The 144,179-nt window shown below is 36.7% G+C and overlaps 1 protein-coding gene across 1 annotated transcript; it reads left to right on the top strand.

Moving 5' to 3' along the window:
- Positions 1-45,859: 45,859 nt before the first annotated feature.
- On the top strand, positions 45,860-138,032 carry ANO5 (anoctamin 5). The gene is made up of 22 exons (XM_057695891.1): positions 45,860-46,631; positions 58,196-58,239; positions 68,427-68,477; positions 76,149-76,190; positions 79,193-79,306; positions 84,143-84,211; positions 86,275-86,559; positions 92,996-93,109; positions 95,733-95,848; positions 103,642-103,776; positions 104,626-104,731; positions 104,833-104,893; positions 114,458-114,609; positions 116,744-116,818; positions 118,428-118,650; positions 120,370-120,539; positions 121,193-121,290; positions 126,835-126,965; positions 130,569-130,774; positions 132,441-132,619; positions 133,913-134,018; positions 136,663-138,032. The coding sequence occupies exons 1-22, from the start codon at positions 45,860-45,862 to the stop codon at positions 136,891-136,893; spliced, it is 3,480 nt and encodes a 1,159-aa protein (XP_057551874.1). The 3' UTR covers positions 136,894-138,032.
- The last annotated feature ends 6,147 nt before the right edge of the window (positions 138,033-144,179 follow it).

Below are 144,179 nucleotides of genomic sequence, written 5' to 3'. Positions count from 1 at the left end.
CCAAAGGACAGAGGTGGCTCAGGCAAAACTGAAAATAATTGTCTTCTAAATACAAAACAATAGGCTAGATTCTTAACATACATATTCCCATTCAATCTTGTAATCTCTCATTTTGCATTCCTTTGTCTCATCTTTCCCACACCATCATCATTGTGTTGTTTTCATTCTTGAGTAGTCTCGGATTTATACAGCACAATAATAACAAATAGTTGTTGAGTTCTTACTATGTACCAGAAAACATTCTAAATATTTTATAAGCATTAGCACAGTGCTTGGCACCTTTTAAATGATCAGTAAATGTGTGTCAAGTAAATAAATTCAACGTAAGTGAAATTAAAATAATTTATCAATAATCATTACATCCTATGACAAGTCTATGACCTGTTGTTTTTGTGATCTGCTAATATTTTGCCTTGAACAAGTCTACTTTTTACTCTCATTTCTTTATCTAGAAAAGGGGGAAATAGTTCATGAAGTGCTTGTTATGATCAAGTGAGATTAAAACAATGTTCTGATAAATACATATAAAATTAGTATGGGTTTAAATAGCTATTGCCTATTCCCATACTTGAGACTTCTGAAAAAGTAGATCAACATTATAAATCCCAAACACGGCAGCAGGAGAGAAAGCAGAATCTAAAGATGGACGTTGAGAAAGGTGAGTTCTGCTTACAAACCATTAATATCTTATCATCATCACCATCATCACCATCATTATTCCAGCCATTAAGGCCAAAGGTCCTAAAGCAGGGGTCACAAAATCAAATGCTCACATGATCTAAACAAGTTTGAGAATTGTGGCAGATGGAGGATATGATAAAGTTCAGAGCACATAACTCATTTTAATTGGGCCGCCATTACTCTGCTCTAATGCTGACCCTGTAGGAATTCAGGACCAGCTTTACCAGACCTTCCAAATCTTGCAAAGTTGCTGGAAATTCATTGTTTATTATTCAAAATTACCCATTCTCTAAGTTCCATGCAAACTAAACATAACAGATTTGCAAATCACATCTGTCCTGATATTCATTTTCTGACATCAGGCATCAAGTCATGTTGGCTCTTTTGTTTAATCCCCTCTTCTCAATAGGTAATCATGTCCTATAATTTTAAGTTTATCCTTTTCTCTCCATATCCCCACCTTCACTGAAGTCTAAGCCCTTGTCATCTCATGCCTACATTATTGCAGCGATCTTCTAAATGGTTTCATTACTTCTTTGCCAGATTAATCTTTCTGAAACACTATTTTAATCCCATATTGGATCACCCATAATGACTCTCTAGTATCTACCATATTAATTCCACATTCTTCTGCCTGATGTTGAAGATTCCCTCTAGTTGGAGGGAATCTTCTATTTAATCTTTATTCTGCTTTACTATAAAGACAAGAATGGCTTTTCAGGAGGCTAGTCTCCTTCTGTCCTTCTAACTGCCAACTTTGTTTTCCCTATGCCTTTGCTCTGCTAGTCCCCTAAACTGGAGTAAGTTCTGCCTATCAGACATCTAGTTTTTTCTTAAAGGCTTCCTTGATAGCCTTACCCATACTAAATATACTAAACAGACACTAGTTTCTCTGAATTTCTATCTCACCTACATCAGTAACAAATAGCTTAACAATATCCAATTATTCTCTAATTATATTATATGTTAGAACATAGAAGCCTGAATAGGAAAATTTGAGTTTAAATAGGAGCTTTATTGTTACATAGACCAGGACTGAAGTATGGGATCTGTCATTATAAGAGTTGTGGATCATAGAACTACCATATGATCCAGTAATCCCACTCCTGGGCATATACCCAAAGAAAACCATAATCCCAAAAGAAACTTGTACCATAATGTTTATTGCAGCACTATTTACAATAGCCAGGACATGGAAGCAACCTAAATGCCCATCCACAGATGAATGGATAAAGAAGATGTGGCATATATATACAATGGAATATTACTCAGCTATAAAAAGGGATGAGATGGAGCTATATGTAATGAGGTGGATAGAACTACAGTCTGTCATACAGAGTGAAGTAAGTCAGAAAGAGAAAGACAAATATTGTATGCTAACTCACATATACGGAATCTAAAAATGGTACTGATGAACTCAGTGACAAGAACAAGGAAGCAGATACAGAGAATGGACTGGAGAACTTGAGGTTTGGAAGGGGGCGGGGGGTGAAGGGGAAGCTGAGACGCAGCGAGAGAGTAGCACAGACATATAAATACTACCAACTGTAAAATAGTGGGAAGTTGTTGTATAACAAAGGGAGTTCAACTCGAGGATGGAAGATGCCTTAGAGAACTGGGGCGGGGAGGGTGGGGGGGACTCGAGTGGGGGGGAATCAAGGAAGGGAGGGAATACGGGGATATGTGTATAAAAACAGTTGATTGAACTTGGTATACCCCCCAAAATAATAATAAATAAATAAATAAAATTAAAAAAAAAAAGAGTTGTGGATCTTGGACACTGAAAATCAATCTTTTTTTCTGAAATAGTAATAATAGCGAACATTTATTGAATACTTAACTATTCCAGGCCCTCTTCTAACTGCTTTTATCTATTAACTCAATAATCATCACAACAACCCACAAGCTAAATAATTTTCTTACTCCCATGTAATCTGACAGAAAATAAAATAAAATTTTTAAAAAGCTGAGAAAACTGAGGTGTAGAGAATACGATTAAGTAACTTTCACACCTAATACAGGTTACAGTCAGACCTAGAAACCTGGCAATTTTTGTTCAAAGTCTACACTTATAACCACGTTGCTATGAGAATAATATAGTGCCTTCCAGAGAGGGTTGGTAATGAGTTGTGGTGATAGTGGTCGGAGAAACAGTATCTGTTTCACCTCTGGAAAATGATTTCAATTCTCTGGTGTTTAGTATTCATTCTACTGTACCTACTTAAATGGAGCTGTTGGAATATATAAATGAGATAATATAAATTCTTATTTTATTAATACTATTATACTGTGAAGGGCATCTCAGACTTTCTATCACTAATAAATTCTTAAATTTTTAAATTTCTTCATGAGCCATTGTAATCAATTGGCCAAAAATAGCTAGTCGGGGCTTTTAACCTGCGCAGATAACAGATATCCTAAATAACTCAGTAGGTAGACTCTCTAGTCAAAACTTAAGTTTTTTGTTTTTAACCTATGGGGTATCATTATAAAAAAACAGGTGCAATTTTTACTAGGTTTTAAGAAATATTTGGAGGAAAGCAGACAACACCACATTATTGCCTTGTGGATCTCAGGTTGGGAATTATTACATGGGTTGGTAGAGGGGCTAAACTGTGATTCATCTACCTCTCACCCTTCATCCCCACAGACCCAAATATCTCAAATGGCCTTCAACTCACCCAGGAAAGGTTTTATTTCCTGCTTTCTGGTTTATCTACAAATGTTACTTATGCTTGTTTTTTCAATCAGTCCTATGATGACTACTTTCTCCTTTGATTCAGGAGTTATAAAATCTTGCTGTGAATCTGTTCTGACTGATGACCCAAGAGAAATGAGCAATAATTCTTCACAGAGGGAGTTTGAGGACAGCTAGCATAAATAGTCCAAGGGAAAGTAAATGAGGTAGAGCTCTCTTCTGCAATGCAAATATCCTGACCTCATAGGGAGAATGGTTCAGGGGCCTTTGGGAAAGATTTTGCTCAAATAAAGTTTGAAACAGAGTGCAGAAAACTGCTCAGGAGTCTTTGTCACAACAATGAGGACCTCTTAGCTCTAGATTCCTGGGACCCATGAGCTCTAAATTCCTGGAGGTATTCTACATACTGGCAGCAACCATTTGCTTGGGAGAATATTGAAAATTTATATTGGTTTTATAGCATACCCCACACTTAGGAATTAAGCAGTATCTTCTTGGGTCCAGGCTAACTCAGACTGAAAATGTTTTTAAAGATGTTATTATTTTTTAAAATTAAAACAATTTTTAATTTTCTTCTAGCTAATATAATCCCCTTCTCAATACCATAGCATATTCCCAGACGTAGTTGGGGAGAGAAGTGAAAGAGCTAGGGAATGATGAAGAAAAACTAGTTATGGTAATGTTGCCCTTGTCCTAAGAGGCTTTATCTCACCATTTTAAATTTAAACTAACACATAACCAGAATATTTGGTAGCTGTGGTAAAGTTTGAAAATCCAAAATTATACATTTTTGTTTCCCAAATTGAGGGAAAGAGAGGTTCTTCATCTTTCTACCTCTAATTTTGTTTGCAGAAGGTTGTGCCTAGGACCAAAGTGTGAAAGCATATTTGTTTAATAGGTATAATCTAATTTGATTAGCTACGAAGGAGAGGAACAAAGGACAGCCTCTGCACAACAATGTGATCATTTAATCCTGTTCTGCATAAAGATGAAAATTTTCTTTCCCCTCTCAGCTTACTAATAACTCTATTATTAGACTTCAATATGCTTGATTATAACTCCACATTATTCTATTCCAAAAGAGTAGCAGCCATTAAAAAAAAAAAAACTGAATATGGAGGTAGATGGCACAGGGGGGTATTCATTAGTCTTTCATTTAGAAGTAATAATAATGTCAACAATGGCCTTACTCTTTTTTTCCCTGTTTGCTGGTTTCTCTCTTCCTCCACAACAACAGTACAACCAAAAGTGAGTGAGCCAAACAAGGCAAAACCAGCTTTGCTATAGGATGAACACATACATGGGAAAGGAGTTCATCTTTTCTAAATATAAAAGACATCGTTCTGGGGCTTCCTAGGTGGCGCAGTGGTTGAGAATCCGCCTGCCAATGCAGGGGACACGGGTTCGATCCCTGCTCCAGGAAGATCCCACATGCCACGGAGCAACTAAGCCCATGTGCCACAACTATTGAGCCTGCGCTCTAGAGCCCGTGAGCCACAACTATTGAGCCCATGTGCTGCAACTACTGAAGCCCACATGCCTAGAGCCCGAGCTCTGCAACAAGAGAAGCTACGGCAATGAGAAGCCCATGCACCACAATGAAGAGTAGCTAGCCCCCACTCACCGCAACTAAAAAGAAAGCCCGCGCACAGCAAAAAAGACCCAACACAGCCAATAAAATAAATAAATAAATTTTAAAAAAAAGTGAATGAGTATATATGTGGTAATTTAAAAAAAAAAGAGAGAGACATCATTCTTAGAACTTGGAAAAGAGGAGAACATTTCTGGAAAACCAAATCTTTTACTGTATCCTATATTTTCTAAGTGAAGAAAAAAATGACCAAACATTTAATTATGTTTTGACACATGCTCATGGGAAATAACTAAATCAACAATAGGAAAAAGTAAAAAGAAAAAGCAAAGCCATCCCCACAGATGGCTCTATTTTTATCATCTTTCTGTCCACTAACCTGTAGCAGAGATTCCAAACCAGTGTTTCATAGCACTTTGCCATTCCACCAGTGGACTGAAGGTCTCCCCAGATACTCATCCCCTCAGACGTCTTCATGGCCAGATGTGACCTGGGGAAGCCTGAGCTGTTCATCTTTTATATAACCAGACCCGTTAAGTCTCCCAAATGTGCCTACAAGTATTATCATTTTTTAACTTATGCCATTACAAGATAAAAGTTAAAAAGTATTTGCTTACAACAATCCTAGCCTTTTCCACAGGATAGACCATACTAATCTAGCCATTTCTCTCTCTTTCTGTGTATGTGTGCATGCGCTTTCAGAAATAGCCTGAACATCCCCAACATTCTTTGAAGGCAGAGAATCAATAGTATAAAATTTTGCAACACCGTGGTACATAATGCAATGCTCCACTCATAGCGAGATCTTGATAATAAAACACCAGTTAATATCAGTCCATTTTGTGTCAAAATGACTATGACGGGACACATCACCCACTGGCTCAGCTGAGGCAGCACTCAGAGAAATCCAAATGAAAGAATGGTTCTTACTTTCAGCATTTAAGCCTCATTTCGTGTGCTGACCAAAATTCCAAAAAAAACTTTGCATTCGATGCTTCCAATTACAACTGATAACTGACATAACATTTAAACAAGGGTTGGTATGTAAGATACAACTAAACTGGTGGCCAGAAAGCTGCAAGCTGGTTGTTGGTCCTGAAAATTGCTTTAAAAGTTGTTCTATGTATAAATTAAAAAAAAAAAAAATTATCTTTAGTTTTAAGTCACACAGTCTGTGGGTTCCCCCTGCTGGTTCTTTTAACTGTTAGAATCAGAAGCTAAAAATACGTATGATATCTGTACACTGAAAATCAGCTCCAGAGAGAGGAAAGGCATCTGAATGGTGCCTCCTACTGGAAGATTCTAGTTCAAAAGAGCAGAGAGATGTGAAGATAGGACTAAGTCTATTAAAACCAAGAATCAGGGAGACTCGGTCCATTCTCTTTGATATGTTCATCCACTTAATGTTTTCATGAAATGGTTGCCAATATTTAGAATCTAGATTTCGTTTCCCTTGAAAGTCTGCTAACCGTGAGCCAATATTCCCCCAGATGAAGCATACCCACTGTCATTCGCCAGTTACCAGGATTCGCTGTGACCTAATCCACGTTGACCTAATGTCAGCTGCTTACTATCACCAGGCATGAGCAGTTAGCTTTTGGATGTTTGGCCAGTTTCTCGCATTATTGTTTTGTGCTTCAGTTCTACCAGGTATTTGAGTCTTGGAATTCTGCTTTGACACATAATTCAAAAATTACTTTCTCTAAAAACTACCACTGATTGTTCCACATCCTCACACCTCAAACCCTTTCAAACTATTTTTGTTATTTTGACATAAAAAGAGCTAACATGCCTGGGGAAATATGCTAAGCAAACTGTAATTCAGGACTTAACTGCTCATATAATGAGACAGCTCCTATCATTTGGAGCTTTAAACATGAGAATACTGCATATAGTTTTCTTAATGAAGAAAAACAATCAAAAGAATACAGCTTAGAGTCACTGTCTCATTTCTGAATCCATTTCTACAACTACAGCAAGAGACAGAGCAGTATCCAGAAAACTTTATCAGTCAAATAGAAGAAAAAATGTACTGTGTGTGACTGAGAAAGGGATGAAAGGAATATTTGAGGTCTTTCAAGAAAAGACCATATAATCTTATCAAGACCTGCCCAACACAGGCTGGAATTTAGGAAACGTAAACCTCCTTTTAAACTGCATTTGGATTTAAAAAAAAAAAAAAGAAAGAAAGAAAGCTTTATTTGTCATTATGTGCCCCCAAGAAACTTGAACCTGCTTATCTGGGCTCACAGCTCTTTGATAACAGAGACTTCAGGCGTTGACGGTTCACCAAAGCAGTTGTTAAGTTTTCTCTGCTTATATATTTGGCATAAAATGAGTTTGGGGTTTGTTTGATTTGATTTTTTACCTTTTTTATTTTTATTTTTTTAACATTGGAACAGTTAAATAATGGTTTTCTGAGAACTTTGTTATAAGACCCTCCAATTCAAACTCAATTTCTTTCCTTCATCCACCTCTCATTGCACATTGCAATTACTTCTTTTCCCACATCTCAGTAGTTCTTTTATTAAGAGATAACAAAATGGAGCAACATAAAGATTATGGCCTGGGAGTGAGGATTTCTGAGTCCAAATCACATCCTTGCCACTGACCACTTTCTGGGCTAGTTTCTTCCATTGGCAAAATACAGAGTTTGAAATACAGGAAAATACATTTTTCTCCCTTGACTACTACATGATTAGACATCTATGCACACATCCTTACCTAGTTTAATATTTTAAATTAAAAACAGAGGTGAGTTAAAGGGTCCACAGCTGGTATATGAGAATTATCCATAACCCAAACACAAGTAAAGTACATATAGAGGCCGTATCACATCTATTTCCCTTTTGGTCGGAAGTTTTTCACAAGGATCCCTCTTTTGTGATAAAATGTTAGTGAAATGAAACCTGAACAGCTCAAACTGCGTAATGAATTACTGTCAGCATCAAATAAAATGAATCACTGATCTAAGCCAGTTAGCCTGATACCTAGGGAGTACCCACAGAGAAACAGATGGTTAGATCCCAATGGCTCAAAAGATCATGACTGATAATCACATTTAAAACAAAAATTTTAGGGAGTTCCCTGGTGGTCCAGTAATTAGGACTCGGCGCTTTCATTGTGGTGGCCCAGGGTTCAATCCCTGGTGAGGGAACTAAGATCTCACGGGCCCTGTGGTGTGGTAGATAGATAGGTAGATTGACTGATTGATTGATTTTAAAAGTCTCCAGGGCCAAATTGGCCATATCTAGCTCATGGGGTGAATAGTGGGTGCCAGGTATTAGATGATCAATAGTATCTTTCACATTCTAATATTCCTGATTCTTCTTGCCTAAAGCAGTATTTTTCAAAAGGCATTTCATGCAATTTCACTTGGTGTTCTAAAAAATAAATAAATAAATAAATAAATAAATAAATAAACCACAAAGGGTGGGGATGGGAAGGTTGGAAGTGAAGGGGTTAAAGATGGGAAGATCTACATTTATTTAAGATATGCTAAATTGAATAAAAAATGTTTTTTAAAGAAATTCTTCTCAGAGTCTTTAATATACCAAAAAAAAAAAAAATGCTCTGTGAATTTGCATAAAGTGATAGCTACATTTGTTCTCCATGAGATTTGGTAACCTCCATCAAGGCTTATTTAGAAATGTTTAAGGGCAAATTTTGATTATCAGGATGGCTGAGGACCTCCTTGCACTGAAAGGCCCAGTAGCATGGATGCTGAATGCCCTGCAGTACTTGGGACAATACCACACAGCAAAGAATTGTTTGGCCCTAAATGCTAGTAGCCTCTCATTGACATTGGCAGAGAATGCAAAATTCCCCAACAGAATTTGACCACAGAGCCTTTAATTTAGAGAACAACGTGTGAGACTAGTGTTCCCTGGGATCATTTTGGGAAAGTTAGTCTAAGGTTTATACTTCAAGGCTTATTTTTTTTTTTTCATGGAAAGGCTTTTTATTTTAAATATAGCAGCATGTACATGTCAATCCCAAACTCCCAGTATATCAAGGCTTAGACTGTAGCACTAACCTGCACTCCCATCTGCACCTACTCCCCACACCTATGAATTTCTCTTTTCTAAAACTGAGTTATTATTAACATATAACATTATATTATTTTCTAGTGTACAACATTATGATTTGATGTTTGTATATACTGCGAGACACTCACCAAAACTGGTCTGGTTAACATCTATCACCACATGTAAGTTAACAATTTTTTTTCTTGCAGTGAGAACTTTTAAGATTTACCCTCCTAGTAACTTTCAGATATGCACTACTGAATTTCTCTAACTAGGACTAAGTGAAGACTATAATTATTTCAATCTCTTTAACCAAGGTGAAGTGAAGGCAGTGGAAGGGAGATGGGTTCTTGTGAGTAGAAATTCTGCTTTGAATCCATGGAGTCAGTAAACTAACTTTGTCTCTAGAATATTTATAGCTCATTCCTCTTTCCTCAAGTGTTAGGATGACTTTATAATCAAAGTCTTTCCACACTGTAGGACAACTTGCTGAAGTGGAAGAGAATCTTCGTCTGCCTACTGGGACTGGTGTCAGGACTTCAACAAATGATGAGAAGATACAGAATTAGAAACACACTGAAATAAAAAAAAAATCTGAGTCTTACATGTGCCTACACAATCAGCTGTGGCATTTCCCCCCATCTCTACATCAAGAAGTCTGTTCCTTTACACTTCCACAGAATCCTTCTCAAATTGTTACCCTTTTAGGACTTTTTCCCCCACCTTAAGTGTTGCTTGCATATAGTTCATCACGTGATTTCATTTCCAAATGAAATGAAAAATGAGGAGCAGAAGGGAGGATAAACTCTGGATGTGTGGGCCATTTTCTTTACACTTCCTCCCCAAATGATGGGCCTTAACTTCTTTATCCATTACAAAAAACACCTGGGTATCTTGGGCAAATCATTAATATTTTTGGAATCTCAGTTTCCCTGTCTCTAAAATAGAGTGACTAAAAATACCTGCTTTACAGGGGTGCTGTACAAATGAAATGAGTGTACAAATGAAGTGAGATAAGGTAGCAAAAGTCCTTGGTCCTGGCATGCAGTTAAGTGCTGAATACACAACAAAACTGTTACTTTTATTATTAATAATAAAGAAGCAGATCTTCTGACTCTCAGTCCACAGGTATTTGGCTACCTACCATGCTCAAAAGGAGCCCTTCTCCTTCCAGATGTAACTGAGAAGATGTCTTTTTTGTGCAGCGCAGACCATCCTTGTGGGAGGAGACAGCAGCTGCAGTCCACCAACTCGGCTTCTTCCCCACCTCCCCAGAGTTGCTTTGCTCATTCCCTTTTCCATCACTTAAAACTTCAGTCAAGAAGACACAGCAGCAGAGGCCACCGAGTTAACAACTCCAATATTCAGTCCTGTTAGATTTACTACTCCCTTTCCAATCTGAATTGATCCCCAGGGTAGTTGCTAAATACCGTTATATTTTTAGTCTTTATTAGTCGGCCCATTTGGCAGCTTGTGTGTAATATTTGTGTAACTGACTCTGTACAGGAGAATAAAGGATCCACAATCATCAGAATTGACTGCAGCTGTTTCCAGCCACCAGCCCACCCTCCACAGGTTCACAGAGGGAAAATCAGAGGCCTAGAGGAGGCAGTCAGTTGTTCAGGCCTCACAGTGGGTAAACTACAGAACTGGAACTGGAATCAGATTCTCTAGGTTCCTTCAGAACACAGAGAATACTATCTTAGCTCAGTGCTTCTTGCAATCATAAGCCGAAAAAAGGAAAATTCAGTTGTAAGAATGTTAATAAACTAGCAATGTATTTAGCTTGAATTCAGAATGTAGCTATGCTACATCAGGAAGCCTTAAGAGTACTGGACTAAATGATACCACCCCAACAAAACACAGGCCCACCAATACAGGTCATGAGAAAAAAAAAAAAAACATCTAGAAGGGGAACTTGCCCAAGAGGTCCTGAGGCTGACCTTCCACCTGGGATGGGATGGGATGGGATGGACAGATTCTCTTAATCCAATTCTCACAGGAACCCTGCCATTAAGCTCTGCCTCTTACATCACCTCCTTGAGCACAGTGGCTTAAAAAGGCAAAAGCTATCCCATGCTAGACTTAACACAATGAAGAAAAAGGGAAGAATCTTTACCATCTTTACCTACTTAGCTAAAGGAGGCAAAAGGGCAGTGAATCTCCCCTTTCTAGACTCCTCACACAGCCTTCTCCTAAGAGCAGGGGTCCCTAACCCTGGGCCATGGACTGGTACCGGTCCATGGTCTGTTAGGAACCGGGCCGCACAGCAGGAAGTGAGCAGTGGGCAAGTGAGTGAAGGTTCATCTGTATTTACAGCCGTTCCCCATCGCTTGCTAATATTTCCACCTGAGCTCCGCCTTCCATCAGATCAGCGGCAGCATTAGAGTTTCAGATGAATGTGAACCCTACTGCGAACTGCGCTTGTGAGGGTCTAGGTTGCGTGCTCCTTATGAGAATCTAAGGCCTGGTGATCTGAGGTGGAGCTGAGGCAGTGATGCTAATGCTGGGGAGTGGCTGCAAATACAGATTATCATTAGCAGAGAGGTCTGACTGTACAGAGACCATAAAAAGTCAGTTGCAGACACATATCAAAACCCTATCAGTTAGTGGCAAGTGACAATTAAGCTGCATCTGGTGGCAGGCTTCAAGTCAGAATCTGACATTTATTTTAGTCTGCTCGTGGCCCGCCCAATATTTTATTTACCACTTCCGTCCGCGCCTCTTCCCCTCACGGCACATTCGTTTCAGTCACAGCCCACAAGCTAACCCTAGCCAAAATGAGTAAAAACCAAACGTTGCTGGAGAGCCTCTTTCAAAAGGGGAAAAGACCCAATGAGGAGACAGCAGAAGACTAAGGCTGCCAACAGAAAGAAAATACCAAGGGTCCTACTTAAATTACGGGTTCTTTGCAACAGAAGATTCACATTCTCCAAGCCCACTTTGTATATGTGGTGACTGGCTATTCAACGGAAGCCGTGAAACCTTTCAAAACTGCTTCACCACATGAGGACCAAGTACCCTGCATTAAAAGACAAGCCTTTGGAGATTTGTTTTTTTAAATATGAACACAAAGAACAGAAGCAATTATTGAAGGCCACGACTTCAGCAAATGTGTCTGCACTGAGAGCACCATTCTTAGCAGCTAACCTCATTGCTAAAGCTAAGAAACCCTTGACTATTGGTGAGGAGTCAATCCAACCTGCTGCTAAGGACAGTTGTTGTGAACTTTTAGGAGAGCCTGCAGTACAAAAGGTGACACATGTTTCTCTTTCGGCTAGCACCATAACCACATGAATTGATGAAATAGCAGAGGATATCGAGGCAAAATTGTTGGAGAGGATTAATGAGTCACTGTGGTATGCTATCTAGTTTGACTAGTCTATCCATGTTTACAAGGCAACAATGCTCGTTTTGTGCAATATATTTTTCAGGAGGATGTGCATGAAGATATGTGCACTTTTGTTGCCAACTAACACCACAGCTGCAGAACTATTCGAGTCTTTCAATGATTACATATCAGGAAAACTGAATTGGTCATTTTGTGTCAGTACATGCAGGGACGGAGCACCTGCCATGACTAGACGGTTTTCTGGTTTCACTGCTCTACTCAGGTCAAAGAGGTCGCTTTCGAATGTGAGTCTACGCACTGTGTCATCCATAGAGAAATGCTGGCTAGCCGAAAAGTGTCATCATTTTGCAGGATGTGATTAAAATTATCAACCACATTAAAGTACATTCCCTTAACTCATGTCTGCTTGCACAGCTCTGTGAGGAGATGGACGCAGAGCACACACGTCTTCTCTTATACACAGAAGTGAGATGGCTTTCTAAAGGTAGATCACTGGCCAGAGTTTTTGAGTTATGAGAGCTGCTTCAGAAATTTCTTTTGTAAAACAGTCACCACTGGCAGCACTTCTCAGTGACACAAAATGGGTCACAAAACTTGTGTGACATATTCAACCTGTTCAATAAACTCAACCTGTCAGTTCACGGGAGAACGACAACTATATTCAAGTCGGCAGATGAAGTGGTGCATTCAAAGCCAAACTGGAATTATGGGGGCGACAAGTGAACATTGGGATTTTTGAGATGTTTCAAACGTTAGCAGCGATTCTGAGAGAGACTGAGCCAGAGCTTTCTTTCTCCCAGCTGGTTCATGATCACCTATCTCAGCTTTCAAAAGAGTTTGAGCATTACTTCTCAACCACAATAGACCCCCGAACTGGGGAGGAACGGATCTGTGACCCATTTGTGAATAAGCCAGGTGAATCGACTTTGTCCATGCTAGAAGAGGATCAAGTGCTTGAGATCGCAAATGATGGTGGCCTTAAAAATATGTTTGAGACAATTTCAAATCTCCATACATTCTGGATTAAAGTCAAGGAGGAATATCCTGAGATTGCCACAAAAGCACTGAAAAATCTGCTTCCATTTCTAACATCCTATCTTTGTGAAGCAGGGTTTTCTGCAGCGACAGCAACCAAAATATGATTACAGAGTAGACTGGACATAAGCAACACACTTCGGGTGTCACTGTCTCCTATCACCCCCAGATGGGACCATCTGGTTGCAGGAAAATAAGCTCAGGGCTCCCACTGATTCTGCATTATGGTGAGTTGTATAATCATTTCATTATATATTACAATGTAATAATAATAGAAATAAAGTGCACAATAAATGTAATGTTCTTGAATCATCCCGAAACCACCCCCCACCCCACCCCCATTCCCCACCCCGTCCAGGTCCATGGAAAAATTGTCTTCCACAAAACCAGTCCCTGGTGCCAAAAAGGTTGCGGACTGCTGTCTCAGAGCTTTTGTAGCCTCTCCAGGACAGTGCTGGGAGTCAGAAATTGGATCTCCACAGCCCCAGACTCCACACAGCTCCCTCCCTTTTCCTTAGCCCTGAATTGAGGGAAGTCTTTCTCTGCTGTCCATCTCTCCCATCCTCTCAGCCTCTTTCATCAAACCTCAGGCTTCCTTTTCACTTTTCTCAACTGACTTTAGTGGCTCATTAAACTCAGACTCTAAATCATTCTCCTTTCTTGGAGGACTTAATCTCCAAGCCATCCAGGGGGGTGAGGAGAAATACTTATATTCAATTCTTGCAGGTTAGCAAAGAAAGGCAGAAAAGGCCAACCATTTGTTTCCATCTTAACACCAGCTGAATATCCTCTATCCTAATCGTAAATGTGAGGAAGGTGGAGGGAGGCACAAAATTCTAATTTAAATTCCTCACTCTCCCTCAGCTAATTAGCTCTCTGCTCTCCGTTTCTGATCTCTTCAACGGGGCTTCTGCCTGGTAAAACCTCTCACCTCATTTAACCTTTAACCTCTTCCTTTTTACGTTTCTTCCTAGACTTACCAATTCCAACTCTTGAGAGCTGACAGTAGGGGAGAAAGGGTAAGTGGGGATGGTTCATAGAGCATAAGACAATAACCAGAGCATCTGTCACCAGCAAAACCCGTTAATGATTCCTGGGAAATATATAAATATAGAATCTGGGTAAGAAAATAAAGTCTAACCTTTTTTTTTTTTTTTCCTTTGTGCTTTCTCCAGTTTCACTTGCTCGTGGGGGGCCACGTGCAGAGGCCTTGCACCAGGACTTCAGACCAGCGTTCCCAGTGCGAAATGGCTGCGCCCGACACAAACGCCTCAGTTCAAGATGGTGGTGAGACGCTGCCTGGGCTCCGTGAGCTGCGCGATCTGAGCAGCACGCATGCGCGGATCCCGAGAGAACACCTCGCCTCCCCACAGGCAGGAACCCTATAAAGCAGCCCTGCCCACGGCCTTTCAGAGAGAACATGCGCTCTAGAGCGGGAGCCTCTACCTCTGCATTCTCTGATCAGAGCATAAAGCCTTCCTGTGCTTCTGAACCAAAATCGGTCTCCTGTTGGCTCAAACTACACCAGGGAGGAGGACCCTTGTTGGGGCCCTGCCTAGAAAGGGTCAGTAACACATGCTCTTCTGTAAAATGGGGACAATCATAGGATCTAATGTATATTGTCATTATGAAGCTTAAAGGCGATACTTCATGTGAAGTATTTAGCCTGACTTTGGCACATAAAATTGTCCAAAACACATTTGCTAGTATTATATTTTTATAACAAAATTTTCCTCAGAGAGTAGCCTCCTCCCTTCTAGTGAAGAATGTAACCTCCATAGTATACTCCCCTCCTGGTGACATTATGCACTTGGCATTGTTAGCAGAAAATGTATCCGTTAATTCTTTTGCTTTGGTTCTACCAGCTATGAATTTAAAATGAGATTAAAACAGAGAATCTCTGCCATCCACTTAATAAGGGCCTGTTGTTAACCAAGCATTTTCAAGGCCCATGGGGGAAAAAAGAGGAAGAGGTAAGCAAAATTCTTGAGACCAAAAATGCACAGCATCTAGTAAAAAAATTTACTAGAAAATGAATAATGCTTATGCTTTTTTGGGGGGTGAACTGAAGTTTACTTTTCCCTTCTCTTACATGTCATATTTGTATTCAGCCAAACTCTAGGAAAAGTATTACGTATAAGCCTAGATTCCTAGTGTCTCTTGCCAAGTGTGTGGCTTACTGGCCTTTGAATGATTCACTAAGTAATCACCAAATATCAATTTATATGGCTCCTGTTTCTCAAGTGATCTAATCTGGATGGAATTACCCTGAACTATAAAATTCCTGATCCATTAGACATTTCCAAAAATGTTTTTACTAAAAGCTGAAATCAGACAACTGCCCCCAAAATATATTAATATACTAAGAAAGGCACTCAAGCAAAAACGCTTGAATTTCATAAAGGACATGCATATCTTTCAGGAGATTTATACATATAAGTAACATATAAAGTACTGTGTAAAAGCACTATGTGAAATTTAACTATGTGTAAAGCACTGTGTGAAATTTAAGAGACCATTTTATTAAATGGTCATTGCCAATATAAATAAGAATAATAATGATGAACCATATCTCCAAACAGCTATAGTCATGAAGCTCCAAAAGAAAAAATAATGTATTCAAGAAAAAAATAAGTTCAAGAAATAAACATTTTACCATACAGTTAAATATTTTGAGGAAGAAGTATTACCAGTTATTCAGAGAACCCAACTGGGTTCTACACAGAGCGTTCAAACGAGTTCTGATTTTGAAAACAAGTATAGAAAAGAGGGATATTAAAGAAAAATCACACTGGACAAGATAAGCAGAGAGAAGTTCATCTTATTCCAATACCATTACCATAGGGGAGAGACCAGAGACCAAATCTGGATGCCCAGCTTCTTTAAGAAAAAGAGCTGGAGAGTTTTCAAGAGCTGTGGTGGGAAGAGTAGGCCACCTGTATTTGCTAACCGGCCAAACCCAAAGAAAAAGTAAAATTTCTTGTACCTTAATGACAGGAGGTAGTTTTACAATTTGGAGAAAGGGGCCAAATTGTTGAAGTTGATCTCCTACTAGCCTCGCACAGAGACTGGGATATAGGCGCCCAGTCTTCCTTGATAATTACATTTCAAAGAAATGATTCTCAAGTCCTTGAAAAGACAGCATCCTTGGGCTGTAAAATTAGCAATTAGCTTTTTAAAAGATATACATCTCAAAGGAGCAGGGAAAGGATCTGGGATTACAGATTTTCTAAAGTAAATACTCCAAGAAAGGGGAGGTGTGGGGGCCTGGGCTCTGGAAGAAGCCAAAGTTTAGTCCAGCTGAGGGAAACATTAAGGCTCTCTTGGTCAGGAGCTCCTCTTTTGCACCTTTGCAACCCTGTGTCAGGAAACTGTGAGAACAGTGTCAAAAAGGCTAAATCCTGGACAGAAACAACATACATCCATTACAGAAAGACACCTAATATACTGGAAAAACTTTGACAAGTTGCAACAGAAACAGGGGCAAGTTTTGCACTTAGCATCACTTCAGGTAAATAAAACTTAGAGTTTCAATCAATTCAAACTCACCATAAGCCAAGCATTTTATTTGGCTTTCTAAAATAACTAAGTCCTCACTAAGTAAATGGAGGTATAAAGTGAAATCTACTGGACTGCAATTGAATGATGTGGGGACACCTGAAGAGGCACCAGACCTGAGGACTGGTAAAGTTCCTTCAAATGGAATTGAAACAGGAGGCAGGGGGGCAGTGCCCCCTTTAAAAGAATGACACAGCCGTTGAGGATACAATATAATTGGTTAGAACCTATTAGGCAGAAGATGGAAGGTGTGACTTCCAGGAGACCTTGAGCTTCACTATATGCTCATTGTAATGTATTAGCATGCTGAATGACACGTCCACAGGCACCATGACGGTTCTGAGGTCAACCATAAAAGGCCAAGAAAGTGTGCAGTGGCCCAATTCCTGGAGATCTCCACCCCTTCCCCTTGAAATAGTTGGAATAACCCTCCCACTCATTAACCTATGAAATTACCCAGCCCATAAAAACTAACCACCCCACACTTCAGGGCCTCTCGCCTCCTGAGATGGCCCACACTCTGTGTGTGGAGTGTGTTTCTCCCAGGGCCACTCTTGCCTTTTGAAACTGACTGCCTTCTGTCTATGGAATGTGTATCTCTCTAAAGAAATCCACTTCTTACCTATCACTTTGCCTCTTGCTGAATTCCTTCTGTGCAGAGACATAAATAACCTGAGCATCATTAAGTCCTGAGACCAGATGTGAGATCTCAATTAAAAAACAGTGGGTTTGAGTCCCAGCCCATGGGTTCAAGTCCCAATCTGGGTTTTGGCTGGTTTCGAGTCCCATCTGAGTTGTGTGGTTTCAGAATGAGCAAAAACACAGAAAGTAAAGACTGTGTTTGAGATCTTAGAAGAAAAAAAAAAAAGTAAATAATTGGTGCTTAGGTGCTTACATCTAATGACTCAATATCTTCCATTTTCTGGCTTTTAACATTCATTCAATAAATGATTACCAAGTGGCTAGTATATCCACACACTCTTCTTGGGTATCTTACTTTTATTTCCTCATGGTGCATACATTTACTGGGGGACAAAGACAATAAAACAAGTATATAAATATATATCAGATGATTATAAGCACCGAAAAAGAACAGAATATAGTTTAAGGGAGAAGAGAAGGACAGAGATAGAAGTGATAGGGAGGGGGCAGAACCCCATGAGGACCCTTCTCCACAGAAGCTCTCCCAGGTTGGACTTTCCATATGGGCTTCATCACAATGAATTTGTCCCATATTCCATGTGGTCTCTGGCAGATTTTTGCCATGATAGTAAAATGTGCACTAAGCATAACAGATCATTGATAACAATTTAAAAGTGATGTACAGTCTGCCATTTAGCAATAAAATAGATGAAGGTTTAGTGCATTTCAAAACAAGAACAGAGACTTTTCACTCCCGCAATGCTGAGTCCTGCCAATTTATAATATATACTTTTGAATTTGCCTTAAATGCTGCCCGTTTCCTTTGAAGTCGGCTCTTCTAAAAACTGAATTTCCTTACATGAAAGTAAAAGCTCTACTTAGTGTTTAAATTTATCTGGGTTTTTTTCTTTGGATAACAAAAAACAATAATACTTACAATTGCTTTTGTATATTAGTATATTTTACTTATATGTAAAGATAGTATTTCACATTTTAAAACTACTTTTCTAACTATTCATTTATTTAATCCTCACAAAATGCCTATCAAGAATTATTATCCCAATTTTACAAAGAAGATTAGTAAAAGTCACTGATGGTAATGTCTGAAGTCCTACACTGGCAAATGTTAGCACTACTAACAGAAAAACAAATAATCATTTATGGCTTTGGAAGGCCTCAATCTCAACAGTGCTCTCTTTCCCAATTTAGAAATGAGGAGTTTAGACAAGGCGTGGTTTAGGTCCCTTTTAGGTCTAAGTTTGTGGTTTTATTTTGGTGGTTTTTGTAATTACAACTTCAACTCTGAGTCTATATGGTACCTCATGTATATTTTCATTATTAAAAGGCCTTCTGAAGGCACAGTTGTCTATCAAAGGAAAAACTCAACTCTTGTGTTCCCCTAGTGTGAAATTAAGAGGCTGGATGAGAATATATCTAAAATATTTCCCAGTTCTATTATTCTACAAAGTGTTTTGCAGTACTGTAGTTTTGTAGAATTTTATATTTTTTAAATTGAATAAAGTGGTTTTTGTTTTTCTCCTCTCTGTCTACTGTAAATATGCTTACCAATACTTGTACTTTTTTTTTCTGTAAATTCACAAGAAAATCTCTTTGCATTCCCTGTGTGAACATGCACAAATAACTTCAGGGGCTCAGAAGCGGCCACTCTGAGCCCACCAACCAGCAGTGAACTGGAGATCTGCCTTTACTGGACTGAATGATTTAAATATACCTGATTCGAGAATATTAAAATGTTCCTTTCCCAACCTCAAGTGACATTTCATTCATCTCACTGAAAATTTATTTTCTAACTGAGGACTCAAATGAAACCACATTTAAGCAATTACAATCTACAAAAAAGGTTATACCTATACCGCATGTATTCCGAACAACTTGGCAAAATCTCCAGGCCCTTCTGCACTGAAAATGCAATTGGTGGTGGCATTGTGAAACCACAGTGATTGCTCAAGATCCATAAGCTTCCCTTATTTAAATGATGTGGCTACTCACTTTTAAATATAAAAATATAATTTATAGTATACAGCTAAAGGAGCAAGCCTAAAAAGGAGAGAAAAAGAATTCTGCAACTCAGCTGAATTTACATCCTCTTGATTAGCATGAGTGTGTGAGGCCTGAAACAGAGGATGAGGGTGCCAAGTTTCACACACTTCCTCCACTGCATGGGGTAAATCATATCTGCTCTCTGGGGCCTCAGTTTCTCATCTGTAAAATGAGAGGATGGGCTAGCTTAGTGGTTCCTAAACCCAGCAGGACGGCGGAATGCGGAGGAGGGAGATTGACACCCACACGCATGCATACACATACACACACACACGCATGCACACATTCCCACACCTTACCGCAGATCACTGGACCAGCAGCAGGTGAAGGGGGTAAGCAGAGAGCTGTATTTTGAACCAGCTGTGAAAGAAGCATTGATGTCTGTAAAGTCTTCTTGCCTCCTGCGGTCCTAGCCCAATCCCAGTTGCCCGTTGCCTTCTAGTGTTTGGCAGCGTTTCGTCAACTTACACCTGTCTACAACGCCTCCACCTCTGACTCCCACTCCTACATATAGGAGAAAGCAGCCTACGCATGATGGTTTACCTTTCACTTTGTAGACGTCTCTTCCTTTAATAATTGCTCCATAATTATCTCCTTTCCCCAACCCTAGGAATACTCCCCTTCTACTTAGATAAAAACGTCTTGGCTGTAATGAATAATAATGGTTAAAAGCCAGGTTTTGGAACCAAACTACTCTGCCACTTACTGCCTGACATTAAGTAAATCACTTGATCTCCCTAAGCCTACTTTTTTTCATCTGTAAAATAAGGATAGTATTACCTTTTCACCAGGTTTTTGTGAGTACATAGTTTCTGCCCAATGCATATAGCCATCATTTTTGTTGCTATCACTTTAAAGAGAGAAAGTCCTTTTAGAAGAATATAATTTGGAGGGGGAAAACAATTTTAAATTGGATGAATTCGTGGTGTAATATATATATTTTACTCTGGGTTGGGCACTGGAAGATCTGGGATCTGGTCCCATATCCTCATTGTGTAACCTTAGGTAAGCCCCTTAGCCTCCCAGATAGTAAAATAAGCTTATCAATTTCCAGTTATCAATTCATTTCTTTTCAGGGCCAAATTTATAATTCATTTCCCTATGTGAAAATGCACCTGGGCCCTTTAAACATTTTTTTCTTTGCCAGCTGGCACAGTGTTAAGCTTTGTCAGTAGAGGGCGCTAGAGAGACATTGTAGAAGGGAAGGGTTTTCCCTCCTGGTTATGCTGTGCTTTCTCAGCAGACTTCTGCTGCACCCAGCTCCTGTATTGAGTGCGGCTTCCCCAGAGCTTGCCTCCTGCAGTGAACGGTGGACAGAAGCTTTCCTCAGAATCCCCACACCCAGACAGTTCTGTATTTAGATAACTTTTTGTCAATAACTTTCCCTAACCCCTAGAAGGTGGATTTCTTGCAAGTTCAGAGAACCCATCCCAGCAAGTTCCACTAGTGAGACACCACAGCAACTCTCTACCACCCAGTGAGCCACAGAAGAGCCTCCTCTAACAGGGTCTGGATCTCAGCCCTGGGATGGAGGGGAGGATCTCCCATTGGGTGCTCTATTTCAGCCCCAGAGGTGCTAGCTTCTCATCATATCTGCTACTCCTGTATTCTTGAGAACTCTCTTTACTTCTTCCTCACCGAAACCTCATTACTCCAATCCTTTTACAGTTGATAATTCTTTAAATTAAACTTTCCCTATTTAATACTGTGTAGTTTTTGTCTTCTGATCAGGCATTGACTGATATACAACTCTAAGATTTTGAGACCCAGAAATACTGATTTCAGAGGCGATGTTTTCAAGAAGAGTTGTCTTCTGATTTCACTGCTAAGCCTCCCAGTGGGGCATTGTTTCTGAAGTAAGAGGTTAGTAGAAGGAAACAAGTTTTTTGGAAAAGGAGGACTATATTTGAAGGACAGGTAAACCTTAATTTAGGATGCAAAAAAGATATGATTTATTATCCATCATGTAAATAATCAAGAGGGAGTATTCAAAAGCTTTGATGTGGTTCTCTATAGCCAGAAGTTACCAAATTGTGAGGTTAAGGGCACAATTCTTCAGACTGCCAAGGCTGCCCAAGATTCCTGACGCCAACTACAAGTTTGGAGTCTCCATCATTGGTTTTGATAACTCACTAGAAAGACTCACAGAACTCACGATTATACTTAAGGTCACATTTATTACAGAGAAAAGAGGCAAATTAGAACAAGCCAGAGGAAAGAATGCATAAGGCAAGGTCTAGGAGGAGTCCAAACACAGAGTTTCCAGTCATCCTCTTCCTGTGGAGTCATGGACAGATAGTGTTACCTCCTCCGGATCATGCGGTATGACAACATGCACAAGTATTTCCAACCAGGGCAGCTTACCTGAGTGTAGAGGTCCAGAGTCTTTATTGGGATTTATTATGGGGACATGATTGGTTGAATCATTGCACATGTGGTTGAACTCAATCTCCAGTATCCACTCCTTCCCTGGAGATTGGCCACAGGCACCCACTATAAGCCACCTTTGTAGCAGGTAGCAGAAATTATCAGGTGAGGTCCGAGGGGCCCACCGTAAATAACGATGGTATCCCTATAACTCAGGAAAATCCAAGAGCTTGTAGGTTACATCCCAAGAATCTGGAACAAAGGCAAACCTCTCTTCGGGAAGGTCAAATTTCTTACCACACATGCACCAAATATATTGGAGAGCTGAAGTAAAACGAGCTGTGGTAGTTATTACACTAAAATCAGGTTTTATTGGAAACAAAAGTAGTTGCTTACATAAGGTCAGTCTCATTGAAAGGACAAAAGATAGCATACAAAAGAGAAGAGGCAGCAACAACATATTACAGGATTTGCTATCTCACCATTTTTTACCTGTTCTTTCAGGTTTGGAACCCAAGGTTTTATACAATGGCACGAAATGTTGATTTAGAAGTGAAATTAGTCACATTAAATCCCCGTTTCCTTCCTTTAATATAAAAACATTTTCATCTATATACACGAGTGTGCTTCATCTCACTGTAGGTTTGCCACCATAAGCATTCTGAAAGCACAAAGAAATCATTCTGTGCCTCCTTCATCTCTCCTCAACCTCAGGAAGGGTTAGTATCTCAAAACATCACTGCCCCATTAGATTCTGTGGTCAATGTGGTCTCTTCTGCCCTCTTTCCTCCTGTTTTGAGTAGTTTTATATGCTAAATCACCGTTTTGCATTTGTACATATTCAATTACATCAGGAGTGGCTCCAGGGAATTTCAAAATGTTACTACCTACAGTGAATGGGCAGAACACCATGCAGACTGAAATAGACATAAAATTTTATTTCCATCCTCGCCTTCTTACTACATTTGTTCCAGCTAAACTGTATGTGGTAAAAGGCAAAACAAAATAAAGCTGAGTCAGTCAAGGAAAGCAGATTAGATACCCATAAATTCATGGTAACCAACCCTGATACATGCTCAGCAATACCAGAACATACTTCTGCATTTGTCTGGTCAATTCATTCTTCTTCCTTTACTTTGACCTGCTGCTCTGACCGCAACTCTTAACTCACCCTTCTTAAAATTAAGCACGTGATGTCACCATTTAAGAGAAAGTGCAAGAATTATGTATGTATACACACATACACACACAAATGTTCCCTTCACTTGCCACCAAATATTCAAACTTGCCGTATATACCGATCTAAGCTAACAGTGTTTCTCCTTGGTTGAAGCAGAAGTGCAGTCCCTTCGCCTATCTGAGGTCAGTACCTCTGTCCATGCTTTCAATCTCGTCATCTTCACTCTTCTCTGGAAAATGGCCTTATTGATTATCCCCCTGGTTCCTTTTCTTTCTTATATATTGCAACATCTCTCTGGATTCTTCTATTAGTATTTACACATCCTCAATTCTCTCCAATTTAAAAATAGAAATCCTGAGAATTCCCCGGTGTTCCAGAGCTTAGGACTCTGTCTTTCACTGCTGAGGGTGCAGGTTTGATGCCTGGCCAGGGAACTAAGATTCCCGCAAGCCATGTGGTGTGGCCAAAAAGTAAAAATAAAAATAGAAATCCTTCCCTCCGTGCTACATCCTGTACCAGTTAGCAGCCTCTCTCTCTTCTCATCTTTAAGCCCAAACTTCTATAAAGAAATGTTTCAACTCACCTCCAGCTCACTCACTTCTCTAACTACAGCAGTCTGGAGTTTTGCCTCTATTATTCTGCTAAAACAGGTCTCATGAAGTGCACTCAAGACCTCCTGTTGCTAAATCCAATGGGCATTTATAGGCCTTATCTTACTTAACTTCTCAGCATTGTTTGATTCTTCTGTGCACTCCTGGAAATACTTTCTTCCCCAGGATCCCAGGACACAATATTCTCTTGATTTGGTCATAGCTGCCGCTGTTTTGCCTTCTTTACTTAGCTATATAATGCTGAAGCTCCCAAAAGTTCTGTCAGAGACCTTATTATATTGTCATTTTGCATGTTCTCTCTTGGAACTCTCATCTATGCTCATGTCACCATTCCTCCCTAAACATAGATGACTCCCAAATCTTATCTCCAGCTCAGATTGGTTCTTTGTATTTCAAGTATGAATTTCCAAGAGTCAACTTGGCAAATTGTCTCAAAAGCTCTTCAAACACAATACATCAAAACCACAATCATGACTCCCCTTCCTTCTCCAAGAGTCTTATGCTTCTTGTGATGGTACATGTCTCATCCATTCCATTGAATAAGACAGAAATTTGGGGTTATCCTTGATACTTTCCTCTCCCTTCCATCACCAACTTAAGTCAATTTTTTTGCCTTAAGAATTTCTTAAATATATCTACTTTTTCTAACTCCATGGACACATTCCAGTCCAAGGCACCATAAAAATACATTTATCATGCTATAGCTAGAGTGATCTAATGATGTCACCTCTGCTTAAAACACTTTAATAGCTTTCTATTTCTCTTGAGGCAGATCAAAATCTCTGAGCAGTTTACAAGGCTCTGTTAGTCCTGGCCCCTGTATTCAACCCATTCCTCCCCTGCCCCTTATTTTCTGTGTTTTAGCCACACTGGCCATCTTCAATTAATTGAAGTGCCACACTCCTTCTTGCCCTGTGTTCTGCATGAAATGCTCCTACTTCTTTTCTTTACCCAGGTAACTCCTAACATGTCTTTAGCGCCCACTTTACCCATCTCCCCTAAATAGCCTTCCTGATAGTCCCGTCTAAATAGAATCTCCCGATCATATGCTCTCATGATAACACTGACCTCTCCTTCATTAAATGTGTCACCATCATAATGTTATTTATATCATCATTTCTTTCATCTTTATCTCCCATATAGGTCTATACACTTACAAGGACAGGGAACATATCAGTTTATTCTACCCCCAGAAATAATGTCTGGTTATTCTTTAGTATTCGTTAAGCACATAAATAAATGAAAGAAATATTACTGAAATACAAAAGAAATATTGTTTCTGAAATACAAAATCAGTTACAGAGAGCAGACTTACTGCATTTTAGGGCAACATTTAACCACGGATGGAGAGGACACATTTTGCAAATTTCCATTCTGCTGCCCTTATTGGCCAGCATGTGTCCCTTAAGGACTTAGGAAGCCTCAGAAGTGATCCGGAGATCAACTGGGAGGTAAACTAGAGGGAAGGTTAAATAGGGGAGAACAAAACACCTTCCAAGCTCTCTGTTCCCCTTGAACTGGGTTAACTTTGATTTTCCCTGTGTTTTACATTAGACTATCACGGAATATTTTGTTTTATAAGTACCTACTCTTCCTCTTCCCCCTCAAAAATGTTGAAAAGTACTGAACTAGGTAAATTTCAGTGTACAGAGAAGAAAACTGAAGCCCATGTTAAATAAATGAAATAATCCAAAGCTGCAGAGGTGGTGAGCATAGAATCTCTATGTTAGATGGAAAAATGAAAAATCATCAAGAAGTGAATCCCCTGCAAAGAATATGGTAATCCTCTGACAACAAAGAGAAATCTCTCTTTTCCCTCTCCTCCTTTCTTCCCCCGGTAGTTCCTTTTCCCTCCTGCTGCTTTTATTCTCACAATATTTACTATATTACCAAGCCAGTGGACTTCACAAACTGAATGTAAATATTTCATTTTCTGACTTTTTAAAGGAGAGTCATTCTGGTAACTAAGTTTCCCAGGCAATTTTCATTCTGTCATTTACCAGATGGAAATCCCAGATACTTTTTAATGCCAGAACTCTCCCCAAATAACTGTCTGTCGCTCATTTTTATTTCTGACGTAAATGTGAACATTTTAAAGCGTTAGCTCAATCTGTATTGATATAATTCATCCACACCAAGGAATGCTAGTAAGCAGGAAACAAATTGGAGGTAAAATATATTGCTATCCCTTCTTTGCAAACACCAGAGGGCACTAAATACTGAAAAAGAAGCCAGAAATTTTACAAAGGGTGCATAAATATATTTTCTCACTAGAGGGAGCAAGAAAAAGTTCCATTAAAATGATATACTAAATGTACTCTTAAAAAAGTGTCTCTATAAAACACATATGCTACTTTAAGCTAAGGGAACAGGTATGTATGTTAATCTAGAGAAACATATTACTATCAGAAGAATTATAATAAAAATCAACAGAAAAGATGATCTATTCCTCGAGAATCTTAAAATAATGAAAAATCTGTATCTATAGCATATATTTCATTGCTATCCTCTCTCCCTATGTCTCTCTCCTTTCCTTCCTTCTTCCCTCTCTCTATGCTTATGCCTCTATTTCTATTTTTATCTCCAGCTATAGGTCCAGCTTTACACCTTTAGCTATAGTATATTGGTATATATGTCTCTCTGTCTTTCTAACTCTCTCTCTCTCTCTATATATATATATATATCTCACATAAAACAAATAATGAAAAACCCTAATATCTCAACAAAAAAAGTGAGCAAAACATGAAAAAAGAATTCACAGGAGTAGCATGGCAAAAAAATTATAAGGAAAAAGTTTATCTATAGTACTAAAAAAGCAATATGATATAAAACAAAAACAAAATTAAAGTGCTAAATGCTAGTACATATAGAGCAAAACAGACACTCTCATACATCATTGGCAGGGGTATTAAATTGGTCAAACAAATAAAAACCAGAAACAAATTCCAGAAAACAATTGTGAAGATGCATGGGTTCAGATGGATAGATTTTTTTAACATGAAAATTCACTTCTTTAAATCTACCTTAAGAAAATCAGAGATATGTAAAATGTGAATGTACAAACATTTGCCAGAGCAATATAATAGTAACAGTGTGGAAATAAACTTAATACCTTACAGTAAAGAAAATGCTATAATAAATTTCTGTTATAGCCATAGACAGGATATTGTTGTCATTAAAATTTAGATATTCAAAAATTGTTAAATGATATGTGATAATATTGTGGTATAATGTTAATTTTTTTAAATGGGAAATACAATTATAGACACAGTATGTTCCCAATATATTTTTTAAATGTTTTTTTATTAAAGGTGGTTAGATTTATGCAGTAGGGTTACACACATTTTATTTTCTTTTAAAAATTTTCATACTTTCTGAATTGTCTAGAATGGGCACATACCAATCTTATAATTAGAGAAAAGAAATATTTGTAATTTGTATTTTGAAAAAAAAAATTAAAGTTTCCCAAAAGATGCAAGAATAGTGAAAATAGCTGTTATTAGGATACATTTAAAGAACTGAAAATGTTCAGGTTAAAAGATATATCGCTATCTATCTATTTACCTATCTGTCTGTCCCTTCATCCATCCATCCAATTGTCCACGAAGACACACACTTATGAGTAGTTTATCAGAGTACTTATTTTCTTATGTACTTTGCAGCATTGAATAATATAATCTGTTTTTGTTTTATATAGCATTGCTTAATTACTATTGAAGCTGAATATATGTTGTCATGATTTTTTGGCCACTAGAAATTCTACTACTATATTAAATTTTCTGCTATTATATAATGTACATTGTGTATTCAAATTTCACCTATATATCAGAAATTTCCATTTTAGACTTTTTTTCTTCAATTGAAAAACTATTTCAGGGTTATACAATACATTCACTTTCAATATTTGCTTCGTGTCTGGAACAGTTCTTTAGGCTTTCTTTGTCTCTGGTAACATTGATTTTTTGAAGACTACAAGCCAGTTATTAAGTATAACGTCTCACAAGAATTGGTGGGGTTTTTTTTTTTTTTCTTATAATTCAATTCAGAGTATACTTTTTTTGTCTGGGATACTAATGAGGTAATGTATTCTCTCTAGTGAATCAGATGTCCCATTCTTGGTGACTAGTCATTTCTGGGAAGATATTTTGAGACAATGTACATATCCTATTTCTCATCAAAATGTACATTATAGCTTTATCATCCTTTGATGATTCGTGCCTGAATCAATTATTGCTATGATAATCACAAGATGCTGACTTTCCAATACCATCATTCCTTCTACTTTTAGTAGTTGGCATTCTTCTACCGTAAAATGTTTCCTTTCTCCCCCATTTACTTATCAGCAGTATAGACACATGGGTTCTTCTCTTAATCAATGGGTTATAATCCATTAGCAGAACTTTTTATTTTGATATTCCAATTGTGCCAGATTTGGCCACTGGAAGCCCCTTCAGGTTAGCCCTTCATCCCTCTGACATGCCCTCATCTTTTTTTTTTTTTTCAGCACTTCCTTACTTTGTGGCACCACAAAATGTTCTACGGTCATCTTGTACTTTTCCTGTTTCAACCATGGAAAGTTCTAATCTAACACTATGGGGTACCTTCTAGCTTTTCACTATTTAATGTTTGTATCTCCCTTCTCTAAGAGTGACAACCCTGGCTCCAAACATCATCAATGTCTTGACTCATTACTGCAATACACCAAAAGTAGTTTCTGAATTGCTATACTCCTACAACTGTGAAATACAAACCTACCAAGTAGAGTTCAAAATTAGTTTATAGTTCTTTTTGTCTTTAGAATAGGGTGTGGTTCAAAAATTATTTGGTTTTAACATATTTTAAAAAGTTATTTGGTTAGTTATGTTACTTGAAAAAATTATTTTTTACAAAGCTAATTATATTTGGTTAAATTTAGCTTATGTGAAAAAGTTAATATGAAGGTTCTTCTGAACGTATTAATGCATTTCAATTTGATGCCAAATATTTACTTTGTTTTTTACAATATTACTCAAAGTATAAAATAATTATCAATGAGTCCATACTGATACAAGTAAATGACTGAGTAAATAAATGGGGGACCAGAGACAAATCTCCTACACAGAAGAATTCCAAATAATTTATGCAGTTATTTTGTCCCCAGAGAGACTGAGCATAACGCCCTTACTCCTTAAGTGTGGGCTGTGCATTGTGACATCCTGTCAAAGAGGACATTATGAAAAAGAGGTAAAAAGAGTAACAGTAAAGAAATCTACTGAACACTATCTCATCCAGGTAATCAAGGTTAACATCGGTAAGTCATTTTGATAGTACTTACCCTTGATATAATGAGATGAAAATGGCACTTTACTTCTGTGGTCTTCCTCCCCAAAATACTTTACCTCTATCTAGCCATGAGAAAATCATCAGACAAATCCCAGCTGACTGATATTCTAGAAAATACCTGACCAATACTCCTCAAAACTGTTCAGGTCATCAAGAACAAGGAAAGAATGGAAAATATCATCACCAAAAGGATTTTATGGAGACATGACCTACTTACGTCATCGTAAGTGGGATGTTAGATCAGAAATACGACATTAGGTAAAAAAGTGGGGAAATTTGAACAGATATGAACTTTACTTAACGATAATATATGAATTTTGGTTAATTAATGAAGTACTATATTAATGTTAAGATACTAATAATAAGTGAATCTGGTTGAGGGGTATATGGGAACTCTCCCTACTATTTTTGCAATTTTTCTGAAAATCTAAAGCTATTCTAAAATTGTTTACTTTAAAAATCAGTGTAAAATATTTGGAAAATATGTATGAAGAGGAATACCTAAATCATCTTTTCCACCATTCCTACATAAATACCTTTAATATTTTTAGCATATTTCTCTCATTCTCTGTCTCTCTCTTCCCTTTCCCCTACCTCCTTGTTTATCCTTGTCCCTCTAATTCTATCTCCATATCTTTTAATATTTTTCAAACCTCCCTTTCTTTCTCACACATTCACTGACTCTCTTTGGGTAAGCAGGTATATGAGTGTTTTGACCAGATCCCAAAATAAAATGGATGAGAAATTTTAACTGATTCTTGAAAGTAGTAACCAAATTAAGAATATCAAAGGATTGGAGACTAGGCAGAGGAATTGGTGAAGAGATTTCCTTGGAGAAAGCTGTTACTACACTGTGAGTCCTTACTCCACCACACCCCAGACCTTGGATACACCTTAATTGAAGCCTATCAGACAGCGCAGTATTCACAGGACCACTCATGAGACTTAAAGTTTGTTACTGTCATTAAGAAAACCTGATGACCAGTAAATGATTTGTGCCAATATAGTCTATGGCAGCAAGGCAGAGAAAGTTACAGTGGGATAGGCCTGAACTCTCAGACTTTGTTGAAGCAAGAGGAATGAGAGAATTTTCCCACTAACCAGTTGTAAACTATGCAGGAGCAAGAGACAGTATTGGGTTACCCTAGGTCTTGACCAATGAAGCTGTCTAGAAGTGCAGAGGAGCCCTAACTGCAAGAAGCTAGATATGGCCAATAGAATCTGGGAGCCTAAGGAAAAGTGCAATAAGCAGCCACTTGGAATAAGGAAGCAGCCACCCAGGTCAGGGGAATTGCTGGAGAGAGGTGCTCACCAATGGTAATCACTAAGGATCCAATAATATTTTTCAGCAACTGAGATCATAAAGTCATCCAGCCCAGTCAGGATGCCTCTGTGCCTATTATGGGATGAATATTTGTGCCCCCCCCCTCCAAATTCATATGTTGAAGTGCTAACCTCCAGTGTGACTGTATTTTGAGGCAAGGCCTTTAGGAGATAATTAGATTTAGATTAGGTCATGATGGGATTAGTGCCCTTATAAGAAGAGGAGAGACCTCTCTCTCTCCACCCACATACATTGAAGAAAGACCATACAAGGACCTAGTGAGAAGGTCGCTGTCTACAAGCAAGGAAGAAAGCCCTCATCAAGAACTGAATTAGCCAGCACCTTGATCTTGGACTTGTCTCCAAAACTGTGAGAAATAGATATCTGCTGTTTAAGACACCCAGTCTATGGTATTTGTTATAGCAGCACAAGCTAAGACAGTGCCTTTCCTCACTTCGACTTCCTTTCTTCTCAGCTTTGCCTCGAGAAACCAGAAACATCAACTAGCAAGTGATTTAGGAGGAGGGCAGAGAGATGAAGGGGCCAACTACACAACCTCTTTCCTGAAGGTGGGCAGCTGCCATCTACAGATCTTAGCATGGAGGTAGGTAAGAAGTCTTATCTTTCAGTAATAATTGAATCACTTGATTGATATCTGGAAATGGGCACATTCTAATTACTGCATTGAGATAATATTTTGTAATATAAGTCATATTTTAACTCTTTAAAATCAGAAAAGTATTGGACTCTTTCTAAATACCATCCAGGTTTAGGAAATGTCCACCTCTACCAAACATGTATTTAAGGAACAGTGGAAGACTAACATGAATTAGTGTTTCAGTTGTGCAAAAACTCATGTTTGTTCATTATCCTAAATACATATCTGTTATAGGTTAAATTGTGTTTGCCCCAAATTTCATATGTTGGAGCCCTGAGCCCCAGTTCTTCAGGATGTGATTGTATTTGGAGAGAAGGCCTTTAAAGAATTAAAAAGTTAAAATGAGGCTGGTAAGGTGGATGCTAACCCAATATAACTGGTATCCTTATAAGAAGAGGAAATCTAGCTACACAAAGAGATGCCAGGGGCACATGTGCACAGAGGGACAACTATGTGAGGACACAGAGACACAATGTCCATCAGCAAACCAAAGAGAATGGCCTCAAGAGAAACGGAACCAAACTGAACCTGCTAACACCTTATCTTAGACTTCTAGCCTCCAGAACTATAAGAAAATAAATTTCTGTTAAGCCACCCAGTCAGTGGCATCCCTAGCAAACTAAGACAACATCACCTGTATATATTTCACATATCGCATTTATTTCCCCAACACCTTCCAGTTCTCTGTTTCTAACCCTGAAAGCATTCCTCAAACTAGTTCACTTTCCTTTTTCTTTGTTATTGTCCTTGGCTTCCTTCCTAAGCTGCAACTGGAATCCATTCTCTTGCATTAGGCCTTCTTTTAGCCTCTATAGGTACAAAATGAGCAGATCTAAATGGATGCTGGCACTTTTCCTCAGGCCTCTTTTACAGGGCTAATGCAACCACCAGATGCTATTCTTTCCATTCCCAACCCAAATCATGTGGTTGAACTGAGCCAAAGTCTGCCAGCTATATCTTATAAATATCTCATCAGCTAAAGTCCCACTAAGACCTGGAGAAGTGAAATTCCCCTAGGCATTGGAAATATGTAACAAGTCATACAAAAGCAGAACTACAAGTTCAAAATCCTTGATGGCTCCTTCAGCACAAGAGCATCCATCTCAGGAGAGGAGGTATAATCTCTGACTGCTGAAGATTTGCTCTATACCAATAATCCTCTCCTTTCCTTCTACTTTTTCCTCATGCAATGTGCATGTTACCTGGAGTGGAGGTGTGTGTGTAGTTAGGTGACAGTCCTCTCTTTTGCCAAAAGCTCTCTTTGGCTGGAAGAACAAAGAGTTTTTGTTTGTTTGTTTTTTGGGTTTTTTTTCTTTTTTTCAAGAAGGAGGTACCAAGGCAATGGAAGAGATGGAAAGAGTAGAGGCAATGGGACCGTATTTGCTGCCCATCACATATCTTGGGTCATATGAGAGCTCCTGGGCAAGAGAGGAGTTAGGACCAGAGTACAATGGAGCCCCTGTCATGAGGAACTTAGTGAGAGCTGAGGAAGGACCCTGCCCCTATGGAAATCAGTTGCTAGAAAATTGAGCAGAGGATTATTCCCCTCCCTTCCTTAAAATACCCTGCTTTGACCTTCAGGGACCCCAGCACCTTTAGCTTAACTACATGCATGTATTATCACAGGTGTACTGAAGTTCCCTCAAGCAGCTGTGAAATGTTGGATTTTGATAAGGGAGAGCTGAGTGAGATGTAGCAGGTACTATATCCTGCTTGTGGCTGAGAGGAGAGACCGAGTTTTGAGAATGTTTGACAGGTGCTCTTTGAGGATCCCTGGAAATGGTAAGGGAAGATACTTTGCTGGGAGAGGGTGTATGGGGGTGCATTGGAAGTACTAACTGGGGATAGAATTAAGGTGGAAATCTACTTATTTTCTGCTTCATATTTCCATGTAGAGTGACCTCTAAATCCACAATGGTCTCATCCCAAGATACTCAATGCAGTTACATCTACAAAGATTCTATTTCCAAATAAGGTCACATTCGCAAGTACCAAGGGTTAGGACTTAAACATATCTTTTGGTGGGGACACTTTTCAACCCACTACACTGCCCTACGGAAGTGTTCCTTCAGTTGAGAATCACTATATTTTCTGTTCATCTCAACTAGGCAAGACAATTTCTGTAGCTTGTAGTATCAAAATTTTAGTGTTTTTCATTTTCTAGGAAAAAATTGTATTTACTTGAATTTTATTTTTCAAAATACATTCTGTCTTTACCCGCCTCCCATGGGTAGGAAGCCTCACAATGCCTGCTAGTTACCCTGTGCTCCACTGATACCTACCAAGAAAGGCAGCCTCGGGCAGTTTACTTTCCAGGCCATGGCTGATTGAACTACTTCCCTTTATTCCTGGGCACCGTGCAGATTGCATTTCCCACTCTCCTTTGCAGTTTGATGTGGTCATATAGCTGAATTCTGCCCAACGGGATGTGAGCAGAAATGCTGCGCGTCACTTCCAGCTGGCCCATAAAACCCTATCATGAGGTCACCCGTTCACTTCTCTCCCCAAGCTCGCTAACCCCTAGTCTGGATATCTACACTCAGGGCAAACTTGAAAGCCATGGACTGATGATGGTGAATCTTCTAGCAGTCTGAGACCCTGAACGATTAAGTAAAATAGAGCTCCCCAACACCGATCAGGAACACCATTTTGGAATTTCATGGAGTAACAAATATACTTCTACTTCACTAAGTATTAAGTCACTGAGATTTTGAGGGTTATCTGTCAAGAGGAATAAAAATTCTCTTAATTAACACAAGCAACGAAGGTGATGAGTAACCTATTCAATTAGATTCTTCCTAATTAGGAAGGTTGAAATCCAAAGACACAGAATGGAGAGGATAACCCATGAAAAATGAAAGTAAAATTCATAAATTTCAAAGTGACCCCTGAGAGCCTGATGAAAGAGCCCCTACTTGGCCCTCCTACCTCCTCTCCTATCATTCACACTGGTCTCCTTCCTGGACTTGAACATACCACATGACCTTTGGATGTGGTACTTTCTCTACCTGGATTACTCTTCCTTCTATTTTATGCAATTAGTTTCTTCTCATCATTTAAGCTTCAGCTTAAACAACATCTCCCCAAAGAAGCCTTCCTAGCTGTCCCTACATAAGCTATATGCCTCCAACCCAATAATTCTCTATCACATTGCTCTGTTGTTGTTCCTATAACCCTTTGAAGATAATCATTTTAATTTTTTAAAATTTATTTTTTTGGCCGTGTCCAGTCTTAGTTGCAGCATGCAGGATCTTTGTTGAGGCAAGTGGGATCTTTGCATTTTGTTGCAGTTTCTTCCTTAGGGCGCGTTGGCTTCTCTCTAGTTGTGGCATGTGGGTTTTCTCTCTCTAGTTGTGGCACTTGGGCTCCAGGGCACGTTGGCTCTGTAGTTTGTGTCACGTGGCCTCTGTAGTTTGTGGCACGTGTGCTCTTTCATTGAGGCATGTGAGCTCAATAGCTGTGGCACTGGGGCTTACTTGCCCCACAGCATGTGGGATCTCTGTTCTTTGAGCAGGGATTGAATCCACATCCCTGCATTGGGAGGCAGATTCTTTGCTACTGGACCAGCAGGGAAGTCCCCATGAAAACGCCATCATTTTAATTTTTTTCCTGTTTATTTCTCTCTCCTCAGATACCAGAAGTTTCACTAGAATAGGGACCTCATTTGTCTTGGCCACTGTTGTGTCCCCAGAGCCTTGAACAATGCTAATCAATACCAAAGATGCTTGGTGATATTTGTTGAATGAATGAATGAGAGAAAAGGGGAAGAGAAATGAGACAGAGAGAAATGGTAGAACACCCAAGAAGATCACTTGTAATATACTTATAATAAACTTTCATTAGTGAAGTCCTGAGTATATCTCTTCCTTGTTCTATGCTACACTATACTGAACTATGCTATACTATACTATGCTATATATACTCTTAGAGAATAATATTCTTTCAAATTACTTACCTATATTTTTCAATGTACATATCTCATACAGTAAAGGGCACATTTCAAAAAGAAAAGAATATTTAATTCACATCATAGAAACCAGAAAATGCTTGAGAGAAGATTTCATAGTCTGAGGATAGAGAATGGACAATTAACTGTTGTTGGTTACAGCAATAGAAGGGGCCTTAATGAAAGACTGTTAGGGCTCAGAGATTCAACATTTCACAGGAGGGCCAGACTTAGGAAACAGACAGGAATCAAAGCAATTTTAAAGGGCCCAGGAACAAGAGGGACAATAACCATCTTATGGCAGGAATGGTGTAGCCAAGATACCTGCCATCCAAGACACTGCTGCCGCCGTCATGATATATCCGAGCATGTCTCCTCTCTCAGATTCCGTTTACCACCATGATAAATGAATTCAGATCTGTGTGTATGTATGTGTGTACCATTTGCTCAGGTTACAAAGAACTAAATGGGAGCATCTAATTGACATAGTCTATATCATGAAACTGGTTTTTAGCTGCTGCTCCATCAGCTTTTATGCTAGGAGTTAGAAGGGACAGGATGCCCTTAAATAAGAAACACATTCCAGAAAACTGTACTTACCACACACAGGCCTGCAAGGTGAGTAGCTGGATGTCCTCAAATGAGGTCAAAGTGAGGAGAAGGCAAGAGCTTTGAATACAGTGAGGAAGGCTGGGGTCCACTTGGGAAGAGCCTTGGTGCCAGGTTCAGAAATTTGGGCTTTATCCAGGAAAACATGTGCATATTATTTCTCTAACCAGACCATAAATTCCTTGGTTTAGAGAAAAAAAAATCTCTCTCCACCCAACCCCCACCCCATACTGCCAAATGCAGACATACATAGCAATAAGCACAGTACTTTGCACAACACAGTCAGTCAACAAAGTCCTTTTAAGTAAGGCAGAATATAGGGGATAACAAGTTGACATGAATTCATAACAAAAGAATAGAAACAAAAAGTTGAAGAACAGGCCAAACTTAGGAACCTAGAAAGAGGTTTATTTTTCTCCAAACTCTTGTTTCTCTTTTCAAGTCTCCAGATACACCTCTTCCCCTTTTTCTCCTCTTCCCTAGAAGTTACCCAGGGTAATGGAGGAAATAGCACTTGAACGTGGGGTTAGTTAGACACAATTTCCAATCCATGCTGTGCTCCTTACCAGCTTTGTGACCACAGGCAAGTCCTTAACTTCTCTGATGTTCAGTTTCCTTGTTCACAAATAGGGCCTCATGGTGATGAACTTGCAGTTGTGACAATTTAACCTGATAGGGGAATTCCTTTACTGTCCCCTCTGCCTTTCTCTTACTGAGGCACCAAATCCAGTCATGACCTCCCAGCAGTTCTCCAAGGCCCCAGTATTCATTTCTCTCCTTCCTTGCCCCTGACTGGCCTTTATACATCTGAAAGGAGGTAACTTGCGATGCAAAAAATAAAACTTTAATGGTGAAATTATAGGCAGTTAGAGAGTTATCTTTGTCAGGGCATCCCCCACAGTCGTTTACATAATATTAATTGGTAATCACTTTTGCTGTAACACATCTGCTAGGCAGTAAGAGTTTTCAACTGTAAAGTATAAAGTTAATATACCACTAGGGGGCAGAATCGTGCGAAGAGGAAGAGCATGATCTCTTGAGCTTATCTACCTCCAGGGAAATCCTGGCTTCACCACTTACCTATTGTGTGATCGTGGGGAAGTTACTGAAATCCTTTGTACCTCAGTTTCCTCGTGAGAAGAAGAGGGAGAATAGTATATATTGTATGAGGTTGTTAGAAAGATTAAATGAGATCATATATATAAAGTCCTCAGAACAGTGCCAAAGTTAGAATTAAAATCAGTTGAATAAAATGATTCAGAGAAGGATTGCCAAATATAAAGAAAATGATACATGTTCTTGTACTACTAACCTTCTTTTATTCAAAACAGCTAACCCCATAGTGTGAGCGGACATATAAGCTGACTCAGAGATAAACACCTCATGCTCCTAATAAATGAAGGCTGGGCATGCAAAGATTTATGAAGTGTGATATATTCATGAGTTGAGAAGAAAAAATAGGTGAACCAAGCACAGACACAGAAAACTTTAACCACCACCCCCCCGCCCAGAGATTCATACACACATCCTTTTTTCTGTCTATGTCCCTCACAAGCACCATATCTTATTGTATGAAGGACTGTTCATTTTTAAACAAGTTGAATTTAAAGCCATTATGAAAACTAATTAGGAACTAATTTAAAATTATAGTATAGTATTTATGAGCATGAACTCTGATTCATATTTAATTTCTTTAAATATGAAGAGATTTGCCTATTTTATCAATAAGCAGATTGAGATGAGGCGATGTTATAATACTTGAACAAGATGAATGGGAGTGGAGCAACTTTTATTGGTCTGTAATGGGTCAGAGTCTTAAATTCTCCACTCACCTAATCTCCACAACAACCCTTCAAAACAAGACATACGCCCATTTCACAACTGAGGAAACTGAGATCTAACAAGAGTTGGAAGCTTGTATAAGATTGTAGAACTATTAAGTAGCAGAGCTATAATTTAGACTTCAGTTGGCCCACCCAAATCCCATGGGTTTTTTCTTGGTTTCTCAACCTTTATCACTTTCCAGTAGCTAGGTGAAGCTGTATGAAACTAATACAGAATTTAAAGATCAAAAATGATCAAATTTGGGACTTTTATATAATTCCATGTATAATTAGAGATGTGCTATGCATAAATCATCACAACTGGTTACTACCATTCTTGCTTCCTTACCTTTTCCTTTACTTTCTCAAATTCACAGCTTAACATCCCATAGGTACTGACACTTACTTGAATGGAACATCATTGGAAAGGATTTTGAAGGAATAAAAGATACGGTCTTTGCTCTCAGATGACTACAATCTAGTTGGAAAGAAAAAGACACTCACAAAAGAAACTATCAGAGAGCAAAACAATGAAGGACAGATTCATTTGGATATCAATTCATCTGAATATTCGTATGTCAAGCCCTGTGCTTGTGTCTGGTGGATGCAGTGATGAGGAAGAGACATGGTTCGTGTCCTCATGCAGCAACGGAGGAGAGATTAGTGAACAAATAGTCACAGGTGTAAAATATGCTGAGTGCTTATCTGTTCTTTTTCCTTCTGGCTGAACACCATACCTGGACAAGTCCTGGTCCTTCAGACCTTGCTGTGGGGTCCATCTGCAGGGCTTCTCTGACCTCAGTAGAATGGATGGTGATGAGTGAACTTTTGAAGCAGCCTGTTTTTCTTCTACAGACTCCCATTTCTTTGTCTTTGAGGATGACTTTCCTGGCAGTTCTGGGATAGACCCATCCCCTTAATGTAAAGCAAGTCTGTAATCAAGCAGGGTGGGCTCATTTTCTCTGTGAGTGACTGCTTGCAACTACAAATAAGTTCTAGCCTGGGGGAACTAAATAAAGAATGTGATTAAGAACTTTCTTCTTAAAACATGAAATTACAAACCACAGCGGGCTCAGTTACAAGTATGCTCATGATCTGGGGAGAGTCAAATATATTCTTGACGCTTCTTATGCTACTGGTTAAAACCATGTAGCCTTTGGGTGGAGTACTCGAAAGAGGATTTAATTAGGTAGGTAAAATGCCAGATGTAACCATTGAGGCAGTGAGATTCTTTAATTGCATTTTCTTTGTACTTATCGTTGAAATTGTAACCAAATTAGGTACTTTGAAAATAGACTGTTTGCATAAACATATTTTATATAAAGCCTGACAAATTTTAGTACACAAAATTGTACGCCTTCACCAACTTGAAGCTCCTGTATTTCAGTCAAGTTTGGTTTTCTATTTAACTCAAGTTTTAAGGACTCCTTTAAAATTTCAATAGTGGCTATAATATATTTTAGGGAACATGAATTGGATGACAGCATATTTAAATCCAAGCGTTAAATCATCTCTTAATGGGAAATGACTATTTCTCGGAAGCTTTTATTTCACTGCCACAGCACTAAAGATCATCTGAATGGTACATAATGGAGCACTTTAATCAATAGGTGAGTCTGATGGGTCTTAAGAGTTCCTTCCATTACTTCAGGCAATACTTGTATTGACATTCTTATGCATGATGCACTTGATTTCAAAATCCAGAAATCTTTTGTTTGCTTCATAGATTACAAAAAGTATTAGACTAATAAATAATTTCTTCATAGAAATTAAAGGCATGAATATATATTTAACAATAAAAGGCTCTATCTTCTCAAAACCTTTACCACTTAAAATCAACTCAACAACAACAACAAAGGCAATAAAATGAAAATGGCATCCCGTGGTTTAATAGTTGAACAAGTGAAAACGTACGAGTTACTGTATTCAGTGCACCAAACAACCCTGTAAGTTAGGAATTATTTTCTCCCTCTTATAAATAAAGAAACTGAAGCTCAGAGAGGTTAAGAGTCTTACAAAATGTCACATGGTTAAGGACGGAGAGAGCCAAGATCTGAGATCAGTTTCATCAAACCCCAAAGCCAACACACTTATCCTTGAACAATATTGCCTGATGAGAAGCAAGAAAATCAACTATCAGGCTGCCATAGTAATCAAAGAGGGAGGCTATACAGTGAAAGCAGTACGAAATTACCCAGTGTGACTTCCAGCTGGATGAAATCCTTTTCAGTAACTGAAGAGTGAGACACCTCAAAAGAAGAAATAAGAGAAAATTGGTAATTTAGATATACATTATAAAAATATTGCACAAAATCAAAGCTGGGTTTAGTTTCCACCTTGAAAAGCTATGTGGTGATTAAGAACACATATTGTGGAACCAGGCTATGCAGGGTACAAACTCTTGCCCTTTTGATAGCTATGCAATTGTGGACAGTTGACCTTTTTAAGCCTTAGGTTACTAAACCATTTTTTTAAATAGGGATAAAAATAATAATTCTGTCTTAGCCTGGATTTCCTCTAACAGCAGAGCCCAAGGTAAGCCTTATTTTGGGAAGTGATCTTAAGGAATGTTGGGGGGTAGGGTGCCGGGAAGAGTCAAAGATGAACAAACATGAAAGGAAGACAAGCCAATCCAAGGGCAAATGGGGTCGATCCCTCTGAGGAACCCTTGAAGAGCTGTGTTAAAAGCACCTTATTCACAATTGGCCAGAGTTCCCTTAGCTGTGTTAACATTCTCCTACTTAAAGGTTTGCATGTGTGTCAGAATAATGTGGAGTGGACAAGCATAGGAAACCCACTTCATGCTCGTGAAAAAATCCTGGGGCAGAAAGTACGAGATACTCAGTAGAGGCAAAGCAAGATTCTTTCAAATTGCACATGTGCATAACTAACTGCTACAGTAAAAACTGGAATATAAAGGTGAGCCAAAAAATTAGTGATAGAAAGAATCTCAGTAATTGCCAGAGGCTAGTGGATTGACTACAAATGCGTGGAATAGTTTTGGGAAATGTTCAACATTGTAAATATGGTGACTGTTAACATAACTATATACATGTCACAAATGTATCTAATTGCACACTTAAAATTTTAATTATTAATATAATTATAATTACTAATAAACATTATACCTCAGCAAAGTTAATTTTAAAAGAAAGGGTGAGCCAAGATGTGCAGTACACACAGAGTTGTCTGATAATAAGTACCTACCTCACATCATCATGAGGAATTAATGTAGTAATATATGCAAAACACATTAATTAATACATATTTGAATGATAGCAGCTATTATAATTACTAATCACCAACTTGAGGTAATCCCGGTGACTTTGAAATAAGTGGGAGAGTTGGGAAGTTGAACTACTTTGGAAGAAGACTGATTTAGCCTTGAATTGGTTCAAATTAGAGTAATATTAAAACATGTGACTCAAAACTTTAGAAATTTTCATTGAGTATTTAGTATGGAATTGGATATTCGAGTGGGAACCTCCAAGAAGAGATAGTTAATGAAGAAAAGAGTAAATGAGAATAACGAGAGAGATTTTCTGAAAGAAGATGAAAGAGGCAAGGAAATCACTTAATGTATAAAAGAAAGACGAAAACTAATGTTCTTTCAGTATATACTATGTGCCAAGGACCTCGCATTATTATTTAATTTTCATAACGACACTGTTTGGTGGATATGATTGTTTCCATTATATAGATTAGGAAATTAAGGTTTAGAGAGGTTAGCCCCCTAGCTAAAGGTTATGCAGCCACTTCAAGCTTGGACAGGTCTGCCTGATCCAGAAAGTCTGACTTTAACATGCAAGCTCTTTCTTCTATATCATGCTTCCTGAAGAGTGGGAGAGTCAGAAAGGCACAGATCCATTGCGAAGATCTGGAAAGAGGCACTGGATATAATGGCTGACACAAGGCAATAAAGGATAATCTTTAAGGGAAGAGTTTCTTTCAGTGGCATGACAAGGTTCAAAAAAGATTTGATGGTAAAGAAAATGTAGAGTCAGTCGGTTAGGTTCCCCGATGGAAAATTTTATCTGTGAAAGATGAAAGTGAAATATAGTATTATAGGTATCTTTACCCAAGGCCCAAGATCCAGATTCTTATTTGACGCAGCCAGTGTAGACCATATGGGATCATTTGTTATCTTCTCTCCTGTTTATGTGTATGCCACAGAAAATAAGTCCTAAGCATTTGGCATTTAAACAAGTGGATGTGATTGCCTTATACCAAAGGACAGTTGATATTACAGGAATATAGTAGCACTAAAGCACACATGGGTCTTTGCGTGCCTCTTCTTGTCATTTGCTGTGGCTGGTTGCCAAAGGTCTAGAATATGGCTTCAAAAAGAAGCCAAGAGATTGGTGCTCAGATGGAGAGGCAAAGTTCTCATTTATTGTCTCTATCTCTGCTGATTCTAGTTGTTTCTTTAGGTAAATTTTATAGCTTTTTTTTCAGAATTAGAAAATAATTTCTCAGAACGGCATTGAGCCACAAGCCACTGCAAGTGTGTAATCCAACTATTCTCCCAGATGCAGGAAAGCGAGGGGCAAAGAAGGAGTCAGCTGCTGACTCAGTAAGTAGGAAATGTGATGACAGACCTTTGACATACCATTCATTCAACAAATATTTATGAGAACCTTTCTATGTCAGGCACCATTCTAAGTGCCACAGATACAACAGGGAAGCAAACTAAGAAAACCTCAGCCTCCATGGAGATTACACAAAAATAAATACTCACGAGCAGCTAAATATACAAAGTCAGAAAGAGATGGCAGCTATGAAGAAACAATGCCAGCTAAGAGGATAGTGACATGAGGTTACTGTCTTAGGGTGGTCAGCAAAGTTCTTCCCAAGGAAGTGACATTTGCATAGAAAACTAAATGATGGAAGAGAGTGAACCATCAAGCACCCATGTGACGCTCTTCATGGGGAGAACAGTGAGTGCAAAGTGCTTGGGAAATGATGGGAAAGTGCTTATTCGGTTTGAGGGACAGCAACAAGACAGCGTGGTTAGAACGTGATAGGAGAGGTGGGAAATAGGACCAGCTCATGTAAATACAGTGTTGCAATCCTACAGACAAGAAAGGTGTCTAGATTTTCCCCTATATGTGACAGAAAGTCATTGGCAGACTGTAAGAAGAAGGGTGTCATTTGTAATCTCAGTGGCTGTTGCAAGCAGGCACAGGAGAGATGAAAACATTTTTGTTCCTTATCTTTTGCTGAGACAGCGCCCCATCTCTTTAGTCTGGGATCAACTGCATTTTTCTAGTTACAAAGCATAGTAGACATGCCACCCTAGGCTTTTATATTGGCAAAAACCAAGCACACACGTGAGTGCTCAAAATTGTACTGGCTTTTTTGATGACCACTATAGTTCCAGAGGCCAGCCTGTAAAATGAGCTTTTTCCAGGAAAGGGAAGAATGGCAGATGGCAGGCAGCGATGAAGGTCCTAATAAACAGGACTAGGGCTTATTGTAAAAGTCCAGGACCTAAATAAGTCAGGATTCAAAGAAATAAATATTGCAAATAAGGAGACTTGGCCCCCTCCTTTGAAACCAGTAGGTAGTGAGTGAGGAATCTGTGTGGAGCCAGAAAATACCTTCAAGTCCCAGAGAAACCGTTGAAGTAGCATTTTGTTGGGGGTTGCGGCGGGGCGGAAACAGAACCCCACAGCTAGTATCCCCACCTACTGGTAAATCTATAACTACCTCTGCCAGTCAACAAAACTTTCTCATGTTTGTTACATTTTTATTGTTTCCAAAGCTCTTCCATGCATATGATTTGTTTGACTTTTACAACTTTGGGAGATGGGTGGAACAGGTTAAGAGCCTTAATAGTCACAGATGAAGGAGGGATGCAAAATCATCTGTTCAAGGTTATTGTGCCCTTCAGCTCATTAAGGGACAGAGACCAAGATAGAATACAGGTCTTTTGACTCATGATTCAAAGATCCATATCCTAGAGCATGCTATTTTATGTGGATTGTAATGATGTTAAAAATACATGGAATAAATGAAATTTTCAGAAGTTAAAAAAAAAATGAATGCCAAGTAGCCCAAAAGGAGGTCACTTACGATAGAAGTTAAAATCTTGGCATGTAGAGAAGTTGAGAAAGCAGACTGATCCAAACCACAGACTAGAAGTGCCATACCTTTGCTTTAAATACCAGCAGGGAGAAGGCTTCATTAGATGACTTTCCAAGGTCTTTTCTGGCTTGCAGAGTGTAGTTCATGAACTTGACCTCTTCAGAGTTAAATCCATCTATTTAATCGGGCTGCTAGAATAAAAAATATTCACATGTAGATGTTGCTCAATTTTATACATTTAACTTTCATACAGCTCAGGCTTTCATGCATAATATACTGACATCCCTAAAGTGCTTTCATAATTTTACTTATCAGTTGGCAAACAAGTATTTTAAGCAATCATTTGACAGTTTAGTTTCCAAAGCATCACCATTTTTATTTTATAGCTGTGTTTCTGTTGTCATTTAAACACTTTTGCACACCACCCTTCATATAGGACAAAAAAGGCAAATTAAAAAAAAAAGGCACTACCAGGTGATGCAATAACACTGAAACAAAGGTTGAATAATCTGGAAACAAAGGCTGAAATTATTTGGAGGGCTAAAAAATAACTTTTGGTCTCAATACAATACTTAACTGTGTGTTCAATTACATTAAAACAACATGTATTCATTATTCATAACAATTCTGGAAATGTATGGTTAAAGATTGCGTCTAAAGAGGCAGGGTGTAGCAATGGAGGAAAATGACAGATCACAAAATTTTGAATGGATAAGCAAAATAAAGTATTTCAGTAATAAGAATACAGAGAAAATTTCTCAAGGTCTCAAGAGTTATGGATAAGATACATACCTTTATCAAAAGAACATAAGGAGAAGCCAACTTTTTGTTAACAAAGTTTAGAGAAGTTGATGAAATACTAGCAAATTCAGCATCAAAATGTTCCATTTAATTTTGCACAAAATCACCATTAAATGTTTTTTCATATATGTCACTTCAATTATGGTACAGAATCAAGAAATAGAAAACAGGTGATTATATAAAATTATAGAAAAATTATTTTATAGTCTTTATTTTTATTTAATCTACATAAAGCAAAGATTGTGCCATCTGTTAAATCACAATATCTACAGTACCTAGCAGAGTACCTGGTATATGGGAAGAACATGAAAAAAATCACATCGTAAACATTTTATTAGACTCAAACAATGACTAATCAAGAAGTAAAAACCAGACACTTGTAACCTAACTAGCAATTTATTATAATTACATGTACGTCTATTGCTTGACTTATGTATATTCACATTTCAAACACAGTTCCAGAATGCATCAAGTAAGGAATTACCTACAGTCTTAAACCCCTTGACCAGAACTGGTATATTCCTAGAGGTTTAAATAGAGAACAGATAGCAATGTATAGGAAAAAAAAAAAAAGGTGATTTCCAGTTCCACAGTTAACCATGACCTTCACCAAAACACTTCTCTCAAGGCCTATTTTCTCATCTGTAGAAGTTAATTCTTGATTCTAAAATGTCAATGGGGGGGAGGGGAATAGAGTAACATGAAAATTCAGAAAGGTCAAGTCTTCCTAGGTTATGTCCTCCTTATTCTTAAATCGTCCCATGCCCGCCCCAAACTCAAAGTCACTCCCTCCTTAGCACTCTCAAAGCCCTCAGCTCAGACCTCTTCTTCAGCCTTAGTTCATCACCACTTATCTATTTTTTCCCCTCTTAGACAGTAATTCTTCTTATCTCCCAATTATTGGGCAGCTGGCAGTTGATAAGATCTCAAAAGCATAGCAGCAATTCAGAGGAGCCTGTGAAGCGTGTGATCATTCACTCTGCTTGAGCTTCTGTGCTCAAGGCACTAAGAAACACTTTGAGATGGAGCAGGTCTCAATGGAAAATGGGTTAGTCTCGACAGCAGCTACATTTTTAACACATTGTGCTCGCACTGTACCATGTGCCCCAAACAAACCCCTAGGTGAGTACTGTTAATGGTCTCCTGAGGAGACGAGCTGATACGAACTTAACCAGCGCCCTCCAACTTTTGAGGGGCAGAGGCTGAATTCGAACTCACGACACACGTTTGCCTTTCCACCAACTCTGTTAGAAACCGCGTTTGCGTCCCGGAAGCTGACCTTGCCAGCTGCAAAGTTAATACCCACGCGCAGGGCTCAGGAGGACGGAGGCTGATAGAACCTTGGAGACCAGGCCACGCGCGGGCCTTAAGGGGTGGGGTCCCCTTAAGGAAGGAGGGCTTTTTCTCACCCGACAAAAAAATAACCCCTCAACTGGGAAGAGGTTCTCTCCGAGTGCCGCCCATTCTAGGCGGAGGGCTGGGCAGATGGAAGAGGACCAGGCCAACTGGCCGAGGGCGCAGCTGGCCCGTGGGCTGGCATCGGAGGATGGTACAGAGGGAGGGGAGGCGGCGTCCAGGGAGAACCAGGAGCCCGGGACGAGGGCCAACCCGGTGGGATGGGACCAGCCAGGCCTGTTGAGAAGGGAGCTGCCGGGCCAGGAGGGCCGGGAGGCAGCGGGCCCTGTGGGGGGACCGGAGGCGGCGGAGCCGGGGCCGAGCGAGTCAGAGGGCGGGAGCGAAGAGGAGCAGGGTGACCTGGAGCCCGGCGGGCCGGGGGGCGGGGAAACAGCGGCCTTCGAGGAGGACCTGGGGGGGAGGAGAGAGAGGCGGGGAGACAGCTACGAGACGGACGCGAGAGAGGAGCTGCCTGAGAGCCTGAGCGGACAGGGCTCCTGGAAGCCGGGAGAGCAGCCGGCCGACGCGTTCGGGGAGGCGTCCTCGGAGAGGTCCCAGGAGCGCCGCCGCCAGAGAGCTGGGAAGCCGAGGGCCAAGAGCGAGGTCGAGTGGAAGTACCGGCTGGAGAGGAAGCCCAGCTGGCTGAACTCGCCGCCGTTTGTGGAACCCGAGGAGCATGAGGTTTATAAAGACAAGCTCTTGATCCCCGCGCAAGTGCGGCGGCCCACGATCAGGTTCAAGCTCCAGCCCAAACCTCTCGTCCAGACGCAGCGGCCGGCCGTCTGCTGCCCCTCGGGCAGTGTCATCAACGAGCTGGCGAAGATGGGCGACCCGGATGTCCTGGAGATGGTGCAGGAGGAAGGTAGGAGCCGGCGGGGTGGGGCGGGGGGTGGTCAGGCTCGGCGCGGGGACCCCGGGGGACGTTGGCCGCCCGGCGGCCCGCATCCCGGGGACGTTCGCGGAGCGGCGTGCCCTGCGCGAGGCAGGGACTGCCGGGCGAACAGCCCCTGCCGGGGTGGGTGGGTGGGTGTGTGTCGGCTCCCGAGGATTTTTTGCGCTGCTGCCGCGAGGCCAGCACCTGTGCTTGTGCGACCCACGCGGTTCCGAGACCGCCCTCCGTGCTCGCCTGGAAGCCGCGGAACGGTCGCGCCGCGCAGGGAGGCGAGGCGAGCGCGCTGGGCGAGGGAGCTGAGATGCCTGGGCCTCTGAACTCAGGCAGAGAAAAGAAAGAGCCTCCCCGCGAGCAAGCCTAAGCTCAGGGCGTATGACAGCGGTCCCTCGTGTGCGAAGCTGGCCCTGGAATCCTGTTGCCTCTTTCTATTCGCCGATTACTGCTCAAGCTTTGAGATCCTCGTTAAGTATGGGAGAGCAGACCGAACCCTAAGGTCCATGAGTTTGAGATTCTTATGCCCTTGGGGAGGATGCTATTTTACAAGCTTTCATTGAATCCGTAGTTCTGTTGAAAAATGTTTGCCCGTTGTTTGCTTCGGGGTTTCCGGTCTCCCCTTACCCGTGATACTTGGGCTTTTCTCCTGATCCATGCCGGAGGCCCCAGGAACCGGCCGGAAGCTAAACAGGTGTGGGTCCAGGGAGGTACCAAGCCCTCTTGGACAGGACAGGACAGAGAGAAGGCCAACCCCTGGAAACTCCGTTGTGGCCACCCTAGACCTATAGTCTGTGGGTCTGTTTTAGTACACGCATTTTCCTGAAAATGTATATGTATATATTTTTTTGAGTCTATCTCCAGGGCTCTCGATGATACTCAGTTCTCTCAATGACACTCTGCTTTCATGTTTGCTTAGTGTTAGATCTAAACATGGAAACAGTTCTTTGAAGTGATAAATGATCTAAGAAGTCATACTATTTAGTCTTCAAAGACACCAAGAAATAAAATGCATTCTTGCATCCTCCTCCTCCCCTTTCTTAACAGATTAATTGAAATATAATTTATTTACATACAATAAGTCACCCATTTAAAACGTAAAATTCAAATTTTGGTATATTTATAATTTTGCAATCATCACCATAATCTAATTTTAGAACATTTTCATCGCCCCAAATAGAAACCACTTAGCACTCACTCCCCCTCCCCCCTTCCCCCTTACCTACCCTCAGCTCTAGGCAGTCTCTGATCTATTTACTATCTCTCTAGATTTACCTATTCCAGACATTTCAGGTAAACAGACTCATATGAGGTGGTCTTTTGTAACTGGCTTCTTTTTCTTAGCATAGTGTTTTTGAAGTTAATCCATGTTGTACCTTGTATCCGTGCATTATTACTTTTTATTGCCAAATAATATTCCATTGTATAGACATATCCACACTTTATCCATTCATCAGTTGGTGGACATTTGGACTTTTTCTACTTTCTTGGCTACTATGAACGATGGTGCTATGATCATTTATTGCAAGATTTTGTATGAAAATATGTTTCTATTTTTCTTGGGTGTACACCTAGGAGTGGAATTGCTGAATCATATGGTAGCTCTACATTGAACATTTTGAGAAACTGCCAAGTGATTTTCCAAGCACCTGCATCATTTTTCATATTTTCACCCGTAATATATAATGGTTCCAGTTTCTCCACAACTTCACTAACGTTTGTTATTTTTTGCCTTTTTTTAAAATTTATAGCAACCCTGGTGGTTATAAAATGCTATCTGTGTGGTTTTGATTTACATTTTCTCAGTAACTCAATGTGTTAACTGCCTTTTTCTATGCTTTTTGACCATTCATATATCTTCATTGGAGAAATGTCTTTTCAGATCCTTTTCCCATTTAAAAAATTGAGTTTTTTGCCTTTTAATTATTGAGTTGTAAGTGTTCTTTATATATTCAGTATATATGATTTTTCCATGTTCTTGATGCTGTTACTTGGAGCAACTCCCCTTTTTTTAAATAAAAAAAATAATTTAAAGATAGAGGGAAATACAACTACTGAAAATTTTAAACTTTGACTAATGGCTCTGCTAAATAATGCAATAAACTCGTTAGGGAAAATGATTGAGGTTCACTGGTGCAAAAGAAGTTGTGTCTTTTAGACATATAAAATTCGAAGTCCCTTTCGGTACTTATTCGATGGTTTCCTCCTTTGCTGAGAATTATTTCCCATTGTAATTTCAGTAATCTGGAGCTCTTAAAAGTTTTTTTTTCATTTGAAGCATTCGCATTTACTTATTATAAGTCCTTCTGAAGTAAAGCTATGAGAAATATATCCTTCATTGAAGGAAAAGTGGAGGGAAAAAATGTGGAGTATGTAACTTTATATATATAATGAAGAAAAAATATATCAATACGGCATTACAGAGATTGACTAATATTCTCTCAGATGTTAGAAGTAGGATCTAATTTAGCCTCAGGATAATTTTGCTTACTAGAATATATACTTAAATTAGTGTTACTTCAGCTTGAGGTCATACTACAGCTTCAGTCCATCCCAGAAGGGTTTCAGAACTTTTTCTGAGATAATTTGTCTCCCCTTTTCTTGGCAGAGACCTTTGTAATTGATTTATATTTCCTCTTGCTGTGATAAAAGCTTTGCCTCTGATTTGGTTGGAGGTAGGAGAAAAGAATATTAATGTGGAATACATTTATTTGATGGTTGGGTCTCATGAATGCATCCTGCCCAAATTCCTGTAATCTGTTTTGTTGATAGATCCAGAATCCAAATAGCAGAATAGAGTGGCATTGGTAAGAGCAGAGCCTAAGGAGCAGGGTGGTCCAGACCACTGATGACTCTTATTTTTCTAAATATCTTTCACTAATATGTATAAAATAGATGGCTAATAAGAAAAAAATTCAAATTGTACACTTCAAATATATGCAGCTTGTATGTCAGTTATATCTCAATAAAACTTTAAAAAATAAATGTCTTTCAATGTGTTGATTAATTTGCTGAGTTGGTTTTATTGCCCATTATTAAGACTTCTGTTATTTCTAGGTTTGTATGAAAAGTGTATTGCAAGGAGGATGTATTTTTTTTTAAAGCTCTTTATTGGAATATAATTGCTTTATACTGTTGTGCCAGTTTTTGCTGTACACCGAAGTGAATCATCTGTATTTATACATATATCTGCATATCCCCTCCCTCCCTCAATTCCTTGCCACACTCCCTATCCTAGCCCGCTAAATCATCATCCATCATTGAGTTGATCTCCCTGTTTTATGCAGCAGCTTCCTACTAGCTATCTATTTTAAATTTGGTACTGTATATATGTCAATGCTACTCTCTCACTTCGTCCCAGCTTCCCCTTCACCCCCCACCCTGTGTCCTCAAGTCCGTTCTCTACACCTGCATCTTTATTCTTTCCCTGTCACTGGGTTCATCAGTACCATATTTTTAGATTCCATATATATGAGTTAGCACACGGTATTTGTTTTTCTCTTTCTGGCTTACTTTGCTCTGTATGACAGACTCTAGGTCCATCCAACACACTACAAATAACTCAATTTCATTCCTTTTCATGGCTGAGTAATATTCCATTGTATACATGTGCCACATCTTCTTTATCCATTCATCTGTTGATGGACATTTAGGTTGCTTCCATGTCCTGGCTATTGTAAATAGTGCTGCAGTAAACATTGTAGTACATGTTTCTTTTTGGATTATGGTTTTCTCAGGGTGTATGCCCAGTAGTGGGATTGCTGGGTCATATAGTAATTCTATTTTTAGTTTTTTAAGGAACCACCATACTGTTTTCCATAGTGGCTGTACCAATTTACATTCCCACCAACAGTGCAGGAGGGTTCCTTTTTCTCCACACCCTCTCCAGCATTTATTGTTATTAGATTTTTTGATGATGGCCGTTCTGACCAGTGTGAGGTGATACCTCATTGTGGCTTTGACTTGCATTTCTCTAAGGATTAGTGATGTTGAGCATCTTTTCATGTGTTTGTTAGCCATCTGCATGTCTTCTTTGGAGAAATGTCTATTTAGGTCTTGGAGGATGTATTTTTTAACATTGACAGTCCTGTGGAGTTTTTGGAGACCCAGTTCTAAATATATGTTTCTTCCTGGAGTTTAATAACACAATTATGAAAACAAAAGTGTTGATTGAAGAAGGCTGAAAAATACTGGATTCCACAGCATGAATTTTTAAGAGCTACTTTTATTCCTCTGTTTTAAAATATAAATGGATTTCTTAGAGTAAATTCCCCAATATAAGTAAGCCTGGATCTGTGTATTACATATTCCTTAAATTACATTTGAAGAGTAAATATAAGAAAGGTAAACAATTGATTTACATGTGATAAAATTTCTTCCTGGAGAGAGAATGTTAACATTGTGCCTTTCAGACATAGTAGATGTTTCCAAGATTTGTTATATTTTCTCAGTTTATTTTCTTCACAGTTGAACACGTAAGCAATCAGTGATCTCCAATAAGCTATTTTCCCGCAATCTAATAATTTTTAAAATGAAATTGTAAGGGCAACATGTAATAGACCACAGTAACGTAAAGAAACACCGCTAGTAAAATGTCAGTGTTGCTGAAATTGAACTATTATTGACTGTTGACACGGTAAGGAAGTTCTGATTTGAAATATTTGTTCTTTGGGACTTATGACCCATTCAGCATTGGAAAAGAAAGTTTAAGGGTTTAATATTGGAAAAGGCAGTTTTAAAGTTGAATGTAAAGTTGCTTGCATCTTTACAACTACATCAAGTATCCTATTTAACCAAACAGGCTATTCTTTGGTAATATGAACATTTGATTGCATATTGTTATTTTATGCTTCTGGAAGAAGTGTAAACTGAGAAGAACATTTGGTAAATGCAAGGGCTATTTTTGGGTTCTGAGTTTGCTAGAGTGTGTATTCTTAGCAATGTGCTTTCAGTGAAAACTCTCAGTTGTCTTTGGGCTGGCTTGAATTTTAGCTTATATTTTATGATTCTCCATAGTGATTGATATTAAACCCTTTGTAGTTCTGGTTTCTAGCCCCACGGGAAAAGTATCGTCAATTCTATTGACTTAGAGGAAGTTGCAGGAATAACAAAAAGCTGATCTAGAGTTGTTGGCCTCAAATCTTGCCTCTTCAGATCAGCCTCTGTTTTGACAGGTTTGGAGATTATGCATAGTTTCTTCAACTTTATACTCTCTGAGTGAGTGTGAAAGTGTATCTGGGTCTATGGCATGTGTGAACATCTGGTAGTGTGTGTGTGTGTGAGAGGGAGAGAGAGAGTTAGCACTGTGTGTGAGAGGGAGCATAGTGTGTGAGGAAATACATCTGTCTTCTTTACCCTTTCTGCTTTTCAGAAAAGGATATGATTTACAAAGTGCTCTCCATCTGGCTCTCAGGGAGCTTGCAGTCTTACGGAGGGAGGTATAATTGGGCTAGGTGCCCACAAATGGCTAAGTACAGGGTGGTATGGGAGCAGGGAAGAGGCTAACCGGGGGCAGATGAGGAGGTTTCAAACAAGGCTTGAAAGGAGGACGTCAAAACTGATATACAGTGAAAAATAAGCAAGAATTAGCCAAAAAAGATACAGTTGTTAGATCCAGGGCAAGGAAGCAGCTAGTTGAAAGGCGAAAGCATAAGAGAGAACTAGCACTGATCGGAGGTAATCTGGAGGAACTGTATTGGCCCCTTTCCACATTCTCAAATAAACACATTACATCAAGTTCTGATAGCAGTTTGAAAATATTTTTTAACTAGTTGTTTTATGCTAAATGCAGCAAAAATAATTAGAGGAAGGAGGGGTTAGTGCTTCCAGTTTTTCTACTTTCTTTTCTAAAATACAGAATTATAAAATACTCTGTAACTCTAGCTTAAAGTGTACATTTGTTTGCTCTGTGCTTGGAACTATATTTAGTTCTATGCACAATAGTGATTGTTTTTGTCCTCAAGAAAATAAAAGCCTCCCTGCATCAGTGTGCAAGTACAGTACATTGAGAGACAAAGCTTATGTTTCTTAGAATCCTAATCTTTATCTACTCATTATAGGAGTTTGCTTGATCGGTTTCCTTTTCATTGGAATGTCCAATGAGAGGTGGTCAAGACATTGTGGAAGTTTGAGCTGTACATCTAGACAGTATTCATGGGTAAAATCCTTTGATGATCGTACTGTATAATATTTTATATTTTTCAAATAATTTTTACTTATATTTTTAATCTTTTAGTTGAGAAAGCCTGTACTCAGAAAAGTTAAGTGATCTGGCTATAGCTATAGTTTGTTAGTTTTTATGCTTTGCTCACACTAGCTATTAACTTTTTAATAGCTCCTGCAACAAAAAGACCTGAATATAAAAGATACCTTTCATCTTTATTCTGACACTCTAAAACTTATCCCAAAGAATTTAAAACAGTTCTGAAAATTAATAAAAAATAGAATATATCCTAATAATAATCATATCAACAAGAATAACTAACATTCATTGATGGCTTCTCTGCATGAAGCAATTTACATGCATTTTTTTCGTGTGATGCTTGCACATATCTTAGGAGATAAACATTAATGCCATTTATATGATATTTGATAGCTTTGAATTTATTGCCATATTCTTAAGGTGCAAGGAAGGCAGGGAAATGTGTTCTTTGTTTTTTGTTCTTTTTTTTGCTAGAGCTCTTTGCTGTACCATGTAATTAGTATTTTGTTAGTAAAGAACAAGGAAGAGAAAAGATGTTTGTGGGGAGCCAGCAGTATCTGCTGTATTAATTGTCCACCATTAATAATCTTACCCATTTCATTAAATGAAATCTCAAATTTCTCAAGCCTAGGAGTCTTTAATCTTCTCTGTCCCTCTACTTGTACATCTGAAATTTGGTAGCAGTTTGGTTCCAGTTTTTACTCAAATATCTGTAATCCATTTATGTGCCTTCACTCACGCTGTTCCAACGCCAGGCCAGACCACCATCATCTCTTGTGGTTCGTTGCAGCAACCTCATGATGTGTTTTCTTTCTCCATTCTTACTTTCTTTTAATCCATTCTCCAGTCAGCAACTAGTGCCCTTCATAAAATTTAAATGTAAATTCCATTTAAAAGCTTTTTTGTGGCTTCCTGTTTCACTTAGGAAAAAATCCAGGCATACACGGTCCTCCACAAACTGTCCCCCACTCCATGCCTGTCCAGCATCTTCCCATGCCTCTCTGCCATTTACCTACTCATTTCTAGCTTGACCTTCTTTTCTTTCAACACCGAAAACTCTTTCTGTCTCACAGCCTTCATGTGTTCTTATGTGACTTGTATCCTCTTAACTTTCCCCTCTCAGTATAAGTATTACTCCCTTAGAGAGATTTTCTGAGTTTTCTCATGTCTAACCTGCACCCCTCCCTGTTTCTCTCTCTCCCTCCCTCTTTGCTCTTTTTGTCTCTTTTATAGCATTTCTCACAATTTTTGGTCTGTCTCCTCTACCATACTGTAAATTTCTTAACAATAGAGAATCAAGACATGTTAGCCATTATCACCACCATCATTATCATTATTATACTGATGATCAATGTCAAGAACTGTGAAAAGTCTAAGATTTTACTGCACTTGGAAGTTAACAAAGTAGCCTCTTACAATTTCGTGGTTACTGGTGGAAGATATGAGAAACCTGGATCAGAGACAAAGGACAGTTTACTCTTCACAGCATTAACAGTAGCCAGAGCAGCAGCATGCGCTAGTTTCCTGAGCCCAAATTACCAAGGATCAGTGCACATTCAGTGGGTGGTTTGCAATACAGCAGAGCATCTGAGTTTAGGGAACCTGAGTCTTTTTTCTTGGTCAGTAATTTGCCTTCCCTTTGCTCTGGAGGGAGACACTAATCCAATCTTCCAAGACTGTAAGCATACCTGCCCTTTGCTCCAGAAGGAGACTATCTCAACAAAGATCCTTGAAAAGATAATCCAGAACAAAGGGCAGTCAGTGTCTCATTTGCAGATGTGCAGAAACTTGAGAGGCCCAAGGAGAATTGTATCCCAACAATATCTACCCTTAAGTAACATACTTTTGGTTTTGCGTAGTTAACTTCATATAACTGAAATATTACTAAATAGTTCTGCCTTTTTTGCTGAACTATTTTTGGGAGGTTTATTTATGTTTTTGCATGTAATTAAAATTAATTCACTTTTTTTGCTAACTATAATAGGTGGTATGATTATACCACATTGTACTGTTTCTGGATATTTGAGGTGATGTTGGTTTTCTAGTTATTCCCAATAATACAGTTATGAACATTCTTGTACATTCCCATAGCGCATGTATTTCTACTGAGTTTATACCTAAGACAGAATTTTTAAACTTTTTGATCTCAGAACCCCTTTATACTCTTAACAATCATTAGGAACTTCAAAGAGCTTTTTTTTTAATGTGAATTGAGTTTATTGGTATTTACCAAGAATATCCACTTTGCCACTTCTATTCAACATAGTACTGGAAGTTCTAGCCGGAACAGTTGGGCAAGAAAAAGTAATAAAAGACATATAAATTGGAAAGGAAGAATTAAAATTGTCTCTGTTCACAGAAGATATGATCTTTTTATGTAGAAAACTGTAAAAATTCCATAAAAAACCTGTTAGAACTATAAAGGCAGTCAATATTTATAAAGCATCATAATATGAACTCACCACATAAAAATCAGTTGCATTTTTGTATATTAACAATGAATAATCTGAAAAGAAAATTAAGAAAACAATTTTTTTACATTAGTATCAAAAAGAATTAGATACTTAAGAATAAATTAACCAAGAATGTGATGACTTGTATAAATAAGACTACAGAATGTTGCTGAGAGAAATTTTAAAAGCTGTAAATAAATGCAAACACATCTCATGTTCATGGATTAGAAGACAATATTGTTAAGATGTCAAGACCATCAAAGTGATTTTATAGGTTCAATGCTATCCCTATCAAAATTTTAATGATGTTTTTTTGTAGAAATAGGAGAATCCATCCAAAAATTCACATGGACTCTCAAGGGACCACAAATAGCCAATCAATCCTGAAAAAGAAGAACAAAGCTGGATGACTCACACTTCCCGATTTCAAAATTTACAGTTTTCAAAATAGTATGGTGCTGGCATAAAGACAGATATATAGAACAATGGACTAGAATAGAGAGCCCAGAAATAAACTCTTGCATATGTATAGTCAAATTATTTTTTACAAGGATGCCAAGGCCATTCAGTGGGGAAAGGACAGTCTTTTAAACCAATGGTGCTGGGAAAATTGGATATCCATTTGCAAAAAAATGAAGTTAGGTCCTTACCTAACACCATATACAAAAATTAACTCAAAATGGATCAAAGATCTAAATGTAAGACCTAAAACTATAAACCTCTTAGAAGAAAACATAGGACAAAAGTTTCTTGACATTGGATTCGGCAGTATTTTCTTGGATATGACACCAAAGGCACAGACAAGAAAAGAAAAATAGACAAGTTGATCTCATGAATATTTAAAAAAGTTGTGCCTCAAAAGACAATGTAAGTAAAGTAAAAAGGCAAACCACAGAATGGGAGAACATATGAGCAAATCTTATCTATCTGATCCAGATAAACAGAGAACTCTTAAAACTCAACAATAACAAACCAAAGAAGAACATGAAAAGACACTCAACATCATAATCATTAGGGGAATGCAAATCAAAACTACACAGAGGTACCACCTCAAATCCATTGAGATAGCTACTCTCAAAAAAAAAAAAAATACAAGAGTTGGAGAGGATGTGGAGTAATTGGAACCCTGGAACACTCTTGGTGGAAATGTAAAATGGTACAGTATGGTGGTTCTTCAAAAAATTAAAAAAAGAATTACCATATGATCTAGCATTCCACTTTGGGTATATACCCAAAAGAACTGAAAGCAGGATCTTAGAGATATTTGTACACCCATGTTAATAGCATTATTCACAGCAGCTAAAATGAGGAAGCCACAGAAGTGTCCATCAATGGATGAATGGATAAGCAAAATGTGGCATATACATACAATGGAATATTATTCATAACATTATGCTATGTGAAATAAATCATTCACACAATGACAAATACTACATGATTCCACTTACGTGCGGTGCTTAGAGTAGTCAGAATCATAGAGACAGAAAGTAGAATGGTGGTTGCCTGGGGCTGGGAAAGGGGAGAATGAGGAGTTGTTCATGGGTATAGTGTTTCAGTTTTACAAGATAAAGAGTTCTGAGATGGATGTTGGTGTTGGCTACTCAACATTATGAATGAATTTAATACTGTTGAACTGTATGCATGTTAATGGTTAATATGGTAAATTTTATGTTATGTGTATTTTACTATAATAAACAAAATTGGGGTAAAAAACTATACAAATGGTAGGTTTATATTTTCTGTATTTTCAGAATATATACTAACATTTCCTGAAATTATAGTTGCTGTGGATGGCTCTTAAATGGTTGCAGTATTTTATTCCATTCCCATTCTGATTTTCTCCCCCAATTTTTTTTTTTTATTTGGGAAGTTTTTGACTTGTGAAATATTTCTCAGTGTTTTTGCAAATTGGAGTCCCTAGAGAATAAGAATCAGAATTCTATATTTAACATTTTTTAGTGTTAGCAACTTATTCAAATATGTATTTCAGTCCAAATGACTCAGCACATAACTATCATGAAGGTATCTCTGTCAAGAAAGTAATTTGGCCTATTTAAAACTGGTAGTGCTCTGTTTGCTAGTACTTGTAACCAGTGTGGTTCAATTCTAGGAAAACACACTGACAGAATAATAAATTGCACATGGTGAGAACTAAGAAACAGCAATGGACATCCCTATCCCTATTATATGTTTTCCTCTTAGCAGTTTTGTGTCTATAGATTAATAACTGCATTCTTGGGGCTTCCTAGGTGGTGCAGTGGTTGAGAATCCACCTGCCGATGCAGGGGACACGGGTTCGATCCCTGCTCCAGGAAGATCCCACATACCGCGGAGCAACTAAGCCCGTGTGCCACAGCTATTGAGCCTGCGCTTTAGAGCCCGTGAGCCACAACTGTTGAACCCATGTGCTGCAACTACTGAAGCCCATGTGCCTAGAGCCTGTGCTCTGCAATAAGAGAAGCCATGGCAATGAGGAGCCTGCGCACCACAACAAAGAGTAGCCCCCACTCACTGCAACTGAAAAGAAAGCCCGCGCACAGCAAAAAAGACCCAACACAGCCAATAAAATAATTAATTAATTAATTAAATTTATAAAAAAAAACTGTATTCTTCAGAGTTAAGTTTATATCTTAGTGGGTGAGATTATATCCTACACACCAGTATTTGATGATTTTCCTCTATATTATAGACAGTTTTTGGTGCTGAATTCTTTTGAGTTGGTTTTGAACAACTTAGCTCCAGGAAGATCTTGGATGTTTTCTTCAAATATTATTTTCTTTGGACTTTTTTTGTTTAAATTTTGAATTCCTGTTTTCTCCTTATGAAGACTTTTAGCATATTGTGATCGGTTGGCCATTTTAATGTGATTTTTTTGTTTGTTTAATTAGAGAGAAAAGCCAGCAGAGAAGAACATTTTTCTGAAGTAAATGAGGTAAGTTAAATATATGTGTTAGCTTCCCATAAGTCAGAACAAAAAATTGAGACAAGGTTAGAAATGTACTTCATATGAATACTTAGGTTTTTGTACTTCAGTTATTTACTCATACTACATTCTTCATGTTTTGTCCTCTAATCTATTCATTTTTAAGTAAGTAAAGCAAATTGCATGTTTCATGCAGGTTTAATATTGAATCTTTCTGGATGTTATAAGCGAGCAAACATAAGTTTGGATTTGTTTTTAGGCTTTCTATGATATAAACTCAGATATGCTGAGACTTGATATGCAAGATAATAGTATTTGGCTTAACACTTTGCTTGACTATAATGCAGGTATAATATTTGATAGTTTTTTTTTGTTAAAGTTGTTAGTAGTATGTAATTAGTGCATTTTTACTGAAGTGTAATTGACGTATAATTATATTAACTTCAAGTTTACACATAATGATTCATATTTGTATACACTGTGAAATGTCACTACAATAAGTCTAATTACCATCCATCATCGTACATAGTCACAGATTGTTTTTCTTGTGATAATAGCTTTTTTTTTAACAGCTTCAGTGAAGCCTCCTTTTTTTTTAAAAAAAAAAATAGTCTTTATTGAATTTGTTACAATATTGCTTCTGCTTTATGTTTTGGTTTTTTGGCCCAGAGGCATGTGGGATCTTAGCTTCCCGACTAGGGATGGAACCCGCACCTCCTGCATTGGAATGCCAAGTCTTAACCACTGGAACGCCAGGGAAATCCCTTGTGATGATAGCTTTTAAGCTATTTATTCTCTTAACAACTTTCAAATATGCAATATAATACTATTGACTATAGTCACTATACTGTGTATTATATCCCCATGACTTACTTATAACTGAAAGTTTGTACCTCTTGACACCTTTCACCCATTTTGCCTACCTCCAACCACCTCTCCCCTGGCAACCACCAATCTGTTCTCTGTATCTATAGGTTTTATTTTGTTTGTTTGTTTGTTTTGTTTTTTAGACTCCACACATATAAGTGAAATCACAGAGTCTATGTCTTTGTCTGACTTACACTTAGCACAATACCCTCAAAGTCCATTGATGTAGCAATTGGCAAGAGTTTATTCTTTTTGTATGGCTAAGAAGTATTCCATTGCGCGCGCGCGCGCACACACACACACACACACACGCACACACATCTTATTTTTAATTCATCCATTCATAGATACTTAAGGTTGTTTCCATATTTTGGCTACTGTAAATAATGCTGCAGTGAACATATGGGTGCATGTGTCTTTTCAAATTAGTGTTTCCATATTCCTTGGATAAATAATGAGAAGTGGAATTGCCAAATCCTGTGGTAATTCTGTTTTTAATTTTTTGAAGTGTCTCCATACTCTTTCCCGTAGTATCTGTACCAATTTGTATTCCCATCAGCAGTGCACAGGGCTTCCCTTTTCTCCACATCCTTGCCAACACTTGTTATTTCTTGTCTTTTTGTTGGTAGCCATTCTGACAAGTGTGAGGTCATACCTCACTGTGGTTTTGGTTTGCATTTCTCTAATGATTAGTGGTGTTGAACATCTTTTCATGTGCCTGTTGGCCATCTGTATTTCTTTGGAAAAATGTTTATTCAGATACTTTGCCCATTTTTTAAATTGGATTTTTTATTTTTTATTTTTTTGCTGTTGAGTTGTATGAGTTCTTTATATATTTTGGATGTTAACCCCTTATCAGTTATATGATTTGCAAATATTTTCTCCCATTCAGTAGGTTGCCTTTTCACTTTGTTAATGATTTCCTTTGCTAAGCAGAAACTTTTTAGTTTGATATAATCCTATTTGTTTCTTTTTGCTTTTATTGCATTTGCTTTTGGAGTCAGATCAAAAAAATTATCTCTAAGACTGATGAGCTTACCACCTATATTTTTCTCTAAGGTTTTATGGTTTTAAGGTCTTACATTCAATTCTTTAATCCATTTTGAATGAATTTTTGTGTATGGTGCAAGATAGTGGTCTAGTTACATTATTTTGCATGTGACTGTGCAGTGTCCCCAACACCCCCTATTGAAGAAGACACTATCCTTTCCTCATTGTATTTTCTTGGCTTCTTTGTCATAGATTAATTGATCATATATACGTGGGTTTGTTTTTGGGCTCTCTATTCTGTTCTATTCATCTATGTTTCTGTGTTTATACAAATGCAATTATGTTTTGATTACTATATCTTTATAATCTATTTTGAAATTAGGAAGCATGATGCCTCCTTCTCAAGATTGCTTTGGTTATTCAGGATCTTTTGTGGTTCCAGACAAATTTTAGGATTGTTTGTTCAATTCTGTGGAAAATGCCATTGGAATTATGATGGATTGAATTAATCTGTGGATTGCTTTGGGTAATATGGACATTTTAACAATATTAAACTTCCAATCCATGAACATGGATATCTTTCTATTTATTTGTATCTTCTTCAGTTTCTTTCATCAGTGTGTTACAGGTATTTCACCTTCTTGGATAAATTTATTCCCAAGTGTTCTTTTTGATGCAATTATAAATGGGATTGTTTTCTTAACTTCTCTTTGTGATAACTCATTGTTAGTGTATAGAAATGCAACTGATTTGTGTGTATTGATTTTATACCCTGCAACTTTACTAAATTTGATTATTAGTTCTAACAGTTTTTTGGTGGAGTTTTTGGGGTTTTGGTTAAACTCATGTCATCTGCGAATAGTGACAGTTTTACTTTTCCTTTCCAATTTGTAGGCCTTTTATTTTTCTTGCCTAATTGGTCTGGCTAGGACTTCCAATACTATATTTACTAAAAGAGTCAAGAGTGGGGATCCTTTTATTGTTCCTGATCTTACAGGAAAAGCTGAAAGCTTTTTAGTATGATGTTAGCTGGAGGCTTGTCATATATATTATAGTGATGTGTTCCCTCTATATCCAATTTGTTGAGAGTCTTTTATCATAAAAGGATGTTGAATTTTTTCAAATGGTTTTTCTGTATCTTGTCATTTTTATCTTTGATATGATCCTATGATTTTTATCTTTTGTTTTGTCAGTGTGGTGTATTATGTTGATTGATTTGCAAATGTTGAACCATCTTTGCATCCCTGGAATAAATTTCCAGTTGTTCATGGTATATGATCCTTTTAATGTATTTTTGAATTTTGCTTGCTGATATTTTGTTGAGGATATTTGCATCTGTGTTCAATAAGTGTATTAGCCTGTAATTTTCTTTTTTGTGGTGTCCTTGTTTGGTTTTGGTATCAGGATAATGCTGGCCTCATACAATAAGTGTGTCTCCTCTTCTTCAATTTTTTGGAAGCGTTTGAGAATGATAGATATTAAATTGTCTTTGAATGTTTGGTAGAATTCTCTGGTGAAGTCATCTAGTCCTGGAATTTTGTTTTTTGAGAAGTTTTTTATTACTTATTCAATTTCCTTATTACTAATCAGTCTGCTCAGACTTTCTATTTCTTTCTGATTCAGTTTTGAAAGATTGTATGTTTCTAGGAATTTGTCCATCTCTTCTATGTTGTCCAATTTGTTGACATATAATTGTTCATTGTAGTCACGCAGTCTATTTACATTTACATTAATTGTACTTATTGCCATTTTGTTCATTGTTTTCTGGTTGTTTTGCTCTCGTTCCTTTCTTCATCTCTTGCTCTCTCCCCTTCTGGTTTGATGACTTTCTGCAGTGGTATGGTTAGATTCCTTTCTCATTATCTTTTTTGTGTGTCTACTATAGATTTTTGCTTTGTGGTTACCATGAAACTCACATATATTAGCCTCTGTGTGTGTGTGTGTGTGTGTGCGTGAGTGTGTACACATACGGTCCATTTTAAATTGATAGCAAGTTGTTTGAATGCATTTTGAAATTCCAGATTTTTACTCCCATCCACGTTTTATGTTTTTGATGTCACATTTTACATCTTTCTATTTTGCATATCCTTTAACTAAATATTATATAGTTTTTTTAATTACTTTTGTCTTTTTACCTTCATACTAGCTTTATAAGTGATTAATCTACTACTTTTACTATATATTTATCTTCACCAGTGAGATTTTTACTTTCATATGTTTTCTTGTTATTAATTAGTGCTCATATTTTTTTAGCTTAAAGAAGTTCCTTTAACATTTTATGGAAGTCTGGTTTAGTGGTAAGGCTTTAGAGGCAGCAGGAGAGCACAAGGCTGGGCACACCCACTGCTTTTGGTGATGGATCAGGAGAGTGCAGGGATGCGGCACTCCCACTGGCTTTAGCTGGGTAGTGGGAGAGTGCTATCACTGTGCGCACCCACTGGTGCTACCAAGGAAGAGGAAGAGTGCAAAAATGGCCCCCACCAGCACATCTGTCCCTGGAGAGAGTCCTAACAGGCCCTGCGCCTCTGTGAGATGCTTTAAGATTGGTGAGTGAATCTTTCTCACATATAGTTTAGGTGCTTTTCAAACTGCTTCTTTTGTGCTGGGTCCCAGGGTGAGTGAGTCTGCAGGTGAACCCTTTAAGAGTAGAATCTTAGTTGCCTATAGCCCTTTGCGTTTCCTGGACAGAAGTCCTGTTGGTTTTCAAACTGTTCATTTTGGGGGCTTGTTTCTCCAGTGCAGGTCCCAAGGGTTGGGGTACCTGATGTGAGGCACAAACCCCTCACTTCTCAGGGTGAAGCTCCGTATTTGTGAGATCCTTCCTGCCTGTGGATCAGCTGCAAACAAGAGTGGGATTTTTGGTGAGATTGCATCACTGTTTCTCCCACTCTCATCATTGTGGCCCTTTTATCCTTTGTTTTGGAGGTGCTAGTCGAAAAGTTTTCATTTTTTACAACAGTTTGCAAATAGTTCCATTTGTAGCTGCAGATTTGGTGTGTCCGAGGGAGGAGGTGAGTTCAGGCTCTCTCTGTATTGCCATTTTGAACCTGATGAGAGCTTATTGATGACTATACCAGGGCTTAAGTTACTCAACCTGAATTAAGTAAACATATGAAATGAAATAATAAAAAATAAAATTAAATACAATTTGTAAAATACAGGATTCTCTTAAGCAAAGGCCTTATTTATATAAACTTGCAAATAGATACTAACAACTTAATTTTTTTTATGTACAATGGGTAAGCATTCTAAAAGTATTTCAGATAAAATAATCTTTCTGGTAGACTCTAGTTGACCCAGAAAAATACTCATAGAGTTGGATGTCCTTGAATTGGGTTAGGGATGAACAGCCAAATAGAAAAAGTCTCTTTAAAAGTAGCTTTTTAGGAGTGACTGAAATCCACACCCTGAGAAACACAACTTACCAGAATAGGTTGGCTGTGTGCTAGTTAGCTGAATAAACTGGCTCAATTAGCTGGTTGACTTAAGATTTCTAGAAGTTCTGGGATCATTTAGAAGCTCAATGAGCAAAATACTGAGAGAAATAGAATATGAGAATCAAATAAACTATGAAAGTCATTTGGTCCAGTTATTTTTACAATGTAATTTGTGGACCACCTGAATAAGGATTATATAAAGAATTTCTTAAAAATGCAGACTCCTGGGAGCAACCTCAGACTACTAATCAACGTTGTTGGGGATAAGGTTAAGGAGTCATGATTTAAAAAGAGCACCCGAGGTTATTCATATTGCCATTAAAGTTTGAAAACCACTGTTGTAAAGCAGAGGCTCCACAGCTAAAGTGATGTAATGTGGCACAGAGAACATATTTATTGAGTTAGTGAATCAAGACCATTACCTAGAAAATAACATCAAAAATTAAAGTTTACAGGGGCTTCCCTGGTGGCACGGTGGTTAAGAATCTGCCTGCCAATGCAGGGGACATGGGTTCGATCCCTGGTCTGGTAAGATCCCACATGCCTCGGAGCAACTAAGCCCGTGCGCCACAACTACTTGAGCCTGTGCTTTAGAGCCCACAAGCCACAATTATTGGGCCCATGTGCCACAACTACTGAAGCCCGCATGCCTAGAGCCCGTGCTCCACAACAAGAGGAGCCACCGCAATGAAAAGCCTGCACACCACAAAGAAGAGTAGCCCCCGCTCACTGCAACTAGAGAAAGCCTGCATGCAGGAACGAAGACCCAACACAGCCAATAAATAAATAAATGAATAAATAAATAAATACATTTATTTAAAAAATTAAAGTTTATATGTCTTTGGAGTGGACTAAGGAAAGATTTACCTTCTGAGATTGACTGATGCAATTTAAATGATAATAAAAGTATTGTCATTTTCATTTTGTTCATATTGCCATAACAATAGTATACTTCTTACAGATCTTTATATGTATTTCTCAAGTTAACTTCAATTAAAGTTCATAATCTTTGCTTCTTTGTATACCTTTCATATTTATATTCTATTCCAGGCAAACTTCTGTAACAAAAAACAATTTCCTCATGTCATATTTATGCTCTTCCCTACCTCTGCACATTTCAAGAGCAATGGATATTGCTTCTTTTACTTCAACTTCAGATAGGTTCTCATTTGGAACAATTTTACTCAGATTTTTAAAGCTTTATGTTTGCCTTGCAAACCGAGACATGTATTTAATTAAATTTACACCATAGTATTTTAGAAGTAGCATATATCATAATTTTTAGTATTTTTTTTTAAGTTTAACTTTGATAGGAAAGCAGTAAGTGACAGGAATGTTAAAACCTACGAGAATAGCAATGTCATACCAAACTCCCTTTTAGACAGCACCTCTCTGAAACAAAGATGAAGAATGGCTATAAAGTTTAGAGTTATTAAATGGGTATATTACTGAATTAGCTCCAAAGTGACTGTAGCTCTTGCTTCCAGGAAGATGGAGTAGATGAAATTTTCTCTATTTCTTCTGCTGAGTACAGCTGAAAACCCTGGACATTATATTTGAAACAAACATAATCAAACTGTGAATGTTAGAGAAGACAAACTGGCTCGGGACTTTGGGACCCAAGGAACAGCAGAGAAGTTAGTTCCCTGGGTTTTCTCTTTGCTTCCTGTGTTGCAGACTGGGTGCTTGCGAAGCCAGTAATACAGAAATGCTAACTGGCACAGACGAATAAAGCATCAAGGAAAACCTGTACCCCCTAGCCAATGGACTAGGAACATGGTGACATAGGAGAACAGACAACTTTTGGTCAATGACTGCTTGTTGTAGCCAAACACCACAGGAAAATACTGTAGTCCTGCCACCATCCCCTCCAAAAGAGCTCACGTGGGGAGAGTAGACTTTCACCTCTGCCTGGGGTAACAAGGTGTCCCAACTTCCCATAACCATGGTGTCAGAGAAGGCTGAATGGGGAGCTAAGACTTTCATCCCCCACTGGGTGATAATGGGTCCCTCCCACACACTCCTCTGCATGGTGTCAGTGGAGACCATGTGGGTGGACTGGACTTCCACTCTTGTCTGGTAAGAATGTACTCAAGCATTTTTTTGCTGCGTTGGTGTCAGCAGTGGCCTGGTGGAGAGCCAGGATTTTTACCACTGTCTAGAAGTAGAGGTTCCTGTACCGCTCCCTGCCATGGTGACAATGAGGCCATGTGGGGAGGAGCAGGAGACACCCTTGCCCTTTTCAGTCAGGTTGGGTTCAGGGAAGACCTAATGATAAACTTGAAATCCCACCCCACACAGCAGTCATGAGAAACCATCCCACCACCCCACCACCCCCTCAAGCCCACAGAGGCTGAGTAAGGGCTTCTATCCCTACCAGGTAGTGAGGCATCATCCCACTGACCTGGCCAGAGTGGTGTCAGAGAGGACTTGGTAAAACAGAAGATTTAAATAGGATCTAGAGTCTTATAACATAACAGCCCCAAAGCCCAGATTTCTGTAGAAAATCACATATGATACCAAGAACCAGAAGGATATCAACTTGAATGAGAAAAGACAATCTCCAGATACCAATGTTGAGGTGACACAGATGTTAGAATGATCTGATTAGGATTTTAAAGCAATGATCATAAAAATGCTAGTGACCAATTATGAACACTCTTAAAACAAATAAAAAATAGAAATTCTCAGCAAAAAAAAAAAAAAGATGTTTTAAAGAAGAACATAGTGGAAATTTTAGCACTGAAGAATAGAATAACTGAAAAAAAGTTCAACAGCAGAGTGGAAAGGATAGAGGAATGAATCGCTGAATTTGAGGATAGAATAGAAATCACCCAGCCTAAACAGCAGAGAGAGAGAAACTGAAGGAAAAAAATGAACAGAGCCTCAGGGACCTGTGGAACTATACCAAAGATCAAACATTTGTGTTATTGGTAGTCCTAGCAGAGGAGGGAGTGGGCTGAAAAAATATTCGAAGACATAATAGCTGGAAATATCTCAGTTTGTTAAAAGACATAAACCTTACAGATTCAAGAAGCTGAGGGAACCACAAATAGGATAAACCCAGAGAAATTCATACCAATCAAACTGAATTTTGTTCAGAAAACTAAATACAAAAAAGAAAGAAGAGAAAAGAAAAAAGTCTTGAAAGCAGTGAGAGAGAAACAACACCTTAACTCTAGGGGGAAAGTCATTAAAATGACAGTAGATTTCATATTAGAAACCATGGAGGCTAAAGGAAGTGATACAGATTTTTTTTCAAGTGCTCAATGCCAAATCAGAATTCTATATAGCCAATGAAAATATCCTTCAGGGATGAACAGAGAAATCAAGACATTCACAAATGAAGGAAGGCTAAAGAAATTTTTCACCAGCACATCTATTCTAAAGGATTGGCCAAAGGGATTTCTGTAACAGAAAGAAAATGATAAAATAAGTTTTGTAGCATGGAGAAGGAGGGAAAAATCAACAGGAAGAGTAAAAAGACTTTCTGTCTCAAGTTTTCAAAATTATGTTTGACAGTTGAAATAAAAGCTTTACAATGTCTGATGTGGTTCTCAGTATATGCAGAGAAACAGTTAAGATACAACAGCAAGATGCACATCTTTTTAAAGTGCTGATGGAACACATGCCAAGATAGACTATGTTCTGGGCAATAAAACAAACCTTAACAAATTTAAAATAATTGAAATAATGGAAAGTGCTCTCCGACTACAGTGTAATCAAACTAGAAATCAATGACCATTGTTAACAGGAACATCTCCAACAATTGGAAATTAAACAACATTTCTAAACAATCCGAGGGTCAAAGAAAGTCTAAAGGAAAAAACAAAACCAAAACAGACCAAAAGAAAAAACAAACAAAAAACAGTGACCTGAATAAAAGTGAAAATGCAACATATTAACATTTGAGGGATATAGCTAGAGTAATGCTGAAAGGGAAATTTGTAGCATGAAATGTTTATGTTAGTAGAGAGGAAAAGTCTCAAATTGATAATAATCTTCCATTTCAAGAAATAAGAGCAAAATAAACCCAGAGAAAAACAGGAGGAAGGCAATAATAAAGATAAGAGCAGTAATCAGTAAGTTAAAAAGAGTATTAAAACAAAAAGTTAGCTCTTTGAAAGGTAATAAAATTGGCAAACCTCCAGCTACACTGACAAAAACAGAATTGAAAGAGAGGAGAGCAAGAGAGAAGTGGGGGAGGGAGGGAGCGAGAGAGGGAGGGAGAGAGGGAAATATTTGAGTGATCTCAGGAGTGTATGCTGTGGTGTGTGGTCTATCTTGGAATGTGAAGGTTTAGATCCACCCTACACCAAAGGAGGCATCACTATTGCTTTAACTACAAGTGGTTTGCATGTATTTATATCTATGTATGGCTTTTCTCTTGGGTTATAAGTCCTTAAGAATTCTGGTGGTGCATTTTCCAAGGTATTCACTTTAATAATTCAAACAAATGCTGAAAGGCCTAAAATAGCCAATTAATTCTGCCCTTCCTTTTGGTCCTGTTCAGATACAGCATCATTGAAAGATTGGAGCTCTCATTATTTCTCTGCAGTGTAGTCCTTTTTAACTATTTCTTGTGTCTCAGATTTTTTTTTTTATGATTTGTTAAAGCTACCTCCAAAATTCTCCTTCTTTCTCAAGCTCCCTGTCTCTCTCTCTCTCTGTTTCCCCACACCCCCCCAGATAAATATACACACACATTATACACCCACACATGCACATGTATATGCATATATACACACAGTTTTGCATCGAATTTCAGGTGTTTCATAGTTCCCCTGAGTCGTAGGTTTAGTGTTTCTACATAGAGAACCTAGAGTATTTGTTGTTGAAAGTTCTGTGCTCCCCACTTACACTGTTATTAACAGCGTTATATCTTCTCCATGGTGCTATTAGCAGGACCTGAGCAGCAGAGAGTCCTCGTTTCTCATCAGTGAAGGACCAAGGGTAAGCAGCCATCTGTACTATACTTTCTTGCATGGACATGATGGGGTATTTTTTTGTAGTCAGTGATGGTGACTCTTTCTCAGTTCACAGTTATTTTTCAGGTTCTTATACCTGATATTCGAGAATTTATTACTTTGGAAAATGTCAGTTTCTTATGGGAAAAAATGTGTCATCAGACACATGAATGAGAATGACACATAAAGCGTAGCACTTTGCTTGCATCTTACTGTCTCAGTTTTACAGATGAGAAAATGAAGGGTCTGAGAAGTTTAATGACTTGACTAAAATTACCCATATGTTTAAGGGGCAGATCCTGACCTAGATTAGAACTCAAGTTTCCGAGACCTAATTTAGTATTCTTTCTCCATACATCTTTCTTCTTATGTGTAGGTACATACCTAAGGATAATCTTGAAGTACAATTTATTTAAAAATCAAATTAGAATATCAATTAAGAGGTTAATAAAGGGATTAAAAATTTTTCATTAGTTGCTTAGTAAATAAAAGATGCTGTTTGGGAAGATGGGGAAATAGATTTATATCCTTTTTTTAAGAACTTTTACTGAGATATAATTGACATACAGTAAACTGCATATATTTAAAGTGTACAATTTGATTTTTTTTTCTTATTAGTAATGTATATATGGCAATTCCAATCTCCCAATTCATCCCACCCCAACCCCCCCACTCCCCTCTGCTTTCCCTGCCTTTATGTCCATATGTTTGTTCTCTACATCTGTTTTAAAGTTATATTCTTATACTGACAATTTTGATACAGATGTTTCCCTTTTCACTAGAGTACTGATGTTTATGTTCCAGAATGAATGTTGTGGGATTGATCAAATTATATATAATACTTGAAATTTTATTTTTTTTCTTTTTAATTGATGTTTATTTTTTGACCATGTAAAACATTTACATGATTCCAAAGTTGAAAACCATAGATCAAGTAAGTTTTAGTGGAGCCTAAAGCTTATGCTATTTTGGTATCACTTTTTAAGAAGAATTTTGGAACAATAACTTACTTTAAAATTTTTACAAAAATGTTTGACCATGAGAACACATTGCTAGAATCCTTCCTAAATCCTTGAAGGGGCTGGTGCAAGTAAGAGGTATTGAAGCTTAGATGTTATTAGCTTGAAGGTAAATCTATCTCAGTTTGAAACTATGAAACAAAGCATTTCAGAGAAAAATTTCTTCCTTTTTCCTCTTAAACCTTCTGTAGTAACCGTTTTTATTTAGTTTATCCTTCCAATGTTTCCTTTACTTTTCTGTGTGTGTGTGTGTGTCTACATACATATATATATTTTATATTCCTCCTGTTTCTTACACTAAAGGCAGCATACTGTATATACTGATCTGTTCCTTGTTTCTCACTTAAAAACATATCCTGGGGTTCACTCTATATTGTGTATGGATTTCACTCTCATTTGTTAGTATGCAGCATTGTATTCTATTGTGCAGGTTTAGAATAGTGTATTCACCCAGTCCCTTTACTGATGGATGTTTGGGTTGTTTTTAATCTTGGAAATCTTTTCTCTTTTCAGTCTTTAACCTTGGGAATCACTCTTATAATATTTTGGCCCAGTTTATCTTTGTAAATAGCATTTAAGTATCAAAAAATAAAGGCATATGTAATTTTACCATATATTGCCAAATTCCCCTTCATTTTGCATATTTCTAAGAAATATATGAGATTCTATTTCTCCATAGCCTCATTAACAGTATTTTAATGAGTTTAGATGTTTGCCTATCTGTTTGAGAGATAGATAGTGGACCTTTTCCAGCTGAGAGCTTTTTCAGTTAGCTCTGTACCCTAGCTAGGATAGTTTAAACTTTCATTTCTCTCAATATGAGTGAGACATTTATCTTTTTTCTGCATTGATGGTTATTTTGATTTATTTTGCAGGATCATTCTGTTTATATTTCTTGTCTATTTTCCTGTCAAGCTCTTAGGTTTTCTTTCTTTTTTTCCTGATTTTTTTGAGCTATTTAAATATTTATTATTATCTCCTTGCCCATGATATAAATTACAAATAGTTTCCCCAATTATATCATATACTATAATTGAACAGAAAAAGAACACTAGGGAAAAACTGCCCCACCTCCTTAAGGGTAAATGAATTGTTTGGAATTCTTCTGTATGAGAAATATGTCTCATTTATTTATTCATTAATTTATTTATACATTGTGTATTTATTCATTTATATCAGTTTGGGCTGTTAGATATTTATTTTATATTTTGTGTTGTAGACTCAATACTACTTCATTTACTTTGTTGTTCAAATTGTCCTTGCTTTGATTATTAAAAGCTTTTTTGATTGATCCCTGCCTCTCTTTGATGTAATCCTATTCACTTTGTTTTGTTTTTAGCTTTTCTTACTTTCTGGCATTACAAGATGCTGTAAGCTCATCTTGTCTTGTACTTTTCCTGTGTCAGTATTAGAATCAACCATTTTTCCAGGGAAATTTTCTTTTAATGTTACAGAAATATCACAAAAGAAAAATCTGCATCAATCAGGGTCCTGTTAGGCATACTCAAAATAGGATAATTTGAGGAGGGCTTAATAAAAAAACTTTTACAAATATGGGGTGCTGGAGAAGCCCAGTGTGTATAGATCTATAGACCACGAATCTATTATCATCTATAGAACTGAAGGGAATTGGGAGGGAACAATTTCTAGAACCCAGAGAGAGTCTTGAGACATTCTTGAGAGGCTCAATAACCTTCAGTGGCGGAATGCAGCCTTCCTGAATCCAGCCTCAGAAAGGAAGACATTTACACTCTCTTCACTCCCTCCAATCGCTTGTGGGAAGCCAGAGGTCAAAGGAGCTCTTTGATGTCCATCAATGTAACCAGTCACCCTCCCAAGAGAAAAAGCAGGGTAGAGATGGAGAGAGAAGGGATCTGCTGAGACAAACCAAAGATATACAGGAGGATATCACTGGATATATTTTCCTTTTGGAAAAAAATGTAATCCTACCATTATTATGATAGAACATCACTACTAATGATTCTATAAATACGGAAGAATTCACATAATTTAATCTTTTATTTTAAAGTAGTCAACAGGGGATTTGACTGAGTACCTAAATGGCTAGCTAAATTGCTAGGGTAGAAGGATGCTAAAACCATTAAATGAAATACAGAGAAATGGAGAAACTTATACCTAAAAGAGCGTCAGAGTGAGTGCCATTTGTGTTTGAGAGGAATAATTCAAAAAGTCCTTGGTGTTTGAAGAAGGAGGAATGGGAATTGGAAAGGCACACTAGAGGCTTGCCTTAATAATAACCAACATGCTGTTAACAGGTTTTCATGGGGTGTGGATCTTGTTCACCTCAGGAATAATATTCCAGATATTTAATGACATGCATGGCATAAGCACAAACCAACCATAATGGACCTTTGAATAGATAAACCAGAAGCAATTAGTAAGAATATAGATTAGTATTTATCATTTATCTACATATATATTTAGATATAATTGCTCTAGGACTCAGACATTTAATTCAATCTCCTAGGGATCTTATTCAGTCTTATGGCTTTAAATACCATTGATATGTTCTAACACTTAAATTTAAGTTTCTGGTATAGACATCTCTCCTGACCTTCAGACTTAAATATCCAGGTGGTTTCCCTATCATATGCATTTGAATATCTAAAGACATCTCAATATTTACATGTCTAAAATGTAATTTTTTCCCAGACAAAAAACTGCTCTATTGAAGTTTTTTATATCTCCAGGAACACACAATTTATTCTTCTAGTTGTTTAAGTTAAAAATTATCACCTTTATTGTTTGTACATTACATGCAATAAAATATACCCATTTTAAGTGTACAGTTTGACAAATTTTAACAAATCACAACAATCAAGATATAAATTTCCATTACCCCCAAAAAGTTTCCTTTTTCTGTTTCACCTCTGTTCTGGGCAGCTGCTGGTTTGTTTTTAATTTTTTTTTCTAAAGTAGTATTTTAATGGAATCATACTGTATATATTATTTTGTGTCTGGCTGCTGGATTTTTTTGTTCAGCACAATGTTGCTGAGACTCATCCAAAACATCAAATGGTACTGATGAATTAGATCTTGTTGACTATATCTGTAGTTTTTTGGTCTCTTTTATTTTGTTTTATTGCTGAGGAGTATTCCATTGTATGGATGTACCAAAATTTGTTTATCCATTCACCTGCTGATGGATATTTGAATTGTTTTCTTTTTGTTAATTTCCTAGAAGTAAAATTTCTGGGTCATATGGAAAATGTATGTGTAACTTTATTTGAAACTGTTAAACTATTTTTAAAAGTGGTTGTATAGTTTTCACTCCTACCAGTGATGCTCTACATTGTGTTGCTCTACATCCTCACCAGCAGTTGATATTGTCAACTGTTTAATTTTAGTAATAGAATGGATGTTATCTCATGGTTTCAGCTCTCATTTCCCTGATGAATGATCATGTTACACATCTTTTTCATGGGCTTATTGGCCATTTATACATATTCTTCTGTTAACTATATGTTCAAATCTTTGCTTTTTTAGAAATTGGGTTGTCTTTTTATTGACTTGTAAGAAGTTTTTATGTATGCTGAATGCAAGCCCTTTGTCAGCTGTAGTTATTGCAAACATTTTCTCCCAATTTGTGGCTTTCCTTTTCTTTTACTTAACTTTACCCACTATTTTTTAAAAATACAAATTTTCAAAGCTTCAAAGTTCAATTTCTCATCCTTTTTCTTTTATGATCCATGCTTTTTGTGCTCTAAGAAATATTTCTCTGCACCAAAGTAGGGGAGATTTTCTCAGATTGTCTTTGGTTGTATAGTTTTAACTTTCACTTTTGGCCTAGGATTCATTTTGAGTTAACTTTTGTAGATGATTTGTGGTGAGAATTAAATTTATTTCTTAATATGCATATTTAACGCCACCTGTTGAAATGACTATCCTTTCTTCATAAATTACTTTAGAACCTTTGTGGAAACTGACCACGCATGTGTGAGTTTATTTCTAAACTCTCTATTCTGTCCCATAATATGCCTATTGTTATGCCAATATTACACTGTCTTGATTACTCTCACTTTATAGTAAGTATTAAAATAAGGTAGAGTAATTATTTTTCATTTGGTCTTCTGTATCAGAATTGTTTGGCTACTCTAGATGCTTTACATTTCCATATAAATTTTAGAATCAGTTTGCCAATTTCTGAAAAAAAAATATCTTATTGGTATTTTGGTTGGTATTGCATATAATCTGTAGATCAATTTGAGGAGACTTTACATCTTAAAAATATTGATCTTTCAATACATGAGCATAAAATATATCACTATTTTCATCTTCTTTAGTATATCTCGGAATATTTTCATTTTCAACATATATGTGAAATCTGTCCGTAAATACTTTATATTTTTGATATTGATATAGGCATTGGTTTTTTTTCAGTTTCCAATTGGACATTGCCATACATATATAATTTTTATCTTGAGTTTAAAAAATATGCAGATTTAAAACACATGGCAGAATAATTCAAAATTTAGGACTTAAGTTGTTCAAATTATGTATAATGAAAGAAAGACACTATTGACAATTTCTATGTAGCAATAGTATAGGTTTTCAATTCTATTCCTAGAGAAGAGACTAAAATATCTTTTTACAAATAAATTAGATTAAATTTAATGAATTGAAAAGATATAGACAAATTATGTTTATGGCAAGTTTATAATGCATGAAAATTTATTTTAATATTATGTTAGTATTATTAAAAAGGCAAGAAAAATGTGTACATTAAGTATAACCACTTATTATATTAAAAAATTCAGTGCTTAGACAAAACCAGAAGTAAATACACCAAATATTTACTGAAGTAACAAGGAAATAGGAGTGATTTTAAAAATACATTTTTATTAGTTTCAGTATTATCCATTTATGATAAAAAGTGAATATATTCAGCACATGATGGAAATATATAATAAAGTTATTAATTCTAAAATGTTAGTCTGTGAAATAATTTTATCATATTGTAATCAAGTCCTTTGATGATCTTCCTTTAATATACTTAAAATCAAGTTTAAAAAATATTAACTATTAAGTCAATACTTTTTCAGGACCAACTGTTGTTATGGAGCCCATTGCTTTTTGTATCATGAGGATATTGTGTATTGGAAAAGCTGCAAAGTAACTTGACATTAGATGTATTTATCACAGAAGGCTTTTCACCAGTCATTTAGGCAACTTTTTATACCCTGCATTCTCAGCACTCTTAATGTAGTGGTACTAGTTAACTCCAAGGCCAACTTATTCCTTAGGCATGGTAAGCACAAGATACTTTTTGGGAGCCCGTGGAAATGCTTTAATTTTAATTTCTCTTAAAATCAGAATTAAGAACCCCCAAAATATAATCATATATATTATTTTTAATTAAAAAAATTTAATAGAGGAAGGGGCCCATAAAGTCATAATGTGATCTTTGTGGTCCCTTGGTGTATGACTGTTTCATTTCCCTTAACAATTATGTGGTGACTTTAGGTAAAATATCTGAGAAAAACAGTAACTTGTGAATCTCATGAAGGATCCCAAGAAAATCAAAGTGCTACAGTGAAATATTTCAGCCCAACAGAAAATAGTTTAAAATATGCTTCATACAATGACCAACATCCATCTTGTACCTGCTGTTTTTAAATAACAGCAATATTAACTCATCTATACACAGTAGGCGCATCAGTTTACAGAGTAGGGACTTTCCCTGCTTAGTCACCAGTTGCTGAAGTCTCTTTAGCCTATTCCAGAAAACAACACTTTAAACAAAACTTTGCATGACAAGAACTGAAACTCTTTATTGATAATTTTATTAGATAATTTATCATTTCATTGTTGTATAAAATACAATACGTGCCTTTTTTATGCCATAGGTTTTTTTCTTTCAAGTATTATTGATTATCGCAGATGTTTTTAATTAATTGCTTTGGTATTTTAAAAATGATGGTCATGGTAACTGAAGATTGAAGACAACTCAGCATTTAAGAATCAAATGACTTTTCCTTTTTTTCCCAGTATTTTGGTAATGAAATATTTTAATGGTAATGAAAGATTCTTACTCTTTCTTGGATCTGATTAAAACTTTGGAACCCCTTCCTAAAAAAAAAAAAGGTAATTACACACATGCACATGGTAATAGTAATTTCAGTAATTTTTTCAGTAATGAAGTATTTTACACTATTGGGTGAGCTTCTTATACCATAGAAGGTCCCAAAATAACTGTAGTAATTTTGCTTTCTTTGTTGTATATAAGCATACTTAACAGAATACCTATTAAACCTATTTTACTTTACATTTCCATTCTCATGTTTTCCTTCATTATTCTTTTTTTCTCTTTCTTTTTTTCTCTTAATCCAGATCTACAAATGTGTCTTATATAAAGTTATTGTAAAAAGGATTTAGGGAAATTTACTTCAAAGTCTCCTTTTTTTCCTTTCATTTATTTTTTATTGTTTTCTTCTTATTTTTGTTCTTTTCTTCCTACTGTCTTCTCCTGCTCTCCAACTTTAAGTATTATACATACACATGCATATTGACATGAGTGATCATACTGAGGGTTTGTTTATTTCCATGTCTGTTTTGGGGGGAAATTTTTTCCTTAATCCTGGGCAGGATTTGCTAACTCTCTGTTGATTGCTTCACAGTCTGCGAAGCGATTCAATTTGTTCCTGAGGCGACGTCTTATGGTAACCAGTGCTGAATGATGCTGCTTACTCTTTGGATGGCTGCATTGCTACCCCAAGTCAATTTTGTTGCAATGAATACTATTGATTTGGGGGACTTTGTCACTGATTCCTAATTCCCCAGGCAACTGAGGTTTTAGAATGGTGATTCTTAATCTTTTTTGGGTCTGATTCAAGCTTTAAAAACTTTTCCTAAAAAAAATGTAATTACATGCACACATAAATACACCCACATGCACATACACATATACACACATGTAATTTACATACTGTTTCAGTTTCTGAATCCTCATCAAGAATCCAGGTTTATAAACCTCAGAATACCTCATTCAATAGCTACCCAGATGTTTGCCTCACTATAAACAGGCATTTCTAAGAGCAAATCAAATATAAATACAGACCAGATTGGATGTGTTCAGGGTGGTATGGCACAGCGGGGGAAGGGGAAGCTGGGACATAGTGAGAGAGTAGCATTGACATATAAACACTACCAAAGGTAAAATAGATAGCTAGTGGGAAGCTGCTGCACACATTGGGAGATATGTGAGGACCTAGAGGGGTGGGAAAGGGAGGGTGGGAGGGAGGCTCAAGAGGGAGGAGATATGGGGATATAAGTATACATATAGCTGAGTCACTTTATTGTACAGCAGAAACTAGCACAACATTGTAAAGCAATTATACTCCAATAAAGATGTGTTAAAAATATAAATACAATCAAATATATACACTGCAAAAAATGATATTAATATCATGTCTTAAGCAAAACAAAAGAAGGATGTAACAAAATATATGTAATAAAATCATCAGGTTTTTCTGCCCCAGTTGGCTTCAATCAGATTTTGTTGACAGTCCTAAGCTATGTACCTCATGGTGATTTACAAAGCTATCAGTGGTTTCTCTGCATTGAAAAAAATTTTTTTGCAGTTTATAGTTAGGGCATGACATAATGATAGAAATTTCGGTTTTTCTAGGGAGCCTTTGGCTTTCAGGAGAAGGGAATTACATACACCCATTTTGGCTGAACATTCAGGAAATAATTGGATTCACTATTCTAGCTACTTTGTTCCCTAATAGACAAAAACTGAGTGTGATTTTTGTTGATTTCTATGTGTACATCTTCTGTCACCAGAACTTCTCTTTGTGGACCTAAATTTAGCTTGTTCAAACAATATGAAGGCTGGGACTTCCTTGGTGGTCCAGTGGTTAAGACTTCGCCTTCTGACGCAGGGGGCACAGGTTCGATCCCTGGTCGGGAAACTAAGATCCCATATGCCTTGTGGCCAAAAAACAAAACAAAACATAAAACAAACAATATGAAGGCTTATAAATATATGTTATCTAAAAAAAAAAAAAAACCCCTACCATACAAAATATGACTGTCCCAGATTTAGAGCAAAGAGATTACTGTTTTTTTTCCCTCTGATATTTTGCTTTGATTATATTTAATCTAATTAGTATTTTTTTTCCTTCCCCAGTTGGCTCCACAAATTTTGGTGAATTTCATAAGATATGCTAATACTGTGATGATTTACAAGAGCTCAAATAATTTTTTCTTTTTGTTCACCTCTTTTTAGTGATTTATAATCAAGATATAACATGGTAACAGTTTGAATTTTTTCAGGTTTTTTAAAAAATTTTCTTTTAGGAAAAGAGAGATGATTATGAATCCTTTGACTGGAGTGCAGAGAACTTAGACATAACATTTGAATTACTGTATTTGGATACATGCAATCTCTATACTCCCTGAATATTTTTTTCTTCGTTCTTTTCTCCATTCATTTCCTCCTGTGCATTGGGAGCTAGTTCTTTCTGAGACACATCAGTTATGCACTCATATAGATAAAATACTGTTACTCTGTTCATAGAACACAGATCAAACATGAGATTTTTGTCTTATTCTTACTTGATTGGTGTACATCCAGTCCTTTTTATGGGTGATCTGCCTGGCCTGACTTGAATGAAAAACAGAGTAGAGTGCCCTGTAAGAAACTCACAAACTGATGTAAATACCAGTTATGAAAATTAAAAACCCAGTTCCCCATTCACAGGTTAGCTGAAGTAGTTGGAACATTGTCTGTGTTATAAATTTGCATCACAGGGTTGGAGAGATCACTGTCATGCACTGCATTACCTGTTTAAATGATTCTAGGTATTATATGTGGGCTATTCCAAATATTACATACTACATATTACATATAAACTGTGAAGACCAAATCAGTCCAACATAAAATCACTTCTTTCTGAAGCTCTCTAGTATTTTCGCGGTTTTGAAAGGGGAGGAATTAGTGAACCATACATGTGAAAGGTGAATTTGTAAGTTTGACCGTTATACTGAGAGAATTGGTAACACAAATTTAAACAACAGATTGATCTTAGGTTGCTTAGGAAATTGATGTTGAAAGGAGATTTGCATGAGAGTTTACTTGTAGTGAGGCTAGATGGCAAGCTAACTTGCTTCCTAATTTTTAACTGCACCTTGATTTTATTTTAACGCTTCAAAAATTGAATTAGAAAGTAGCAATTTTATAAAAACACAGTATAAGCGTTAATCATAAGTTTATGTTCTTGCAGTGAGATTCATTAATTGGTCTATAGTTGATTATACCCTCAAAGTAGTGTGTGACCATGAATTATTTGTTGGACTAATTGGTGCATTATTTAATGAAGATAACAAGTCTTTCTCTGAATATGCATTTTGGGATCAATGTATACATGTATTCATTTTGTGTTTCGGTATAATTGGAGCATTTTTACTGTGTGTGCATGTAGTCAATACGCTTAGCTTCATTGTGAGTCTTTATTGTTTAATATGTAACTTCTGTATGGAATTTCACTTTCTAAAATAAGCACAATCTTCTGTTGATGAAAACTCTGGTTTTCTTCTTCTGTCATTTCAGGACTGAAAAAAATTAGATGTTGACTAAATTTTAGCTAACCCCTTTTGTGTTTTTGCAGTCTGAAAATAAAACGATAATTTAAAGTTGTGTCATTCATGTCTCCTGCAGTTTAAAAAAGATGAACAAAGCAAAGATTCTATCTTCTTCCGAGATGGGATTAGGCAGATTGATTTTGTGCTGTCCTATGTTGAGGACATAAAGAAAGAAGCCGACCTGAAGGCGGTAAGTACTTAAGTGAGAGAGGTGGGAATAATAAAAAGAAGCACATTCTGTACTTTGACAGGGATGTTTCCACTGAATCATGTTGTATAAGTTAGTGGCCCCAGAGTATTACTGAAAGCTGAAACTGAGTGAAAAGACTACACAATATGCAGCCCAAGAGTGGATGTCTAAAGTCAGTTTTATTTTTTTGGATATTTTGGACAGTGACTTCTTTTTCTTCTCCCAAGTGACTGATATATTTTTTATATAGCTTACCTTTGATATTAAATGTGACCTCCAGAATGTGAGGTGTGTGTCTGAATATGATACTTATCTTTTGTGTTTAATTTTTGTTTCAGCTTCCATTAATCCATTCTATCTGAATAGCCTTGACATTATGTTCTTTCTGAACTTACCACTTTCTAAACTTACATTATTTATTCAGTTTTTTACTTGTTTACTGTCTTCAACACCATAAATTAAGTTCACAAAGCCAAGGATTTTGTCTTGTTCCTTACTGTATACTCAAATGCCTAGAACAGCAGTTTTAGCATAGTGGATGCTTAATAAATATTAGATATTTGAAATAATGAATTATATATTAATTCATATGGGTAAGCATATAAACACACATTTACTAACATACTTACATAGGAAATAAATGTCACATAAAGTAAAAAAACTATAAATATTATCCCCATAAGGCTCTGTGCATAGCCATTTCTGCCCATTTCTTCCACCCTTTGCCTGGAAGCTCTTCCACCAGGCCTCTAAAATTCATTCAATATCACCATATTCAGCTCTTCTCTAAATGTCCCCTTCAAGCCTAACCCCTCATGGGGGTTTGGTGCCTTCCGCAGCAGTCCTCTCAAGTGGTGGTGGTTTTTCCCTTACAGACTCTTTCTGGAGATGGATGAATATGGATGAATGCCTGCTATCCTTGAATCTTAGTGTTTATTACAGTGCATTGTCCCTTGCTTAGCCTTAAGACTCCTGAGTTTTAAATCTCATCAGAGTTATCACTGCCTTGCATTGTTGCTGTCATTAACCTGTCCCTGGTCTTCTGTTCTGTTTCTCAACAATTTTAGCTCCTGGTTGACTGTCACTGCCTCCACCACTACTCCTTTTTTAATTATTGATTATCTTAATGCATATATAGATGATTATTTTGGCATCCTAGCTTCTCTGTTCTTTGAATTCCCTTTTCCAACTATCTTGTGTCTCACTCAGCCATGCTTATTCAGTTTAAATCTAATATCAAATTATACTTTATTTCACATGCCATCAAATCCCTTGCCCATCTCTCAGTTGTACTTAACTTTGCAAAACAGTTTTAGTTAAACCCAACTCTCCACCTGCTACATGCTAGAACTGTGCAAAAAGACGGACGTACAATTCACTTACTGGTTTTATCTCATATTTGTGCCAATGGACCTCAACGGGGTCCTTAATGCTCTCTGGCAGTCATATTTTACTTCCTTAATTTATTCAGTTTCCCATGCTCCTGGGTGACTATTTTATAACTTTTTCTCTCTCACACCTTCGATATATCCTCCCCGTTTCAAGCTTAGCTGACCGCTTTTCTAAGTCACTGAGAAAACTGAAGTAAGTAGAAGAGAAATTCTTAATTTTCATTACCACATGTGTCCGTCTACCAACATCTTAACCTGTATCATCTACCTTTCTTCCTATTACCATAGACGAACTGTTTATCCTTCTATCCAAAGCCAGCAGTTCTGCTTGTATTCTGGATCCCTTTTTTCTTACCTACCAGTTAGGAGTCAACAAGACTACCCCCAGGTTTGCTGACTCATTAAAAGGACTCGCAGGACACAGTGTATAGCTATACTCAATGGCTATGTTTTATTGCAATGAAATAACAAAAGCAAAATCATCAAAAGGAAAAGATTCATGGGGCAAAATCCAGAGAAAACCAGGAGCAAGTTTCTAAGAGTTCTCTCCCAGTGGAGTCACACAGGATGCAGTTAATTTCTCCAGTAACAATGTGTGACATCACATTGTTATGAAGTATTGTCTGCTGGGAAAGCTCCTTAAAGACTCAGTGCTGTAGGGTTTTATTGGGGGCTGGTCCTTGTCACCTTCTGCCAGGCTATACCAAGATTTTGTAGTCCCAGAAGGAATCAGATGTTCAGTATAAACTACATAGTTTATACAAACAGTTGAGTGAAGTGAGCCACTCTTAGTAGTTCTGGGAATGGGGGGAACCCTCACAAAAACCAAGTTCCCAGACACCAGAACCAACCTTGCAGGCAGGCCGTTCTAAAGATAGCAGTTTCAAGCCTGTCATATTAACTTTTTTCTGCGTGCCTACTTAGGGATATCGATTTTATGATTCTTTCCTCTCTCTCCTAAATTGCATTTTGCGGTGTTCTTTATTGGATCGTTTCTTTCGACAAATAACTGTGCTGTTAATTCTTCCATATGTAAAAAACAATTAAAAAGCAAGAACAAAAACCTTCTCTTAATCTCAATTTCCCTGCCAGCTGATGTCGATATCTCAATTTCCTTTTTGCCCAATTTTCTCTTAAACGCATTCCTATCAGGCTTTAACCTCACCCACTCCACTTATCTTTATGTGAAAGAATCCAGTGATCTAGTCTCAACCCTCATCTTGCTTGACCTGTTAGCAGCGTTTACTACCGCTTACCATCCCCTTCTGTGTGGTGTATGTTCTTCACTCCAGTTCCAGATCTCCACATTCTCTTAGTTTTCTTCTTATTTCACTAGCTGCTCCTTCTCAATCTTTTCTTCTTCCTGATTTCTTGTTATTTTAGTGCCTTAGGTTCAACCCTTAATCCTCTTCTTTTCTCAGCCTACATTGATTTCTTTGATGATGCATCCTGTCTCACAGTTTTAAAATTTAAAACCATGTTTGTGCCAATTCCACTGTTTACCCTTCCAGTTCATACTTCTTTCCCATATGACCTGCAACTCTACTTGAAAGTCTTACAGAATCTCAGACTCAACAGGTCTAAAGTGAACTCCTGGACTTCCTCCAAAAGTCTAATTCATCTATGTCTTACCCATCCGCAATTATTTATCATACATTTCAATAGTTGCCAAGGATATAATTTATAATGTTTTGTAAATGGCCCAGTTAAATCCCTTTTTAGCAATATCCCTAGAAAGTAAATACAATGGAAATTTGACACCCACCATCATTTATTTTAAAAAATGAATTATATGAAGAAACTTTTTTTAACACTTCAAATTTTACATCATTTATTTTACTCCATCTAAAGTTTTTCTTCCACTTTCTCCATGTAAATTTTTCCTAATTTAAGAGTTTTATCTTTGGGAGTCTTTTATTGTTTGTTCAATCTTAAGTTTGCTACAACAAATGTATATATACATTGAAATATCATTTCCTTTCACCAGAACAGTCTAAGCCTTAAACTTTTTCTTTTGTTTTGAGGGTTTTTTTTTTCAGTTGTATAAGTGCATAATTGATAAAACATCATGAATATACTACAATATTTGACAAGTAATTATCAAACATCAAAAGTAAAGTCATCCTAAATGCCTCAATTAATGAAATGAACACAGGGGCTTTAAACAATATTTTCTTTATTCTTAGATGAATGAGAATTATTCCTAGAATGAGATAGTTCAGCTTCAAGTATATTCTGTTTTTATACATGTTAGTATAAATTAAGCTTGTTCAGATAAATAAGTAGATTGGAATAGAAAGGGTACTGTTTTAGCAGTTTCAATCTTTTTCTGAACTCCTGAATTTTGGCCCCAAATTACAAAGTGATTTATCATAAAAGTAATGTTCAATGGTCTGTCACCTAATAATCCTTTTAGCTTGGCCTTCAATTTTACTGAACTCAGAGAATTGATGTCCACATGACTTGCAAAAGCATTTGTTGCTACAGTGAGAAGAGGTATTCACTTTTTTAATACTGATAACAATATTTTGAACGTCCCTCTCTCCCCCTTGTTGTTTTTGTTCTGTTTTGTTTTTGGTTTCCTGGAAGTTTGCAGTCTGCCTTTTTTTGGTAACATAGGAGAAGGGCAATTGGAAAGGGTATCAGAGACATATTCTCACATGTAGTAAACGTTGGCAGTGGAGAAAAAGAACACATTAAAATTGTAGAGTTTGAAGGTCTCTCAAGGTGGACATATCCATTTGAAGATGTGTCCTATAATATCCTAGTGAAACCTTTTAAAATTTCAGTTACTATTTTTCACACTTGAATCATGTTTTACATTTTAAAAAATTTAGTTACAATTTTTCACACTTACATAAGAGTTTAATCATATTTGAATTATACTTAAAAGACAGTTACAATTTTTCACACTTAAATTACAGTTAAAGCCAAAAGATTTTTCACCAGTTAATCATTGTTTTAAATCCCACAAGTAATGATTATTTGCATTTGAATTAAATTTAATTTTACTTTTTCTAAGTGAAACTATTCTTCATGGTTAAAAAGTCATGATATTTTGGCTTAAAATTGCATTAAATATGTCATTTATTTGAAGAGTACTGGTATCTTTGTAGTACTGAGTCTTTCCAGCTAGGAGTATAATATGTCTCTCTGTTTATCAAATTTTTTATGTTAATTAGTAAAATTTCCTGCATTTTTTTCAGATAGAGGTCCTGTGTATTTCCTGGAGGTTATTCCTAGATATACTGGATTTTTGTAGTTATATTGTGAATTATAATACAGGTGAAAAGCAGTCCATGGCACTTAGATGGGGGTAATACATAGAGTACTTTTATATACAACCAGGGGACTGTCTGGAGTAACAGCCATTGTGTAACAAGTCTGTTTACCATTGGGCAAATAAAAGTGTTCAACATGATTCTATTGATTTGTTTTTCAACAGGAAAGAAGAAAAGAGTTTGAACAAAATCTCAGGAAAACAGGTCTTGAGTTGGAAATTGAAGATAAAATGGTAAGTGTAGTTGTTAATCTATACCAGAGTCTTGCTTTTAAGTTTTGTTTTCTCCTGCTCTGGGCTTTGACTCGCTAGACTTTGTGTTTGGGAGCAAAACAATAGGTTTTTTGGCTACTGATATATACTGAGGATGGTAGAGCCTGTGATCTTCCAGGTAAATAAGTAGGTCAGTGCTTTGAATTTGAGATGAGGAGTGATGAGTAGAACACTTTAAAAATAGGCATGCATAGTTCTAGTCAGGATCCAGAGAAAGTAAAGACATGGTTTTTGTTTCATATCTGTCTCATTTTTAAGGCTGCCTGTAATCTAGCACCCTAACTAATTAACCTGGCTATCTTGCAATACAACCTTCTATTTAGGCCAAGACACTTTTTCTGCTCATGAATATGCCAAGTATTTTTTTTAACCTCTCACCATTTACTGGTTTTCTCAAATTTCCTTCAAAATTGCTTTTAAAGGACCTATTTCAGATACCACCCTGTCCATGAAACTCTAATAGTCTGAGTTCTAACTACTTCTTATTTAGCCCTGTTTTTTACCAAACTAGTAAATATGAATTATACCACATATTCTATCTGTAACTTAATTATTCTCCTGTGTAATAAAATTACCTGAAGTTCTTACTCTAGGTGTAGGCGATATGTTGAAGCTGGGTAAGAAGAAGAAGTACATCATATATTTGTGTGTTTCTCATATCCTAAACATGTTCTGAGCTTATAGCTAGTTGCTAAAAACTTAAGAGATTTCCCAGAATCACATGTGTTTCTATGGATTTCAGGCTAGTGTACATTGGCCCTGAAATATGTATATATATTTTGTTGTTGTTGTTTGATTCATCCTTTAATTGTTGCAGCTTGTACATTTCCAGGACAGTGAATAGAGCAAATACTACTATCATTACTATAATGTTGTATTATTTTGCAAAGAGAATTTTAATTCTATACTTTGTATCTATATTATTTTTAACAACATTTATTGAGATATAATTGACATACAACAAACTGCATATATTTAAAGTGTACAATTTGTTTTTTTTTTCTTATTAGTAATATATATATGGCAATCCCAATCGCCCAATTCATCCCACCCCAACCCCCACCCCCCAACTTTCTCCCCTTGTTGTCCATATGTTTGTTCTCTACATCTATATCTCTTTTTCTGCCTTTCAAACCAGTTGATTTGTACCATTTTTCAGTGTTCAACGTGTATGTGTTTTATAATATACGATATTTGTTTTTCTGTTTCTGACTTACTTCACTCTGTATAACAGTTTCTAGGTTCATCCATGTCTCTACAAATGTCCCAATTTCGTTCTTTTTTATGACTGAGTAATATTCCATTGTATATATGTGCCACATCTTCTTTAGCCATTCATCTGTTGATGGGCATTTAGGTTGCTTCCATGTCCTGGCTATTGTAAATAGTGCTGCAGTGAACATTGGAGGGCATGTGTCATTTTGAATTATGGTGTTCTCTGGGTATATGCCCAGTAGTGGGATTTAGTTTTTCAAAGAACCTCCATACTGTTCTCCATAGTGGCTGTATCAATTTACATTCCCACCAACAGTGCATGAGGGTTCCCTTTTCTCCACACCCTCTCCAGCATTTACTGTTTGTAGATTTTCTGATGATGCCCATTCTAACTGGTGTGAGGTGATACCTCATTGTTGTTATGGTTTGCATTCCTCTAACAATTAGTGATGTTGAGCAGCTTTTCATGTGCCACTTGGCCATCCGTATATCTTCTTTGGAGAAATGCCTATTTAGATGACCCTGAAATATATTTTAAGAATATTCTCTCTCTTTGTCTGTCTGTCTCTATGTCTCTCTTTCACCTACCCACACACACACACACACACACACACACACAATTTGTACATATACATACATATAAGTATATGTATAACTGTTTTGAGCATTTGCTCTTTGAAAAGTTTTGCTGAAATTTTTTAATAAATTGAAAATGCTGTAATGTCTTTAATTTGTTTGAGATTTTGTAAAATTTTCTTTCATTAATCAACTCAGTAATCTTTCTGTTATTGTGCCTCCATTTTATATAGAACTCCGAAGATGGGAGAACTTACTTTGTCAAGATCCATGCCCCTTGGGAGGTGTTAGTTACTTACGCTGAAGTGTTGGGAATCAAAATGCCAATTAAGGAGAGTGATATTCCCCGACCTGACAAAATCCCTTTTAGCTATATGCTTGGGCCTCTGAAGCTCCCAAGGAACGTGAAGCATCCTCATCCTGAATATTTCACTGCCCAATTCACCAGACATCGGAAGGAGCTCTTCCTCATTGAAGATGAATCAAGCTTCTTTCCATCCTCCTCAAGAAACAGAATTGTAGGTAGAGAAGACCTTTGGGCACATCCCTCTGAGTAAGGGATGTGTGCCTCTGTGTGCTTTTATACGTGTGCGTATGCCATACTATGTCTGCAAGGTGTTTCCGTGTAAATTTCGATAAGTGTTCGTTGGTATTGGGCAGGTTTGAAAGTCCACATGGACCCCTTAAACCTGCTAACCTTCCTACTTCTCAAACTGTCAATTAAAAATGAATGGTTGACAGTGTGGGCACAGCAAAGAGAGGCCTCATGCAATATTGAGGAAATCACTTAATTGAGAGCCAGAGGACTTTGATTTTGTAAGATCTTTGTAAAATGGTTTTATAATCTTAGTGTTTGGCTTTATAAATTCAGTGCGTAGTAGGAGGAATATTAGTCATTCCAAATGGGAATGGAATGTTTTAATTTCTTTATATATGGTGTTGACTGGAGAAAATACACAACGTAAATGTTGAGAATTATGTTTTATTCAAGAACATTACTGCGAACTATAGTCCAGAAACAGCCCTCTCAGATAGCTCTGAGGAACTGTTACAAAGAGGTAGGGGAAGAGCCAGGATATATAGGAGTTCTTGCTGGAAAAAGCACATGTAGTGGAGCATTAAAAGATTACTGCTAATCACAGAACCAGGTATCTCAAGTTCGTGATTTTAGTGCTTTTCTCTGTATGGGAAGAAGCAAGAGTCTGGGCCCATTGAAATTATTCCTTTGATATGCCTCTTAACCATCTAGGACCTGTATCCTGTTTTTCTCCATCCTGGATGCCCCGTTGCGGGGTGGCTGCTGTGGCTGATGGCTTGGTGGCAGGCAGCATTCTTTGTTTACTGAAATGGCAGACACCATTTTATTTTGTCCTCAATAGCATTTGAGAAACATCAGCACTTTTTCCTTTCACTTAAAACCATTTTCAGTCTTTTGAATAATATTTCATCTCCATTTGTAGTCTTAGGATCTTTAAATTTCCCATTAAAAACCTCGCTCCTAATCACAGTTTCTGTGCCACTGTTTCTTCCTGTTAAGATAGGAATAATATCCATCTCATAGGTTACCCTGAGAATTAAATGAGCCAAGGTGTGAATGACTTTGAATAGTTTCTGGAACATACTAAGGGTTCAATAACTGTGAGATATTATTATTACTGATCTGACTTCAGAGGAAAAAATTCAGGTTCTTTGTTGCTCTTACCCCATGTATCTGTTACCTACTAATGAAATCACCAGGGTTCTAACAATCACAAGACCCTTTCCTTGAGATTACTTACTCCCTTTTCCTGAGGAATGAGAGACTTCATTCCTTTTAGGTTCAGCGCTCTTAAGTATCTAAGAAGGATTTTGAAATAATCATTGTTCTAGTCCCTAGATCTATTTTTTAAAAAAATACACTGACAGGAATATTAAACAAACCATAACGCCTAGAGTTTACATTAAAAAAAATGCAAATCCACGAACTAAAAATTTTCTCCCTTTTCCTACCTGGATTAAAAAGCAGCAGCAGCAGCAGCAACAAATCTAAGAGGCAGCCTTTAAGGGGATGTTGAACACAAAGCATGGAATCAGAAGGCTTGGTTTCAGTTCATAACTCTACCTCCTAAACAAGATAACCTCTCTTAAAACAGAGAGAATGGTAAAGACTGGCATTATTGGGAAGATCAAATGAAAGAATGTATGTGAAGCAGTCTGCAAACTATAAATACCTTAGGTATACTTGTTGCATTAAAAGGTTGCTGACAAAGGCCCGTGAACTTGCTTAGGAACTTGCTCAGATAAAGAAATGTCAGTACTCATTTATCTGTATTTAAGCGTGCCAATACCTTAGGTTAATTCAGCTTTAAAACTCAACAATTTCCCCTCCTTCATAGTGGATCAATATTGTTCTTGCTTTGTTCAGGAAGTTATTTGGAAGATTGATGTAGAAAAGATCCTTCCTTCCCATCTTCATCCAGAACACTATAGTTCATGTATGTACAAATTATACAGTATTACAAGAGCATCTTACATTGGTACAGAATTTCATACTTTTCAAAGCATCTTCACAATCATCATGATATCTGAGGCTCATGATATATATTTCTAACATCTAATTTATAGATGTAACATAATTTTATAAAACATTTTCACTTCTGACAGCTTTTGAATTTGTTTCCAATTTTTCTGAAACTGCAAACCTTTCTGCTGTTTACAACCTGGTATTTACATATTTCCCAGCATATATGTAAATTTTTCTGCAGAATGGATACCACATGCAAAATTTCTGGATCTAAGGGCATGCATATTTAGAAATGTATATATGTTACACTATCACCCTTTACAAACTTATGTACTAATTTAGAGTCCTATTAATATAAGAGAATGCTGTTTTCCACACATCTTTCTCAACACTAAAAATTACCAATCTTTTTCTTTCTTTTTAAGCTGTAGCATAGCATAGACAGAGATAGTCCCACAAGTGTGTACCGCTCGTTGAATTCAATCAAAAAATGAACACAGCTATGTAACCATGATTCAGATCAAATGAGAAAACCTTCCTAGCCAGCCCTCCAGAGTCCTAGTGCCTCCTGCCAAGCACTATTCCTGTCCTTAGCAGAAGCTGTCTCTCACTTTTAACAGCAGAGATTATTGTAGGCTGTTTTTAAATTTTATAAAAAATAGTCATATGTGTTCTTTTGAGCCTGACTTCTTTGGCTCAACATTTATTTGGTTGATTAAATTAGCAATTGTTGGTTGATTGTATGAGCTTTTATTCCTTAATATTCATTACTTTCAATGGAAATTTATTTTTGTATGTATCATTATGGTTTAATTTGTAATCTCAGATGAGACTTATCTCCTTGTTTATGTTTATTGGTCATTTAGATATGCACTTTGGTGAAGTCCCTGCTAAGGTCTCTTGATTTTGTTTTTCAGTTAGATCTTCCTTTGTTGAGTTGTAGAAACTGTTTATATGTTCTTTATATGAATCCTTTATTCATTATATATTTTACTGATATTTTCTTATTTTGTGCTTCCTTTTTCTTTTTATGGTTGCTTTTCGTAAACAGATGTTTTTAATTTTAATGCACAGTTGACTCTTGAACAACATAGGTTTGAAATGCGAGGATCCACTTACACGTGATTTTTTTCAACAGTAAATACTGCAGTACTACATGATTAGTGGTTGGTTGAATTCTTACATGTGGAACTGCAGATATGGAGGGACCTTATATGCAGAAGGCAAGCTATAAATTGTACTTGGATTTTGGGTTGCTCAAAGGTCAGTGCCCCTACCCCAATGCTGTTCAAGGATCAGCTGTAGTCTACCTTCTCAAGCCTTTACTTTATGAATAAAGCTCTTAATCTTAACTATCACCAAGATCATGAAGTTAATTTCCTGTATTCTAGAAGTTATATTATTTTACTTTTCACATTGAGAACTACTATCCACTTGGAATTAATTTTTGTGCAAGGTGCAAAATGGAAGGCTTTTTCCCCCCATATGTATAGTCATTTGACTTACACCAATTATTGAAAACATTCAGCCTTCCATAGTGTTTTATAGTTCCCTCGTTGTCATAACTCATGTGTCTGGATATTCATAGATCTGCTTCTGGGTTTGATTCTGCTTCTTTATTCTGTGTCTATTTTTGTGTCAATACTGACAATGTTAACTTTACCTGAGTTCCGTTCCTGAAAAACGGGGACAATTTAAAGAAATCTCCAACTCTTCTCATTCTGTGAAACTGCTTGCTGCAAAGAACCACCCTTCCCCGTATAACTTAAAGAATATTCATAGATAACCCCCCTTTCGACTTGACAGCACTATTTGCCACATAATTTATTCTAAATTCATCTGCTAATTGAGGTGTTCATCTGTATTAGTTGTCTTTATCCCAAATAATAATTAATAACAATAATAATAATAATAGAACTTCTCATATATCTCTGTGGAGCAGGTAGTTACAACTTGGAACCAGGTGCCTAGACTACACTCCCATAGAGACAAGGAAATAGAATGCTATCTTTCTTGATGTTTACGTTTAAAAGAGACGTTCCTAGAAAACTTAAGAAAAACACTCCGGAGTTATAAAACTGGCAAGAGACCTTATTTAGCTTTTAAAAAGAATTGCACACATCTCAAAGAGAATAGAGAAAGAATTTATAATTAGAAGTTCTTTAAAGGAAATGCTCTAAGATTTGGCACAAGGGAAATTTCAGTTCTTTTCTTCCTTCCTCCGTCCCTCCATCCTTCTTTTAACTCTCTTCCTCTCTTTCTCTCCGTCTCTCTCTTTCCCTCTCACTGTCTCTGTCTCTCTCTTTCTTCTTTTCCTTTATTTCTTACTGATATATTTTAACATATACCAAACTCGTGTATCCAAATTTGTATTCTTCTGAAAGTAATCATATTCACAAGTATATACTTAATCCAGTGAGCCTGCAAATGTGCAAAATAATTTTGTGATTCCTTAAAATACCATTACTGTTAATAATAGCAAGTACTTAAACAGCACTTACTATGTACTAGGCACTATTTTTTTTTGTACAACATAGCGATTCAATTGTTTTGCAGATTATACTCCATTTAAAGTTATAAAACACTGGCTATATTCCCTACGCTGTACAATATATCCATGTATCCTATTTATTTTATAATAGTAGTAGCTTGTACCCCTTATTCCCTATCCCTCTCTCACCCCTCCCTCCATCCCTCTTCCAACTGGGAACAACTAATTTGTTCTCTGTATTTGTGAGAGAATATTTTGTTTCTGTTTGGTCATATTCTTTTTTGTTTTGTTATATTCTTTTTAATTTTTTTATTGGAGTATAATCACTTTACAATGTTGTTCGTTCATTTTATTTTATTTTCTAGATTCTACATATCACATTCCACTGTAAGTAGTAACTTACAGTATTTGTCTTTCCCTGACAAATACTCTTCGTTAATACTCTCTTCGTTATTTCACTAAGCATAATACCCTTCAGGTCAATCCATGTTGTTGTGAATGGCAAAATTGAATTCTTTTTTTGTGGCTGAGTAATTTTTTAGATCTATACTTAACCATATAGTTTCTTCCTTTTGTTATTACTTTATGGTAATAAAGGTTAGACACAGGCCCTTCACATTTCCATTCTTTGTTTCATAAATGGTTAGCTGAACTGTTTATCCTCATTGATCCCTTGAAACAAAGTACTTGTTACATAAATTAACCAAACTTCAATTGAACTTCTTTCTTTCCCCAAAAACCCTAAACTTTGCCGCACCCTCAACCTGAGCCAATGTTAGCATGTAGACTAGCCCTTCCTTAACGCAAAGAAAGATACTTCCTGAACCTGGCTTACTTCTCTCTGTAAAAGGAAAGTCCTTTTTTACCTGACTTTTCAAATGTTCCCAGATCTCCCTATTGCAATAGTCCCCCTCATCCTCTTGCACTAGTTTTTCCTAAGTCTGGATTTGTTTTTATTTGACAATATCATGCTGTATTTATTACCATAGCTTTATAATAAGTTTTAATATCTGGAAGGGTAACATTTTCCACTTTGTTAGCTCCCCAGTACAGAGTTCTTTCTGGTGAATCCTTTTGGTGAATCTTTCCTAGGGAAATAATCCAAAGTATGTAAAATAGTTAATGTTTATCACATATATAAAGTTAAAACTGCCTTGCATAAATGATCATTTATTTACCAAGACCTAATATTAAACTGCCCTTAAAATGAATAATCAGATTAGATAATGACAATTCAATAATTACAAACATTGCAATTCCTTAATCAATAAAATATTTAAAGGGGAGGGGAGGAGAATTATACCTAAAACGGTGCTAAAGAGGCCAAATTCAGCAGTCAGAAAAGCAGAAATTCTGGAAAATTCCTGGAAGACAAAAAGGAGATGAAATTGAATTGACAAATATACAAGAGCAGAGGACACTGAAGCCTAAATTATATAGAGGAGAAAACTGATAAAAATATATAAATGATCGCAGAGGTATGATAATCTTGAGTTAATAAATTCTGATATCAGGAAAAGGCCCTGTACATAACATCAGAGTAATTAATTGAAAAGTATTCAAGACAGCTTAGCCAAGTATCAATTCTATTCCATATTCCTCTAACTGAACTGTTAGTAGCAGTGATATTAGACTCCAACCTGAAGCCCTGATTATAGTATGAATTCTGATACAAGGGACTCCCAGAGAAGCTTGGGACAAGAGAAGAAAAAATAAGTAATGACCCATTCCCCCTCTCCCCAAAGGAATAAGGAGCTTTCATACCCAGGAGGTGAAATACCTGCCACTCCATGCAACCCCACCCTCTACATCTTCCCCCAGACAACGAGGGGAAGGTACCTTCCACAATCAGAGCCTGCATCTACATTGAGACAAAGTAGACATTGTTAATTTGTGATTTTCAAAAAATGTGGAAAGCGTAAAGTTCTGAAATGTGTGTCTCTTTATGCTTACCTCATAGGTTTATTATATTCTCTCACGGTGTCCTTTTGGTGTAGAGGAAGGGAAGAAAAGGTTTGGGATTGAAAGACTGCTAAATTCTCACACTTATTCATCTGCCTTTCCACTCCATGATGTAAGTATATGTTTAGTTTTGAAATACTGACCGCGTTTTCCCTTTTCCACATTCAGAGGTTGCCTTGTTGGGAGAAGAAATCTTCCATTTGCTTCCACTTTTATGACAGGTTGCTTTATCTTGCTCATGTTGGGAAAATCCCCACAGACTCCCTAGGTCCAAGCTGAGAACTATGCTGAAACACATAGTTAATACCTCAACATTGAGATTTCAATGGAAATTCATTAAAAATTATTACATTTGCACATGAATTTTCTTTAGAACCCATATTGAAAACAGCAGTTATATTAAAACAACATTTTAGAACATAACTTTTGGAACTTTCTATCCAGATTCATCAAATCTTTCCTTCTTTATAAAGTTTTGAAGGTGTAAAGGACTTAAATCACATGCATTCATGTATTCATTCATCAAATGTGTAATTGGTTTTAATTATATGTAAAGCATTCTTTAGGTATTATTGGAACATAGCCATGAATCCAAGGTCACAGACTAGGAATTTCTGGGAAATAAAGCATAAGTACAACTGCAAAACAAGCTAAAGACTTCAGTCCATAAGAAAGATTCAGACAAACAACTGAGATTCTGGAGAAGTGTTCTTTGAGACTGGTGGATCATGTACAAAAATACTGAGTTCAACAAGGAGGTCACATTTATATGATGCACCCGTTCAACCAAGCCTAAAAGGCTTGTCAACCAAGACAGCCTAGTTGCTGGGGGCTTCTGAGAGAAACCTTTCCTTTTGGACATTCAGTGTTTAAATTTCATCACCTGCTGTCAGTAGACATTATTTGGCTGAATACATACAAACTGCTTTGGATCATCTCCTGGGACTTTGGTTTCCTTTGTCCCTGTTTAACTCTTCCATGCTTATAAAGACTTTTTGATGATGACCTTTTTCAAGAAACACATTCCTTTGGCATATAGAAGAATTAGGTATTTCTGTTTAAACAAGTGGCATCTAAATCATTGCCCATGTTTTTGAAAATGATGTTGCTGTCATGGTTTCCAGAAGCCCAAAACCAGTCTCTCTCTTTTCCAGCTTTCCTCTATCAGTATGTATTCAACAGTATGTTGACTGTTGGCTCTAGGTTTGTTCAGCATTGGTTAGTTGATTATCTTTGGTATGTTAGCTACAAGGGTACAGCAGACTTTTCCAAAATGAGTGGCAGTTCTCAACAGGAGTATCAATTCAGGTGAATTTATCTTGTGTTAGAGAAATTACTTTTCCCCCGCCCCGCCCCCCCATCACCCCTCCCCCCCCATCACCACACACACTTTTTCCTGGGGCAAAAGAACTTCTAGGGGATTATGGATCCTAAATAATGCCACAGCATTTGATCAAGTAGAGATCTATAGTGGGTTAATAAACACTTTGCAATGCATTCTTTGTTAATCTTTCTTCACAAAAGGGCTCATTCTTTTCTTGAGGATTTTTGGTTTGTTTGTTTGTTTTTAGGACATTGATTCTTTTCTTACTATCACCAGGTCATTAAGCCAAATTGTCCTCAATCACTAGCAATTTTACTCCATGCATCTAGCCTTCCAGTAGAGTCTTACATGCTCACTAGAAAATTAGTGTTACTGAGCTGTGGCCAGGGAGAGCTATCATTTACTATTAATTTTACCTTTTTTGCTTTCTTCTCTCCTGAATACAGGTTTAGGCACTGGATTTTTCCCTTATGTGCTTTAAAAAAATTTTTTTCTTTTAAGATACCCAAATAGGCTGCTTTTTTCTTTTTTTCTATTTCATTTCTCAAGATTCGGTAGGACTAGCTACAGAAGAAGATAAAAGTTGGAGTCTGGATGATGTAAAATCTTATACCTTGCCATACAGAGATTTTCATATGTGCTTAATTTTAAATTGGGTGTTTTCTCAGTGTTGTCTTCAGCAGCTTACTTATCTAGGCAAACAGTTAAAGAGAAAATAGTGAACAGCTATGTGTAGACATTTCTCTGCCAGGCCCTAATTAACTTGGTGTTAATAAGGCTAATCAGTACCTAAAAATGGGAATGGAACTTACGCGTGAAACAATATTGAGGCTCTTAAGTGCTGAAGTCTGTTGTATATATTTTAAGTTCTTTGGGAAATGGCTATCAGCGTTGGCTAGTGAGGACAAGACAGGTTCCCTAGAGGAGATCCCAGTCATAGCTGTGTGGCTCTGGATCATTCACTTAACTTTGCTTGGGGTTCAGTGTTTCCATCTGTAAAATAAAAATGTGAGCCTATTTCCAAAGTCCCAGCCAGTTATATAGTTGTGGGAATCCCTGAGCAGTGACTATTGGAATCTGAGTAGAGATGAGAGGTGGACTCCGGGTCAAAGGAGCAGCTTGAGTAAAACCAAAGTCTCAGACTTTAACTTGTGTTTTTAGACAGCTGGGTGTAAAACTTTAATAAAGAAGGCACTATTATTTTCATTTATTGTAGAGTGTAGCAAATGTACTATACTCTGCAGTACACTAAACAGTGTAGTAATTTACATCAACGGAATATGAAACTCTGAATCGAAAAGTGAAAGAGAACATCTGCCTCATTCACTAGCCTTCTTACAAAAGCAGTGTGCCTTTATTCTCCCTTGTGGTTTGCTTTGTCATTCAGTAACTTCTTCTTGCATACGTGTAGGGTCAGTACTGGAAGCCATCAGAACCTCCTAATCCTGTCAATGAAAGGTACACACTTTGCCAGAACTGGGCTCGGTTTTCCTATTTTTACAAGGAGCAGCCTTTTAATTTGATTAGGTAAGTTTCTTACAGAGAATCAAACTGATTACAACTTGATTATGTGGTTTTTATTCACAGTGGCATCATATTCCATTCTTTGTACTACTATTTTCACCCACTACTGTTCGCATCTTCACAGTTTTGTATCTACTCTGTCATTTAGTCATACATTTGTGAGCAAAATGCTGTTGCCAGAATGATCATAACCACAGTGCAGAGGTAGCTCTACGGTTCAGAGGTGGGATCTTAGTATTTAAGTAGGTTGGGTTCAAATCTAAGCTCTTTCTCTTAGAAGCACATAAACATGGTCAAGTCATTTAACCTCTATGAGACTCATCTGTAAAATAGGAATAACAATAGTACTTTCCTTATGGGGTTATTTGATAATTAAATGGTATGTGTATTTTTTTTAGCATGGGGTTAGCACTTAATGTTTAATACAATTAGTTTTTTGCTGTTTCTTTGTTTTTCTCTGAGTCCGGGAAGCTAGAAGGTAGTAGAAGTGTTGTTTATGAATGTGTGTATGTGTTGATCCCAGAGAGCTACGAAGGCAATTGTTCTATTATTTCAATTCTTTAGACAGTTTCATTAGCTATGCAAGAAGACTATGGTTGCAATTCTTGCTTTGAACCATGACAATCCTACGTACATACAGGGTGTTAGGAGGCTCCTGCTGTGATTTCAATAGAGCAACAATCAGATTACAGACCCCTCATTACTAGAAGCAGTATTTTTACTCAGTGATTTATACTTCTACTGCTCTGCCTGCACAGCATCACAGCCTCCTTTTCATGTGACCAATTTTGATGCATATGTATAAATCGGCTGAAATGTTATTGCAATGGTTTCTTTGAAGGCAAATAAAAGGGGAAAATTTTAAGAATAAATAAAGGCAGCTAGCATATAAAGTGTGGTTTCTGCAGATCATTATATGAACTCTTCATTGCGTGGATATTTGAATTGTTCTGATTAATGGTCATTTAATTTTTTAAATTATAAAAGTAGGACGTGTATCTAAAAAATGCTAAGCAATAAAGAGATGTGCAACGTTCACCTCCATTGAACTCCACAGAAGTAACTATGCTTGAGTTGGTGACAGCCAGTCAGTCTTATTATTATGCATGTGCATAATAAGATACGTACACAAACTTTTCTTTTTCCTGGAGCAATGGAATCTTTATTTACTTTTTTTGTTAAGATTTTCTCTTATCACTAAATAGTATACTATTGGTGTATTTCCTTGTGAGTACACACAGATCTACCTCATGCTTTTTAACAGAACACAGAGTACCATATCATAAATTTTGCATAACTTATTTGTCTATTTTTCTATCAAAAAAGATTAGGCTGTTTCAAATTTTTCACTATTATAATCAGTGCTGTTAAGAACATTTGCAGACCTTGTGCCCCTGGAGAATATTTTCATGGTATGTTTTCAAAAAAGCAAAGTTGTCAGGATGAGGTTTACATATTTTACATTGTTCACAATATATTGAGAGTATTTAGCTGTCTACAGATATTTCTGCTGTAAATATTTCTCAAAGGTTTGTACTTATAATTCTTGATGTAGACAAATGCATTACATCTCAGGTCAGTACCTTATTAGCGCTTGCTGATTTTCCTTGACAACAATGTGGAAGCTCAGAGATTTCATCAGATAGCAGTATCTAGCTTAAATTTAATAACTTTTTAAGTTTTTCAACCTATTATTATAACTTTTCATTTATAGCAAATTATACTGCTTTTGCTTTTCAGTAATGAGATAGTTTTTTTAAATAAACTTGTTTTTAACAAAATGTAATATAAAAAATTGATAACTAGGTGTAAAGTTTTTAACCAGATAACTGAAAAGGCAGGAAAGAAAACACTATGTTATCACAGAGGGAGGAACTGCAGAAAGCAGCTATTATCCCTAAGGTTTCTTCTCAGTGATTATGTAGGATAATATCCGTGCTCTTAGTAATAGACAATGAAATATTTAAGGTAAAGGACCATGATGTACATATTCAATCAACTTACTTTCAAGTGGTTCAGAAAAAATATATATATGTGTGTATATACACACATATCTATGGGGAAATATATGAAACGAGATAAAATGTAAATGGAACAATATTTTTACAATAGAAGAACTAAAGGGTATATTGCTATTACTTGAATTATTCCTGCAGCTTTTCTATATATTTGAAATTATTTCCAAGGAAAAATCTTTAGTAAAAGGAGAGTCCAGAAATAGATCCAAATATATATAGTCAATTTATTTTCAACAAAGGTGCTTTTCATTCATTGGGGAAAGGATAGTCCTTTCAACATATGCTGCTAGAACAAGTGGCTATCTACATGAAAAACATGAATCTTGATTCTTTCCTGTACAAAAATTTAAACTAACTTGGAGTGGATGAGAGAACTAATTGTAAGGGCTACAACTACAAGACTTCTTGGAATACATATAGAAGAAAACTATATGTGGTCTGGAGTTAGGCATGGACTTTTCAGATAAAATGTAAAAAGCACAATTTTAAAAATGTATAAATTTAACTTCATTAAAATTAAAAATGTATGCTCTTTAAAAGACACAGTTACAAAAATAAAAAGGCAAACCACAGACTGGAGAAAATACTTGCAACACATATATAAATAGAGGACTTTTATCCAGAATATTTAAGGAAATTTTACAACTCAATAATAAGACAGAATTTAAAATGGACAAAAGATTATAAAAGATTTGTCACCAAAGAAATATATTTATGGATTGCCAATAAGTACATCAAAAGATGTACAACATCTTTATTCACTAAGGGAATAAAATTTAAAATGTCATTGAGATACCACTACACACCCATTAGAATAGCTAAAATCTAAAAGTCTGTCAACAATAAGTGCTATCAGGGATGTGGAGCAACTTGAAATCTCAAACGGTGGTGGTGGGAATGCAAAACGGTATAGCAACTATAAAAAAACGATTTTGACAGTTTCTTATAAAGTTAAATATTCACTTTCATTCAAGGAATACATCTACTTTTATATACTTGTCCCAAAACTATTGTTAAAAAGTTTATCTATTCTGTTGCTCTAGCTAACTATCCATGCACCAGTAGCAAGCTGGTTTTTTTTTTCAAATTTAATTTTTATGTTATATTAAAGTATAGTTGATTTACAATGTTGTGTTAGTTTCAGGTGTACAGCAAAGTGATTCAGAAGGCTATTTTGATTATAGTGACTTAGCTCTACTATCCTTTAATACAGCCCTTACTCTCAGTCTTTGTTTAAGCCTACTTTTGGGTTTTTCAGGAGTGTTGTAGAGTTATAAAACTTTTTTAAGTTTAATCCTAAGTGTTTTATATTTTTGTTGCTATTATAAATTATATATTATCATATATATCTTCTAACTGGTTATTACTTACACGTTGAATGCTGTTGTCTTCTGAGTGTTAGTTTTATATTCTAATGCCTTGATTTGAATTCTTTATTGAATTAGTTTTATCGTTGATTCTTTAAGGCTATCTAGGTATATTATTATGTCATCTTTAAATAGAAATATTATACTTTTCTGTACCAATTCTTATATCTATAATTATTTTCTTCTGTTCAATTCATTGGCTGATAATTATATAACAAGGCTGAATAATAGTGGGTGACTTTGCCTTGTTCCTGATCTTAGTGGGAATGCCTCTGGTGTGTCCTCATTTAGTAGGGAATTCTTTTGCCTTTGTACATTACTTTATCATCTTGCCAGGGGGCTTGGAGAGTTTTGTTTGCTTGTTTGTTTTAAAGTCTAGTTGTTTTAACACATTATGTCTTGGAATTGGTTGTTCTAAGTCAGTTTTCCTTGTTCCTGGTGGATCTTTTGAATATGTATCTTTTATTTTGTTTGGTTTTTTTTTTCTGGAAAGTGCTCTTCAGTTATAGTTTTAAAATATGATTCTTTTCCGGTGTTTTGATTATTTTCTTTGGACGCCAGTTATCTGTATGTTTGGCTTTTTTTGCCTATCTTCATATCAAACAATTTTCCGGAGACCCTTTTTACTTCTCTGTGTCATTTTCATTCTTTCGATAGGTATCCTGTTTTTCTTACTGTCTTTTATTAGATTTTCACTTGGTCTCCCATTATTCTCTCTTGGATACCTCATAATTTCATCATCAATTCTGATATGATCTTACAGGGGTTTTCTTTTTCCTCTCTTTTTAGAGTTGTTTCATCTCTTGTTTTATCCCTGTTTTTCCCCACTTGTCTCATTTTTATATTTTGGTATTTTCTTATATTTGCAGTTATTTATTTGAGAACATTTAATTCAGTTTGTACTGCTTTTTTTTATAGTATTCCTCGTGTTCTTTTGGGAGGATTTTCATTAGCTGAAGTTCTTTGTTTCACATTTTCAGTTTTTTTTTTAACATAATTTTGTATGGTATGCTCTGCTTTTTTCCGTTTGTGTTTAATTCGTGGAGTTTCTAGCATTAGAGTAAATCTTCTGTTAGTTTTTTTTCCTGTTCCATGCAGTTGCTTTCATGGATGATAGCCTGTGCTTGTCATGTGCTTTTCCATTCATTTCTGTAGAATCCTAACTCTCTTCTTTCTCTTTACTGTCACACTTTTAAGAAGTACCACCATTTATATCTGATTCTTCCACAGAAACATTGCTTCTCTGAGGCTGCTACTTTCAGTCTTACTCATTTTCAGATCCCTTTCTTTTAGCTAGTACTACGAATTACCAAGTCCCAACATGAGTTCAGTATTTTGGCATTTAGTTAGACTTTTTCCCAAGGATTATTTCGTCTGTGTTTCCCTAATGTCCCCACCCGACTTTACATGTTTTCCTTACGATTTCTTAAGCATTTTCTTCACTGCTCTCTGTATCTCAGGTATGGCAGCTGGTAATAGGTACTCAGTTGGAACTGGGTTTATTTTTTTACTTACAGATAATTTGAAGATCATGGTGTTCTCTGTCACGATGCTTGAAGGCCTGTATCAGGTGTGGTTTTATTTCCTCTTCTTGTTGATTTTATGATTTTATGAAAGGTTTTTGTGGGAAGACTTGATAAAAGTAAAAAAAAAAAAAAATAGAAAGGAATTGTTCATAGATGCATAATTACAATGCCCACATTCCTTTAACGAGCATTTATTTAGCATCACTAGATACCAGCAAGAGGCTAGGGCTATAAAAGTAATCAGGATATGATTTCCTAACATGAAAATATTTGCAGGAAGACACACAAATGCATAATAATTACAGCAGAGTGATACTCATGAAAGAACAGAGCAGAGAGGAAAGAGCCCCTACCTTTATGACAACCTCAGAGAAAGTTTCACAGCACATATTCTTGAGTGTGTAGTGAGAGAAGTAGCAGGTTGCTAGGTAAACAAGTTAGGTAAAAATTTCCTGGGTAGAGAGAACAAGTACAGAGCACTGGGCTAAGGAAGAGCATCGTGCATTTAGTTCTTCATTTAGGAGGAGTAGCTGGTAAGGTTTGAAAGTTTATCACTAAAAAATCATGGAGAGTACTGCTAAGATGAAAGGACAAAAGCTTTAAAGGAAGAAAAATACATTTGTTTAATGTTCTTGCTTTAGAAATGCAAACAGGACGGATAGTAAAGGGATGCAAGACTGAAGTCAGCGAAGTAAGGAGGCTGTTAAAATTTTCCAGTAGTAGATATTGAAGGTCATATCCAAGGCACTGGTAACAGGAAAGAGAGGAGACTATAGATTAGAAAAAGACTTTTATGGGACTTCCCTGGTGGTTCAGTGGTTAAGACTCCACACTTCCAATGCAGGGGTTGCAGGTTCCATCCCTGGTAGGTGAACTAAGATCCCCTAGGCTTCGTGGCATGGCCAAAAAAAAAAAAAAGAAAAGAAAAAAGGAAAAAAAAAGAAAGAAACTCTTATGACAGAATTTATTGGACCTCGTGGATTGGATATGAAGGATTAGGAAAAAAGACAGGATGATGAGGGTTTCCTGGAAAGAAATTTAGAATATAGGATTTGAATTCCTAGATTTCACATATTTCATGTTACCTATACACCAAACTTAAGTTCCATGTCCAAATATTTGTAAATATCTTTACTGCCTTTTGGATACTGATCATTTTTGTCATATTAGATTATATTGTTTCAGGAAGAGCTGGGAATATGAAGGTTACCATCACTGGTTTACCAGTCTTCAATTTTATATGCCCTCTTTTCCCATTTTTTCTTTCCAATTTAAGAGCTACAGATAATTTTTCTTTTGATATCACTTATTGGGGTGGCTTAATGCTTATAAATAAAATTAATATACTGCTATATAGCAAATTGGTTAGAATAAATATATTTACAGTGAATATAGTGGTGCTATTAAAAAGCCAAGATGGGGGACTTCCCTGGTGGTGCACTGATAAAAAATCTGCCTGCCAGTTCAGGGGACATGAATTCAATCCCTAGTCTGGGAAGATCCCACATGCTGAGGAGCAACTAAGCCCATGTACCACAACTACTGAAGCCTGCGAGCCAAGAGCCCCTGCTCCGCAACAAGAGAAGCCACCGCAATGAGAAGCCCGTGCACCGCAACGAAGAGTACCCTCCGCTCGCCACAACTAAAGAAAGCCCGGATGCAGGAGTGAAGACCCAAGGCAGCCAAATAAATAAATAAGATTAAAAAGAAAAAAAAAGATAGTGTAATAGCTAAGCTAAGTTTCCCAGATGTCCATGAAGTCATGATAAAAGTGAATCTCTTTAGACCATATGTTTGCATTTGTTCATTCATTCCTCAAGCCTGTATTTATTTCAGTTCTATCATCATTGTTTTGATTATTTGCTGTATCTCAGGACTTAGTCTTATGCTAAGTACTAAGTCCTGGAAATACAAAATTAGACCAATGCCTTCTCACAAGATCTTACAACCAATACTATTGAATGTCTTCTACCTACCAGATGCCCTATTAAATGTTATGGGGCCACAGACGAGTTTAAAATCTAGTAAGTAAAATGCACAGGTTAAGAAATACCATAGGTATAAATAAAAGGCAAATTTTTCTAAAAAATTAATACTCAAAAGTATTTATTGTCCTTATCTTTGGCTTTATAGAGTATCTCACATTATTGGATTTTTCTCATTTTCTTGTTCTGAATAAGAATTTAACATCTTAAATGTTATTTCAATAATATGTAAATAATATGTACGTTTTTACTATAATACAAATTTGACGTTTCTTCATTTTTGCATTCTTAAGAGATGGTTTAGTTGTTAATCTGTTATTAAGCTCCCCAAATCCAAAGTTTAGTAAAATTATTTCTATAATTGCACATGTAACAAAAGTTCATTTGATAATTACTCTTTTTGAGAATCTTTTAAATGTTAGTTAAAGGTCTGGAGTTCTTAAGGATTTTTTTTTTTAATTCTCAAGGAATAAGAGTCTTGAAATTTGAAAGGAAGAAAAATGTAGGTCTTTAAATATAAGGTTTTGAAATATACAGTTTCTTTATGACTTCCCAAATAATGTTTTGGCTAAGTGTATAGCAGTAATATTGATGTTTTACCTTAAAAATTGTTGACTCCAAATACCTGATTATTTCGAAAGTAAATATTAACTTCCACTCAGTTGGCTTCTTACTTATATGTGTTGTCTCTTTTAATCCTTTACACCAAGTCTATGGAGAAGCATCATCCTGCATTTTATGATGTGGAGACTAAAGCTTAGAAAATTTAGTATCTTTATCAAAATTACACGGCTACAAAGCAGTGGAGCCAAAATTAGAATACAAGTTTGTCTGAAACCAAGACCCTCTGAACTGTATCATTCTTGCAATGTCTAATTGTATTTTTACCCTCTTTCATAGGGATTATTATGGAGAAAAAATTGGCATCTATTTTGTCTTTCTTGGATTTTATACAGAAATGCTGTTTTTTGCAGCTATAATTGGCTTAGCTTGTTTTATTTACGGCTTATTATCAATGCATGATAACTCAAGCAGGTAAGTGCAACTGAGAAGCCCAAATAGAGAATCTTATGCTAACTGAAACACTTACTATTTTTCTGGAATTTGAGTCAGAATGTTTCCTATGGCAGCAGATAATTGGTATTTCTGAAAAAGACCCAAGCATAGCAGCTACCCCTCACCTGGTGCTTTATGGAAAATCTGTTTGTTTTCTTTTCTTGGTTTTTTTTTGGCTGCGTTGGGCCTTCGTTGCAGCACATGGGCTTTCTTTAGTTGTGGTGAGCGGGGGCTTCTCTTTGTTGCCGTATGTGTTGTTGCAGGGCATGGGCTCTCGGTGCACGGGCTTAGTAGTTGTGGATCACGGGCTCCAGAGCACGGGCTCAGTAATTGTGGTGCATGGACTTAGTTGCTCTGTGGCATGTGGGATCTTCCTGGCCCAGGGCTCAAACCCATGTCCCCTGTATTGGCAGGAGGATTCTTAACCACTGTGCCACCAAGGAAGTCCGGAAAATCTGTTTTTAATGATGGGCTCTGAAGAGTCTGTTCCTCAAAGCATGATTTGATCTACAAAAATTGCCGCTTCATTGCCCCTTGTGCCATATGTAAGAAACTATATAAAGGTATTCTGATAAGAACAGCTTTGGACTTTCAGCCAAACACATCACTTGTAAAATAACTTTGCTCTTGGGAATTCCATGGCGGTCCAGTGGTTAGGACTCCGCGCTTCCACTGCAGGGGGCATGGGTTCTACCCCTGGTTGGGGAATTAAGATCCTGCATGCCTAGTGGTGTGGCCAATAAAACCCCAAACCAAAGCAAAACGAACAACAACAACAACAAAAACCAAAAACCAAGGAAAACAAAAACTTTGCTTTTCCCTCTGCAGCACTGAAATCTGTGACCCTGAGATTGGGGGTCAGATTATCATGTGCCCACTCTGTGATGTACTATGTGACTATTGGAGACTAAATTCTACCTGTTTGGCTTCAAAGGTATGTATGTATTGTCCTATGTTGAAAAGACTTGCAATTTCCCTCCTTTGGTATTGCATTTGACACTAAGTAGTCTTTATGATGTTGTTGTTGTTTTACAGTTCTCCCATTTATTTGACAATGAGTCAACAGTGTTCTTTGCAATATTCATGGGAGTTTGGGGTGAGTAAATATTACATAAGAACATTTTCTCCATGTTGTGTGTTATATGGTCATTCATATAACATGTACAGTGGGCATACCTTATAAATCAAAGGTGATTTTACATCTTTATGTCTTTGCTAGCATCAGTGCACTGATGGACTCCACGTCAGTGGTCGTTAGTCCTTGGTCCTTGGTCCACAAAGGTGTCTGTTAATCATCTGCTCATTTCCCTGAAGAACACTATAATTTTTGAAACTTCATATGTGTTCAGATCACACTCTCTCAGCACTGTGTTAAAAAACAGGCTCAATAAGTGCTTAATTTGGGAGAAAATAAGTATTTGGTGGTGGAGGATATTGAGTCATGGATACAAACTGGAACAAGACTCAAAAACTGTTGAGGGCTAATAAATCAGCGTTTGAGTTTAAATTCCCTGTGTCAAATTCTAGTTCCAGATTCCACCTCCATTTGGTAAAAATCTCCCATGGAAAATGGAATTCCCCTTACTTTTGGATCTGTCCCAGTATCTCGTCTCTTTTGTATCACGTGGGAAGTAGAAGTGTCATGAAGTTGTTCCCACCATCAGTGAGGAAAGTAATTTCTGTAAGAGTAACTTGGCAAGAAAAGTTCTAAAGGCTTCTAAAACATGTCTCAAAACTTGGGAGAATCTGGGAAATGACAGACTTTTTTCTCTCCAATTTAACAAAAAGTCTTTAACAAGCACAAATACGTGCATTTAAAAACTGGCCAAGGGAGTGGGGTAGCTTGATTTAGGCAAAAGGACACCAAAATTTGTAGGGGTGTGTACGTGAAGCAGAGGGTTTTATCGGTTTCTGTGACTTCTGCTTGACTGCTATGGTCTGAAGAGAAAAGCCCAGATTCAAAGAGAGAACAGGAGACAGAGAAGTCTTACCCACAATTCTCCAGCAATCTCCTCTGGTTAAGTTAATGTAAGGACATCTGTTCATCATGTGGCTACCAAATCCTTCCTCTGTCACTTTTTGGAATCGGAAATGGATGATAGGTACACAAATTACAACAAAGGTAATAGTTTTCATTTCTTTCCATTGAGAGAGATTGTACACCAACACTAACCTCATATGTCCTCATATGTCCTAACAAATAGAGGAGCAACCATACATGGAACACCGAGCAGCTGCAGTGAACATGGGGGTGAAGATATCACTTAAGATAATGATTTTGTTTCCTTTGTATATATAACTAAAAGTGGAATTGCTTCATCATATCATAGTTATATTTTTAATTTTTTAAGGAACCTTCATACTGTTTTCCATAATGGCTATACCAATGTATATTCCCAACAACAGTGCGCAAGGGTTCCCTTTTTTTCAGTTTTGTTCTTTTGCAAATGAATCCAATTTTCCAAAAACCATTTGTAGAAGAAACTCTTCTTTCCCCATTGAGTATTCTTGGCTCCTTTGTCAAATATTAATTGACCATAATATTTGGGATTATTTCTAAGCTCTTGATTGTGTTCCATAGGTCTGTGTGTTTCTTTTTATGTCATGCCAATAGTACCATACTATTTTGATTACTATAACCTTTTAATATAGTTTGAGATCAGGAATATGATGCCAACTGTTTTGCTTTTCTTGCTCAAGATTGCTTTGGCTATTTTGAGTCTTTTGTGGCCCCATACAAGTTTTAGGATTGTTTTCTTTATTTTTGTGAAAAATAGCATTGGAATTTTGATAGGGATTGCATTAAATCTGGAGATTGCTTAGGTAGTATGGACATTTTTATATTAATTCCTCCAATCCATGAGCATGGGCTATCTTTCCATTTATTTGTGTCTTCTTCAATTTCTTTCATCAGTGTCTTGTAGTCTACAGTGTACATATCTTTCACTTCCTTGGTTAAATTTATTCCTGGGTACTTTGGGGTTTTTTTGATGTTATTGTAGCTGGGATTATTTTCTTAATTTCTCTTTCTGGTAGTATGTGGGGAGTATATAGAAACACAACTGATTTTTATATATTTTTACCCTGAAACTTGACTAAATTTATTTATTAGTTCTAATATTTTTTTGGTGGAGTCTCTAAGGATTTTTTTTTTTATAATTTAATGTTATATGCAAATAGAGACAGCTTTACTTCTTCCCTTCTTTCTTTCTAATTTATAGGTCTTTTTTAAAATTTTTATTTCTTGACTATTGCTCTGGCTAGGTCATCCAGTACTCTACTGAATAGGAGTGACAAGAATGGGCATTCTTGTCTTATCCCTGATCATAGAGGAAAAGCTTTCACCTTTTCACCATTGACTATGATGGTAGTTGTGGGCTTGTCATGTATAGCCCTTATTACATTGAGGTACATCTGTTTATACCCATATTTTTGAGAGTTTTTATTGTGATGGATGTTGACTTCTGTTAAATGCTTTTTGTGCTTCTGTTGTGATGATCATATGGGGTTTTTTATCATTTATTTGTTAATGTGGTATATCATGTTGATTGATTTGTGGATGTTGAACTATCCTTGTATCCTTGGAGTAAATCCCACTTGATCATGATGTATGATTCTTTTAATATATTGCTGAATTTGATTTGCTACTCTTTTATTCACGTTCTTTGCATCTATGTTCATCAAGTATAATTTTCTTTACTTGTAGTGTCTCTTTCTGACTTTGGTGTCAGGGTAATGACAGCCTCATAAAATGAGTTTGGAAGTTTTCTTTCCTCGTCTAGTTTTTGGAAGAGTTTGAGAGGATTAATTCTTCTTTACATGTATGATAGAATTCACCAGTAAAGCTATCTGGTCTGGACTTTTGCTTGTGGGGAAGTTTTTGATTACTGATTCAATATCCTTACTGGTAATTGGTCTGTTAAGATTTTCTGTTTCTTCATGATTCAGTCTCACTAGGTTGTATGTTTCTAGGGTTTTATCCATTTCTTCTAGGATAACCACTGTATTGGCATGTAATTATTCATAGTATTCTCTTATGATCCTTTGTGTTTCTGTGATATCAGTTGTCATGTCTCCTATTTAATTTCTAATTTTATTTATTTGAGCCTTATCTTTTTTTTTCTTGGTAATTATGGCTCAAAGTTTCTCTATTTTGTTTATCTTTTCAAAATAAAACAGTTTCAGTGATCTTTTCTATTGTCTTTTTGTCTCTTTTATTTTATGTACATTCTGATCGTTGTTATTTCCTTCCTTCTACTACCTTTGGCTTAGTTTGTTCTTCTTTTTCTAGTTTCTTAAGGTCTAAAGTTGGGTTGTTTATTTTAGCTTTTTCTTGGTTCTTAATGTAGGCATTCATTGCTATGAATTTCCTTCCTAGAACTGCTTCCGCTGCATCCCATAAGTTTTGGTATATTGTATTTCCAGTTTCATTTGTTTCAATATATTGTTTGATATCTCTTTAGATTTTTCTAAGACCCATTGTTTGTTCAGCAGCATGTCCTTTATTCTCCACATATTTGTGAATTTTCCAGTTTTTATTTTTCGTGTAATTCTAGTTTCATACCATAGTAGTCAGAAAAGATGCTTGATGTGATGTCAGACTTCTGATATTTATTCACTTATTTTGTAGTGCTAATATGTGACCTCTCCTGAAGAACATTCCATGTGCACTTAGAAGAATGTGTTTTCTGCTGCTGTTGGATGGAATGTGCTGTGAATACCTGTTAAGTCTGTTTGGTCTAACATGTAGTTAAGTCCAAAGGTTCCTTATTGATTTTCTATCAGGATGATCTATCCATTATGAAAATGGGGTGTTGAAGTCCCGTATGATTATTATATTGCTGACAATTTATTCAAGCCAGTTAATATCTGCTGTATATATTTAGGTGCTCCTCTGTTAGGGGCATAAATATTGGTAAGTGATGTATCTTCTTGTTTGATGGATCTCTTTATCCTTATACAAAGATCTTCTTTTCCCCTTATTGTGATCTTTGTCTTAAAGTCTATTTTGTCTTATATAAGTATAGCTAATCTTGCTTTCTCTTGGTTTCAGTTTGCCTAGAATATCTTTTTCCATCCTTTCACTTTTAGTATATATGTGTCCTTACAGCTGAAGTGAGTTTCTTGTAGGCAGCACATACTTGGGTCTTGTTTTTTAATCCATTCAACCACTCTGTGACTTCTGATTGGAGAAGTTAGTTAATTACATTAATTATTGATAGATATGGACTTACTATTGCCATTTTGTTAATTGTTTTGTTAATTCCTTTGTTCCTTTCTTCCTTTCTTACCTTCTTTTGGAGTAAGATAATTTTCTGTAATGGTATGCTTACATTCCTTTATCTTTATCCTTTGCATGTCTTTTATAAGTTTTGCTCTGTGATGACAATGAGGCTTATATAAAACATCTTATAACATTCTATTGCAAGCTAAGACAAATTAATTCTAAATGCATGCTAAAGCTCTATATTTTTACTTTCCCTGCCATGTTTATTTTTTTTTTGGTGTCACAGTTTATATCTTCTTAGCTTATGTATCCTTTAACCAGTTATTATAGTTATACACTTTTATTGCATTTAGAGTTATTTTTACTACCTTTGTCTTTCAACTTACGTAATAGGTTTACAAATGATTTACCCACCACTATTATAACATTAGAGTATTTTAAATTTAACTACATATTTACCTTTACCAGTGAGATTTATATTTTTATATGTTTTCATTTCAGTTTAAAGAGGTCACTTTAACATTTCTTGAAAAGCCATTCTAGCTGTGATAAACTGTTACCACTTTTACTTGTGTGGAAAACTTCCCAGGTAGAGTATTCTTCATCCTCAATTTTTTTTTCAGTACTTTGACTATATGCTATTCTCTTCTGGCCTGCAGTTTCTGCTGAAAATCTGCTGATGGTCTTATGAGGGTTCCCTTGTACATAAGTTGTTTTTCTCCTCCTGCTCATAAGATTCTCTCTTTAACTCTTGACCTTTTAATTATAATGTGTCTTCATCTTTTTTGGAACTCAGTGTGTTTCCTAGATCTGATATTTGTTTTTTTCCCCATGTTGGAGAAGATTTTTACCCATTATTTGAGTATGCTGTCTCTGTCTCTTCTTCTGGGATCCCCCCTATAATGCAAATGTTGGTCTGCTTGGTATTGCCCCATAACTACCTTAAGCTGACTTCACTTTTTTTCTTTCATTTTCATTTCATTCATTTTTGCTCCCCTGAGTGAACGAATTCCACTTCCATTTCTTGGAGTTTGCTGATTCTTTCTTCATTTGATCTAGTATGCTGCTGAACCCTTCTATTGAATTTTACATTAAAATGATTGTATTCTTCAGCTCTATGATTTCTGTTTATTACTTTCTTATAATTTCTGTCTCTTTGTTTAAATTCTTGCTTTGTTCATGCATTGTTATCTGGACCTCAGTAAGCATCTTTTTTTTTTTTTTTTTTTTTTGGGGGGGGTGAGGTAGGAAAGGATAGCTTTATTGCTTTGCCAGGAAAAAGGGGACACAGTGGGCTCTTGACTATGTTTCCCAGTCTGGGAGGATTTGAGGAGGGCTTTATAACAATGGTTCAAAGGTGGCCGTCTGACAAGATTAGGGTGTGAACAGGACTTGAAGGTGATTCTCAGGTCTCTTAATCTTAATGAGCTTCTCTGGTTCCTTTAATCTTTAATCTTGCCTCAGGTGGTTTCTTGGCTACTCCTCCCTTGATTAGCAACTGTTAGCAACTCAGGGAAGGTCTTGCCTTCAAGATTCAGGGAGGCTGGAGTCTTGCCTACAAAGACACAGGAGAAAAAAGGGCCTGGGAGCCCCACAGGGCCTCACTCAGTTTCACTCCACCCTTTTCTTTGATACTCCTCAATCCTGAGGACAGATGTTGGACAAGGAAGGGAACAATAGATGTTAATCAAACTCGCAGAGGAACTCAGTTTCAGGGGGACTTGGTTTTAATCCCCACTTTGGTTTTATCTTTCCCCAAATCTTTCAGGGAACTGGGCGATGACCGCTCTAACTACTTCCTGCTGAGATGGGGCATAGTCCTGCCTAATTTGGGGGAATAGATACCAAATTAAAAATATTTGAGTTCCAAGTTATGATTAAGATCTCAGTCCCTTGGTCTTATTCCTTGTATGGAGAAGATCCATCAAAAAGGCAATCCTGATGACCTGCAAACAGGAAGTTGACCACATATCTAGCAGTTAGAATTATCAAAAGAATCGGAATGTGAATCTCTTAGGTAGAAGATACGTGAAAGGCATAAGAAAACAGACTTTCATTCTACTTGTTTCCAAACTTTCCCAAAGCATGAGAGGTCCGCTTCTCAGGAGCCTGCTCTCTGGCTGTAGGCAGGCTTGGCTGGTCAGTCTCTGGTAATGTTCTTACTGTGGTGTGATGTACCCATGATTTTACTCCATCCAATTTTATAGAGAAGAGTGAGAAGATGGTAGGATCCCTTCCATTTCTCTTTAAGCTGCTGCTTAGGTCCTTGCTCTTTCCATAGTTTCAGCAGCACCCAGGTCTCCTGCTTTGAAGGGATGCAAGAGAGCTTCCAGGTGAGGGGGAGATGGCTGGACTGAAAAACAGCAGACCGAAGCCTCACATCCAGATTCTGGCAGAGGTGTCACGGATGTCAGATGCTCTCTTTTCTGCTTCCCCCAAATAATTCCTTGGAGTCCAGGGCTGCCCAGGCAGGAGGAAGTAAGGAACGTCCTCAAGGCAAACTGGGCCTCTCCAGCTGCTGGGGCTTCCCTCTTCCTTTGTCTTTTCCCACCTCAGAGTTCCAGCTGCAGTGATGGGGGACTGGGTATGACAATCCCAGGTATGACTGAGGGCTCAGCCTTTCCAGGCAAGGGTCCCAGGCGATCTGGCCTCTAGGGACCTCCCTTCCCTGGCCCGTCCTGGAGTGAAAGCTTGGCCTCTCTGTACACTGGTGGTGGAATCTTGGGAGAGAAGAATCTGGGGTGCGGGAGAAAAGGATAGCTCTATTACTTTGCCAGGCAAAGTGGGACACAGTGGGCTCCTGCCCTGGAAAAATGTGTGTCCCAGTAAGCATCTTTATAACCATGATTTCGAACTCTTTATCAGGTAAATCACTTGTGTTCATTTCATTAATGCCATTTTCTGAGCTTTATCTTGCTCTTTTACTTGGAACATATTCCTCTGGTTTCTTCATTTACCTTGCCTCACTGTGTTGATTTTTGTGCATTAGGTAAAACAGCTACCTCTCCCAGCCTTGAAAGTTGCCTTCTTTGTTCTTAGTGTCTCCTAGTATTGGGGGGTGTGCCAAGACCTGTCAGTGTCCCAAATGGGAAGATTTCAGTTAGCACCTAAAAGGCTGTTTGGAAGCTGGATCCTCAGCGAGCAGCTTTTAAAGTTTGCAAGTAGATCTCTTTCAAGGAAATATTGGAAGATGGGCTTTGGTGTCTGCTGCCTCTGTATTTAGCCCTGGGGAAAAGCCAGTTAGGAACTGTTTGTTTGCTACAGCAATCAGAACAGTATGGTACTGGCATAAAGATAGACATGCAGACCAGTGAAACAGAATGGAGCCCAGAAATAAATCCACATGTATATGATTAACTAATCTTTGACAGGATTTCCTAGAAAACAAAATGGGGAAAGGATAGTTTCTTTAACAAATGGTGCTGGGGAAACCGGATATTGACATAAAAAAGAATGAAATTGGATTCTTATCTTTGTCAACTGAAAAAAAACCACAACTTAAAAGTTGAGAATTATAGTTTATTTGGCAGACTTTCTGAGGACTTCAAGCCTGGGAGACAGCCTCTCAGATAGCTCTGAGGCACTGCTCCAAAGAGATAAGGGAGGAGCCAGGATATATAGGAGTTTTGCAACAAAGACCATATAGTTGGAACATCAAAAGATTACTGTTAATTAAAGAAAGCCAGATACCTCCAGTTAGTGAATTTAGAGCTTTTCTGTATATGGGAAGATGCAAGAATCTTGGCTAATTGAAATCATTCCTTTGACATACACCTTAGCTATCTAGGGCCAGTATCTTGTTCTTTCCCACCTTGAGTTCCCTCAGGGCTCACCATCTGGGCTGTAGTGGTTTGATGGCTTCAAAGTCCTCTGTTTACTGATATGGCAGACAGCATTTTTCATTCACATCTTATACCATCACAAAAATTAATTCAAAATGGATTAAAGACTTAAACATAAGACCTGAAACTGTAAACTCCTAGAAGAAAATATAAGGAAAATCTTTATGGCATTGGTCTTGGCAGTGATTTCATGCAGATGACACCAAAGCCCAGGCAACAAAAACAAATAAGCCAGACTACATCAAATGAAAATGCTCTGCATAGCAGAGACACAATCAACAGAGTACAAAGGAAACCCATTGAAAGGTAGAAAATATTTGCAAACCATATATCTGATAAGGGGTTAACGTCCAAAATATGTAAGGAACTCTTGTAGCTCAATAGTAAAAAGAAAAAAAAAAAAAAAACGAAAACCAAACCAAACCAAACAAAAAAACCCTTAACCTGATTAAAAATGGACGAAGGACTTGAATAGACATTTCTCCAAAGGAGTTAAAGAAATGGCCATCAGATTATTGAAAAAATACTTAATGTCATTAGTTATCAGGGTAATGCAAATCAAACTGCAATGAGATGTTAACTCACACCTGTCAGGATGGCTATTATAAAATAACAAAAGACAGGTATTAGTGAGGACGTGGAGAATTATAATGAATACTTGTATACTATTGGTGGAAATGCTAAATGGTACAACTGGAAAACAGTGTGGGAGTTCCTCAAAAAATTAAACTAGAACTGTCATATAATCCGGCAATCCTGCTTCTGGGTGTTTACCCCAAATAATTGAAATCAAGATCTCGAAGAGATGTTAGCACCCCTATGTTCATTGCAGTACTCTCCACATTAACCAAGATGTGGAAACAATCTAAATGTCCAGTGACAGATGAATGGGTAGAGAAACTGGTGTGTGTGTGTCTGTGTGTGTGTGTGTGTGTGTATGTTCATCTATGCCTTAGAAGTGTTATAAGGGAGTGTGTTTTTGGAGGTACTGGTCATATTTTATGTACTTTTCTGTAAATATGTTGTTCTTTAAGTGAAAGTTTGTTTAAAAATTATACATATTGTATATTATACTATATATAATATTATATATTATACATATATGTATATATATAGAGAGAGAGACAGGGAGAGAGATAGAGAGAGAGAAATACTGTGCTGTCAAATTGCTCTTATGCCTTCCTTAAATTTCCCTAAGCTTGAGAAAGTGCTACAATTGCTTGAATGATTTCAATAAAAGACATGCAAACAAAATCTAGCTGTTAGTAAAAAGTCAGGTTTAAATATTATTTCAGATTATCTGAGTGAAGAGAGAGCGTAGTATGCATGAAAAAAAATTTTCTTGCATGGACTGCTGTCTAAGAAACTAATTTGTGTTTCTACTTATATGAGTTATTTTAATACTATTACATAGTGTTATGTCAAAATGAATAATTTTATAATTTTATCATCAAACATAATAGTGACAGAAGAACTGTCATACAACCAAAATGATTTTTTAAAGTATAGAAAAACCTAGTTATTGTCTCCTTATTCACTTATTCCTCCATCTCTTTATTATATTTGTTTTTATACACTCCTTTGCCCATAGTCACATTGTTTTTGGAGTTTTGGAAACAGAGACAAGCCAGACTGGAATATGAGTGGGACCTGGTGGACTTTGAGGAGGAGCAGCAGCAGCTCCAGCTGAGACCTGAATTTGAAGCTATGTGTACACACAGGAAAATGAATGCAGTGACTAAGGTATATTAGGAACCTGAAATAGGCAGTGTATTTCAGTGGACACACAGTTGTGTGTAGGTGGCCTCTCAAATAATGATGTGTATTTTACTTGGCCTTTAAAATATCCTCCAACATATAAATCACGGAAACTTGTTTATTCGCTTCTAATATACATTTTGAACATATGCAGAAGTAGGTAGAAAAGTATAATGAGCCCCAGGATGGAGTCATCACCTAGCTTCAATTATTATTAATTCATGGGCAGTCTTTTTTCGTTTATACACCTACCCCTCCCTGCCACTAGATTATTTTGAAACAAATCCAAGTCATCATATCATGAAATACATAGTTTTAATACTAAGTGATATAAAGTGAAATGGAAAATAGTGTGTATGCTGTGGGCTTTGTATACAAATATATATACATGGAAATGATACTAAGTTAATGTGCAAAAATTAAAATAGTATTGTGTTAAGATAGTGAGCTTATGAGTGATTGCTTTATTAGACCAAAGTTTATTCACCTAGTCCATTCTAATTGATTATAATGGGAAGATCATTGCACTGGTGTCTGGAACGGAAAGTCTAGATTTTGGGATAACTGGCAAACTGGCTGTGTATTGTGGACTGAGTTATTTGACTTCTTGGTACCTTGTTTTTGTTTCACGTGAAAATGGAAGCTGCTTTGCAGACTCCTGGCTGCATATTCTTAGAGTCCCTCCCTCTCCATAATCTATAATCACCATGTTACGTGATGCTATTAAAGGGAGAATAGAGTATGTCTCTAAAAATCTCTTCAGTAGATTTCCCTACTCTGTTCAGGACACTATTCTTGTGTATAATACTCAAACTTTTTCTCACAGTTTAGGCATTCACTAAATGTTTATTAAATTACATTGAAACATTACAAAAAAATCAGTAAATGAATGAAGGGAAAAATCACCTCAGAAAATATATTAACAATTTGGGTGGTGATTTGAAATTAAAATATATTGAGAGATATTGCCATAATACTGACATGACATGTATTTGTTCATACTTCATGGGATAAAAAAGGAAATAAAAGTGAGCCAATTGGCTTTGCCAAAAACTGTTGACCTAAAAACAAGATGTGCTGAACATTTACATTTGAAACCAGTTGAAAAACAAAATGTATTGGTTCACTGTGAATCGTCTACTTCACTTAGCTTTAATCGTTTTGGAAATGAGTTTTTTTTCTTTATTTCATTGCAGTGCTTCTTCAGTGGTTAAGCACTACCAGAACTCTTACATTTGAGTCTGTTGGAAACACACACATGCAGGCATGGACACACACGCACATGTGCACACAAACATGCACATACACGAATGCACAGACATTGGATACACATATGCACATGCATGTACGTTATCAGATGTATGCACACACATCCTGGGCTTCAGTAGGGCTCTTGGGCAGCCTACGCTGCCTGCTACATTCTGTTTGCATCTAGTCCTTTCTGAAAATCCTTGAGACTGTGAAGATGTAAAATCTTATATGTTAAATAGAATTACATGATTTAGATTTCTGCTGACAACTATTTTTGACTGTACGGCAGTATTTTGACAGTAAGATTTAACTGCCTCTCAATATTGCTAAAAATGTCGGCTGATATAATTAATATCTTCCGTTAATGACTTAAAAAACCATAATGATAGAAAAGTCTGGGCCCCTGAACTGTGTGGAAGAAGACAATTAATCCTATAACTATAAAGAAGGCACCCTACTTAATATTCATACAGAGCAATTACAGAGTAGTGCAATTCAACTCAATTCAATTTAATGCAATTAGAAAAAATTTTAACGTCATTAAAGCATGTCCACTTAAGCGGCAGCCCTCAGGTTTTGACTTTGTTTTTCCTGCCTATCTTACCCTGAATACCACTCTAATTCAACACTCGGGAAATAATACGTATCTTTTATGTCTCACATCATTTGTAAAATATTTCATCTAAGAGCCCTAAAGGTTTCTGCCTAAACTTAAGGAACCGCTACTAGAATATAGCTTTCCATGAGCTGTGGTGAACCCACTGGGGAGATTTCTACTTTAACTGAGCTTTGTGATTTTGACTACTGCTTAGAGACCCAACTTTGAGGACAGATTTTGAATTTTGCTGTGATTTCTTCAAAATTACAGGAGATGGAACCTCACTTGCCTCTATGTAGTCGTATTCCATGGTACTTTCTGTCAGGAGCCACAGTGACATTATGGGTGAGCATTCTTTAAAAACTATCGTCACCTATTTGATGTAAGATACTGTTGCGATTACCTCAACAATTTCATCTGCAATGGCTCGAGTCCCTCTTCTCCCTCCCCCTCCACAGTATTTTTTTTATCTTGCATGGAGCCCTTATATAAAATAAACTGTAATTTACATGAATGTGACGTAACTAAACCTTGGGAAAAGAGTTGGGGGTAGAGAGAGGTGCTTTATCCTAAAGCCTGTCCCTCCCCCTCCCCCAGCTCTTTGTTAATTTGGTGATAACTTGAGACCAGAACAGTATAATAAACAATTTGATTGGAGACCATTTGGTTATTTTTTTATTATTAATTTATCTTTGTTTCCATTTAAAATATCTATACAAAATGAAAAACTTTATACCATTAAGGTTCATTCTCTTGCCGAAGTAAGTGGAAGAAAATGTTACATCTTCTACATGAAGAATTTAATTAGCATATCCCATTGTTAGGTTGTCAGATTTTCTCCATGCCTTTTACCTGATAGCTTCCTCCATCATCGTAATCTATTTCCTACCCTCCCCTTTCCAAATATATGTCCTCTTACAGTTGACCTTTAATTTTAGGAAAACAGGAAAGGTTACCCTCTGAGAGCTTAGCTTGTTGAAGTGTAAATAATTAGCAGTCGCAGACTATAGTTTAACCTCACCACTCCATGTTATCCCATAATTTTTTTATCTTTAACCTTTTTTGATAAAGGTATTGGTGTTTCTATTTTAAATGTATGTTTTCCTAGATTATATAACAATTCTTTTATGAGAAATGATAGAATAAAAGGGGGTGATAATTTGGGACGCTCCTTGAAAAATATTCTTATAGTGTGCTTCTAGAAAGATCACTGTCATTATTTCTAGTACTTGTTCAATTTGATTCAGTTCCTCAACTTTCACAATAAAATTCTCCAATCGTTGATGTAAAGATCTTAGTGATTTTGCAATATGGGAAGGTATAAAATTTATACTGGATCTATACAAATATCTAAACTACTAGGCATATCATACTACTAATGGCAGTATTCTGAGGGGAAATGAAATCAAATCTTTAAACGTATCTTTCTTGAGAAAGTAAGTGATCTTCACACTACACATCTAACTACAGCCTAGAGCAGAGGTTGCCAAACATTTGCTGTAAAGAATATAGTATAGGCTTTGTGAGCCACAGATAGTCTCTGGCGCATAACTGTCTTTATTTTTCTTTACAACCTTTAAAAATGCAAAAAAAAAATATATGTATATATATTCTTACCTCAAGGGCCACACAGCAACTGGTAAGGCCACAGGCAGACTCTGGCTTGCCTGGCTAGTTTTCTAACTCATTCTAGAGGATGGACCTAGAGGATGGTCAAGGAATACTTTTTATTTTTGACTTAGCTGTTATCATACACTTTATCTCTAACCCTTTTACGTTCCTAGTTTTCATTTCCTGCCATCTATGGTGAGAGGGACTGAGTGAGCCTGCTTTCCATGTCAGATCTGCTAAACTTAATACATGAGTTGAAGAGGAGAGTATGTTGCAGATATATATGTGTCACAGGGATTCAGAGACCAGACCAGAGTGACCAGTTTTTGTTTGCTGTCCACAGATGTCTTTGGTCATCGCGTGTATGGTAGCTGTGATTGTATACCGCCTGTCAGTCTTTGCTACATTTGCTAGCTTCATGGAAAGTGAAGCATCCTTAAAGCAAGTCAAAAGCTTCCTCACTCCCCAGATAGCCACATCTCTCACTGGATCGTGCTTGAACTTTATTGTCATCTTGATCTTGAATTTCTTTTATGAAAGGATATCTGCCTGGATTACGAAAATGGGTAAGCAGGCCAAATTGTTAGTATGACTCTGAAAAAGGGTTCCTACCAATGCTGTACCTCCATTCAGGATCATCTCCCAGAGAGTTCATTCTTTAAAGGCACATTTTAAGACAGTTTTGCACTACAGGTAGACCCATAGCCTGGTACTTTAGAATCTCCTAACAGCTACATCATTCAGGCCTATTATAATGGAAGCTGGAAGAAAATCTAAAAAGAATGAGGTCTTTGTAGATCTTTTTGAGTATGCTTACCTTAATCCTTCCTTGATGGGGTTAGTTAAAGCTTAAATAAAATCCTCACACATTTCTCAAGAGAAGGATAATTTTTATTTCGGGTGTATGGTTTTTAGAAGGTATTGAATTTGGGAAACCATTGTGAGGAAAACAGAATAATCAGGTCCTCCTGAACAAATCTAAAAGTTAGTGCTTTTGTTTTCAGTTGCCATGTCCTAGAACCCGCGTTACGTTCTTATAAAAATTTCTTCTAAAGCCATGAGAGAAGGCGAAGGGGCCATGGGGGAGTGGGAGCTTCAGTTGGGAAGAGTAGCACAGAGCACAGTTGCTCCTGGCCTTGCCCCCAGCAAGTTGTAGATGAGGTCAGAGACTCAACTGCAGGCCTCGGCTTCTTCTGGGACTGCTCTCTCCAGGAGCTCATGCCCCTCCTCTACATCTGCGCACTGGCCAGTGTGCTCAGTGGTAATCAGGAGGGCAGCATAGTATTTACTCAGCACTAGAGTAAGCACTGGGAAGCAACTGTCATTACATACTATTTTCAAGTTTGGAGTTCTCTCTCAATTTTACTTATTTTTTCAGCTAGCAACAAGCAAAAAAAAAAAAAAATTATAGCAATTAGCACCTAAAAACAAAGCACCTAAAAAATCTCAGCTTTCGTCAATGAGAAAAAATCACTTGTATTCACATTAGAGGTTTTGTAGGAATGCAACTAAATTTCAGTAAAATGGAAGCGTTTTCTGTGTCTTTAAGACATGTGTTACTATTTCTGTGTTACTGAAAATGTCATGGATTTTCGGCTGGATCAGCTCATGCTCTTGGGAGATCATCAGCTCAGGAAAACGTGGTCCCTTACTCTTTCATGCCTCGTGTTGTTCTACGGTGGTGTGAAAAGACTCCAACATTTTCTTATCTTTGGGATTCATTAAATGATAGATCATTATCATGCATTTTAAATGAGGGAGAGGGAAAATCTGTACTATTACTGCCACCGTTTGCATGACATTGTTTTCAAAATTGATAAAACAGTTTAATTCATGAGAGGAAAGCACAATTCAGCTTGAAAATCATCCTCTGCGCTTTATATGGTTTACTTTGTTTAAACCTGATTGAAAACAGACGAGAGAGATCTGATGTGTTTACGGGACATCACGTAGTGTTATGGGGATGAGCGTAAGGCTGTTCGGTCTGATAAGGGCCTGAATTCCATATTCTGACGGTGTGACCCCAGGCAAGTGCTTCACCCCTCTAAGTGTATTAATGATGGCTTCCCAGGCTTCTCTGGTGATTAGATTAATACAAAGTCTCTAATAGAAAGCCTAGAACACATCCATAGCTACTTCATGTTGGTCAGTTATTACCAGAGTGGGGAGTATCTCAACAGACTCTCAGAATAATATGACTAGATATCCACTTATCCCAGGGAGTAAAAAATTTAAGGAGAGACAGGAAGATACATTATTAAACCTTGATGTTTTTTATTTACCAGAAATTCCTCGGACTCACCAGGAGTATGAGAGCAGTCTTACCTTGAAAATGTTCCTGTTTCAGTTTGTAAATTTTTATTCATCCTGCTTCTATGTAGCCTTCTTTAAAGGGAAGTTTGTGGGCTATCCTGGAAAATACACATATTTGTTTAATGTGTGGAGAAGTGAAGAGGTAAGAATTCTCTAGAGTGGTGAGGTTTGTGGCTTCAGTAACTCAGTGTTAACTAAATACCTTTAGGTATTTTATCAAGGTGCAGAAAGAATCTAAGATACTGACTGTCCACAGGGTGTATTGGTCATAGAATTCTGCTATCTAATAGACTTCCCAGTTCGTTCTGGGCAAGAAGTTATGTTGTACGTATTGTTTGGTGTAAGATATGAACTATAAACTGGAATAAGTAAGTTCTATATTCCTGAAGGCTTCCAGCAAAGAATGAATGATAACTTTTTAGAAGTATAGCAAAAAGGGCTCCACCGTGGGTACAGAGTTAGACCAGTTCAGTGGTTTCCAAACCTGGTTGTGCATTCAGATCACATGGAGAAAATAACTTCCAGCCCTAACCCAGATATAAAGATTTGGAGTTTTTCTAAGAGTAAGGCCCAGAAATCTGTGTTTAACATATTTCATAGCTGAATCTAATGCAGCTAGACTGATACTGGTCTGTGATCTTGCTTGGGGCTTGTAACTAAATATCCCTTCATAGTCCTTTAATATTTGTTCCAATGCAAATCTTCAGATTCTCACCCTCTGGTTTGGGATTTCTTTAGTTGCAGAAGTCCATCTTTCATCATTTACTTCATTTTTCTCCTTTCTCTTCTTACTAGTGCGATCCTGGAGGCTGTCTAGTAGAATTGACAACCCAGTTGACCATCATAATGACTGGGAAACAGATCTTTGGAAACGTTAAAGAAGCCATTTATCCGTATGTATGACTTACAAATTTTTGCTTTTTTTAAGTAACCATGAGAGATTTACTCTAGAAGAAGATGGAATTCTTTGATTATCATTGTGCCTTTGTTAGCTAATGTTTAGGTCAGCAGCAACAAAAAACTTTACTTTTAATTAACAGTCAAGAATATACTAAGGTAAAAGAGACTTTTAATGAAGATTCAGGAAAGGTAATTATCCCTGTTTCCTGTGAAGATTCAGCTGGAAAATCTAAATGTTACATGCTCTGTAGATTATTCTACATGTTGCATTTTATTTCTCAAAATTACTAAAAGTTGAATTCTTTAAAAATATCTGTGTGTCATGGACACATCTGTTACTGAACCAAACTCGGGTCCACTTACCTGCCTGCAGTAAAGCCAGTCTACTGACACTGGGTTATGGTGAAGGAAATTGTAGTGCTTATTGTAACATGCTATACAAGTAGTCCAGGACAGGTAGTACTGAAAAAGCCTGAACTCTTTGATGGGTTTCAGGAAAGCATTTTCAAAGACCAGGTGAGGGGTGGGAAGGGTCACAGGGTATGTGATCAGCTCGTGCACAAATCTCTGATTGGTTGATGGTGAGGTAACAGGGCAGTATCACAGGGGTTAACATTAGGCTTCAGTAGGTCTGGGGGCTATGTGCATATGGTCATCGAGTAGTTAACATCTTCCATTTGGTGGGGGTTTTCACATCTGTATAACAACTCAGGAAATGTGCATCAGATACTATTATCTATTTTTCTGAGAGGAGCTAAAGCAGAAGATATGGGGAGGCTCTGTCCCAGGAAAGCCTCATAGGGTTCTGCTCGTTACACATCTGGGCACAAAAACTGGTTATGAATGAATTCTGACACGTGAAGGGATTACTCTCTGTCCCCAAAGGATAGCAATAACAAATACATTATAAAAAAAGAAAACGAAAATGACAGTTGTTCTCAAATATAAGGTGAAAATTCCCATGGATGAAAAGGTAAAGAATTATAAGCCTGTAATCTTGCAGGGCTCTTGAGTTAGGAAATTACAGTGTCAGGGTGTAGCACCTATAGGATGAAGTGGACCAAAAGTGCACCATTTAAGCCAGGGAACCAGCCAGTTTAACTGTACGTAAAGCCAGGGACTGGTTTTATTCTTACGTACCGATGAAAGATGTTTGAAAGCACCCTCCCCCTATGCTATCACCGCCCCGCCATCCCCTGCCAGTTTCATAGTACTCCTGGGGTGCTATTTCATGTGTTGACAGAGGAAGAACATAGACATATCCTTTCAAACAGTATTTGATATACCACATACCTAATATTGCCACAGAGAAATAATGCCAAACTGTTATTTTAAATCCTAGTTCTAGATGGAGAACCTGGAGGCAGAAAGAAGGTAACCCCTAAACCAAACACAAGAGGGAAAATAAATATGCACAGAGAGGGGAAGAGACAAACATGGAAGTAAAAGAAAAAGAAAGAAGTTAATTTAAGCCTATAAACCAAAATTCAAAAACTTATGAGATGTAATGCTACAAATGCCACTAACAAAACGAGCTCTTAGGAAGTGAACTGACTGCATGTAGAAGATTCTGGTAAAGCCTAAAATCATAAAAGGAGGTGATAATGTCAATAAAAAGGACAAGGAAATAATTTAAATAAAAACATATACATGAAACAAGAACAAGTGAATATAAAAGAGAATCAATTATATGTAAATGAAAAACTATACTTTAAAAAAAGAGTGCAATTGATGGGATCAGTTACAGATTGGACACAATTGAGGAGTGAATTAGAGAATTGGAAAATAGTACTGAGAAATTCCCACATTGTACAGTGTAACAGAGAGACAGTGAGGTTAAAAAAATTAAAATTAATGGCTTCTACATTAATGTGCTAGTAGTTTCAGAAAAAGAAAATGGAGTAAATAGTGGAGGAAAAAATCCTTTGAATAGGTAGTTGCTGAAAATTTTCCAGAAATGAAGAAAAACATGAGTTCCAGAAATGAAAATGAATCCTGAGTATGAAGCAAGATAAATAAAATTAAATTTACACATAAAATTAAATTTACACCCAGATATGTTATGGTCAATCTACAGAACATCAGAGATAAATAATCTTAAAATCTTTTCTGAAGAAAAAGGAATGCCATCTACATGCAATAGATTTCTCACTAATAACATTAAATGCAGGAGTATTTTCAAGATTCTTAGTGGAAAAAAAATATTCACCTTAGATTTCTAGAAACATTTTAAATATTACATAAAGTACAGGTGAAATTTTAGACGAATAAAATGTTTACATTCATAGACCCTCATTGGAAGAACTACTGAAGAAAGAAATGAAAGCGTTGAATGCAAGAAACATTGGTCAGTACAGCAATTGATAGCTCAAAAAAAATTAAAGTGCTTTCGTATAAATATTTAAAATATATGAGATTTGTATGCTGTTGAAAAAGAATTATATCTATGTGAGTGGAGAGAAACATTGTGTTGATGTATTCGAAGACAACTTAGTAAAGATGCCAATTATCCCCCAAATTGATAAGGATTTGTTATTCCAATCAAAATATCAGCAGGATTTTAGTAGATATAGACAAGCTGATGCTAAAATTTACATTGAAGGCAGATGAACTAAAACAGTCAAAATGAATTTGATAAAGAAGACTGAAGTTGGAGGAATTACACTACTCAGTTTACGACTTAGTGTAAAACCATATTACTCAACATGGGATGGGTGAAGGGATAGATATATAGATCATATGGAACAGAGGTTGAAGAAATAAATCCACACAAATATGGCCATTTTATTTTTGGCAGAGGTGCAGAAACGATTTGTCGAGGAAAGAGCAGTCCTTTTTCAATAGCTGGTGCTGGAAAAACTGGACATCCACGTGCAAAATAACAAAACTCCACGTCCTCTTACTCCTCATTCAAAAATTAATTCTAAATGGATCATAGATAAAAACATTTTTTTTTGAGAAAGCAAGGAAGGGATTTCAGAATTCAAGATGAGGATTACTATGTGGGGATCAAATGGCTTGTAATTGGAGTGGAGCACAGGGAAGCACTTCTGTGATTCCTGGCAGAGTTCTCTTTCTTGAACTGGGTGGTCTCTTTTCCTTTGTGACTCCAGTTACATGCATGCCCATCCTTTTGATATCTTCTCAAAAATCTCAGGTGTTCTTTTCCCTTTTTAGCTTTCCTTTTTTCTTTGTATTTCAGTTTTGATATAAGGAGCATGTAAGTGTTCCTTTTAATTCACACATTTGTTACAATAGTTCATATTGTCTTATTTGTTAATTTTTGCCAATTTGGAGGGTACAAATGATATCTCATTTTGGTCTTATTTTGCATTTACCTGATTAATTACATCAATGAGTCTTTTTTGACCATATGTGTTTTCTCTTCAGTGAAATGCTTGTTTGTGTTGTTTAACCATTTTTCTACTTGTATGTTTATCTTTTTCTGATTGATTTGTAGGAATACTCCATAACTCTTGTTACTGTGTTTTTGTTTGTTTGCTTTTTGGTTATATGTGTTGCAAATATTTCATCCCAGCACAAGTTTGTATTTTTTTTAAATTTCTTAATAGTGTCTTTAATCAAAATTTCTCATCTTCAGTACTATTGACATTTTGGACCAAATAATTGTTTGCTGTTAGGCACTGTCCTTTGCATTGTAAGATGTTTTGCAGCATTCTTGAACTCTACCCACTAGATACCAGTAGCCCACCTTCTCCCCCGTCGTGACAACCAAAAATGCCTCCAGATACTGTAAATGTCCACTTGTGGGCTAAATCACTTCCAGTTGAACCACTGCTATAGATGGACAAAAGTACATACGTCTTGTTTAATACACCCTTTCCTACCTTAAGATCAAAAACCTATTGTCATATACTTACATCTAAATATTTTCAGCATTTTAACTTTTAATCTTTCTCTTTTAAATCCTTAATATATATGGAAGATATTTTTGTGTTTGATATGAAGGTCAAACTTAATTTCTTACACACACACGCACGCATATATGTATCATGTTACCATTCATTGAGAAATCCCTCTTCCCCACTCTCCATGATCTGCAATACCATTTATGCCAGATAGCAAGTGCAAAGCTATTATGAGGCCTCCATTCTGTTGCAGGATTTGTCTATCCTTACACCAATACTACACTCTTAATTAATACAGCTTTATAATAACTGTTCATATCTGGTGGGACAGGTTTTACCAACTTATTTTTCATCTGTAGAAATATCTTGACTATCCTTTGTCTTTTGTCTTTCTGTGTAAATTTTAGAAACATCCTGTCAGATTTCACATGGAAAAGTATTCTGCTTTTTTGACTGAAATTACATTTCAATTATTTCAGTAAAACAACTGGCATTTTGTTATGCCAGGTCTTCTTATTCATGAATATTTATTTTGGACTTTGATGACTTCAAATAAATATTTAAATTTCAGCATACACGTCTTATAAATCATTGGTCAAATCCATTTCTGGGTATTTTAATTTTAATGGCTATTGTAAATTGTATCTTTTTAAAAATTATACTTTCTACCTGTGTTTTGTGGGTACACAGGAATGCAATATATTGATAAACTCATTATTTCTAGTACATTTTGTCTAACTTCATTTGGGTTTTGTATGCAGATAGTGCATTCGCATTACTGTTAGTAATTATAGATTTCTCCTTTATTTCCAATTCTTTTGCCTTTTTCATCCTATTGTGCTGGCTAAGATCTCCAATAAAATCTTGAATGTGATCCTACATACTTATTTTGTTCTTGATTCTGAGGGGAATGCTTCTAACTTTTCCCTATTAAGAATGATGTTCACCCCAGGATTTTCATAGATGCTTTTGGTCAGATTGAGGTAATTTTCTTCTTTTCCTACTTTTATGTCATAAATAGATTTTAATAGGTGATCGAAATACATCAAATACATTTTTCTGCATTAGTCAACATGATTTTATATTTTTCTCCTTAAATTTGTTAAGATGGTCTCTTGGATTGAGTTTCTGATAAAAATAATCTTTGTTTTTCTTACTTATCATGATATACTTTATATAGTATAGAATTTAGTTAGGTAATATTTTGTTTAGGATTACTGCATTTATTGTCATGTGTTAGATAAACCTCTACATTCCCTTGTCATGCAGTTTCTGTTGTAACCCACTTCTCATTTCCCCAAGCTGCCGTCTATCATGACAACATAAAGCTTAGTGAATTAAATAGATTAAAAACAATCCTGTAGTGACCCTCTCTTCCACATGCTCTTTAACGGAAGTCTCTGAGTAAATACATTTTCCTGCAGAGAGTCAGAGCTGTCTTACTTTCTTAATCATCCAAGTAAAGATCTTTTGCCTTCAGCAAGTAATTGTGAACAGAACACTAGATTTTGACTTTGACTTTAGCTGTATAGTCTTACCTCTACCTGTTCTGTGATCTAAACTTACTTATCCTCCCAAGTTACCGCCATTTTTCAGATCTAACACTGATTCTCTGACCCCTTTCTTTTAAACCCAATTTCATGTATTTACTTTTATCACTTCCAACAGCTTGGTTCTGAATTGGTGGAGACGCCGCAAAGCTCGAACCAACTCTGAAAAGCTATACAGTCGATGGGAGCAGGACAATGACCTTGAAACTTTTGGTTCTCTTGGACTATTCTATGAGTACTTGGAAACAGGTAATTTTCAACCACTGCCTTGAAACATGGAATAGGCTGAGTAAAATAAGTATTTTTCAGCTCCTTAATATTTCTTCCTACCTTGCACATAGTAGTGTTCAGTAAATCACTGGCTAGTGGATGAAAAGATAGATGGTGGATATGGAAAAGATTGGCTCAGTGTTTCTATTTCCCACCAAATAGAATGCAGAATGAAATTTAGTTTCAAAACACCAGTCTCAGAGATATTTTTCCTAGCAATTTACTGTTAATATTGTTGAACCAAATAAAGCAAGGATCACTTTGGTGTGTGGAAACAATCTAGCTATTTATTGATAGATGAATGGATAAAGAAAATATGGTATACCTATACATATAATGGAATTTTATTTTATTCAGCCTTAAAAAAGAAAGAATCCTGCTATATGTGACAACGTGGGTGAACCTTGAGGACACTGCTAAATCAAATAAGCCAGTCACTGTGTGGTTCCACTCCCACTCACATGAAGTATTTAAAGCAGGAAGAAGCAGAAATAGAATGGTGGTTGCCAGAGGCTGGGGGGAGGGGGGAAATGGGAAACCCCTTGCTCAAATAACACTTACAAGGGCAGATTTAGTTTAACCGAAAACAGAACAAATGAGTACCAGTTAAAAACATTCATCCAAATCTCCAGTATCAGTTCTTGAGAAAGATCTTAATTTTATATCTTGTCCAACTAGATTATGTGGCTTAGGTTTTTTTTGATTTTTGTTTTGCTTTGTTTTCTGTTTTGTTTTGGCAGAGTCCTAACCACAGGACCACCAGGGAATTCCCCTTGGCTTAGTTTTATAATGCCGAGCATCCTCTCTCCCTCCATGTCCGCAGGAGAGAGGGAATGTTGCCATGTCTTTCTGAGGCTCTTTCTGTTAATTATGAAGACTTGCATTTTTTAAGGCTAATCACTAGGATTCTGTTATAAGTAAGGATCACTGTTTAATACCTGCCTCAAATTAGTTTAAATGGCTTTCTCCTTTTGTTTGCCTCAGTGACTGCTCTTAGAGGGAATACATTGAAAAACATTTCCAGAGCCTGACATACAGTTAGTGTATATCCTTTGTTTCAGGCTGAAAAGAAGAAGGCAAAAAGCAGTTATCCAAGGGAAACCCAAATTGGACACAAGAAATGCATAAAATGTTGTAAGGATGGAAAAGAGAAGAGATCTTGAGTTGAAATTTTAGGAGAGACAATGATGGGGACTGCTTGTGGAGTTTACTCAGAGTGTTTCCTCTCAAATGACCTTCTCTGCTTCTTTGGTGGAATTAAAGAGGACAGTTTTCCCAACTTATTCTCATGGCCCAAAAAAGTCATGGTAGAATAAGTGAGATGACCTAAATTTGTTACCGATTCTCCACTGTAACACATACATATGATACCCGGATTAAAGTAGGTAAATTAGGACAAATAAGAAGAAGTCTCCAGTTGTAAAATTAGGTAGTCCTTGCTTTATAGAGTGATAAGGCTGTAATTTTTTTGGGGGGGAGGGGCGTCTGCCATGGATGCCTTAATTTTATTTTTTTTCATTTTATTTTTTTATTATTATTATTTTTTGAGGTACACCAAGGTTAATCATCTGTATTTATACACATATCCCTGTATTCCCTCCCTCCCTCAACTACCCCTCACCCTCCCTGTCCCAGTCCTCTAAGGCATCATCCATCCTCAAGTTGAACTCCCTTTGTTATACAACAACTTCCCACTGGCTATCTATTTTACAGTTGGTAGTATATATATGTCTGTGCTACTCTCTCACTTCATCTCAGCTTCCCCTTCACCCCCTGTACCCCCAAACCTCGAGTTCTCCAGTCCATTCTCTGCATCTGTAAGGCTGTAATTTTTAATTAATTGTGTGTTTCAAGTGAATTTATGCATAAATGTATCAGAGATTATAACTGAAATTAAAAGATAAAGTTAGGGTTTCATAACAAGATTAACTACCATTTATTGAGACAACTAGAAGTTAATTTATTATGGATATTTTACATACATTATCTCTGATCTTGAAACATTCTACAGAATACTCATTTTATCTTTTTTTTATATTTATTTATTTTATTGGCTGCATTGGGTCTTCATTGCTGCACACGGGCTTTCTCTAGTTGCAGTGAGCGGGGGCTACTCTTCATTGTGGTACACGGACTCCTCATTGTGGTGGGCTCTCTTGTTGTGGAGCACAGGCTCTAGGCGCATGGGCTTCAACAGTTGTGGCTCACGGGCTCTAGAGAGCAGGCTCAATAGTTGTGGCGCATGGGCTTAGTTGCTCCGTGGCATGTGGGATCTTCCTGGACCAGGGATCAAACCCGTGTCCCCTGCATTAGCAGGCAGATTCTTAACCACTTTGCCACCTAGGAAGTCTGAGAATACTCATTTTATTTTAGAAGATACTGAAACATGGATAGGTTAAGTAATTTGCCATGGGCCACAGAGATTATAGGTAAAGATCTGGGATTTGAACTTAGAAATTCAGCCTGTTTCTACATAATATTTCATCTTAACTTTCTATTTCTTGGTTCAGTAGAGAAGTCAGGAAGGAGGCAGTTTGTTCCCTTGGTTTAGTAGATGACAAGACTGATTCTAATGAGAAATCTTGTGAGAAAAGCTGAAATCCAGAAACACTCAAGATCTAACTAAAAATAGAAGACTAGTGGAAGGTTCTTTTCACTTTTTTCCTTCAATGGAAGGCCTTTTTTTAATCTCATTATTTTTTCTTCACTCATGTGGGAAGCCTAGTCTGCCAGCTGCATGGATTTTTTTACCCCAAGCATTGATGGAAACAAAAGAAGAAAATTGGAGAGAGAAGCCAGCTTACACAGATGTTAAGGCTTAGTGAGGAAAGAGAGTAAAACTTATTTAGAAAGATGTCAAGTTAGTACTGAGGACCAGGACCTTAACAAATACCGCATTCCAGGATATGTATATCTCCTTTGCCCACATACAATTTATATGCATTTCTGATGCTTTATGTGATTCCTTGCCAGATTTATTCTTAAATATTGTGTTTGTACTACCTTTTCCTCTGTTAATATCTTCAAATCTTAAGTAACGCATTCGTTCATAAGGCTTACAGTTGAGTACTTTTATACACCCAGAACATACAAATGAGTTGGTCATTATTTCTGATCTTAAAAAGTACACAGATTACCAAAATAGAAAACTTGATTACCCCACTGATGTGCCAATACCAGTGTAAATGCTAGACTAGCATAGACCGAAATATAGATCATAGTAAAAGACTGTTTTATGAATAGTTAGAATATCTTACATAAGATCATAGTAAAAGACTGTTTTACGAATAGTTAGAATATCTTACATAACAAGGATAAATGTTTTCTTCAGACAAGCAGACCTCAAGAGAAATAGGGATGGAACTGAGCTGTGCGTGACCAGTTTCTCCTTCCTATTCTAGCAAGCAAATAAGTCACTGTGCTTCCTACAGGGAAGAGGACATGGGCAGCTGGAAAGAGGTCTGGAGTGTTTTGCTGATGTAGATCCCTCCGAACCGAGGGAAGTGGCAGGAGTTAGGCAGAGTATTCCTCGTTTTCCCCTCCACAATAATGAGTCTGTGAATTTTTCTTTTATCCCTGCAGTTATCCAGTTTGGATTTGTTACATTATTTGTGGCATCTTTTCCTTTGGCTCCTCTTCTTGCTCTCTTGAATAATATAATAGAGATTCGAGTGGATGCCTGGAAGCTGACTACTCAGTACAGGAGACCTGTAGCTGCTAAAGCTCATAGCATAGGTGTTTGGCAAGACATTCTTTATGGAATGGCTGTCCTTTCTGTTGCAACTAATGTAAGTAGACCTATTTCAGTGGAATAAATGTACTTTGTTATTTTTTTCTTGGGGATAGGAAGATGTGAAAGTTTTACTCAATCTTTATTTACATTGATTTCATCATGGTGACAGTCCATAAAGATAAAACATCCCTAAACTTTTATGTGCTAAACAACATAGGCAAATCTATGACATGTGAACTCTTAGAAATACAAGGAAAATTGTAAAAACTTGCTTATTAAAATACCATGATATAGTTTCATAGCATGTGACAAAGTAGACAGAAAATAAGTAACGGTATAAAGGATATAAGTAATACAATTAAAGCCTGATTATATATTAAGTTGTATACTACAAAAGAGAATACACAAAATTTACCTGTTATTTTTATGGAGCACTTATTAAAAATGATAATAAAACTGAATTCCCAAAAGCAGAAATTTTACAATGCATATTCATCTGTAATAATGGTATAAAAAATGAAGTTGATAATAAGATAGCCAAAGAAGAAAATTTAACCACTTAACATTCACTCTTCCAAGGATGCTTATTGTACAAAGAGGAAATAAAATTGAAATTATGAGGAGAGCTTAATTAAAATGAAAACCTATAGGAATCAGCTAAAACTGTATTTACAAAAAGTACGTACCAATAAATGCTTTTATTATTGAAAAAGAAGGAAACCATGAACTGAACATGTTACTTATGAAACTAAGAAAAAATGTAAAACTAATCAATAGAAAGTAGTAAGAAAGAATTAATGAAGATATGTTCAGAAATAATCGAATTAGAAAACAAGCAAAAAGCAATATAATTGCTAAATAAATCAAGAGTTGGTTCATTGAAAAAATAAACGAAACTGAAAATCTCAAACAAGAAAAGAATTACAAGGTACAGGTGAGACAATTATAAGAATGCTATGTATGCATTTATTCTAATGATTTTAAAGTCTATTTGAAATTGTCACTTTTTTAGAAATAAAACTGCCAAAATGTATTCAGTAAGTGATGTAAAACATGAAATGGACCAATAGCTATAGAAGCGATATTAAAAGATTTTAAAAATCTACCACTAAAAATGTAGATGGCAGAGCCAAATTGTTTTAAATTGACTTATCTTACCTAAAGGAAACATGACATTTATACTATTCTAGAGCTTAGGAAAGGATGGGAAAATACCATTCCTGTGTAATCAGACTGAAATTCACTGCACTGAACTGTGGGAAGTTTACCAGTACATGGTCTTCTGTTTCTTCATTCTACATTCCCTACACACACACACACACACACACACACACACACACACACACACACACACACACAGAGTCCAGACAAGTAAATTTGGTTAAGGAGAGGAGAGCAGTGTTATGAAATAGTAAGAAATGTAAGAAATAGCAAGGCATGATGGAAAGAGATAGATACAGGCATGGTGTTTTTGGAGACAGATACATTCCGGTTAACTTTTCAGTGTAGCAGTTTCTAGCTATGAAATCCTGGAATACTGATCATACACTGTAAATGAACTATTTTATGTTCCAGGTCAAAGCCTCATGTATTGACATGATTAGTAATAGCATTCTAATCATTTTGAATCCATAAGGCACAAGGAACTGAAATATATACAAATCAGACATTTGTAAAACTGCATTGTTAGCTCATGATCTCCCTCTTGCTTTGTCCTTTAGGCTTTTATTGTTGCATTTACATCGGACATGATTCCTCGTTTAGTTTACTACTATGCCTACTCAAAAAATGCCATTCAGCCTATGAAAGGATATGTCAACAACAGCCTGTCAATATTCCTGATAGCCGATTTTCCAAACCGCACTGCACCTCCGGAAAAAAGAGACTTCACCACTTGCAGGTTTTCTCTTGTTTTCATTTTGCTTTTTAAGTGTATTTCTTAAGTTCTCCATTTTTTCCATGTCTTAAAAAAAATTCGCTTGGGGCAGTAAAATTCCTGGATAAAGTGCATCAATTCTAGAATTCACACGTTGTATGGTTCTGATTTGAAAAAGTAAAATGTCCAAAAGTAAAATAATATTATGAGTACAGATAATGTCAATTTTGAATTGTTTCTCATTTCCTAAGTTTATTGGAAAAATTTTCTCCGACAAATGCTACCTTGGTCCCAAGTTGTAATATCTATAATCGTACAGCATGGTCATATTATATGTGCATTTAACCTACTTGAATTTAACTCTGTGTCCTCAAAAAGAGACAGAGTGAGGAAGAGGGAAATAACAATATGGTTAGTTCACCGGCCATCCATCTAAAAGGTTTCCTCCATGTAGGGAGTGTGAGATTGGATTTTTAAACCTGCTGCTTTCACAACTCAGTGTCTCATGTACTGTGAGGATCTTTTTACTCTACTCTAGGATTTAAAGATTTTATATATATAGTATATCAAGTCTTTTAAACCAACCGCTTCATCTGGGATTCCAACAACAACAACAAAAAAACAGCAAATGTTGCAGCACAGGTAGACAGAAACTTATATTCTGTATTTGTATAGAGAAGAATCATAACATGGACAAGTGTCAGATTTCTTGATGTCATCACTTCCTAGCTGAACTAAATCTTTGAAGAACATCAATATCTAGACACTTTTAGAAAAAAATGAACTCACAAATCAAACACTGAGAAAACCCCAGAAGGATAATAAGGAAAACAAAAATAATGCAGTGTCCTATAAGCCAAGAGAAAATTGAGTTTCAAGGAAACAGGAGTGGTCAACCATGTCAAGTTCTATTCTTCACAGATCAAATAAGATGTGGATTAAAATATTCCATCAATTTAATGACAGGAGACAGTTGGTGTCAGTGGAGTGATGATAGAACTAAGTGTGTTAAGGTGTAGGAAGAGAGGGCGTGGAATGGAATGAGCACATTTTGCTCTCTTGAGAAATTTGTCTCTGAAGGGCAGGAGAGAAGTTTCACTTGTGTCTCCTGCTACATCTCTACTATACAAAAGTAACATATGGCTATAACTTTATCTGTATAGGAAAGATAAATGTTTCATAGTAGCAATTATTTTCCTTTGACTTGACTTTTGTGGTCAACTAAAAGGGTCTCTTACAAGAAATAATACGGATTTATGCTAGGTCTCTGTGTTTGAAGTTATAACTTATTTTTTGCATTTACTTCCATTTTTTCAGGTACAGAGATTACAGAAATCCACCTGATCACGAGGAGAAATATTTTCATAGTATGCAGTACTGGCATGTCCTTGCTGCCAAGATGACCTTCATCATAATTATGGAGGTAAGCTTTTCTTAACTTTCATGCCAATTAGTCTCTTTTCTCCCTTTAGGCATATATTTCTAAGGGTATCTGTTCTGCAGAAAATTAGCATTATCTTAATAGAGTGTTTTGAAGGAAATATTTGTTATCATAAAAAATAAGTTAGGAATATTTGAAGTAGAATGGATTGCCTGTTATTCACTTATCATTGTTGAAGATACCAAGGTAACAGAAAAGAAAAAAATAAGACCTCTTTCCTTGAGGTCGGCCAGAGGGCAAACAACCTACTTATTTTACTGAATACCTATTATGAATATATACTGGTTCCAGAGGCTATAATAATAACTTTATAAGTTTGGCTTTATTATTCACCCTTGACAAATGAACCTGACAGTCAGCAAAATTAATTAGCTGGTTTAAAGTTAATCAGCTAATATTAGAGCTGGGCTTCAGTGCCAGATGTCTCACTGCCAAGCCTCTGCTCTGTCCACTATGTTTCCTCCCTTGTGGAATAGCTAGGATAATTAGGGATATAAGACATGCAACACAAAAGAACCAGTACAGAGGAGGTAGTTGACTAAGTTACAAATTGAGTGCTGCAAATCGTAAGATATGAAGGCCAATAAGGAGAGAGAAATAAATGTAAGGCACTTTTTCACTCGACAGTAAAGGCCAATAATAGACTAGATAAGTCTAATGCAAGAAAACACAAATTCCTGTCAGTTTTTGTTTAATTTGTTTTACTCTTATCAAGGTTATACACGTAAGTAATTTAAATCCCCTCCCCCCAGTTCTGTATGAATTTATCTCTTTCATTCCCACATTTTCCATCAGTGGTTTAGATCACCTTTCAGCCTGGTAAATTACAAAAGGAATTCTTTTGAATTTTTGTTTTTGTTTATTCTTTTTTGATCATCCCAGGCTCCGACTCACCATCATTCTGGAACTTCTCTTCAACTTCTCTTGTATTGAATACTATATTTTCTGCAATCTCTGTTTCTCCCATTCTTGGATTACTAGCTTATTTTGGTAAAGTACATCTTTCATTAATTTTCTGAGGAAAATAATGGGCAGTCTATTTCTGAGAACTTGAATATTAAAATTTCTTTTTTTTCCTCCTAGGTGATTACTTGGTATAGAATTTAAGATTAAAAGTCATTTTCCATGAAAATTTTTGAACCAACTTTTTTTAGGTATTCCTGAAATTTTCCAAGACATTGCTCTATTTCTGTCAGCTTCTAGGGTCGCTATGAAGTGCAGTACCATTCTAACTTCCTAGTCTTTGTTTATTATGATTTTTTAATGGATCAATAAGCCTTGAGGGTTCTCTCACTAGTCCTTCTTTCATGAAACTTCACAAGACAGTCACGTGGCGTTGGACAATATTTATTGTTCTGGACACTCACGAAGCCTCTTGGATCTGCAAATGTAATTACCCTTTAGGTTGAGAAAATCTGCTTGTGTATTTTCTTTGATAATTTCCTTCTTTTCTCTGTTCTTTCTGGGACTTGTTATTCAGACGTTACAACTCTTTTGAAATTCTGTTCTAATTATCATTTATTTTCTCTCCTCTAAATAGTCAGATGCGTACCTTTGTCTTTTTATTCTGCCATTCCCTTGCCCCCATCATTACTCGGTATTCTCTTACTTCCTATGTGGGTGTTCTTGGCACTCTGCTCATGTTCAAGAGTGGAGCGATGAAAGCTGATTATAAGCTTTGTGTGCAGACGGGAGGAACGTCACTTGGGTGGGCTTCACTGTAGGGTGATAAAGGGGCCTTTTCATTCAAGACCTACAAATTTTTGATATCTGTAATTCTGACTTCTCTGATTAGTTATGTTTCCCAGAGGAAAAGGTCCTCCAACCTCCTGTTTGTTGAGCTATTTCATGGCTGTGCTGAGAGCCAAGAAAGGCCGGAGGGACTAGAGACCTCATGATTGAGAATGCTGAACTTTGTTGAGTTGCCCTGTTTTGAGTATGGTGCCACACCTCCATCTTCCACCATCTCTGCTCCCTCTGAATTTGCAGCTTAATTTCTGCAGAAAATGAAGTACTCAGTTGCTGCTAGGGCGGGGTTGGAGAGAAGTAGTTCCTGAACATGGATGAGAGAGAGGTTCCTGAAAACTCATCTGCCCCTTATACAAATTTTTAAATAAGCCTCTTATTTTTAACTCCACCCACACTACACCTTCAAAGTCATTAGTATGTTCTTTCCTGAACTTTTCTAATGATTTGAAACAAAATTGGCTTTTGTCTTGGTTTCTGCCATCACTGTATCACCAACTGCAAATTTAAGTGCTCGCTTTCTTCACTGCCTTGAGTCTGTTTTCACTGTTTCCTTCCTCCCTCTTTTTGTGTCTCTTTGTGAACAATACAATTTTTTAATTTCTTTACAAATATTTTATTAGGTTTTCAGGAGGAAGCATAGATGAAGAGTATATTCAATAACCATGTTCAACTGGAATCTCTGTAATCACATATTTTAGTATATATTTATTTACTTAATGTTGGTCTTTAAGTTCCAAGACAGGGACGATATCTTCTTCCTTTTCCTTCTATCTACTGTATCAAGCACAGTTTATTGAATAAATGAAATGATTTGTAGGAACATCTGCTGAACATTTGACAGCTCTAACCGTGTCTGATTCTCTTTTGTTTCCTCTAGCATGTTGTGTTTTTAATTAAATTTTTGTTGGCGTGGATGATCCCTGATGTTCCAAAAGATGTCGCCGAAAGAATCAAGCGAGAAAAGTTAATGACTGTCAAGATTCTCCATGACTTTGAGCTTAACAAACTAAAAGAGAACTTGAGAATGAATTCTGATGATTTCGCCAAGCATGTCATTATTCAGGAAAACAAAATACACCTGGCTAAATCAGCAACCTATTCAACATAACGAGCAAGCGGTGGGTTGCCCGTCTGGCTTCACAATTTTCCCTGGGTTTGGGGCCAGAAGACAGAAGCCGTGTGTCAATGTTACCCTTTCTTCTTCTTTCTTTTTTTTTTTTTAAACTCAAAGTTTTTGTACACTCTTATTGGAGGCAACTTAGTGGAGGTTGGAAGAATACCACTTGTCTGCGTCATTGGCTGGGCCCTCCCCAGATATTGTTTTCTGGGTTCTGTAAATGATTGCTAAATGTATGTGTGAAATCAGAATATTGGAAAATCATGGGATGTTGCAGTTTACAATTAAACACTGGACGTGGGCTGTCCCATCGCCTTCCAGTGCAGCTGCACATTTTCATGGTCTTCTTTCTGTTGGGTTGTGTTATATTTCTGTGCCATCAAGAAAAGAGTGGGACAAAAAGAAAGGAAGTGAACAGGTCTACTGAGGTCTACTATATATATATATATCCTGCCATGCAGACAAAAAAACCACAATCAGATAAGAAAACCTACATATTAAAAATATTGGGTAAATATCATGGCAGGGGTTTGTTCCCAAAATCATCCTGAATAAGGTAAACTTCCATCAGAATTCCAGATGGTTCTTCTAGGTAAATACAAAATTGATTTTTCAAGAGACTGAACGTTTGGTTTCAGCAAAAGACTAACAACTCAGTTCTTTAAATATGACATTTCGATAACAGTAGTTTTAAGACTGGATTGTCTTATCTGGGAAATAGCATTAAGAAGGTATTAGACTGTTTCAGGTCTTTAAGTAAATGAAAGATGTAGAGAAGTGAGTGTGTCTTCTTAGTAGTTAATGAGTGCAAGACAATGTATATTATTTAATTTATTGACTTCAATCTAAAAAATCGTTGAATTATTTTTAAAAACCATTTTTCTTCCACAATGTCTGTTTTGCATCATGAAGCCTGTTTGAGCATTAACAGTTTGTATAAGTTAGCTACAAGTTGTTTATGAAATGTTATCTCGTTGTTTAAAGCAGTCTCAAATTTTCTGAGTTTACAGTTTTTTCTATTGATGCACTGCTGTACAATACTCAGTGCCTTGTTCCCATGCCTTTGACCCACAGGAGGTGGTTGTGCTGTTGATTTGATGTGATATAACATCTCAGATGTGAGCTTCTTGTAGGGAAACTGTTAGTTTAACATCAATCACAGAGTTTAACACCAAATGTGGATCAACCAAGTAAGAATGAGGGTGATGGATCTGATAGCTAAGTAAAAAATACACTCGTTGAATTACTCCTCTCATACTTAAGCCTATGGCACATGTACCCCAGTTCTTGTTCTTTTTTTCCCTCTAATTTCCAATTACACTTCAGTTTCAAAAGAATAGTGTTTTGTAATTGCACACAAAAGAAGAAACTTTATTACAAGATTTTTTAAGAAGTAGTGTTGCGTTATTTGATCCTAATACATTTTTATAGAATTGCCAGTGTTAAGTGTATGGCAGGTAGCGTTAACTAATGATCAATATTAAGCATTTAGAACTGAGGATTTATGAATTGTATAAAACCATAAGACAGTTACCCCAATATTGGCAGTAATTTGTCATCCACTAGATAGATTTTGTGAACATTTTTGCGTAATTTGAGGTGATCTCATTGTTGAAGAGTAATTTCACATGTGGAGGAGATGTATTTTCTTGCTTGAGAGAACCAGTTAGTGTTACTGTGAAATTAGCCACAGATGCAGTGTCTTTGCTTGTCAAAGCAAGCTCTGTTACTACGATGTTGTACATTTTGCACAGCTCATATGGCTTCCTTCCTGGGTGCTAATAAAAATAAGGAAGAGCATGGAAATTGATTTCTTGGATGGAAGGTTTAATTTTTATGGCTTAACAGTGTTTATAGAGCTAGATTGTAAGATAAATAAAGACAAATTTAATTCACACGGTTATCTGTACACTGCAGTCCTTAAACAAAACAACTCAGGTGTCGGGTTTCTAGAATGTGCGGAGAAACTAGCAAGAGATGAAATAGTTTTTAAGGTAAGTAAATAGTTCCTATGGTAGGTAGGAACTATTTACCTATTTCCTTTTAAAAATGTTGACAAATACTTCATATTCACATTTCAATTTTCTACCAAGAAACTTCTCACATTTTACGAGGAAATACAAGTATCTCTCACTTTCCTAAAAGCGTGATAAACAAAATCCGAAGCCAAATCGATTCAGTTAGATTTGTCTTATTTAATTAAAAACATTAGTGTTTGTGAGAGGGTTGAATTGAGCAACTGACTACCAAATGTAAGTTGATATTTATCAGCATAGCAGATGTTTTAAACAATCAAACTCATAGTTATTTTTTTCAGAAATGTCCCAGAAATCATTTGAGACTTTATTTGAAATAATATGAAGTACAAAATATGCAAAAAAAAAAATTCTTCAAATATCATCTCAAATCCTTGTCTTCATCAGTTTTTCTTTGCACGAAAGAAGTAGAATTCACTTCAAAACATTTCTTTTAGAGGAATGCATCAAGAAGGCAGGGTGTCTTAGGGTGTTTCTTAATTAAATGGAACGCTATCTTATTTTGCTGCCTCTCGTGACTCCTATTAATAGTCTTAACTAAGCCATCAAGCAAATTATCAAGGAAAAGAAACAAGAAAGACGAGTATAAAGAGGAGGGTCAGAGGAAGGAGATAAGCGTTCTCTCCCTATGAACCTGTGTGTGCTTCTACGGGGAGAGGGGTGTTGTGAGGTACGTGGTGCAGCTGTGGATGGTCAGAGGAATGTCTCTCTCCTAAGCCATCTAATAAGGGTGAGAGAAAAGCCAAAGACATATCCAGTGGAAAACGATTGTGTGTCAAAAGTAAAACTTTGATTCCAAAGTGACTTTGTAGTGTCAGGTGTCATGTGTAGCCCTGGGTCTCTGTTGATTTACTCCAGTTGAGACTAGGAATTTGTACTGCTGATTCAAAAGATGAATCTATTGTTGTGAAAGAACCTCTCTAATAGTTGTTTTTAATCAGTACTAGTTATTATGTTATCAAAGAGTTTTATTAAGGAAAATAGCTTTGCAAGAAGTACCATTGGCCAGGCTTAAAGTCTGCTCCCACGAATCACTATAACTATTATGCTATTTTTTTTCTAGACAATATTTTACTCCCCTACTTTATGTGTAATAATTCAAGTATTTCAGTTATTCCAGGAGTATGTAAAAATTCAGGTGAATATTAAAAAGAAGAGCATGGCTCAAGATGTGCAAGATACCTGCTTCCCTCCCCTAAAACTGTTTGACGAGGTATGTCTTTCCTATAAATGATTACGTGCCATGCTGTCAACCAAGAAAACAAGTGCCTTCTTTTCTTTCTCTCTTTCTTCCATTTTTTTTTTGCAGGTACACAGGAAAAGCTGCTCTTAAGTTACAAATACATAAATTTCGTAAATCTCAAGAGATTCAAATATGCACAATGAATAAAGTAATAACTTTAAACTACATTTTGACATGAACTCTATTCTTACAGTAAAATATTGATTTTTTTTTGAATTTGAGCGCTCTGAGGTTTTTAAGTCATTTTTTGTTGTCTAGAAACATTAAAATGCATTACGTATATGTTTAATTCACAGAATTACATGTTTGTCACATTTAGAATATACATTCCTTGAAGAAGAGTCTGGTTGGTCCAGAAAAAGTGGAGAAGTTGGTAATTTTTGTTGTTTTGCCTTTTTATTTTTTTTACTTTGAAAGGTGATTAAAATGAACACAAAGGCCCAAGGAGAAAAATAGTGTGTTGAGATACTTTCCAAAATTTTTTCTAGGTCCACATTTCCCCCAAAGAAATCCACAACCAGCTTCCTTGGAATTGTATGGGCTACTTGTGAGGTACGCATATCCCTTGGTCCTATCCCATAACCCTAGGAACAATCTCTGGGAGAGGAGCTTTTAAAAATCTTCAGGGTTACTTTGGGGGGTGGGGTATAAGACTGATAAGAACTTCATAAAAATGACAAATTCCCTAGCCAAAAGTATTTTTTGTAACAACTCTCAAACATTTATTTATCATTCCAGCCTATCAGAGAAATATGTACAGGCACGTAGACTCAGGAGTTCCAAATTTGTCAAACTGTTCTAATCCTACAGTGTATAGAAGTAATTGAAATCTTACACCCTCAGAGCCCTAGGCCTGTGTAGTTAAGAAAATAATTACATAAAATAGCTATGGAAAATATTTTTTAAAAGAGGGGAGATAAGATTAAATATTTGCTTTTACCAATATATTCAGTAAAATAAAGCTGGATACTGGGGAGAAATTAAATACATCACATTCTAAGTTTTAAAAATGCAAATAGATTCTCGGACAAAATGTAATCAAGATAGCAAAAGTACTGTGAATGTTGTAGAACAGAGGATTTGCTAGATAGGCCTTTTGAAATTGTGGAAGAAAATGAGACGTAATGGGCTGGGTAGGAGATGTCGGAGGGTCAGAGGAAAGGTACCGTTCAGCTCTCCTGAAACACCGCTGTGTGTGGACCCATTGGAGCCTGCACAAACATCCAGGTGCTGAAATGTGACTAGGAAGGAAAGCTGTGACTCCCCTGTGTAGCTAGCTGCTACTCTGAGCCTTCAGCCAGGCTTCACTCGGGGGGTTGGGGCCACTGCTAACCAGAAAAATCTGGACGTGTAGTGGAAGAGTGTGTGGACAAGTAGAGCCCGCTGGACCCCTTTCTCTGTGTCCTTCCCGATACCTGGCTTCAAAGACATTTGGAAAGAAATAGCTGTGGCTTCCCTTCTTCTGCTCCTTTTGTAACTCTAACCTTCCTCTGCCTCTTTTGTAACTCTAACCTGACACCATATAAGGAAAAGACTTCTGGTAAATGCAGCTTCACCAAGTGGACAGAGTACAAACCGCCATGTAGACAAAAACATTTTTAATAAATAAATCAATAAAGCTCTTGGTCACTTGAACAATGTGATTAAAAAATAGACTTAATTTACTTTCATGAAACATTGTACTCAGTAATTGAAGAATAGGAATTTCTTTCCATGCACATTCTAAACATTTACAAAACCTGACCAAATACCAGGCCAAACAAACAAACCAAAACCCCCAGCAATTTCAGTGGGCTAAAATCAGATAATTTTCTCTGTTCACAATGAAAATGGAACTAGAAAACAATAGTAAAAAGATAACTAGAAAAATTATATAACATTTTGAAATAACTCATGGATCATAAAATGGAATTTAGAAAATAATTTCAGTTATATGGTACTAAAAATACTATGCAGCTGAAATTTTACAGGTGCACAAAATACTCCTTGTGGGTTGTTTTTAGGGAAAATGTATAGCTTTTAATTAGGCTATTTAAAAAGAACAAAGACAAAAACAGAGTAAGCATCAAAAGAAAAGAATAGCCATATAAATTTTTAAGAAAAGGAAAAGGAAGAAAAATGTTAAGAGGAGAAATTAATGAAAAAATTTTCTTTTAAAATTGATGTTTTAAAAGAAAGCATTATTCTTAATGGGAACATGTTAGACTCATCCCATTTTTAATCAACAATAAGAAATTACACTTCCATAGTAAAGTTCTGGGTTTTGTTCAGACCATCGAACCCTGAGAACAACTAGAAAAACTGGGTAAAATGTTTAAAAAATTGATTGAAAACATCAGGAAATTACAAGGCAAATGGGGACTTGTGGCCTTACAGAACCAGTATCGAGGAGAGGAAAGAAAAAACAGTGTGAGGGAGTTACACCTGCACTTATGGTGATTATTTCCCATAGGAAATTGGAGGTTTCAAAAACAAAAATAATAGCTGAAAAGAAGAGGAGTTCAACAGATTTAGGGTTTAGGAAAAAAAGTTTAGGTTCCACCAAGAATAAAGTAGCCCTGATCAATTTCAGAGCTTTCTTTTGAAACATTACATATAAGGACACAGAATGGTTGAAAGTAACAGAATGAACAAAAGATATGTCAGGGAAACACTAAAGTAAATGAAATAAAATAGGTATATACATGTATCAGACAAAAAGGATTGTGAGGCAAGATGTAATACTGGAGATCGAGATATTTTATAATGAAAAAATGGTAATTTAAAAAGCATACATAACTTCTAAATATGTATTATCTAATAACACTTCGGAAAATATATTTTAAAATGTTGATAGAACTAAAAAGGATAGTAAGTCCACAATTGTATTTGGAAATATTAACATGCTCTTAATAACTGATAGACTAAGCAGGAAAAATGCAATAAGGATACAGAAAATTTAAACAATGCATTCAGTCCATGTGAGAACTGACAGATAAAATTATATCCAACAATGTCAAAATACACATTCTTTTCAAGTGTATATGAAGCAAAATGGACCATATCCTGGGCCATAAGGTGTACATAATTAATTTCAAAGTGCTGAAATCATCTAGAGTATGTTCTCTGACCGTAGTGGATTAAATTAGAACTCAACAGAAACATATTAGAAAATCTAATCCCCCAAATGTCCAGAAATGAAGCAACACAGTTGTCAATGCCATATGGATCAGAAAAGAAATCTCAGTGGTTATTAGATAACATTGTAAAATAAAAATGAATGTTGACATATCAAAATTTGTGGGAAGGAGTTAAATCACTCACTGTCTTATGAGTATTATACAGAGATCTTAATGCTATATAATTATTTATAATAAATTATGAAAATCAGTTAAACTTCTGTCTCAAATATATAGGGAGAAAATTAGCAAAATAAGCCCAAAGAACAAAGAAAAGAACAAATAATAAAAATATTATTAGAAATCAAGAAAATAGAAAACAAGCATAAAATAGAGAAAATTAACAAAGACAAACGTCGATTCTTTGAAAAAAATAACAAAATTTATAAACACCTAACAAGAAATGATTAAGAAGAAGAGAAATCACAAAACCAGGAGATTATCTTCACGACTTGGGATAGATCGGCAAAACAAACCACTAAAGAAATAACAGATAAATTTAACTTCTTTAAAATTAGGAAATTCATTTCAACAAACGTACATTGAGTGTGAAAATACATGCCACAGATAAGAGATTTTCAAAACAAAGACATATTCGGAATGTACAAAGAAGTTCTGTAAATAAAAGAAAAAGACGGCCCAAATGTACACATGGGCAAAGACTAAACAGGCATTTCACAGAAGAGGTTATCCAAGTTGCCAATAAAGTATGGATAGGTAAGCAGCATTATTAGTTACAACAGAAATGCCAATTAGACAGTGCATCCCCCACTAGAATGATAAATATGAAAGGACTGATAATACCAAGTGTGGGAAAGGAGAGGAGCAGCTGGAATTCTC

Source organism: Hippopotamus amphibius, chromosome 9, assembly GCF_030028045.1.
Source record: "Hippopotamus amphibius kiboko isolate mHipAmp2 chromosome 9, mHipAmp2.hap2, whole genome shotgun sequence".
Classification (NCBI taxonomy): Eukaryota; Metazoa; Chordata; class Mammalia; order Artiodactyla; family Hippopotamidae; genus Hippopotamus; species Hippopotamus amphibius.
The sequence above is the reverse complement of the archived record's forward strand: the minus strand, read 5'-3'. Positions and strand labels throughout refer to the sequence as shown.

Coding starts and splice junctions, on each gene's coding strand:
- ANO5 (XM_057695891.1), top strand. CDS start 45,860: ATGGAAGAGGACCAGGCCAACTGGCCGAGGGCGCAGCTGGCCCGTGGG. Junction 46,632..58,195: donor GGAGATGGTGCAGGAGGAAG/GTAGGAGCCGGC, acceptor TTGTTTAATTAG/AGAGAAAAGCCAGCAGAGAA. Junction 118,651..120,369: donor TGCCTGGATTACGAAAATGG/GTAAGCAGGCCA, acceptor TTTATTTACCAG/AAATTCCTCGGACTCACCAG.